At 37.6% G+C, this 144,179-nt stretch overlaps 8 protein-coding genes across 8 annotated transcripts; all 8 read left to right on the forward strand.

Annotated features, from left to right (window-relative positions):
* The first annotated feature begins 14,590 nt into the window (after positions 1-14,590).
* Positions 14,591-16,730, forward strand: LOC149251949 (cytochrome P450 750A1-like). The gene is made up of 2 exons (XM_089459634.1): positions 14,591-15,594; positions 15,690-16,730. The coding sequence occupies exons 1-2, from the start codon at positions 14,638-14,640 to the stop codon at positions 16,320-16,322; spliced, it is 1,590 nt and encodes a 529-aa protein (XP_089315760.1). The 5' UTR covers positions 14,591-14,637; the 3' UTR covers positions 16,323-16,730.
* Positions 16,731-31,878: 15,148 nt separating this feature from the next.
* On the forward strand, positions 31,879-33,282 carry LOC149251950 (pentatricopeptide repeat-containing protein At1g11290, chloroplastic-like). Its single transcript, XM_089454034.1, has one exon. The coding sequence runs from the start codon at positions 31,879-31,881 to the stop codon at positions 33,280-33,282; it is 1,404 nt and encodes a 467-aa protein (XP_089310160.1).
* A 595-nt stretch (positions 33,283-33,877) lies between these two features.
* LOC149251951 (pentatricopeptide repeat-containing protein At1g71460, chloroplastic-like) lies at positions 33,878-34,267 on the forward strand. Its single transcript, XM_089454035.1, has one exon. It carries the CDS (start codon positions 33,878-33,880, stop codon positions 34,265-34,267), a length of 390 nt encoding a protein of 129 aa, XP_089310161.1.
* Positions 34,268-34,273: 6 nt separating this feature from the next.
* On the forward strand, positions 34,274-35,389 carry LOC149251952 (pentatricopeptide repeat-containing protein At1g11290, chloroplastic-like). Its single transcript, XM_089454036.1, has one exon. The coding sequence runs from the start codon at positions 34,274-34,276 to the stop codon at positions 35,387-35,389; it is 1,116 nt and encodes a 371-aa protein (XP_089310162.1).
* Positions 35,390-35,983: 594 nt separating this feature from the next.
* Positions 35,984-37,495, forward strand: LOC149251953 (pentatricopeptide repeat-containing protein At1g71460, chloroplastic-like). The gene has a single exon (XM_089454037.1). It carries the CDS (start codon positions 35,984-35,986, stop codon positions 37,493-37,495), a length of 1,512 nt encoding a protein of 503 aa, XP_089310163.1.
* A 595-nt stretch (positions 37,496-38,090) lies between these two features.
* On the forward strand, positions 38,091-39,602 carry LOC149251954 (pentatricopeptide repeat-containing protein At1g71460, chloroplastic-like). Its single transcript, XM_089454038.1, has one exon. It carries the CDS (start codon positions 38,091-38,093, stop codon positions 39,600-39,602), a length of 1,512 nt encoding a protein of 503 aa, XP_089310164.1.
* Positions 39,603-40,198: 596 nt separating this feature from the next.
* Positions 40,199-41,710, forward strand: LOC149251955 (pentatricopeptide repeat-containing protein At1g71460, chloroplastic-like). Its single transcript, XM_089454039.1, has one exon. It carries the CDS (start codon positions 40,199-40,201, stop codon positions 41,708-41,710), a length of 1,512 nt encoding a protein of 503 aa, XP_089310165.1.
* A 595-nt stretch (positions 41,711-42,305) lies between these two features.
* Positions 42,306-66,739, forward strand: LOC149251956 (pentatricopeptide repeat-containing protein At1g71460, chloroplastic-like). The gene is made up of 5 exons (XM_089454040.1): positions 42,306-43,861; positions 64,838-64,848; positions 65,089-65,213; positions 66,066-66,233; positions 66,596-66,739. Exons 1-5 carry the CDS (start codon positions 42,306-42,308, stop codon positions 66,737-66,739), a joined length of 2,004 nt encoding a protein of 667 aa, XP_089310166.1.
* Positions 66,740-144,179: the final 77,440 nt, after the last annotated feature.

Below are 144,179 nucleotides of genomic sequence, written 5' to 3' on the forward strand. Positions count from 1 at the left end.
TTAAGAGCAGGGACGGTGGAAGAAGTTTAAAACGTTAATAAAAAAATATACCCACAGTCTTATTTATTAAAGATAGAGAAGATTATAACCATTAAGGGTGGAACCAGCATGTTATTAAGATGACCAATCAATATCAAGTACAACAGAAAGCTATACAGCAAAGCAGTATATAAATAACTGTGTCCCTTTCTTAAAAAGAATCTATCATCAAGAAGTTGTCCTGTTAAAGATCATAACATTAATGGTATTAAATCCACTCAATAGAATCCATAAATTCTTGTCCTCATAAAATTAGTGTATTTCATGCCATGAAAAGAAAACAAAATGAAAAACAAAAGAAAATGGGGTTGATCATTTGAGTGAACATAAATAATTCAGACAAGCAAATAACAATCACACAAAAGAAAAAAGTTTTGTTGTTCAATTGGAATTGAACAACATATTTTCAATGAATTAAACAACAAAGATACGCAAAAAGTTTTGTTCAATCATTTGGACAACAATAACCACAAAGAGAAAAAGTGTTGTTCAATTGGGATTGAATAGTAGCTATTCATTTGAATGAACAATAGTTGTTCAATCAAAGGAACAAAAAATCACACACATGAGATGTAAAAGTGTTGTTCAGTTGTTTGAATAGAAGCTGTTCAATTGAATGAATAGCAAAACATGCATTGGGGATGTAAAAGTGTTGTTCAGTTGTTTGAACAACAACTATTCAATTGAATGAAAAACAAAACATGCCAAAAAAAGGGTGTTGTTCAATTGAGATGGAACAACAATTGTTTAATAGATTGAACAACAACTATTCAATTAATTGAACATCAAAAACACGCCAAAAAGAAAGTGTTGTTCAATTTGATTAAACAACGACTATTCAATAGATTGAATAACAATTGTTTAATTAATTGAACAACAAAAACACACAAAAAAGAAAGTGATTTTCAATTGGATTGAATGGCGGCTGTTCAATAGATTGAACAACGGCTGTTCAATTAATTGAACAGCAAATTCATGCCAAAAATAAAGTGTTGTTCAATTGGATTGGACAGCGGTTGTTCAATGGATTGAAAATCAGTTGTTCAATTAATTGAACAACAAAATCATGCCAAAAAGAAAGTGTTGTTCAATTGGATTGAACAACGGTTGTTCAATAGATTGAACAGTGGTTGTTCAATAGATTGAACAACAGTTGTTCAATAGATTGAACATCAACTGTTCAATTAATTGAACAACAAAATCACGCCAAAAAGAAAGTGATGTTCAATTGGATTGAACAACGGTTGCCTAATAGATTGAACAACAAATGTTCAATTAATTGAACAGCAAAATCACGCCAAAAAGAAAGTGTTGTTCAATTGGATTGAATAGTGGCTGTTCAATTAGATTGAACAACAGTTGTTCAATTAACTGAACAACAAAACAATGCCAAAAGAAAGTGTTGTTCAAATGGATTGAACAAGGATTGTTCAATAGATTGAACAACAGTTGTTCAATTAATTGAACTACAAGACAAGCAGAGGAAAAGAAAAAGAAAATCAAATCAAATCAACAATCATATTTACATATTTTACAGACAAGAAATAAATTTTATAAAGATGAAGCTGCCGAAGGATTGCCTTCTACAACTAAAACTTGCATGGTGGGGTCCTCACGTATCTGTTGGTAGAAAGATTCTCTAGTAAGTGGTTTTTGGTAGAGGCGCACCCGATGCCCATTCACTTTAAAAGAAGAACCAGACCCATCAATGGTGGTTAGCGTAAGAGACCCATTGTCGTGTACTTGCTTTATTTCATAGGGGCCTAACCACCTAGTCTGTAGTTTGCCAGGGAAGCCGTGAAACCTGGAATCATAAAGGAGTGCCCAGTCGCCCTCATGAAATGTATTTTTCTTAATCAGGGCATCATGCCATTTGGCTCTTTGCTGTTGGATAAGTGCCATACGTTGTAGAGCTAGTAGCCGAGCTTCATCTAATTCATTCATCTGCTGTAACCTGTTAACGTGGGCTTCAACTAAATCCAATCCCACTTCTTGGGTTGTCCTTAGTGTTTGTATTTCAAATTCTATGGGAAAAATGGGTTCTTTACCAAATACTAGTTGATATGGAGAGTATCCAAGTGTGTTTCTCCAAGTTGTGCGATACGCCCATAAGGCCTCTGGTAGTTGAGCAGTCCAGTCTTGTCGATGTGATGAAACTGTATTTGTTAGAATAGCTTCGATAACTTTGTTGGTGCCCTCCACCTGCCCGTTCGCCTGCAGGTGATACAGAGAAGTAATTATGTGTGTGATATGATGATTTCTCAATGTACCAGCAATCTTGTGACCCATGAATTGTGGTCCCCCATCAGTAATTACTTCTCTATGTAACCCATACCACACAAAAATTTCGAAAAGAAAGTTAATAACAATTTCCTTTGTTGCTCTTGGCAATGCTACTGTTTCCACCCACGTAGTTACGTAATCTGTTGCAACCAATATATATGATTTCTGGTTGGATGGTGGGTTGAATGGCCCAATGAAATCTAATGCCCAATGCTCAAAGGGTTCTATCACCAGCTGTGGATGTAGGGGAATTTCATCAGATTGGTTAGGGTGGCCCATCCTTTGGCAACTATCAAATGCCTGGACAAATTTCTTAGCATCTTTAAAAATAGTGGGCCAGTAGTAGCCCATCTGTAGAATTTTATGTCAAGTTCTGTGGTCTGTAAAGTGTCTACCATAAGGTCCAACGCGGCAGGATTTTAGGATATCATAAATTTCGTCCTCCCTGATGCACCTGTAGATGTGCATATCAGATCCTATGTGGAAAAGGTATCCTCCAATCCAAGAGAAACGAGTGCTACACTGAACAATCAATTTCCTTTCTCTGGGTGTCAAATGTTTGGGCAATTTTCCCACTGCTAAGTAATTTGCTACATCTGCATACCATGTCGTTTTTACAGCCACAACAAACAAATGTTCATCCGGGAACTTATCATCTATCGCCACTGTATCATCTATTCTTAGCACTCAGGAGAGGAAGGCTGCCACGAGGTTCTCCTTCCCTGGTCGATCCCTTATAGTTATGTCAAATTCCTGTAAAAGTAGTAACCAACGAGTCACTCTTCCATTTGTAGTTGGTTTGTTGGCTAAATATTTAATGGTAGAGTGATCAGTATACATAAATACAAGATATATAGTTATATAGTGTCTAAATTTGTTTATAGCATAAATAATAGTTAGAAACTCCTTTTCCGTTATTGTATAATTCAACTCAGCAGGGGTAAGGTTTTTGCTGATGTAATATATAGCGTAAGGTTTCTTGTCTTCTTCTTGGCCAAGAACAGCTCCAATGGCTATATCTGATGCATCTGATGAAATTTGGAAAGGTATATCCCAATTCAGGCCTCGTAATACTGGTGCTATCGATACTAATCGTTTCAGATCTGTTAAAGCAGTGTCACATTTATCAGTCCATATAAAATCAACATTTCCTGTCAAGGCATATAAAGGTGCAGCAATTTGCGAAAAGTTCTTTATAAATCTACGATAATATCCAAAAAATCCTAAAAAACTATGTACCTTTGTTTGAGTGTAGGGAGTAGATAATAAGAGGATTACCTGTACCTTTGTTGGATCTACCTGAATTCCAGCTGCTGAAATGTAATGAACCAGAATTAGGCCCTTTGTCATCATCATATGAAACTTCTCATGACTTAAGCATAGCCTAGTAGAAATACACCGTTCTATGAATTTCTCCAATGTTTATAATGCCTGATCAAAGTCATCCCCACAGGGTGTGAAATCGTCCATGTACACCTCCAATCCTTCATTTATCAAGTTTACAAAAATACTGAGTATGGCTCTTTGGAATGTAGCAGGTGCGTTGCATAATCTGAAAGGCAATACCCTGTAAGCGAATGTTCCTCAGGGGCAGGTGAAAGTAGTTTTATCCTAGTCTTCAGGGGCAATTTGAATATGGTTGTAGTCACTCAAGCCATCCGGGAAAGAGAAGAATATTTCCTGTGAGTGTATCAAGGACCTGGTCGATAAATGGAAGGGGAAAATGGTATTTTTGCGTCGTTTTGTTGAGTTCTCTGTAGTCCACGCATATCCGCCATTTTCCATTCTTTTTGGGGATAACTACTCATGGAGAAACCCATTTACTGTTAGATATAGGATAAATAAAATTCACATCTAACTATTTTTGAAGCTCTTCTTTCACATTTCCTTTAGATGAGGATTTAATCTATGTTGCGGCTGTCGAATGGGTCTTGCATATTTTTCAGTGTAGATGTTGTGCATGCATAACTAAGGGTCAATTTCTTTCATGTCTGGGTAATCACATGCAAAAGCCCCTTTATATTTCCTAAGGACTTGGATAAGTTTCGGTTGCTGGTCATTACTCAGATTACTATTAATGTTCAGGATTTTCCCTTGCTTGATTTCAACAGGCTTGCTATTATAGACAGTGGTTGTTGTTATCGGTTGGTCATTGATGTCTCTCAAGGAATCTTCTTAAATCTCTTTGTCAAGGACTGCTTCGAGCATGTGACATCTCAAATTGGACATTGTAGCAGGGTGATTGATAAAGGTGTTAATGACATCATCTTCTGTTTGATTTCTGAATTCAAGCGCATCTACCACAGTCAACGGTGAACGAATATTTTATTTTAAATATGCTGTTGTTTGTTTTTAATTTTCTACAATGGTTAGGCTTGGCTGAACAGGAGGGTATAAAGCTAGATTCTTAATATAATTTCCTTTGGTTATGGTCATACTGCCTGTTCGGCAGCCTATATAAGCATCAGCTATTGCTAGCCAAGGCCTTCCTAGTATTAAGGGATGTCCATCTAGCTGATTTCTAGGGTTGATAATCAAAAAATCTGCCAGATATTCCTAAGAGTCCACAAAAACCATCACATCTTGTAATGTTCCTTCTGGCTTAATGACTGAACGGTTGGCAAGTTCCAACAAGGTAGTGGTTGATTCTAAGGCTGTGATGCCAATCACTTCGCAAGTTTCTGTTGTAAGAATGTTAATGGCTTCCCCTAAGTCAACTAAAGCATTGGGAAAAGAGTGGCCATTTATTTGGACTGTGACGATGGGATTCCTCGGGTATTCATATTTTACAGGTGTCTCTTTGCCTAGTAATAAATCAGACAAAATTCCGACGACATGGACAGTTGGTGTTATTTTTATTTTCCCCACAGACTTCTTTACCCACAACTCTTTAATGGTTTTAGCATATATTGGAATATCTTGAATGGCTTGGAGGAGGGGTATTTTTATACAGAGATTTTTGAGTTCACCCAGAAGATCAAAGTCAGGATATTCAATTGGTCGAGGTATTATCAATCTTTCTAGGAATGAGGGAGAAATAATTATGATTTGGGGGATCTTTCTACCTGACTGTATCTTCTCCCTGATTTGTTTGTTGGTTATCTACAATCGAAGGCTTATTCAAATGCCTTTTTTTTAACTTCAGGTTGCAGATTTTTGTCCTCATGTGGAGCAATTATGTGTCCTGATCTTAACTTAAGTTCATTACATTCTCTCAACTGAACTTTAGGATCCAAAATCTCAATAATTTGTACTCACTAGATCGGTTTGTTGTTAGGATTCGGATTTGGTTGAGTTGGGAGTTGTGACCATATATTAGGTTGGGGATTTGGCCACAATGTGTAAGGTGCTTGTAAGGTTGGTTGAGGCAGAGGAACTATTCCCATGGGCTGGTTTGCGGATCATTGCCAATTTGGTTTCCAGTTCTGATTTTGTGAGGTAGAAGGAGACCATTGAGAGGAATAAGGGGTGTTTTGCCAAAATGGTGGAGGCTAAGAGTAATTTGGCCAATTATTGTTTGGATTTGATTGGTTGGGCCATGGTGGCATAGAAAATGTTTGAGGTGGCCAAGTAGAGAAAGGTGGTTGTTTCTGCCATGCTACCCTTGAATATTGCTGAGAATTAAGAAGGAAAGAACGAAGATGGTTCTGTAGGCATACCTGTCGGATGTCCTTGCCATTGACAGTGCTGGTTCAACAGATATACTGGTTCCACTTCCTCTTCTGCTTCCTTGAAAACTGATTTTAATCTAGGAAGCGATGGACAACTTTCTGTAGCATGATCCTTAGTGCAAATGGCGCATGTTTGTATCATGTATCTAATGGACATTCTCTATGATTGTGTTTCTTTTTGCAACGTGGACAGAAAATAGCCAGATTTTGTTCTGCTTCGGCCTGATTTTGTTTTCCTTACATGATATCCAATTGTGTCATCAGGGTACCAAAGATATTAGTCTTGAAATCTTCCAGCATATTACCGATTTCAACTCGTGTAATGCTTCCTCCTGAGGCTCTGCTGTATTTAGTGATCGCATCACGTCAAGTTGGTTTTAGCCTTGTAATGCTTCTACAACACCTGATGCACAATTGTATAATATCATCATAATCCTCTTGATAAATATCACCCTTCCCCATTAAATTCAGTGTTTCTACCCATTGGTCTTTCATACCTTTGATCATCATAGTTTTAAGAACTTCAAGAGGCAAAGTTGCATAAGGCGATATTTGCAGATTATATTGAAAACATTCTACATGTTCTTCAAGAGTCTCGTTAGTCTTAGCTACCAATTGAAAGATTTCATCCTTCAGTTCTCTAGTTCGGCAATAATATTGGTATTTTTTTAGAAAGGTTGTTTTCATTTGGTCCTAGTCAGTAATGGTACCTCCACCAAGCCCCATAAACCAACGCAAAGCTGCTCCCTTCAAAGTAGAGGGGAACAGTTTCATCTTCTGGGGTTCGGTAGTGTAATCATATCCCCTACATAAAACATCAAATTCGAAAAGCAATGCATTAGGATCCTTTGAAGTTAGCCCATGAAAGGTAGGAATATTATGTAATGGAATAGCTTTCATGGGAGCATTGACAGCTGGATCAACAATAGGGTATTGTAATGTAGAGGTTTGAGGCAGTTGTTGATTATGATCCATTTGGTAAAAAATGCGCCAATATCCTTCAGGGATTTCTCAAGCTGGAGATTTGTTCTTGGGGGGTTTAGAAGAGACTTTTAGAATGATTTTAACAACACTACCTTGGTTCAGAATACTGGGTGTCCTCTTTCAACCACTACTTCAAGAGATTTGGGTTCTCATGATTTAATCTTTTCAACACTACCTGTTTCTCCTTCTCCTTCACGAAGATTGCAAGAATTCCCTTCTTGTAAAGGGCTAGGTTGTAAATTTTCAGTGTTCTGAAAACTCTGTTCAAACCCTTCAACGTTGCTATGAATCTCAGCGTCAGCTATAGATGGTGATCTTGCGGCCTCAAGGGTTACAGTAGGATTTCTTATAGAAATGGTTCAGGGTCATACTGATGACTTAGACTCAGCTTTTCTTATGATTTCGTCAATGAAGGTTGATCGTCCAAGGGTCATCGATCCCTTATATTTTTCAGATCTAGGCGGAGGAATTATATCTTTTTCTACTCTTTTCTTCTTAGTCATTCATACAGAAATACAAACATTTATTTCTACTTCAATTCCTACGTAATTTTCTTGAAAAGCGGGCAAAGGAGCAAGCACTTTACTTGCTAGTACACAAGTTCTTACCTTACGTTTTTAATACCCAATTCTTTCACAACAAAAGAAATCAAACATTTATTTCTACCTCAATTCCTACACAATTTTGCTGAAAAGAGGGTGAAGGATCAAGCACTTTACTTGGTAGTACGCAGGTTCTTACCTTCCATTTTTAATACCCAATTATAATATTTTGGTCTTGATTGTAGTTTTGTGGGACAGACCCCTGGTAATTATATTCATTCTCTTTATTTCCAACTATAATCAAGATATGAAATGATATGAATCATGATAATAAAAATAATAATTTAGAATAATAATAAAATAAAAAAAGATAGAGTTACAATGATTAATACCCATTTCTATCTCCATCGTTCCATGGTCATTGTCTTGATTAATTTCATTCATCTCATAATTCCCTATAATAGTCATCCAAAAATGTTATGAATATGGAAGTTAAATAAATTGAAAAATTATCAAGAGAGAAAACCAAACGAATTATGTACCTAGTATGATAACTTCTTCCTCTCCTCCTTCTCCTCATGTTTCCATCTCTATACTTTTTTCAACATCATAAGCACTATATTGATTATTTTTTTGCTTCCCACTTTCATCATTCTCTATTTTAGAATCTCCATCATTAGTCATTTTAGTAAACACTTTGACAATTAAGAAATATGAACAAAATAGTATCCAAAGTATTATAAGAAAAACAATAAAGGAATTGTAGTACCTGAATTTTCCAAGAAGTTAATGGATCCTGGATTTGATAGTTGAAAATATTTGTAATTATTTAACATGATTGTCCTTTGTGACTCTCTTTGCACAACATATGAAATTCTTCTTCCATATGTACAATAGGCCTTGTTTAAATTTGTCTCGCACAAAGCAAAATAACCACTTTTTCATCACTACATTGTTGGTGTTTTTCCAATAAATCCATCTAGAAAGCATAATCTCTTAATTTTCATCAAATGTGTCTTCAAATGTGTGAGAGTATTTTATAGCCTCCAAATTTTTAATTCTGGAGTATAAAAATGTATAGTAAGAACTATATCATAACTATAATTGTTTTAGCCCACGGGGATTTGGATTGACGGTGAATGGGTGTATTGTTAAGGCACTCCTTGCAATAGGTCACTAGTTCAAATCCCTTGTGGGTGCTTAGCTACCCAAAAAAATAACTATATTTGTTTTGGGACTTATATTCATAAATTCCACTAGTCATTTAATAGTTGAACTTAGAGTTCTTTATGGAAATTTCCAAAGACTAATGTACATCATTACAAAAACAAAGTTTTACTAAGAGAACTATAGTAAAGTCATTCGACTCATTTTTTTCAATAAGAAATCGTAAAAATTCAATATAATGTCACTTGTGGAATTGTTCTTTTTTCAAAGCCATTATATCCAAAACAACAAGGTCAGTATGTAAAACTGGTTGCAACTGACATGGAAAAGAGTGCAAAAGTGTTGACAAAAGATCAAGGCCCCCAAAATGACAACCAAATTCAAAATTGTTGTAAACCTGTTGAACACTTATTGATCCATTTATCATTCTATCAAGGACTCCACATGCTTGCTGAGAAAGGGACTTTATCTTTGTATTACGTGTTCCTTTGACATAAGTTGACCCCTCCACCGTGTTGCAAAAATTGGAAAATGTGATATCATTAATTTCATAATGCTCAAGAATGTTGAATGTGGTAACAGTCATCTCATTCAAGCTTTGATCATTAATTTGACAATATGTAACCATTGCATCCAATATTGTTCTGCTGGTTTTCAATTTATAACAATAATCTTTTAATTTTATGGCATTTGCTGGATGATTAAGTGGAATAGGAAACCAAATGGTTCCATCCAATATCCTATCTGCTACTGAAGAAATTTCTTCCATGGTTAATGCTTGAAGGGGCGGAAGAGTAGCTGCTGTCAAACAGTGTAGACTATTTCTCTTGTAGTTCTCAAAATCAGGTTGGCTTGGAGAACACTTTATTGTGCCTAGTTGGTAACAATTAAAAACAATGTCCCATTCATCCCAAATAGGTTCATCACGATATTAGAGAATTTTTTTATCAGAAAAATTTGTAATTGGACAGTCGAAGAAAGAGCACAACATTTCATCATCAACCTGATAAAATAATAAATATAAACTAAAAATAATTCAATGTAAAAATGAACTAAATAAGGTGTTATAAACTAATGAGAATTAATTATAAATATGAGAAAATATGACTTATATTATCAACTTTAGTCATTTATCTACAATAAAAAGAGATACAATAAAAAAATGTTAAATGTAAAAATAATTAAAATTACATACGTTGTCTTCAATCGTCTTAGAACATCCAATCCTAATTTTCTTTAATTTGTCATTGGAAATTAAGAAATGTCTTGCCGAGTGCACACAATCAATAAATGGAGTTTTGTAGAATACCTTATTTGTAGCATTTAATTGACAACAAATGTAGATCACCTCAACGGGTTCAATTGATGGATGCAAGAATCGAGCATTACATTTTTTTATATTTTTTTTTCGCTTCTATAGATACATTATAGTTAGGATTTGTTAAAATTTCTTCCACTGCTTGAATGGTGTGTTGACCCTCAACTATCCAAAAATTGATATTCTTAGAATTTAGATCTGTCTGATTTATAATTTTGATAGAGTTGACTAATGGATCAGACTCATTGATGTCAAATGGAATCAGAAGAGCATCAGGTAATGAGGTTTGAAATTTTTCTAGGAATAATTTCACTAATACTTGAACATTTAAATCATCTCATGATCTTAATTTAAACACCTTGGGGGCTTCTATACATCTTTCAATAGTCACTTTTCTACTAAAGGAGTTTGAAAATAGATAGCAGTGCTTGAAGGCTTCATGAATCTCATCACATTGATTTGAAAGGTTTGTTGTCTCATATTCAACTTTCCTAGTTTTTTGAAATTTTGTAGTAGGCTTGAAATCACTTTCTGTTATGTCCTCCTCCAAATTAGATAAATATACTCTTCTCAAAGAAAGTAATTTAGAATCAAGTTTATCATCTGGTATTTTATCAAGAAGTTTACCTTTTTGTTGTAAATGAAGAAGTACAGATGATGTTTTTTTTCCTTCTTACATAGTGATATCTTAGAAGAGTGGCGATGCGTTTTAAAAAATCTGTTCAACTATTTAGTCCAGATTTACAGAAGCTCTCATAGTTATCCAACTTGAACATTGAATTCTTTATCATATTTGTTGAATCAGTACTTGAAGCTTCAATCAAATCTGGTCTATAATTTGTGTACTCCACTTGACATGAAATTAATTTTACCTCGTTTTCTTTAATCACCTCCACTTGAAAGTCAATGTCATTTTCATTATAAGCATAACAATTAATTATTATTCATAATATCCTTGGTTCTTTTCCATCTATGGATCCAAATAGATACATTTCAGGAAACATATTCATGGGAGCTTCTATTTGGACGTACCAATCTTTCACAAACTCATTTATTAGATGTATTGTATTTTTTAATAATTTCAAAAGTAGAAGTAGAAGGTGTTATTGATACTTCCATTTGAGTTGAATAACTTTTCTTTTTCTTAAGTGATGGTTGTAACATTTCATTTGCTTTTGGGCCAACCAATTCTGCAAATAACAACAAAAAAATATTTGCATGAATCAAAATGAAATTATATTTCAAATATTGTCACATAATCTTCTTTTAAATATTTACAAACCACCTAATCTAACCATTTCTAAGAGAGTGTACATAAGATATAAAACCACCATACTAGTTGAAGGAGGCATCATTTGTATATCACTTTTTTTTGTTTCTCCTTCACTACTTTACTTCGAATTTCAGGCACACCAGATTCCACAGTTTCTAGAAAAAAAATTATGGAATACATGATATACCAAATATTATTAAACAACCTTATAATACATGATTTCCATTTAGATGCACAATAATAAATGAGTACATATGTTATGAAAGTTTACTATATGACACCAAAAGTTATCACCTGGGTAAAATTGCTAGGAAAAGAAACCACCTAATCCAAACATTGCTAAAAGAGTACATAAAATATAAAACCACCATACCAGTTGAAGGAGGCATCATTTGTATATCACTTGTTTTTCTTTTTCTCTTCACTGCTTTACTTCAAATTTCATGCACACCAGATTCCACAGTTTATAGAAAAAAAATTTGGAAGACATGAAATACTAAATATTATTAAACAAACTTATAATACACGATTTCCATTTACACGTACAATAATAAATGAGTACATATGTTATGCAAGTTTACTATATTACACCAAAAGTTATCACCTACCTAAAATTGCTTGGAATTTTTTTTTTCCATGTTAGTATGGGTTTTCCTCATTAAAACCCTGCTCCTAAGGCTATTTCCATGGGTTTTATTAATCAACAACCATTTATTAACATAATGTCTAATGATTGTAACAAAGTATAAACTAATTTTAAAATTGTCATACCATTTAAAGAATTGGGTGTCGTGTTTCTTGAACTTCCTTTTTCCTTGCATGCTTCCTTTGAATTCTCACTAGCTTCATATTCCATGGTTTCTGAAAATAAAGTAAAAAAATATTATCACAGTTTCGAATTATTGAAGAAAATATGAATTTATAAATACTATACCTACTTGCATCATTATATGTGTAACAAAATGAACAAGAACAATAACAAGTGTAGAACTCACAACAATAGCTAATCAAGGTTATAAAAATGGCACCCCCAAATAATTTATTATGTTCTTTTAATCGTGAATATATGAAAGCAAACATCTACTAGGTTTCCTTCTAGCACGAGCATAAGCACATTTCCAAAAGACATTACGTTGTGAATAAATAAAAAACTGTAGAGACTACAAAAACATCATATATACACAAAATTTATCTCTTATAGTCATGTATATTCTTAATTTGTTTTAGAAAAAATAAAAGAATAACACAATGAAAGAACATTAACTATGGTGATCATTAGATTTTCTTCTAGATCTTTGGCTAGCACAAAGACAAACACATAGCAACTTTGCAAGGTGAAAGAAATATAGAATGTGATAGAATTACTTCTAACAGGAACACAAGCATATTGCCAACAAGAATCTTTCAAAGAAAAAGAAATATTTGCATCCTAGATTTATTTCTATCACAAACACATGGATATTGTCAATAAAAACATTGTAAGGTGAAAGAAATCTAGCACGTGCTATTAGTAGAACGAACACATTCATTTCCAAGAAAAGCATTGCAAACCAAAAGAAATCTAGCACAAACTAGATTTCCTTCTAGCACAAACACAAACACATTTTCATTAAAAAAATTGCAAGGCAAGGGAAATGTAACTCATGCTAGACTCTGTTCTATCGCATACAAGAAGATTTCCAACAACAACATTGCATTGTAAAGCAAATCTAGTGCATGCTAAATTTCCTTCTAGCACAAACATAAGCACATTGTCAATAAAAACATTGCAATAATAATATTTACTGGGACATCTCCATGCTTATGACATTTGACCTTGCCTTTTAGAGACAATGAGGTTTTAGTCCATGCCTACATAGACTATTGTTACAATATAAAAAATGTTAAACCCTCAAATGATTAGAAGGCCCTTCATATGGAATATGTGGTCTAAGAATGGGTTATTGTACAAACATAATATGTTGCCAACAACAACATTGCATTGTGAAAAAAAACATTCTATATTACCCTCTATCACAAACACAAACACAAACATTGCAAGGTGAAATAAATATTTCACACGTTAAATTTCATTTTAGCATAAAAACAAACACATAACAACATTGTAGGGCCAAATAAATCTAACATGTGCTAGAATTACTTTTAGCAAAAATACAAACATGTTTCCAATGACAATATTGCAAAGAAAAGTAAATGTAGCACATGCTAGATTTATTTCTGGGACAGACACAAGCACATTGCCAATAACAACATTAGAAGAGGAAAAAAATTTAAGCATGCCTAAGTAGAATTAGTCATGGTCAATCATGATCAAACAATGATCAAACATTATTAATCCTAATCTATTTTAGTTAAGTATATTTTGAGGTGGACAAAATGGTCATCCATAGTCAACTATATGTTTTATTATTAATTATAAAAAGAAGTAATATATGAGTTAAAACTATTTACATTTAAAAAAAGATGTAGCAAGATTCTTAAGCATGGATATGCATCCCATTTTACCATTAGAATTTTTAACTTATGAATACCATGGGCCAAAACTATGGCTTACTAATACCACATGCCCAAAAACCATAGTACATATTCATGACATTTTTTTAATTAATTAATTTAATTAAAAGAATAAAAAACATAACTATAACCTTTGAGATACCATTATTATTAAAAATAATCTTTAAAAATTAATTTTTTACCATCTAATTAAAAATAATAAATAATTAAATTATAAATTATAAAAATAATATTCCAAAATAAATAAACTTATCTACATAATGATTCATAAAGTTGATTTTTAAAACAAAAATCACAGAAATGACTTGCTGTGAAAACAAAACTCAGCAGAGTGATCGAACCAAAAATTGGCCTCAAATCGAGGATTATATCAAAGCCTTAGCGTTACGTGATATGATTTGATATTTGAAGTGTCATGAATGGAGCGTTCGTTCGATAGTCAAAAGTGCATCTGACTTGGTGTACACGCACTGTTTTGTTTGACAAATTTGTCCACATACGATCAAATTCAATCAAATCAGCAAATATAAAGAACGGCTAAAATTAAACGATTCCACATCTAGAAAGCCTTTTTGGAATTGAGTTATGATGGGTTTCTTATTTTTCCAAAAATGGAAAGGAAGGCCATTTGGAAGACACTTCGTAAATTAAGAGATTGATGTTAAACGAGGAAGAACAATTTAATTTATTTTTGTAATTTTATTTTTATTTTTTATGAATAGAATTTTGATAAAGTCGGTAAATTCAAATTAACGTTTTAAAACTTCAGGAGGGCTTTAAAAAGGGACCAGATATGGGTTGCATTTTAACCGTGTTGTGCAAAGATCTAAGTGGGCATGTTCCATTATGAGTTTTGATAAGTTGGTTCAGGCTTTGCCTCTGCTTCTGCCTCTGCCTCTGCCTCTGCCTGCAATAGTAATAGCCACTTTCATATTCTTCTTCTCCTGCTGGATATTGCACCAGAGTCGAAGGAATGAGAGATTGCCTCCTGGACCCTATCCATGGCCAATCATCGGCAATTTCCACCAAGTGAGACTTCCTCTTCACCGTACTCTCAAAAATCTTGCTGAGAAATATGGTCCCATTTTGTTTCTGCGCTTTGGCTCTGTACCCACTGTGGTTGTTTCTTCATCTGAGATGGCCAAACACTTTATTAAAACTCATGATTTGATATTTGCCAGCCGACCTCTAACATCGGTAGGAAAATATTTCTTCTATAACTTCAAAGATATTGCCTTCAGTCCTTATGGAGATCACTGGAGGAAAATGAGAAAAATATGCGTGTTAGAACTGCTCACTGGCAAAAGAATCGAGTCCTTCAAGCATGTGCGACAGGAGGAACTGTCTGCGATGATCCATTCCATTTGGGAAGAGAGTGAGAGTGGCAGGATTGCCGTGAATGTGAGCAAGGCCATCTCTACTTCTCTAGCCAATATACTTTGGCGAATACTGGCGAGGAAGAAATTTTCTGACAATGACTTGGGGGCCGATGGCAAAGGGTTCGCGGATCTGGTGGTCGAGGTGTCCATTGCGGTCGGAAGTTTAAACATTGGAGACTTCATTCCTTATTTGGGTTGCCTTGATTTGCAAGGTATCAAGCGGGCCCTAAAGAAGGCCAACGCAAGATTTGATGCATTCGCTGAGAAAATGATAGATGAACATATTAATGCCTCCACCATCAGAAATGGTGAGGCAGATGCAGAGTGTCATGTTAAAGATATCATCGATGTGCTCCTTGAGATGGCCAAGAATGATAATACGGAGGCAAAAGTTACACGTGAAATAATCAAGGCAATTACATATGTATGTTCATATGCCATCGCCCACTGCTATTCTTTTCAAATTATCAAACATGAATAAATTCTCTAACTTTTATCATTGTATTTGTATTGGTGCAGGAGTTGTTTTCTGCTGGAATGGAGACATCGGCAAACGTGTTAGAATGGGCCATGAGTGAGCTGCTAAGACATCCTCATGCAATGAAGAAATTGCAGCAAGAAATCGAATCCGTCGTTGGCCAACAAGGTATAGTAAAGGAGTCGGATCTGGCAAGCATGGTATACCTCCATTGTGTCGTGAAAGAGACCCTACGGCTATACCCATCGTTGCCGCTAGCGCTTCCCCACGAGTCTCTAGAGGCTGTCACAGTCGGGGGGTACTATATACCTAAGAAAACAATGGTAATCATGAACTTGTGGGCTATAGGAAGGGATCCCAGTGTGTGGGGGGCAGATGCTTCCGAATTCAAGCCGGAGAGATTTATGCAGATGGAAGAAAATGGTATGGATTTATCAGGAGGTCAATCAGACTTCAGGATGCTTCCATTTGGGGCGGGAAGAAGAAGATGCCCAGGATCTGCCATGGCTATTCTGACGGTTGAGTTTACATTGGCTCAGTTGTTGCACACTTTCGACTGGAGAGTAGAAGGCGATCCATCAGAGCTGGATATGAAGGAAGCATGTGCAACCACGATGCCAAGACAAACTCCGCTGCTTGCTTATCCAAGGTTGAGGCTGCCTCGTTGTCCTTAGAAATCCGTAAACTATCTATCTATGTACGCAGGGTAGGGAAAGCTTTTCACAAAGTATATCTATAATAAGCGTGAAAGCTGAACATCCACTATGGGGAGTGATGGTAGAGTGCTATTTTCTGTTTCACTTGCTAAATTCGTAGTTATGCCTACAAATCTGTAATAGTTAAACATATTAGATAGATTCCAGTTGTTTGGGCTGCTCTTTTCATTACGAGAAGATGTAGAGCACGCTACCTGACATGTAACTGTTCTGGCAGGCTCGCCAATCAAAGCTTTGCATCGGATCATCGCTGGCCAGACTAAACAGACACCTAGATTGTAATAGTTTTATTCAGAATTAAACAGACACCTAGATTGTAATAGTTTTATTCAGAATTAAACAGACACCTAGATTGTAATAGTTTTATTCGGAATTGAATCGTTTTGCTTGTTTATTTTTATTGTTTGAGAGGGAGGGTTTAACACTTACAATTGATCTAATTTAATTTTCCTGGACACTTAACAATGATCTACGTCTAGCTGCAACTCAGAAGAATTTAATTTACATAAACAACATATTATCTTTCTACAGATTTCTTATAAACCCATAACAATTGTTGAACGATTTGAAGTTGGTTGTCCGATTTAGAGTATTTGACTTTGATTATATATGAATGGAGGATGTTTTTCGTTGATAATCTTATAGTTTATGAAATTCTGTAATTTTGAAGTATTTTTCTGTTTTTCCGAACACCTCCAAACAAATTAATAGATATATTAATATTTTATTATTATTATTATTTTATTTATTAAGGGAAGAAGAATGATTTGTTTACAATAGGATGTTTATCACTAGGATTATGGGAAGTTTGGTTGAGCTTGGACATTTTTTGGGATAGTTTTAATTTCCTAAAGTGATTTCCATTCTCAATCCCTTGTGATGGGATGCTTATAATCAAGATAGTTTTAATTTCCCAAAGTGGCTTCCATCCTCAACCCCTCAAAATGGGAGGTTTATCACCCAGAGAGTTTTAATCTCTCAAAATAACTTCTATCCTCAAACTTCTCACAATAAGATGCTTATCACTAAAGGCTTCCATCCTCAACCCCTCAGAATAAAATACTTGTCACCAGAATTATGTATAGCGAAATGCCTTGAAATAGTTTTATTTCCCAAAATAACTTCTATCCCTCCCATAAAATTTGAACTTGAAAACTAAGCCCCATTTAAACCAACTACTTTACGCATCATAGTGTTACAAATCTTTTCAATATTATTGATTCGTTAATTTACATAAAAACAAACTTTTCAAGAAATAACAGACCTAGGTTAATAATACATCTTCAAGAAATGACAGAAGTAGGTTAATAATACATTTTGAATGAGTAAAAATATTGGAACAATTGACCGTACCTACTTCATATTATTTGCGATGATACTTCGATCCCCTTCTGGGAATGAGTTACCAGTAATAGGGGATTCGATTTTGAATGAATAAACAATGGAAATAGCTGCAAGGTCATAAGGAATGTAATAGAAGATAACACAGTAATTATTTCAGTTTCTTGATAATGTTGACTATACAATCGTCATAGTTGTCTTGCTGTTTGATTGATTCTTTTTCACTTTCTTGCTCATGTTGACCCTGCAATCGTCATAGTTTTCTTACAGTTTGACTGATTTCTTTTGAATGGCCAACACTATCCAACCATACACACCCAAGTCTAATCTCTGCAGCGTCACCATAGGAACAACGGGAGTGCTTAATGCTCGAGACAGATAGCATGGAGGTTATTTAAGTTATCATGTTTCGCACTGGAAACAAACTATCTGTATATCACCACTTTTTTTTTCATGCGTACACCTGCACTTCATCTCAGCAGTTATTTTTTTAATGCTTTGACAGACCTCCATGAAGTCCAACATGGAAATAGATCTCATGCGCGACAACCTCTACAGGATAGCTTCTACGATAATCAAATCCAGAACATCGAAGAAGCCTCCAAAAGAGGTTTAAATAGCAGCCGAATATCCAGTAAATCTTGGCAGCTTACATGCAATATATTATTTCGTTCGCAACTTTCAGCTTCAAATTAAATATTAGTAAACAGAAACACTATAATTCTATGAAAGTGTCAGTTCCGCTTCTAACATTAATTCTTTTACCAAAAGTATACTTCTGCACACTACTAAAGATTAATTGAATCTTTTGTATTTCAAATTTCATCGAATCTTAAAATAAGAAATTATGATTTTTTTTTATTATTATAAAAAATTATTATAAATAAGATATAAATTTAATATTTAGATATTAGTTTTTGGTATTCAACTGCCTTAAGGAAGTCATTCATTTATGACTAATTTCTCATGATTTTTTAATAGTCCACTTAGCACTCATTTCATGATCATTTTCATGAAAGTAAGTCATTCATTTATGACTAATTTCTCATGATTTTTGAATAGTCCACTTAGCACTCATTTCATCTATGACTATTTCCATGTCATCTATGACCATTTCCATGAGAGATAGTCGTAACTGACTCACTAATAGTGAAAATAAATTAGTTTTCCCCCACAATCAAGCCCACTTAGCTTGCTACACCATTTGCAAAACCTTAGCAAGTATTGTGCCTCATGGACCATTCAAGTAGAGTTCCCTTAGCATTTCCATGTCATCTATGATCATTTCCATGAGAGGTAGTCGTAACTGACTCACTAATAGTGAAAATAATTCAGTTTTTCCCCACAATCAAGCCACTTAGCTTGCTACGCCATTTGCAAAACCTTAGCAAGTATTGTGCCTCATGGACCATTCAAATAGAGTTCCCTTAGTGCATTATATTAGATGTCAAAACTGACTCACTAATAGTGAAAATAAATTATTTTTCCCCACAATCAAGCCCACTTAGCTTGCTACCCTATTTGCAAAACCTTAGCAAGTATTGTGCCTCATGGACCATTCAAGTAGAGTTCCCTTAGCAGTGCATTATATTAGATGTCAAAACTGACTCACTAATAGTGAAAATAAATTATTTTTCCCCACAATCAAGCCCACTTAGCTTGCTACTCCATTTGCAAAACCTTAGCAAGTATTGTGCTTCATGGACCATTCAAGTAGAGTGTATTATGGTCACCCATCCCAAATCGCCTCTGGCTCAAGTGCGCTTAACTGTGGAGTTTTTCCCCATAATCAAGCTCACTTAGCTTGCTACCCCATTTGCAAAACCTTAGCAAGTGTTGTGCTTCATGGACGATTCAAGTAGAGTTCTCTTCACTCTTTTGAATTAAGTATTGGAGGTTTTCGTAGTGCATTATATTAGATATCATTTTTTGGGATTCAACTGCATTACTAATTTCTCATGATTTTTGAATAGTCCACTTAGCACTAATTTCTCATGATTTTTGAATAGTCCACTTAGCACTCATTGATGCTCACAATTTCTCATGATTTTTGAATAGTCCACTTAGCACCACAATTTCTCATGATTTTTGAATAGTCCGCTTAGCACTCTTTGCATCAAGTGATGCTCACAAGGGTGAAGAAGTGGAATTGAAACTAGTGAAAATAAATCACATAGCGTCAATCATCACTTACCGAGCTTGCACCCGGTAACTAGGACTTTCGGGAGGTCACCCATCCTACATCACCTCTGGCTCAAACACACCTGTGGAGTTTTTCCCCACAATCAAGCCCATTTAGCTTGCTACCCCATTTGCAAAACCTTAGCAAGTATTGTGCTTCATGGACCATTCAAGTAAAGTTCCCTTCACTCTTTTAAATTAAGTATTGGGGTTTTTGCACTACATTATATTAGATATTATTTTTAAGTCAATTTCATTATTTATATTGTACTTCTTTTTATTTATTTTGATTTAAATTATAAAAAAAAAAAAAACTTTTTAGATTAAATATTATTTTTATATAAAATTGTGAAAAAAGTTTTTAAATATATTTTAATTTAAAATTGAAATTGATTTTATTAAAATATTTATCTAACTACATTCTCAACATGGTAATATACCCTTACTCTTTTCACCCCATTCGTTTGATGTGGATTGTGATATACTCTTTTCACGACAGACCGATTTGGAAAGAAGCTGCTCAGCTAAACCTCTCTGGCGCTACTGCTGTAGAGTGGAAGCTCATTTGTTCACATTTGAATCTGGCGGGCCTTTACATAAATGATCATGTGGATACTATTACATGGTCTGGTAAACTAGCGGAAAACAATATTGTAGTTGTTGATACATACTATCAGCTGTGTTTACTTCAATCTGACCACACGGGGAATGGGTGGTTCACTAAATTTTGGAGTCCACTACTTCCTATTAAAATCACTATTTTCCTCTGGCTGGTGTGGAAGAATAAGAATTTGACCTGGGAAAATCTTCAAGTGCAGGACTGGTCTGGCCCTGGATTCTGTGTTCTATGTGAAAATGATGCTGAGAACAACTCACACCTCTTCAGAACTTGTAGTTCAGTTTCCACTTTATGGCAACAATTAGAGCGCAGAATAGGCAACCTGGGGCCATACATGTGTGACATTGAACTCTGGCTGACCTGGTGGAGCACCCAAACCAGCCCAAGAAGACTCATTCCTGCCATATTTATATGGGAAATATGGAAATGGCGCAACAACATCATATTCAACAATCACAGGGAGCTGGCATCGAGTGTGCTAGAGAGAATTGCACAAAAACAGAGGATGTTCTACAATCCTCTCCAAAATAGAGGCCATCTCGAACTCTGCAAAAAATGGAATTGGTATATCCTTCAAGTTTCTTTGATGGGGCTTCAAGAGATCACAAATGTGGTTGTGGTTTCATAATCAACTTTCACTCAGAACTATCATATCATGTCTTATGGGGGGCTGGCACTGGAACAAACACAAAGGTGGAAGTAGTGGCCCTCTGGGGATTACTTTGGTTCACAAACTTTCTGGACATTCAAAATTTACATGTTTTTGGCGACTCCAAGGTTGTCATTGACTATGTTTGTTTACAGGCTCATATTCAAAAATATTCACTACAAGGTTGGCTAATGCAAATCAAAAATATTTGGAGTTCCCTCAAAAATCCCACAATCCAACATATTAGCAGAATTTTAAATTCTGAGGCAGACACACTACCAAAGAATGCTCTGGATTTGGAGTTGGATGGTTTACATGTATCTATCAAATTGAAGGAGACTTGGCTAGATGTTGGAAACTTCCCAATCCCTTGTTAGTTCTTAGATCTCTCTATCGCTAGAATTTTCCTAACTATCAATTGCATACTTTCTCAGGAGACTGCTTCTGCAACACTCTTTTTGTTTTATATTTGATCGCACTATCTAGACAAAAATTTGGTGCTTTAGCAAAAAAATCAAAAACAGGAGTCAAAGGCTTGGCCACTGGGCTTTCAGTGTCCTCTCCCAGGAGTGACAACTTTAAACTTGTAAAATACAACACAACGTTACCTCCTGGGTAGATGGTGTTTCAGTCATAACATATATACTCCTTTTCTTCTGTCTAACACCAAAGTTCTTGCAAAAGAAAAAAGCCCGTTGTTGACACAACATCAGATTCAGTACATATCACCACGGTTGATGCGTAAATAGGCCCTTATGATGCTACAAGCAGTTATACAACGGCAGGAATATCATTCCCAACATGAATATACTTTCAACAAAACAATATCAACTCATGTTTCTGGTCTATGTCACAAAATTTGGATGATGAAATAGGCTATTTCTGTATTTTTCTACTGATCTGTAACATGCACAGTATGTCTTCAATTTTGTCCTGATATAACTTAGGGTCACAGTGTTTGCTTTTGAGTTCAAGAACTCCACATTTTTTGTCATATTGTCAAATAGTGGCATCTGATTGCCAATATAATATATATAAAGGTTTTTTCATTCTAAAAACAAAACAAAAAAAACAAATATTTTAAAAATATATATAATTTATGAAACACATTATTGATAATAAATAACTTACTAAATATATTAACAATTTTTTTTCTAAAGTTGTGTTTAGTGAGATTTTTTGGAAAATTTTCCCGTAGGTTTTTCTCCTCTAATTTCTCTAAAATCACAACTCCTGATCGAAGTGCCCTAAGGGTTTTTCAGTGTGATCAATCTATATATACAGTGAAAAAACTAGTTTAAATAACACAAATCAAGATTTCACCTCAATTTTTTCCGTTGAATATCCACAAACAACTCTATTATTTTTATAAATTATTATTTTCTTTTTTGTTTCTTAATTACGATAATGTATTGTTTCTTATTTAAATACGTTTTTTTTTTTTCAATTTTGATAAGATATTCATCACCAATACTACCATATTCTCTTTATCCATTTCATCCAATTATCTATTGAATATGCTAATGTATTGTTTTTGAGTTATAATAAGATATTCATATTTTTTCAGTTTTGTGAAAATATTCATCACCCATACTACCATATTTTCTTTATCCATTTCATCCAATTATCTATTGGATATGGATTTTTTTCAGCACGAAAAAAAGTTGTATATATTATAAATAATTCTGGTACAAAAAAGTATGTCATAGGGTAAAGTAAAAGCAAAAATTTTTCTTTCGCCGTATAGCATATGGGAACATGAAAAACATATACGGCAATACATATACAGTAGGCAAATAGTGTAATAAACCCATAATCAATGATATGCGACAAGAATGGGTACCTGAGCATGATACAGTTGATAAATAGACAAGTTCATGATACATACTAGGTCAATAGTCTGGTGCATATCCTATATACCCGGCTTTGAGAAATGTTGGATTTGATGCGAGACTGGCCCCACTGTGATGCTCAAGTTCCATATACCGCATTGCAAACGCAGGCCCTTCTTTGATAATTCATCGGTAATCAAATTCTGGGAGCGATTGACATGAGCTATGGAGAAATCCTTTGAAGATTTCCACAGAGGAAATTATGTGCATCCATCCGGTGAGATTGGCATTGTTAATGGAATGTTTGCCGATAACATGATCTATAATGATTTTTGAGTCACCATAGATACGAAGTGCACCAATATTCAGAAAAGAGCAGAATAATAGAAGTCCATATAATGCCATGGCTTTAGCTTTATTGTTAGTTCCTGCACCCCCGTTTCAATATTTTGAATAATGCTAGTCTTCAAGAATATTTATATAAACTCCACATGCACAAATACCATCTTTCACTGCACCATCAAAGTGAGCCCTTGGATATATCATTAGAGAATGGGAAGACTCATTTGATTTTTCATTCACATGCTGGGGGATGTTGGGAAGGAGAGTAAGATATAATGAGATAATTTGGTCAAATAAGTTCATAAAATTCTCCTTATAGTCTTGAAAAATGACCTTATTTCTCCACTTCCAAATGAACCAGAACACAATAAGAGGGATAGACCTCCATATCAGTATCTATTTACTCCACCATTCAATAGCATCTTTAATAGATGAATGAGAGTTGTTTTTGAACCCAAAATATGAAGCCAGCTTATTCCAAAGAACTTGTGTGTGGAAGCAATTTAGAAGGATGTGCAGATTGTCCTTCGACTCAGATCAGCAAATGGGGCAAACAACAGGGCCGTGCCAATTCCTCTTTTGTAAGTTGTCCCAAGTGAGATTTTTATTGTGATACACAAGCCATGTGAATAAAATAATCTTGTATGGGCACCCAAACTTCCAGAAAGAAAATGGAAAAATGTTATCGGCACGAGAATGTTGTTCCTCTATTATGGAGAGGTATATATCTTTAACAAGAACATTTATCTTACCACCCCTACCCCGCCAGACAATGTCGTCCTCTTCTTCAGTTCTGTAAATACCACAGTTCTTCATTTTCCAGATAATCATATTCCATTGAGATGCGACTAGACCATTAAGGCCCAAATCATTAGCAGATTTCCAACTTGGAATAGCACCCTGCCATTCGTTAATAACCTGTGCCCAATAAAAAATACCTTTTTGATGGAGAATATGTAAGAGCTGATGAGGAATATGTGAAACTTCTTCTCCGCCCATGAAAGGGTCAAGACCAATAAGAATACTATTCCCAAACTGAGGATTCCACACAAGGTTTTTGAAAAAGAAACCCTGGATCTTATGAAAACTCCTCCATATAGCAGATCCACGAGCAGGCCCAAATGAACTGTACCTGAACCAAAAGGAAAAATATTTGTTCCCCAAATATTTTATTCTGATTGCATTACTCCATATATTGTTTCCAAAAACAGATTTCCATAATGATTTACATAGCAAGGCCATACCAAATTTTCGAAGGTCCATAATACCCCAACCCCCCATCTTTTTTGGGAGGGTCAGGCTTGAAACCCTGGACATGTGGAATTTCTTTTTTTCCTTATAGCCCCCTCAAATGAAAAATGCCATTAACTTATTTAGTTTTTGAATGATGATGGCCGGAATATAAAATAAGTGGGCCCATTAGACTAAAAGCTGGGCGAGAATAGATTGTGTAAGAATCATCCTTCCAGCCAATGAGAGACATTTATACTTCTAGCCTGCAATCCTTTTGTGGAATCTGTTTAGGATCCAAGTCCAATCTGTTGAAGAATATCCTATTGGCTTCAAATGATAGCCCAAATATTTCATTCTTTCTTTGATAGATTTAGCCTGTATATTGAAGAGATGAGAGAGGTATTCCATTTCTTCCATATTAATATCCCCATGGTGGAAAGATGATTTACCTTCATTTATACACAGTCCAGCAGCTTTTTCAAAGTGAAATAATATCTCATGTAGATAAATCCAGGTTTGTCTATAGAGCATGACAAAAATCAATATGTCGTCCACAAAAAGATTATGCGAAAAATTATTGCCCTTGTTGATAGAAAGAGGACAGCGATGACCCTCGCAAACAACCCTTTTTATATGAAGGCTAAGCGAATCCATAACAAGGATGAAAAGGAGGGGAGAAAGGGAACATCCCTGATGGAGGCCCCTGGCAGCTGAGAAGAAAGGAGTAGGAATACTATTTATAAGAATGGCATAATTAACATTCTCCACACAGGCCATTATCGAGTTGGTGCATTAATTACTAAGTCCAATTTTAATAAGAAGGCATCTCAAAAATCCCCAGTCAATACAGTCATAGGATTTTTTAAGGTCTATTTTGAGGATGGTTGCATCAATTTTTTTGGAATGTATAGAATGGAGACATTCTTGAGTAATAGCCACAGCATCCAAGATATTTCTGCCTATTAAGAAACCGTGCTGCTCACAGGAAAGAAAAGTAGACATGGTGCCCCGGATTGTTCCTGCAATGATTTTATATATAGTGTTACATAGGGATATAGGTCTATAGTCTGAGAAGGTAAGAGAAGCCTTTTTCTTAGGAATCAAGGCAATGTAGGTAGAAGATATGATGTGATTAATGTTTCCCCTTATTCTAGATTCTTCAATCATACCCAGGATATCATTTTTCATCAGGTCAAAAAAATGAATGAAAATGTCAATGGTCCATCCATCTGGACCCAGGCATTTGTCTTTTTTGAAAGATTTCATGACAGACAACAGTTCTTCCTCTGAGACAAAAGCATATAAATGATAATTTTGTTCAGAGTCGAACATGGTGGGGTAAGGCTCAATACCCCATATGATATCATCCATCCCAATGTCCCGGTCCCTTCTGTATGCATTTTAAAAAAAAATTACAGCTTTTTTAGAAATCTCATCATGTGAGTGCAGCAGAAAGCCCTCATCATTCTTAATTTCCCATATAGCATTAGATTCCCGTCTTTTATTAGCAAAACGGTGGAAGAATTTGGTATTCTTGTCACCCTCCTTTAACCAAATGGCCCGGCTTTTTAGTCTCCAGGTCGATTCTTCAATGGCCAGGAGATTCTGTTTCTTTTTTTCCAACTCCCATATCCGAGAGTGCACATCCCATGAGATTTTGTGATCAGTCATAAATCTGGCGATGCTTTCAAGTTCCTTATTAATCTCCTGTAGTTCTAATATGTTAGAACGTTTCTTATAAGCTTGCCATTCTTTAACCTTTTTACGAAGCTGAGCCATACGGCTTAACAAAGATTTAGTTTGAGAATACGAAACATGTGGCTCATATGACAGCCAAGTTTCCTTAACAATATTGTTGAAACCATCATCCTCTAACCAAATCCTGTTAAACTTGAAAGGATAATCCTTTCTGTGATTCAGAGCCGCCCATTGCAAGGATATAGGCCTGTGGTTGGAAATAAAACAAGGGAGAATACTAGAAGAGGGTAAACCAAGACGCTCTATAAGCCTGTCATGAATAATGAAACAATCTATTCTTTTGGCAATGTATTCATCCTTGTCCTCCCATTATCCCATGTATGAGCTAACATAGTAGGGCTATTATTAACAAAATTAAATTAGAGAATAGCATCCCTGATGGATCTACCCATAGGATCAACTTTTCTGCCATTTCCCCACACTTCGTCAGAGCTTAAAGAGCAGTTTAAATCCCCTACAATTAGGAGGGAGTCTATCTCCATGATCCCCGAGGCCAGGAACCGATTCCAATAAATAGAGCGGTTCTTGTATGGGGCATAAATGTTCAGGATATGTATAGAGGCAGCCATGCCCCGGAATTTTGCAAGAATCAGGATACCATCTAGACAACGAAAGGTCCTGGCTGATATCCAAACCGGGTCCCATAGAACAACCAATCCTCCAAATAGCCCGGATGCCTCTGTCGCTGAAATATGCCATGTAGGGAACATGCGTCTGAAATAAGCAATAGTTTTCAGATGGTCATGCATGGTCTCTTGTATCAGGATAATTTTTGAGGCGGAAGAAAGAAACAAATTTTTAAGAGCCAAAAATTTCGGGTCCGCCCCAAGACCCCTTATATTCATAGAGAGAATTTTGATCATGAGGCCCCGTCCCCAGGCAAACTTGCTCTAAGAGGCCCGCTTCCTGCCATATCTGTTATAGGAATGTCTACAAGTGCCGAATCTTGAATATCAATTTTAGATATACCCTTCCTACCTCAAAAATGCCTACTACCTTTGTTTCCTTTTGACCATGTTATTTCCTGCCGACGAGGGGTTGATGACAGGTGAGAGAGACTTTCGTGGCTTATGAATGGTCAGTGGCTGGAGGTGGAGAGATTCTCTTTGCAATAACAAGTCAAGATCACTGCCAATAGAATTTGTAGGGGATGTAATAGGTAAGTTTGTAGGAGTAATCAAAATCATTGAAGCTTTTCCTTTTATAACAGACATGTCTATTTGGACGATGGCTTGACGATAAATCAGGGAGCGTGTTTTATCAGCATAGATAGGTGAAGAAGATGAGGATGGAATGATAGTAATGTTTGGATTCGAATGGAGGTTAGAGTTCAGATGAGGAATAGGCATAGGAGATTTTATGGCCGCCCCTGGAGAGGGTTCCAGGGGATGGGGATGAGAGAACAGTTCCTGAGCCCCTGAAATAACTAAATTATCCATGGACAATGATCTTGGAAAAGTAAGGGGGGTAGAATTTGGATATTTTGGAGTCATGGAGCGCCGTCGGGCAGTATCACATGAAGGGTCTCGCGAAATCGAAAAACTATTAGACAGAACCGGGGACGTTATATCAGCAATAGAAGAAAACCCTTTTAAATTATTTCTTTCTCCTCTAGCATCACAGAAAACCTTATTCATGTCACGAGTGAGCGGCTCGACATGAGAATTTTTCTTTTTTTCCTTCTTAAACGAATGACGAGGGCAGTGTTTTTTCAGCTGACCAGTTTTGTGACAGAGGGAGCATCGGAAAGGAACTCCCCAATAGTCAAGTCTTTGGTGAATTGATAATTCACCCCAAACAAGATCAATATGATCAGGAAAGCCGCCTCTGTACTCTTTCTCGATCAGGATCCATGCCACCCGCTTATCCTTGGCACCTAAGCACTTAGGATCTACATACACAAATTTCCCAATGGCATTTCCAATGAGAGAAAGCGATTTCTTTGTCCATAGCTCGATGGGAAAGGCAGACAGCTTAACCCAAATCAGATTATTTTGAGGGGTATTCCGCAATGGGTTAAAGCCAATATACCATTTGTGAAGGGCCAAAAAGCTTTTTCTATGAACCCAAGGGAGAGCCCATATGGTGTCCAGATCTTTTACTTTCAAGAAGTGAAAACTGTACCAGTCCTTCATTAACCTGACAATAGTAGGGATGTATCCTATCAAGGGGCGCCATTTAGATCCAAGCCAAGTTCTTATCTGGGTGTCTTCCATATCAGGAAAATACCATTTGCCTATCAGAGCATGAGATTGTAGACTAGCAATGTGATTTGCCAGAGAGACACCGTCTAGGAAAATAACCAGCGGAGGTGGAGTAATCTTAGCAGGATGATGATTGTGTTTGAGCCGCAGACGAACATAATCTTCAAACCTAAGGTTCTGCCTATGACGCTGGGGAATCATATGTTTCGCTAAAGAGGATTGTCAGCAAGTCGGTTTGATAGTGCCATAGTGGAGAGCCTCTGCCTCCATAGCAGCGCAATCTAATTCTGATGTGTCAGATTTGACAGGGAAGATCTCCATGTCATCTAGATGAATGGAGAGTCCACCACATGAAAGGACAACAAGACCAAAAGATAGGAACAAGATATTCAAATCTATTGGCAGAAGGAAAAAAACACTTCGGGATAGTTAATCCTGAAACCATATATGGAAAAACTAACAAAACGCCTTATCCCCAATTAATGATAGTACATTTGAGGTAAAATGAAGTCAAAGACCAGAAAGAGGAAGATCCTATAAAGGGTCTAGGGATTAACAAAAACATCTATAAGATGTGACTTTCTAACAAAAACATTCAAATCTAGATATAGAAGGACAGGCCTGAAGATAGGGAAGGATTATCTCAAATCATTCCGTACAAGGGAGAACCCCTCGGAAAGATCAATGTAGTCTTCAAAATTAATGACTAACAAATATGCAGATATGAGGAATAATCCAGAAAGACAGTGACGACGAAAAGTAGGTGGAAGAGTAAATCACAAGTACCATCGAGGATCCCCAACTCCCCGGAAATTGAAAAATAGAGATGGCCAAAATTCGACCAAGTCTCCAAAAAAACCAGCCGAACTCCCCAAAAAAATAGAGGATTCAACACTCACTAGATTAGGGAATACTAGAAGATCATAAAACTACGAGGAGGAAACAATGGGATCGTATACGCAAGACTTAAGTGGAACATGGAAATATGAAGCAACAACAAAAACAATAACCACATTTACACCACCAATGACCTATCTTGAAGCTAAAGTCCAAACACGGTTTGATATAACACAGATATTCAAATGCCATGCAATTCTTTGACAGAGGTCCCTCAAAACAAATAGAAATACCATTAACAGATAACTATAAGCGGCATAAACTTTCCGATGAAAAGATAAATTGGTGCAATGAGGAAAAATAGAAAACGATGACGATAAGTACATGTTCTCAAAAATCATATTTGTATGAAAATATATAGTAGCTGTCGAACACTGACCTTGGAATATAAGTTGAAACCTTATGAGGGGCAAATTGCCGCCGAGAAAAAACACCGTCTGGTCCAAAAACGCTTTGATCCAAAGCCTCCACAGAGCTCAGAGATACAATGAAAGAAAGGATAAAGGTGGCCAACTATTAAATGATGAGCCTAAAGACGACAAAGTCCAGATATTCCACGACCCCAGCCCTGCGTTGGAGCACGCAGGGCGGATTGGAAAAGAGGAAAAAAACCCGTGAAAAAGAAAACAGCCCCTCCTTATAGTGGATGTCATCACTAAAAGGTTAAACGGTAAGCCAACGCGTAGCTAGCAAGGTGTCGACCGAGTGATGCAGTATGATAGATTGAAGGAATGTGTCAAGATGGAAGGAACGTGTCCGTAGATCAAATGCCACCTCCGCGAAAAGGATTGGCCTCCACAACGGCCTTATTAGGGCGCACCAGGATAGGAAGTCTATGAAATGCAGAAGATGCTACAATAAGAAAGGTGCATGAGACAAAAAAGAGCAAGAGACAAAAACAGAAAGGTGGAGTGAAGAGAGTGCGGAACGTGGCCACCATATCGTGACACGGAGTCAAATGGGATTGGTTCTCATTGCAGTGTCTGCAGAAGCAATGCACAGGCAAACAAGGCTCTAGATTGGAGGATTCAGGATCTCTGCATCTTGGTAGCTCGGCTGCTCGGGAGCTCTCCTCGCACAAGAGGGTTTATTGACTTATCATGTACAGGTAGTTCAAAACCTAGCCCTAATTGGATATGGATGTGATATTGAGAAACACAAAGAGTGCATTATCTATTCTCGTTATCCAAATATCTATTGGATATGGATTGTGTGATATTGAGAGATAAAGAAAAAGTTAATTATTTTTTAATACAAATTTTTGAATATGAAATTTGTTCCCTGAATAGATAATTTTCAATAAAAGTTTCTGGTTAATTTCTTGATTCACTTATATTTATGTTCACTCTGACTCACTATAATAAAGTCAATTCCAACGGCAGACTTGCGGTGGAGTTCAGAAAGATTTGAACAATTCATTCGTGCAGTTTTGACAGCGTTAAGATTATATATGATAACGATATTAACGATATTCTGAAGAAAAAAAATGTTAACGATATTCTGAAAAAAAAAAAAAAAAAAATATATATATATATATATATATATATATATATATATATGTTAACGATATTCTGTTAAACATAAACGATAATTAGGTATACCCTCGAGTGACAATCATCTCTTAAATTATGTACCCTGTTTTTATTAATGAAAGGATACCAAGAAAAAAGTCGAGAGCGACCGTTCAACAAATGTTAAAATAAACGACAAATTAAGTACACCGTAGGGTGAAATATATTGAGATTGTCTATGTCACTGATGACAAATCTAGATTCCGTTTATACGGGTTTGATCTTTTGGTTAGGTTGAGTTCTCTTAGAATTGAAGGCATTCCACGTATTACTGTTAATAGTGGCAGGGCATTTATTAGGATAAGATACGTAATACTTGCATTTTCATTTCACCAATTTACCATTGTCTAATTTTTTCATTAAATGTATTATGTTTTTACATATGGAAATACATTCCTACTAACCTTAGGATTGCATAAAGTATAGTGCTTTCTGGAGATGCCCTTGTGTAGCTGTCGTTAAAACGAATTTCTAAATGGGAGAATGTATCAAAACCGTACATTAACTTTCAGATATTATAATTAGGCCGATAGGCCTTCCTATGCATCAACAATCGTCAACACTTTTATTCTGTTCCGTTGGATCAGATGAGACACTTTCAACCGTTGATTTGAAGTGTCACTGCTTTTTCCAAATATAAGTTGAGTTGCCTTAGTGCTTTTTTCCATTCTTATATGTCACTCTTGAAGAGATTTTTATTGGTTTTTCCTTGCCTTAGTGCTTTTTTCCATTCTACAAGATATTTTCACTAGTATGAAGCTCTTCGCATTCTGCACTCGATGGACTTCAGCAGAGAAATCCCTGTGAATACCCAAATCTACCCTATACTCCTGGATTGCTGCACTGTCTAGAAATTATTGAAAGAAGGCAAGCAGGTCCACGCCCACATGAGAATCACAGGGGCTCATCAGAATCCCTACTTGGCTGCCAAACTTGTTTATCTTTATTTTCCCTGTGGAAGCATTGTTTATGCGCCGGCGGCATTCAATGAAGCCTCTGAGCGGTCTATGTTTATGTGGAATGCTCTGCTCAGAGCTTATGTTAAGAATGGGTTCTGCGAAACCGAGGCTATGGAGATTTATAAGCAGATGAAGTTATCTGGCACGGAGCTCGATAATTTTACGTTCTCAATCATGCTGAAGGCATGCGGAAGCTTAATGGACCTGCAACAGGGGATGGAGATTCATGGACAGGTTATCAAGACCGGTTATGAGCTTGATGTCTTTGTGGGAGGTGCGCTTGTGGATATGTATTGCAGGTGTCGTTCTGTGGAGGATGCAAACCAAGTGTTTAAGGAAATGTGTCATCGAGATGTGGTGACATGGAAAGCTATGATTGCCGGACTTGTGCATAATGGGTTTCATGGCGAAGCATTAGAATGTTTCCGGCAGATACATGTGGAGGAACACAAGCCCAATTTGGCAACTGTGGCATCGGTTTTTCCGGCATGCGGGAGCTTGGCAGCTCTGCGAAAGGGGAAGGAGATTCATGGCTACATTGTCAGAGGCAAGCTTGATACCAACGTTGTTGTGTGGACTGCTGTAATGGACATGTATTCTAAATGTGGTTCTGTGGAGGACGCAAAAAAAGTGTTTGACAAAGATTGCGAAGGAGATGTCATTGCATGTAGTATTATGATTGTTGGGAATGGCAAAAAAGGGCATGTTACGAAGGCCTTCGAGATCTTTCGTCAAATGCTGAAGAACAGTGTGATGCCCAATGTGATTACTGTCGTAAATGTTCTCTTGATATGTGATGATTCAGCGGCTCTCCGGCAGGGTAAGGAACTACATGCTTATGGAATCAAGTGCGACTTTGTGACGATTGTCTCTCTGCGTTGGGAACTCATTAATATGTTTGCTAAATGCAGAAATATGGAGGCTGCACACAAAGTATTTGATGAAAGCTCTAATAAGAGTGCCACTTTGTGGACAGCAATGATCGCAAGATATAGAGTAAATGGACATGTTGACGAAGCCCTTAGATTTTTCCATCAAATGCGACAACATGGCATCAAACCAAACTTGCCAGTGTTTCTCGATATTCTGCCTGTGTGCGCCGACTTAGCAGGTCTGCAAGAAGGCAAGAAATTCCATGCATACATAACCAAAACGGGATTTTATTCCAATGTATTTGTATGTTCTGCCCTTATGGACATGGACATATATACTAACTGTGGAAATATTGAACTTACAAGGAAAGTGTTAGATAACATCTCTGATAAGGGCGTTGTGGCTTGGACTGCAATAATTGCAGCATATATCAGGCCGTTGTGGCTTGGACTGCAATAATTGCAGCATATGGTTTAAATGGGAATGATAAGGAAGCTACCTTGTTGAAGGTAGTGTATGAAGGTACCCTGTTCTGATCGATCAAGTGAGACACTTTCAACTTTTGATTTGAAGTGTTCGATTCATTATCAACTTTTGATATGAGACTTCTGCGGAGTTAAAGATTGCTAAATTTGCCAATGTGGCTTCTCTATGCCAGAAAATCTTGGCTGCAGTTTTGCCAAGCTGCGACATTAAAGAAGGCTGAATTAGAAACGAAGAAAACCCTTCTTTGGTTAAAACGAATTTCTAAATGGGAGAATGTATCAAAACCGTACATTAACTTTCAGATATTATAATTAGGCCGATAGGCCTTCCTATGCATCAACAATCGTCAACACTTTTATTATGTTCTGTTGGATCAGATGAGACACTTTCAACCGTTGATTTGAAGTGTAAATGCTTTTTCCAAATATAAGTTGAGTTGCCTTAGTGCTTTTTTCCATTCTTATATGTCACTCTTGAAGAGATTTTACTGGTTTTTCCTTGCCTTAGTGCTTTTTTCCATTCTACAAGATATTTTCACTAGTATGAAGCTCTTCGCATTCTGCACTCGATGGACTTCAGCAGAGAAATCCCTGTGAATACCCAAATCTACCCTATACTCCTGGATTGCTGCATTGTCCAGAAATTATTGAAAGAAGGCAAGCAGGTCCACGCCCACATGAGAATCACAGGGGCTCATCAGAATCCCTACTTGGCTGCCAAACTTGTTTATCTTTATTTTGCCTGTGGAAGCATTGTCTATGCGCCGGTGGCATTCGATGAAGCCTCTGAGCGGTCTATGTTTATGTGGAATGCTCTGCTCAGAGCTTATGTTAAGAATGGGTTCTGCGAAACCGAGGCTATGGAGATTTATAAGCAGATGAAGTTATCTGGCACGGAGCTCGATAATTTTACGTTCTCAATCATGCTGAAGGCATGCGGAAGCTTAATGGACCTGTAACAGGGGATGGAGATTCATGGACAGGTTATCAAGACCGGTTATGAGCTTGATGTCTTTGTGGGAGGTGCGCTTGTGGATATGTATTGCAGGTGTCGTTCTGTGGAGGATGCAAACCAAGTGTTTAAGGAAATGCGTCATCGAGATGTGGTCACATGGACAGCTATGATTGCTCGACTTGTGCATAATGGGTTTCATGGCGAAGCATTAGAATGTTTCCGGCAGATACATGTGGAGGAACACAAGCCCAATTTAGCAACTGTGGCATCGGTTTTTCTGGCATGCGGGAGCTTGGCAGCTCTGCGAAAGGGGAAGGATATTCATGGCTACATTGTCAGAGGCAAGCTTGATACCAATGTTGCTGTGCGGATTGCTGTAATGGACATGTATTCTAAATGTGGTTCTGTGGAGGACGCAAACAAAGTGTTTGACAAAGATTGCGAAGAAGATGTCATTGCATGTAGTATTATGATTGTTGGGAATGGCAAAAAAGGGCATGTTACGAAGGCCTTCGAGATCTTTCGTCAAATGCTGAAGAACAGTGCGATGCCCAATGTGATTACTGTCGTAAATGTTCTCTTGATATGTGATGATTCAGCAGCTCTCCGGCAGGGTAAGGAACTACATGCTTATGGAATCAAGTGTGGCTTTGTGACGATTGTCTCTCTGCGTTGGGAACTCATTAATATGTATGCTAAATGCAGAAGTATGGAGGCTGTGCACAAAGTATTTGATGAAAGCTCTAATAAGAGTGCCACGTTGTGGACAGCAATAATCGCAAGATATAGAGTAAATGGACATGCTGACGAAGCCCTTAGATTTTTCCATCAAATGCGACAACATGGCATCGAACCAAACTTGCCAGTGTTTCTCGATATTCTGCCTGTGTGTGCCGACTTAGCAGGTCTGCAAGAAGGCAAGAAATTCCATGCATACATAACCAAAACGGGATTTTATTCCAATGTATTTGTATGTTCTGCCCTTATGGACATGGACATATATACTAACTGTGGAAATATTGAACTTACAAGGAAAGTGTTTGATAACATCTCTGATAAGGGCGTTGTGGCTTGGACTGCAATAATTGCAGCATATATCAGGGCGTTGTGGCTTGGACTGCAATAATTGCAGCATATGTTTTAAATGGGAATGATAAGGAAGCTACCTTGTTGAAGGTAGTGTATGAAGGTACCCTGTTCCGATCGATCAGGTGAGACACTTTCAACTTTTGATTGAAGTGTTCGATTCATTATCAACTTTTGATATGAGACTGCTGCGGAGTTAAAGATTGCTAAATTTGCCAATGTGGCTTCTCTATGCCAGAAAATCTTGGCTGCAGTTTTGCCAAGCTGCGACATTAAAGAAGGCTGAATTAGAAACGAAGAAAACCCTTCTTTGGTTAAAACGAATTTCTAAATGGGAGAATGTATCAAAACCGTACATTAACTTTCGGATATTATAATTAGGCCGATAGGCCTTCCTATGCATCAACAATCGTCAACACTTTTATTCTGTTCCGTTGGATCAGATGAGACACTTTCAACTGTTGATTTGAAGTGTCACTGCTTTTTCCATATTTAAGTTGAGTTGCCTTAGTGCTTTTTTCCATTCTTATATGTCACTCTTGAAGAGATTTTACTGGTTTTTCCTTGCCTTAGTGCATTTTTCCATTCTACAAGATATTTTCACTAGTATGAAGCTCTTCGCATTCTGCACTCGATGGACTTCAGCAGAGAAATCCCTGTGAATACCCAAATCTACCCTATACTCCTGGATTGCTGCACTGTCCAGAAATTATTGAAAGAAGGCAAGCAGGTCCACGCCCACATGAGAATCACAGGGGCTCATCAGAATCCCTACTTGGCTGCCAAACTTGTTTATCTTTATTTTGCCTGTGGAAGCATTGTCTATGCGCCGGCGGCATTCGATGAAGCCTCTGAGCGGTCTATGTTTATGTGGAATGCTCTGCTCAGAGCTTATGTTAAGAATGGGTTCTGCGAAACCGAGGCTATGGAGATTTATAAGCAGATGAAGTTATCTGGCACGGAGCTCGATAATTTTACGTTCTCAATCATGCTGAAGGCATGCGGAAGCTTAATGGACCTGCAACAGGGGATGGAGATTCATGGACAGGTTATCAAGAACGGTTATGAGCTTGATGTCTTTGTGGGAGGTGCGCTTGTGGATATGTATTGCAGGTGCCGTTCTGTGGAGGATGCAAACCAAGTGTTTAAGGATATGCGTCATCGAGATGTGGTCACATGGACAGCTATGATTGTTGGACTTGTGCATAATGGGTTTCATGGCGAAGCATTAGAATGTTTCCGGCAGATACATGTGGAGGAACACAAGCCCAATTTGGCAACTGTGGCATCGGTTTTTCCGGCATGCGGGAGCTTGGCAGCTCTGCGAAAGGGGAAGGAGATTCATGGCTACATTGTCACAGGCAAGCTTGATACCAACGTTGCTGTGCGGATTGCTGTAATGGACATGTATTCTAAATGTGGTTATGTGGAGGACGCAAAAAAAGTGTTTGACAAAGATTGCGAAGGAGATGTCATTGCATGTAGTATTATGATTGTTGGGAATGGCAAAAAAGGGCATGTTACGAAGGCCTTCGAGATCTTTCGTCAAATGCTGAAGAACAGTGCGATGCCCAATGTGATTACTGTCGTAAATGTTCTCTTGATATGTGATGATTCAGCGGCTCTCCAGCGGGGTAAGGAACTACATGCTTATGGAATCAAGTGCGGCTTTGTGACGATTGTCTCTCTGCGTTGGGAACTCATTAATATGTATGCTAAATGCAGAAGTATGGAGGCTGCGCACAAAGTATTTGATGAAAGCTCTAATAAGAGTGCCACGTTGTGGACAGCAATGATCGCAAGATATAGAGTAAATGGACATGCTGACGAAGCCCTTAGATTTTTCCATCAAATGCGACAACATGGCATCGAACCAAACTTGCCAGTGTTTCTTGGTATTCTGCCTGTGTGCGCCGACTTAGCAGGTCTGCAAGAAGGCAAGAAATTCCATGCATACATAACCAAAACGGGATTTTATTCCAATGTATTTGTATGTTCTGCCCTTATGGACATGGACATATATACTAACTGTGGAAATATTGAACTTACAAGGAAAGTGTTTGATAACATCTCTGATAAGGGCGTTGTGGCTTGGACTGCAATAATTGCAGCATATATCAGGGCGTTGTGGCTTGGACTGCAATAATTGCAGCATATGGTTTAAATGGGAATGATAAGGAAGCTACCTTGTTGAAGGTAGTGTATGAAGGTACCCTGTTCCGATCGATCAGGTGAGACACTTTCAACTTTTGATTTGAAGTGTTCGATTCATTATCAACTTTTGATATGAGACTGCTGCGGAGTTAAAGATTGTTAAATTTGCCAATGTGGCTTCTCTATGCCAGAAAATCTTGGCTGCAGTTTTGCCAAGCTGCGACATTAAAGAAGGCTGAATTAGAAACGAAGAAAACCCTTCTTTGGTTAAAACGAATTTCTAAATGGGAGAATGTATCAAAACCGTACATTAACTTTCAGATATTATAATTAGGCCGATAGGCCTTCCTATGCATCAACAATCGTCAACACTTTTATTCTGTTCTGTTGGATCAGATGAGACACTTTCAACCGTTGATTTGAAGTGTAAATGCTTTTTCCAAATATAAGTTGAGTTGCCTTAGTGCTTTTTTCCATTCTTATATGTCACTCTTGAAGAGATTTTACTGGTTTTTCCTTGCCTTAGTGCTTTTTTCCATTCTACAAGATATTTTCACTAGTATGAAGCTCTTCGCATTCTGCACTCGATGGACTTCAGCAGAGAAATCCCTGTGAATACCCAAATCTACCCTATACTCCTGGATTGCTGCACTGTCCAGAAATTATTGAAAGAAGGCAAGCAGGTCCACGCCCACATGAGAATCACAGGGGCTCATCAGAATCCCTACTTGGCTGCCAAACTTGTTTATCTTTATTTTGCCTGTGGAAGCATTCTCTATGCACCGGCGGCATTCGATGAAGCCTCTGAGCGGTCTATGTTTATGTGGAATGATCTGCTCAGAGCTTATGTTAAGAATGGGTTCTGCGAAACCGAGGCTATGGAGATTTATAAGCAAATGAAGTTATCTGGCACGGAGCTCGATAATTTTATGTTCTCAATCATGCTGAAGGCATGCGGAAGCTTAACGGACCTGCAACAGGGGATGGAGATTCATGGACAGGTTATCAAGACCGGTTATGAGCTTGATGTCTTTGTGGGAGGTGCGCTTGTGGATATGTATTGCAGGTGTCGTTCTGTGGAGGATGCAAACCAAGTGTTTAAGGAAATGCGTCATCGAGATATGGTCACATGGACAACTATGATTGCTGGACTTGTGCATAATGGGTTTCATGGCGAAGCATTAGAATGTTTCCGGCAAATACATGTGGAGGAACACAAGCCCAATTTGGAAACTGTGGCATCGGTTTTTCCGGCATGCGGGAGCTTGGAAGCTCTGCGAAAGGGGAAGGAGATTCATGGCTACATTGTCAGAGGCAAGCTTGATACCAGCGTTGCTGTGCGGACTGCTGTAATGGACATGTATTCTAAATGTGGTTCTGTGGAGGACGCAAACAAAGTGTTTGACAAAGATTGCGAAGGAGATGTCATTGCATGTAGTATTATGATTGGCGGGAATGGCAAAAAAGGGCATGTTACGAAGGCCTTCGAGATCTTTCGTCAAATGCTGAAGAACAGTGCGATGCCCAATGTGATTACTGTCGTAAATGTTCTCTTGATATGTGATGATTCAGCGACTCTCCGGCAGGGTAAGGAACTACATGCTTATGGAATCAAGTCCGGCGTTGTGACGATTGTCTCTCTGCGTTGGGAACTCATTAATATGTATGCTAAATGTAGAAGTATGAAGGTTGCGCACAAAGTATTTGATGAAAGCTCTAATAAGAGTGCCACTTTGTGGACAGCAATGATCGCAAGATACAGAGTAAATGGACATGCTGACGAAGCCCTTAGATTTTTCCATCAAATGCGACAACATGGCATCGAACCAAACTTACCAGTGTTTCTCGATATTCTGCTTGTGTGCGCCGACTTAGCAGGTCTGCAAGAAGGCAAGAAATTCCATGCATACATAACCAAAACGGGATTTTATTCCAATGTATTTGTATGTTCTGCCCTTATGGACATGGACATATATACTAACTGTGGAAATATTGAACTTACAAGGAAAGTGTTTGATAACATCTCTGATAAGGGCGTTGTGGCTTGGACTGCAATAATTGCAGCATATATCAGGGCGTTGTGGCTTGGACTGCAATAATTGCAGCATATGGTTTAAATGGGAATGATAAGGAAGCTACCTTGTTGAAGGTAGTGTATGAAGGTACCCTGTTCCGATCGATCAGGTGAGACACTTTCAACTTTTGATTTGAAGTGTTCGATTCATTATCAACTTTTGATATGAGACTGTTGCGGAGTTAAAGATTGCTAAATTTTCCAATGTGGCTTCTCTATGCCAGAAAATCTTGGCTGCAGTTTTGCCAAGCTGCGACATTAAAGAAGGCTGAATTAGAAACGAAGAAAACCCTTCTTTGGTTAAAATGAATTTCTAAATGGGAGAATGTATCAAAACCGTACATTAACTTTCGGATATTATAATTAGGCCGATAGGCCTTCCTATGCATCAACAATCGTCAACACTTTTATTCTGTTCCGTTGGATCAGATGAGACACTTTCAACCGTTGATTTGAAGTGTCACTGCTTTTTCCAAATATAAGTTGAGTTGCCTTAGTGCTTTTTTCCATTCTTATATGTCACTCTTGAAGAGATTTTTACTGGTTTTTCCTTGCCTTAGTGCTTTTTTCCATTCTACAAGATATTTTCACTAGTATGAAGCTCTTCGCATTCTGCACTCGATGGACTTCAGCAGAGAAATCCCTGTGAATACCCAAATCTACCCTATACTCCTGGATTGCTGCACTGTCCAGAAATTATTGAAAGAAGGCAAGCAGGTCCACGCCCACATGAGAATCACAGGGGCTCATCAGAATCCCTACTTGGCTGCCAAACTTGTTTATCTTTATTTTGCCTGGGGAAGCATTGTCTATGCGCCGGCGGCATTCGATGAAGCCTCTGAGCGGTCTATGTTTATGTGGAATGCTCTGCTCAGAGCTTATGTTAAGAATGGGTTCTGCGAAACCGAGGCTATGGAGATTTATAAGCAGATGAAGTTATCTGGCACGGAGCTCGATAATTTTACGTTCTCAATCATGCTGAAGGCATGCGGAATCTTAATGGACCTGCAACAGGGGATGGAGATTCATGGACAGGTTATCAAGACCAGTTATGAGCTTGATGTCTTTGTGGGAGGTGCGCTTGTGGATATGTATTGCAGGTGCCGTTCTGTGGAGGATGCAAACCAAGTGTTTAAGGAAATGCGTCATCGAGATGTGGTCACATGGACAGCTATGATTGTTGGACTTGTGCATAATGGGTTTCATGGCGAAGCATTAGAATGTTTCCGGCAGATACATGTGGAGGAACACAAGCCCAATTTGGCAACTGTGGCATCGGTTTTTCCGTCATGCGGGAGCTTGGAAGCTCTGCGAAAGGGGAAGGAGATTCATGGCTACATTGTCAGAGGCAAGCTTGATACCAGCGTTGCTGTGCGGACTGTTGTAATGGACATGTATTCTAAATGTGGTTCTGTGGAGGACACAAACAAAGTGTTTGACAAAGATTGCGAAGGAGATGTCATTGCATGTAGTATTATGATTGTTGGGAATGGCAAAAAAGGGCATGTTACGAAGACCTTCGAGATCTTTCGTCAAATGCTGAAGAACAGTGCGATGCCCAATGTGATTACTGTCGTAAATGTTCTCTTGATATGTGATGATTCAGCAGCTCTCTGGCAGGGTAAGGAACTACATGCTTATGGAATCAAGTGCGGCTTTGTGACGATTGTCTCTCTGCATTGGGAACTCATTAATATGTATGCTAAATGCAGAAGTATGGAGGCTGCGCACAAAGTATTTGATGAAAGCTCTAATAAGAGTGCCACTTTGTGGACAGCAATGATCGCAAGATACAGAGTAAATGGACATGCTGACAAAGCCCTTAGATTTTTCCATCAAATGCAACAACATGGCATCGAACCAAACTTGCCAGTGTTTCTCGATATTCTGCCTGTGTGCGCCGACTTAGCAGGTCTGCAAGAAGGCAAGAAATTCCATGCATACATAACCAAAACGGGATTTTATTCCAATGTATTTGTATGTTCTGCCCTTATGGATATGGAAATATATACTAACTGTGGAAATATTGAACTTACAAGGAAAGTGTTTGATAACATCTCTGATAAGGGCGTTGTGGCTTGGACTGCAATAATTGCAGCATATATCAGGGCGTTGTGGCTTGGACTGCAATAATTGCAGCATATGGTTTAAATGGGAATGATAAGGAAGCTACCTTGTTGAAGGTAGTGTATGAAGGTACCCTGTTCCGATCGATCAGGTGAGACACTTTCAACTTTTGATTTGAAGTGTTCGATTCATTATCAACTTTTGATATGAGACTGATGCGGAGTTAAAGATTGCTAAATTTGCCAATGTGGCTTCTCTATGCCAGAAAATCTTGGCTGCAGTTTTGCCAAGCTGCGACATTAAAGAAGGCTGAATTAGAAACAAAGAAAACCCTTCTTTGGTTAAAACGAATTTCTAAATGGGAGAATGTATCAAAACCTTACATTAACTTTCGGATATTATAATTAGGCCGATAGGCCTTCCTATCCATCAACAATCATCAACACTTTTATTTTGTTCCGTTGGATCAGATGAGACACTTTCAACCGTTGATTTGAAGTGTCACTGCTTTTTCCAAATATAAGTTGAGTTGCCTTAGTGCTTTTTTCCATTCTTATATGTCACTCTTGAAGAGATTTTACTGGTTTTTCCTTGCCTTAGTGCTTTTTTCCATTCTACAAGATATTTTCACTAGTATGAAGCTCTTCGCATTCTGCACTCGATGGACTTCAGCAGAGAAATCCCTGTGAATACCCAAATCTACCCTATACTCCTGGATTGCTGCATTGTCCAGAAATTATTGAAAGAAGGCAAGCAGGTCCACGCCCACATGAGAATCACAGGTGCTCATCAGAATCCCTACTTGGCTGCCAAACTTGTTTATCTTTATTTTGCCTGTGGAAGCATTGTCTATGCGCCGGCGGCATTCGATGAAGCCTCTGAGCAGTCTATGTTTATGTGGAATGCTCTGCACAGAGCTTATGTTAAGAATGGGTTCTGCGAAACCGAGGCTATGGAGATTTATAAGCAGATGAAGTTATCTGGCACAGAGCTCGATAATTTTACGTTCTCAATCATGCTGAAGGCATGCAGAAGCTTAATGGACCTGCAACAGGGGATGGAGATTCATGGACAGGTTATCAAGACCGGTTATGAGCTTGATGTCTTTGTGGGAGGTGCGCTTGTGGATATGTATTGCAGGTGTCGTTCTGTGGAGGATGCAAACCAAGTGTTTAAGGAAATGCGTCATCGAGATGTGGTCACATGGACAGCTATGATTGCTGGACTTGTGCATAATGGGTTTCATGGCGAAGCATTAGAATGTTTCCGGCAGATACATGTGGAGGAACACAAGCCCAATTTGGCAACTGTGGCATCGGTTTTTCCGGCATGCGGGAGCTTGGCAGCTCTGCAAAAGGGGAAGGAGATTCATGGCTACGTTGTCAGAGGCAAGCTTGATACCAATGTTGCTGTGCGGACTGCTGTAATGGACATGTATTCTAAATGTGGTTCTGTGGAGGACGCAAACAAAGTGTTTGACAAAGATTGCGAAGGAGATGTCATTGCATGTAGTATTATGATTGTTGGGAATGGCAAAAAAGGGCATGTTACGAAGGCCTTCGAGATCTTTCGTCAAATGCTGAAGAACAGTGCGATGCCCAATGTGATTACTGTCGTAAATGTTCTCTTGATATGTGATGATTCAGCGGCTCTCCGGCAGGGTAAGGAACTACATGCTTATGGAATCAAGTGCGGCTTTGTGACGATTGTCTCTCTGCGTTGGGAACTCATTAATATGTATGCTAAATGCAGAAGTATGGAGGCTGCGCACAAAGTATTTGATGAAAGCTCTAATAAGAGTGCCACTTTGTGGACAACAATGATCGCAAGATACAGAGTAAATGGACATGCTGACGAAGCCCTTAGATTTTTCCATCAAGTGCGACAACATGGCATCGAACCAAACTTGCCAGTGTTTCTCGATATTCTGCCTCTGTGCGCCGACTTAGCAGGTCTGCAAGAAGGCAAGAAATTCCATGCATACATAACCAAAACAGGATTTTATTCCAATGTATTTGTATGTTCTTCCCTTATGGACATGGACATATATACTAACTGTGGAAATATTGAACTTACAAGGAAAGTGTTTGATAACATCTCTGATAAGGGCGTTGTGGCTTGGACTGCAATAATTGCAGCATATGGTTTAAATGGGAATGATAAGGAAGCTACCTTGTTGAAGGTAGTGTATGAAGGTACCCTGTTCCGATCGATCAGGTGAGACACTTTCAACTTTTGATTTGAAGTGTTCGATTCATTATCAACTTTTGATATGAGACTGCTGCGGAGTTAAAGATTGCTAAATTTGCCAATGTGGCTTCTCTATGCCAGAAAATCTTGGCTGCAGTTTTGCCAAGCTGCGACATTAAAGAAGGCTGAATTAGAAACGAAGAAAACCCTTCTTTGGTTAAATTCTGCTATTTTATAGGCGGACCTGGCCGCTGCTGGCGGTTAATGTAGGTAACGGGAACTTTATCTTGTTGTGGCTAAATTTAAATTTGCCGTTCAGTGTTGTGATCGACAATTCTTGTTATTTTTTTATTTTATTTTTTTATTTTTTATTTATTTACTTCAAAAATTCCACACTTATGTTTGACGGCTGCTTCTCCGGTGAGCTCGTTGGACCGTAAACCCCAGTAGGATCAGTGTACGTCGGAATGCGAAGCCTTTGTATGCTTTTCAAACATTATTTGTGACTTTATTTAGGTTTTCAGTAGTTGAATCCCTTTATTTAGAATATGTCATGGGGCTATCATTACTTGCCTGTAGTCGGAATGCGAAGAATATGTCACTGGGCTATCATTACTTGCCTGTAGTCAGAATGCGAAGCCTTTGTATGCTTTTCAAACATTATTTATGACTTTATTTAGGTTTTCAGTAGTTGAATAGGTTTAGGTTTAGGTTTAGGTTTAGTCAAACATTATTTATTTATTTATTACTTGGCTAAATTATTTATTACTTGGCTAATTTATTTATTACTTTATTTATTACTTGGCTAATTTAAAGTAATAAATAAAGTCATAGGTTTATTTATTTATTACTTATTTATTACTTTATTTATTACTTTAGGTTTAGGTTTTCAGTAGTTGAATCCCTAGAAGCCCATGCTCGGAACGCGGAATAACGGATAAATTTAATTTGAACGTTAATGTTATAAGTGCTTAGGAACGGATTTACAAGAAACATTTATTACTGGTTGGAAAATCGTTCCTTCACATAGGAGAAAAAATATTAACGTGAACGCGTGACATATTCTGCTGGCGGTTAATGTAGGTAACGGGAACTTTATCTTGTTGTGGCTAAATTTAAATTTGTCGTTCAGTGTTGTGATCGACAATTCTTGTTATTTTTTTATTTATTTTTTTTATTTTTTTTTATTTACTTCAAAAATTCCACACTTATGTTTGACGGCTGCTTCTCCGGTGAGCTCGTTGGACCGTAAACCCCAGTAGGATCAGTGTACGTCGGAATGCGAAGCCTTTGTATGCTTTTCAAACATTATTTATGACTTTATTTAGGTTTTCAGTAGTTGAATCCCGTACAGGCAAGTAATGATAGCCTAGTGACATATTCTACGTATTACTTTAAATTGTAATCACGTTTGATTCTCTGGATATGTCTCTGTAGTTTCGTACTTTAGCATCCACGGATTAAAAAACATGCAAAGAGTGTGAACCTTTATTAATGGTTTATAGTTTATGTAGTCATGTGCTCAACCCTTTCGGAATCGACCTAACGAGAGCAGGGAATGCGTGTAATTTTTTGAAAATGGGGGCGTCAATCACGCCAGTTGCTTGGCTTGGTATATTTCTTTTCAAAACGTCGAGTAACGGCAACATAGTAGAGAATTCAGCTTCCATTTCATCAAAATGTGTTGCTTTTTCAACTCAACCATGGAACTTAGGGCTTATTGCTTTTATTGATACAGTTCATTATTGTTGGTCCGATGATGTTGGTAATAAATGTCATCTGCAATGAGATTTGGCATCTTTTAGGGCGGAGGTATCTTTTTCGGGTGCCAATTAGAGTTTGCACCTATAAAAGATATGACACTGTTCATCTTTTAGGGCTTTTATATATATAATAATTAAACTATATATTCAAAGTTTGCCTAATACCCTTTGTGATGTAAATAAATTTCAATGAACATCAAACTATTCTCATAATTTGCATGGATTCTCGCAATATATCGTCGGCAGGTTTTTTTTCCCTTCAATTTTGTGATCCTTCCTTCTGGTCGAGGAAGGTTCCGGACCTTCATGTCTTTCCTAAGCTCAAGTAAGGCCCTGGTTGTGAGTTCTGCTCAGTCAAAGAGAGGGCCTTACTCCCCTGAATAAAGGTAGCTCACTCAGAATTTTCAAGACCTTAATTGACCTTGAGTTATTTTATTTTTGCACAAGAGAAGCAAGGTGTCGGGTGGGCGTGGGGCTGAGTTGTGCAAAATTTGACGCGAAGGTAGTGTATGAAGGTTTGAAGAGAAACATGATGAGCATGAGAATTGCACTCCCTCTAAGATGGTGGGGTTTGGTGAATTGCACTCCTTTAAAATGTAGTATCATTCTATATATGTATATTATTCTTTATAAAATATAATAATAATATCATGGTTTCTAATGGAATTAACTTTTTAATAGCAATATATCAATATGTTTTCTAATATTATGTTTTGACTTTCTAAATGCAATATACAATTATGGTTTTCAATGAAATATATTGGTAGGGGATAGTCATGGTGGTTATTGCCTTGGTCACTAGCAAGCTTCGTATATGCTTGTCCATTTATAGAGTTTTCTTGATTTTGGGTAATTAACTTAACCTCTTGATTTTGGGTAATCAACTTACTCTAAAATGAAATAAGACATTCAATGTGTTCCGTGTAATATAAATACAAACAAAACATCTAAAAAAAAGTAATTGCACAATTATCCAGTTCAAAAAAACAAGGTTTTCCACAAACCAATTAACTCTTCTAAAAAAATTCAACAATTCCAATTTAATAATTCTATCGGCCTCTCTTTGTACCTTTTGGGACAATTGCTAGTTCTAAATAATTATATGATAACAATTGACACCGACGATCCACAAAAATATTTCCTATTATGAACATGAATTTTCACTTGTAAGAGAACACATATCTTAAAGAACTGCTACTTTCCATTGTAAGATTGAAAATCCTTCATTATTGTTCCTATAACTCTGGAAAAAAACGCTGAGAGGAACTAATCACGAACCTGAAATTGCAGTCATTTGAAAGCCGTCTCGAACTCCTATCTCTTAATGCTTGAAGATCATGGAAGCTCCCTATATTCTTTCCTCTCTGATTCCAAACCATAGGCTGATCAATGCACGCAAGTTTTGCTGGGTAGTACCAGGCAAGCTCGACCGCAAAATCTACCATAGACACCAGGAAAAAGCATGTCATTAATCGCCTTTAAGACCCTATGAGAATGTCATTATGGTTATATAAATGTGTGGAAAAATTTAAATGTCGGTCGATTCGTGGGTTAGTATTTTGCAAGGGCTTTGATTGGATTCTAACATTAAAATTTCTAGAGGAAGTTGGTTTATCAATTTCAAGTGAGTATACGAGTAAGCTGGTTTATCAGTTTTAAGTGAGTGTGAGAGAAACTGATTCCAACCATTGTCGATAGCTATTAATCTAGGTGTTAATGTTGGAGAAATTAATTCTAACCACTTATTTCTTACTAGGTACTATAGTTATTAATCCAAGTTTCATAATAAGTTTCACTTCAGTTTAATTAGTTAAGTTTCTATTGAGTTTTACTCTAGTCATATCCTATAGTTATTAATCCAAGTTTCATAATAAGTTTCACTTCAGTTTAATTAGTTAAGTTTCTATTGAGTTTTACTCTAGTCATATCCTATGTAATCTTATTTAATTATTTGAGAATATTGAAAAGAGTAATTAGTTCCATATATTTTAGTTTTTAACATGGTAGCATAGTCTAACCTGAATAAGACTCCTAAAGAGACCAACAAAAAGCCTAAAACGTTTGAAGAAGCCTGCAGCCAAGCAAGTGAAGGCCAAGAAACAGATTGTTGCCCTCTACTGAAAGAAAAGGCTGAAAATTTAAAAATTTCTTGAGGTGGCAACTCACGCAAATAAAAGCTACGTTGCAAGCCAACTGTTTTTTTTTTATAATTCAGATGATATCATCGCAAACATGCAGAGGGATAATCTGCGATGAAAATGAAAAAGTTACCAAGCTAGCCAAATCCATGATTAATTGCACCCTACTTTGTCGAAAAGTGTGATGAGAAAAGATGAATCGTATTGCTATTTGTAGAGAAGTGCGATGAGAAATCAAAAGTGGAGCACAACACTCTTAACGCTTGAGAAGTCAAAATTGGAACACAATGCTGATAATGCTTCCAATTCATAAAGAGAAGTCAAAATTGGAGCACAACACTCATAACGCTTCCAATTCATAGAGTAAAAGGCCAAAGGTCAGCCTCTTCAAATTTAAAAGCGGAAGTAATTTTCGATCGCCATACTGAAGGAGCTCGTCTTGGTGAAAGACTTGAGCGGCAGGAGGCGCCAAAAGTGAAGGCCCGAAATAACAAGCAAAGTCAAGGAATAAAATGTCAAAGGCCTTTGTAAGTCTTTTCGTGACTCGACAAAAGACAAATGATGGCTACGAATGAGGATCTCTTTTTCTTGTACAAATTCCGGAAGGATATTCTGTTTTTTCTGCTAAGACCTCTGTTTCGCTCCAGGCTATCTGTTTCTTCTTCTTTTATTTTATTATCAGGCTCATAGGCTCTGCACTGGACTACCGGGAACAGTTTCCGGGCTGTTCTGTTATGTTCCCACACGTCCCTTCATGTATTTCTGCTTTTTATATTTCCTTGATATAAATACATCATGATTTTTCTTCTGAAAAAAAATGTCGCTCTTTCTTCCTTTCAAAGTTTCATTGAAAAATAAAGGGCCTTCGTCTAATTATGAAAATATCATTCCTTTCTCTTAAAAAATAGGGCTTCGTATTTTATTACAAAAGGTCATAAGCTTAGGTGAATTCGTTTCGAAAGAGCTTATAAGTCATCTAACTTTTGAAAAGCCTTTGTTTTTCATTTATTCAAAAAAAAAAAAAAACGCATTTGTCTTATTAAAGTGTAGTTTTCCACTTAAAGAGCCTTCCTTGACAGAGTTTTAAGAAAGTTAAAGGATATTTTTGTAAATTGTAATTTTTAAAAGAAATCGTTTGTGAAATGGTTGTTTTTTTTAGAGAATTTGTACATCTGTGTATTTGTGGAATTTAAGAAGCAAAGAAACCACCGCAAAAGAATTTTTATTTTAGGAAGCTGCTCTGTTTGTAGGTCGATTTGTTTGTTGAACCATAGTGAGTCTGTGCTCAACAAATGGGAAAAATCAAGAGGCTAAGACAGTGAGAGCAACAACAAGATCTTTTTGTAATTTATTTGAACGTGTTGGAAGTTAAAAGGAAAAAAAAAGTCTTCACATTAAAATTCATAAATAAATGCATAGATGACAACATTCTTCCCCTTGTTGCGGATGCAAAGATAGCTAAGGAGGCCTGGGATACCCTTGAAAGGCGATTTTGTGTAAGGGGGAGTAATCAAGTTGAATATGCAGAGTTTGGTGAATCCCATTTAAAACTGGATGATGATTGTGAGGAAATTACAGAGGAAGCAGAGAAAGAACACAGATGCTCCTAAATCCCACTATGCACAGCCACACGTGGATGAAAATAAAGTGAATCTAACAATATAGCTTGTTGATCACAATGAAGTTGCCATTCAGGAACAACCATTGTTATGGTGAATCCATTAATTAAATTTGTTGATGCTAGCTTTGATGAAGAACCATTAGCCAAAGATGAAAAGTTGCAAATTATGCGACAAAAACATCATATTGACATGGTGTTATTCAATTAGAGAATCCCACGTAGGTATCAAAACCAAGTGGAAGACAACCTGTTTGAAGCAACACATGTTAATAAAGAAGTGGAAGCAACAGAGGCAGAGAAGGAAGCACAAGAGGAGAAAGCTTTCATTGAAGAGCAGAAAGAACAGAATCAATATGATTCTACAAATGTTTTTAAACTTACCATTGATTTCTAGTGTGCTGGTAAATAGGATGATTATGAATAAGAATTAAAATTCCTTGAAGCATGGCTTGCAACACCATGTTTCGATAAAGTTTGCATTGAAGTTGCATAAATAAATGTTGAAGACAACTTGGATGATCAAAACATTAATGAATCTTTTTAGGCATTGGAGTCCTCAAGAGATATTTTTTTATTATTAACTTATGTTGTAGCAAAATATTGATGATGAAAAGTACACAACAAAAGATGACATGTGTGGCAATAGTCCATATACAAGACGATTTTTGAAGAAGTTGAGGACATGCTTAGACAAACTCGAACAATGGAAGAGTTGAACCAACAATTGAAGAATCTGAAATTTGAAGCCTGCAACAAAAAGAAAAAATTGAAACAATTTAGAGGATATAGGATTTGGAAGAAAAGAAAAATAAAAGGAAATCTAGTTGACGTTGATTTTTGTTTCTTGTAAGCCTAGTTGAGACTCAGATCAACAAGCATCTTAGTTTAAATTTTTGTGGTTCCAATTAAGGGGGAGTGTTGGAGAAACTAATTCTAACCACCTGTTAGGTGTCATAGCCAGTTACAATTTAATTCGTTTAGTTAAGTTTCCATTGTCAAGCTTTACTCGAGTCATTTATTATTGATGTCTCCTATTTAATCTTATTTAGCTATTTGAGAATATTGAGAAGAGTACCTCACTCCACATTGTTCAATCCTTAACAGTGACGTTATGCAAAAGAAATCCAACAACTCTAATTCTATAGTGCTTGTCACTTGCGATTTCCTTATTTATGTTCTTTGGTGATGGTGATGAAGTAGGGTTGTTTGCGGTATGCACTAAGTTTCCCTATAACCCTCGTTTGTTATTGTAGGATTTGATAGTTGATAAATTTAACCACTCACCAAATCTATCTAGATTGTAATTAACCACCGCATAACTCTTGTTTATTTAACTTAGTGCAAACATGTGGCATCAACCTACCTTGAAGTCACTTATAAAATATCATAGCAATCCCAAAGAAATTAAATGGAAAAATCGAATACCAAAAAAGCCTTGTGGGGTAGGTATGCAGGGCTTGCAAGCAGTCCAAGTGCCTACCTCAAGGATTTTACTAGGGACCTATAAAAGTGTACGAATGTGCTATCATGTCATCTCGTGTAGTGTCATATTACCATGCATCCATCCATATGTGTATACATGTGTCCTCATCCTTTTAGTTACACCTCCATTGTAGGCAGAAAAGGAAGACATGAAAGGAATTATAGGAAGGGGAAGGGTCAACTTGCATGGGAAAGCCATTTTACCCTAACTCGTTAGAATCCCCACTTATTGAGTTCTTTCCCTATCTTCTTGAAATGAAAGTGGATTTGAGACTCCACTACTTCTTTTCTTACAAGAAATTAGGTGGTGGGAAGTCTCTACCTTTTCCTTGTCATTGTTACTCATTTTCCAATTCAACTAAATACAAGAGTAACATTTTCTTGGCATAAGGTATTGGGTACGGTATCATAGGGTTATAGCTCAGATCAAAACATAAAGAGTGGAGTGGATCATTCTATCCACCACACATGTGAAAACATACAGATGACATCTAGCTAGAATAAGTATTTTGTACTCTAGGAACATGTTCATCTTTTGTTTAATTGGAGTCCTGCAGCATGTTGTAGCTAATCATCCTTAACCATTAGTGATAGGGTTGTAATGCACCCCTTTACCATCCATTGACCACTAAGCTAGAAAGAGGGCAGTTACTATGCTGGCCCGATCTCCAAGGTTCTAGTCATGAAGAAGGGTCTAAAATTTTGGATCAATTTCAAACTCTTTGAAACTTAAAATGGACAAAATTGTTGTGTTTATCTCATCGAGACCTTCCAACGATATAAAATTTTCCTTCATATAAATCCCATATCAAAATATATATCCATTTAAAGGTTTGACCTATTAACTTCGACCAAGTAATTTTGGCCTACCACATGGCACCTATGTGGTCCCCACGTGGTGCATATGTGGCTATCCAAGTCATCGCCGACATGGAAGTTGTCAACTCGCTCATGGCGGTCAATACCCATGGGATCCCCATTCCCCAAGCTTAATATATATTTACATATAACAAAATGGCAGGCATGCAGGCCCCTCTTTGCCGCCTTACCCTGAGAATAAAATCCCGGGGATTTTCTTCGTAGTCCCATGTGAAACCGTCAAGGAGTAACCTCTGGGGTTATGTGGAACCCCATATAGCCATGTGGCCATGTCCATCAATTGAGAGCACTCATACAATCACACACGTCCTAACCTCCTTCATGGACCCCTCCTCCTCCTCTTTATGTGATATCATTCAACACTATAATAAATCAAGCGGGGCCCTCAAGGCCACGTCGTCTCAAGGATAAAGTCCTAGGAATTTTTTTTTAGTCTATTTGAAAAAATATTGGGTTCCTTCGATTGAAATCATAAGGGTGACAAAGAGTATCCCATCCACGTAGATACATAATATAGTGCCATGTGGCTTCACACCTGTTGCTGACATGCAACACTGCAATTTGCCTAAACATATTGAAGGTGCTGGCTCCAACCACACAATAACAAGAATTATTCCTCATACCATTGTTAGAATGCCTAAGGTTTACATGGATCATCCACATCATTTATGCGTGCATACACATAAGCATTTCCCCAATGGTTAATATATGAATTGCATGCATCTCTTGGCAGATAACTCCATTCCAATGGGCCCGCGAGAACCACAAACTCCCGGGAGTAAAATCCCAGCGAGATTTGCAACAAGCACCACAATACCTCACTAGGGTAGGAGAGTTGGGGTGAAATCATGGGTTTTATTCACCAGGGTCATCCATTAGTGCAAAATCTATAGGGAAAATAGATGTTTATGAAGCCTCATTACTCTCACCTTTAGTCATGGTAGCTAGCTACATGGGTGCACAAGGCTCAAGGCCTAATTTCCTCAGGGGCTTTGGGTTTTCAACTCCCACGCACTTAACATAATCAAAGCTTTTATATTTTTATATGGAAGATCATTTTCCTAAGGCCTCTATAGCCATGAAATATGTGAATATAGCCCATCTAGCTATACATATTGAGATTTGCATGGCCTCTACCCATCATGTATCTATTGTGATATATATATCTATATATATATATATATATATGACAACAGGGATATCCCTATGAGCATAGCACTCAATAAAATAAGGCTTGGAAACCAAATCTATTAGTTTCATAAAAATCATGATAGATATGTCCATTCATTTACACTTAGGCCAATTGGACTTGCATTTAATATATATTCATATATTTCTTCGTGAATAAGATCCATCCTTCTTGAGCATGCAATTCATAGATTGAGGCCTAACAACTAAAATGCAAACTCTCAAGCTTAGTTTACATATGCATTTACCATATTTATTAGAGAGTTTACAGATGCATTTTACCAAATATTTATTTGTTGCTTTTCATACTCCAGCCATACAGACCAATTTGCATGTTTAGAATGAACATAAGGATAAACCAATTCTTGAGATGATTACTCGGGTCAACCTTTAACTTCCACATAGGAGAAGGGAATCCCTTGTTGATAATAAAGCCATTTATCAACACATTAAACACTTAATGCACTCCATATACAAGAAATAGTTAACTCGGGCATTTAAATCACAAATGCATGAAAAAACTTATAAGAAAAGATACAGATCATTAAAGCATTTCAGTCAATAAACCTCATGCATTAGCATCCTACCACCATGTGTTGAAAAATGTGCAACAAGAAATGTTAAATTTAGAATGTGCTAAAAATAGACCTGCCAAAAGATAGCATGTCTAAAAATAGCAGTTTGGCCAGTGAGGTCATTGGCCACATTGGGTGAGAGGTGAAACTGCTAAAAATAGAAAGTTCTAAAAATAGCATTTCTAGGTCCCTTCCTATTTATAGCAGTCCTAGTCTATCTATAGGAAGTAAAATTAATTTTGGTCTTAACAACAGTTGGAAATATTAATTAATTAATTCAGTTAAATTAATTAGTTAAGAAAATTCGAATTTGAAGTCTTTGTGAGCATGCACATGAGTTGTCCCACTGATTGAGGAATTTATCCTTAATTTCCTCCACTGATTGAGGGAATAAGTATGAGTTCTATAATGAGAGAATCAGTTGACTTAGTTCTAAATAATGAAGTCCAGTTAGATTATTTTAACAAGTTGTTAAAATAATAAAATATAGTTTGTTGATGCTTACATGCATGTGACAACTATTATTTTAGATAACTAAGGATTCACTGATGGATAACCGTTGCATGTCAGTTCTGTCAGAGACCCAGTTGAGATCAGATGTGGGACAATGTACTATCAGTTGGATGAATATTTTTCCTATAAAGGAAGCTCATCCATGCTGAGGATTTATCTCCTTCAAGTTTGTGCAGTTAGATCAAAGGTTAGTGAGTGTGTGAAGAGGCTAATTCACATAGGTGGCAGTGTTGGACCCCAAGGAAACTGCACAATGAAATAGGAGGCTTGGAGGGTAGAGGAGAAGGTTTGTGAGAAGCCTTTGACTGTTTATGAGCAGTAGAGGGATTGTACTGAGAGCTGGATAGCTTCCGAGCTAAGGCTTTGTAATCCAGACTATATTTCCACTTGTATGATAATACAGAGATGGGGTTTTAGGCAGGTGCTTTCCCTGGGTAAATTCTTATGTGTTATGTGTGATTATTCCTTCTTATCAGTTATAAGTGTTCTTATTGATGTGGCTCATGGTTGATTAAGCTTCCACTAAATTGTTTGTAGAAGTAGATCAAGTGTTTTGCTTTAGTACATTGCATTACCAGGTTGATCTACAGGTCGGAAATTTCTACATGGTATCAAAGTTGACTGATTTGTAGAAAAATTCTACAAAAATTCTACACCATGCAACATTCTTAAGAGCTACACATTTAATTCCATAAGAGAAATCGTTAACTTCACAGCTAAAATAATTCATTTACAATAAACAAATGACAAAATTGAAGGGGGGACTTTGATTTTCCACCCAATCTTAGACTCATTACAACCAAAATCACTTGCAGTATTCATCCCCAAGCCAGATCGATGATCTAATGGAAATTTTTTCAATAATTTCAGCAACAGACCATGCTCAACTTGTAACAACCCTCGTGAAATTTCATGTAAGAGAAATTGATAAAGGAAAAATAAGACCATGCTTAAGGAACACTTATTCCAAGTTGAATGTTGGACAAAGATATCCTAGTGGGTATCATTGGAGGTGTGTTTTAGCTAAGTAATATTAGTAAAGGCTAAGGCAAAGGAATTAAAATGCAAAAAAACATTTTGGCACATTTATTTATGAAAATAAAGGAAATTAGGAGAAAAGTAAGGTGAAAGGTCACATGTTGCATGTGAGGAGGAAATTGAAGGAAAATAATAGAAAATAAAGAAAATAGAGGCCTCATTAATAAAAAGGCTTATGAAGATCAGTTGGTAACCTTTTTTCAGTTCAAGTTTGGAGCTCTTTCATTATTCTCTCTCTCTCTCTCACTCTTGGTTACTTAAAGTTTTCTTGGAGCACTCTAGCTTTGGATCAAGTAAGGAAAATCAAGCAAAGGGAAAGGAAGGAAAGCAAGGATCAAGGAAATGAAATCAAGATCAAGGAGCTTAAACAGGAATACTTGTAGGTAACCTTTTTCATCCGTGATTTCTTAGTTGGTTTGGACGTACATGGATTTGCATGTTGGTGTATGGTTCTCTTGCTATAAGTGGCATGGTTTTGTCAGCTTATGACATTCGTTTTCATCCTAGCCTTGCCTTTCTCTGGATGTCATGGTGCTGGGATGTTTATCTCAGTTTTTGAGCTTTGGCTTGTTGGATGGATTTCAGAATCCGAGGTGGAGGTGGTCTCAAGGTTCATTCCCAACGGCCTAGGAATCCCTTGACCAGTTTTGGTAGGATACACATAAAGCCTGAGGGAGAAGTCTCGGTTTAGGGTCTAGCGATCTGGGTTTGGATAGCGGTAAATCCTAAGAGACTAGTCACATTTTAGGGCATAGTGATCTAATATTGGATTACGGTAAATCCTGAGAGACTAGGAGACGAAAAAATCCTCAAGGATAATGATGGATTCTGGATGACATTCCAAGTTCGGTTCGGTTGTGATCGGAGCACCGATTTTAGTGTGATCGCGGTTTGATGAGGATGGCGGTGGTCTAACCTATGGATTCCCTTGGTTGTTTTTGGATTGGTTGTTCTGTGAGATCCCACATTGATGCTTAGAATATGGCACAGGGGTGACTAGCTGAAAGAGAGATTTGATTCAGCCATGTCTATGGTCGGGTGGTACATGCAAGTCCTGAACTTTGTTGGATTTTCCTATGATTAATAAAATCTAAATTCTCTTACTTTGCATTGATTTGAATGTGGATTTAATGGCTACCATATTTCTTATATTTATATGGTTTTATGTTGGTTATACGCATGGTTAAATGATTGGTTGGTGTCATGGTTATTTCATATACTTACTTGTAATTGTTAAATGGATGGATGCAAGACCTAATTGATGATATAATAGTTCAATGGAGAAGGAGGTGATCCTTCTGGTTATGTTTCATAAGTTCATTTAGTCATTTTATGCTTTTCCTTGTATCCTAGACCTGTAGGTTGCATTGATGCTAAGTGTTTGATAGAATATCAATCCCGGTTGGGGATGCTTAGGCCTAGTCCTGAGGTTGATTTTTAATTTATCAGCATTGTTATCATGTCTTTGATGGATTCTAAAGGTTGTAGTAAGTTCTAGGCATAGGCCAGGATTCTAGGCTAGAAAAGTGGCTCAAATCTCAGGGTCGCTAGGGCAGGTCTGCTGAGAAAAGTCCACAGTCATTGGCACATAGGCCTATGAGAGTGATTTTGGGTTGCTGGACGTTGTCATGCCTATAGCATGAGAGCGACCAGGGGTTAAAAGGCTTAAATCATCAGTGGAACTCAGGGAAAGGATGTCTAAGTGGCTGGCATGTCTCCTGAGGGTGTTGTTACTGATGTGGGTGGGTTTGTTTGATATGTTCCATCCGTTCCATTTCCTTAAGGTCACCAGGGAAGTTGAATCCATTGTAGTAGCTTCTCTCATCGCATGTGTTACCCTGGATGGTCGGTTACTTGGGTGCACCTGGGAGGAGGGGGTGTTACATATTGGTATCAGCACATGGTTGCGCTCTCCTTGGGTGAAGTTTCTCGATCATGCATGCATATCAGTTGCATGTGTGTCTATTACACTTGCATTCCATGCGCTTATTGTATTGCATCATGTTGATCATGATTATAGTAAGGTTGTCATGAGGAACTTGATGTGATTTTGTGGGATGCATCATTAGAAGTATATGACTGGTTTCATATGGTTATATGTCGCTTACATGTTGATTATATGTCACTGGAATACATCCTTGTATGTCAAGTGCATTCTCAAATGTTTTGATTACATGTATCAGTCTTGTAGGTTGGTTACAAGAATTGATCACTTATGCTCGACTACATACATTCATATGTATGTGTACTTGAATAAGAATTCCTTATGCATGTTGATAGTTGCATTAATGCATAATTTTCTTAAGAATTCATACACAAAACTGTGCAATCTTCAAAGCACAATCATCAAACTCATAAAAGCACACAGTGCCATAACACTGACTTAGAACAACAGAGTCAGTGAGAAACAAGACTATGTACTGAGTATAATTTCTTGATGCAAAACAACAACACAACTTTAGCATTTAAGTAACCAAGAGCAAGCCCACTAGAATAACATCATGTTCTAAATGCCTACCCAACCATACACACCCATCAATATTTACAACTTAGCCATCTGGGCATTTCTAAACAAACCAAATAGTATGATATCAAGTTCTATGAGGCTTTTTTTTCAACAAAACAATCACCTAGGGATGCTTCCCCACATTTTGTGGATGGCATCCATAATAAACCCATCAGTGTATGTCATCCATAGTAAACCCATTAGTGTATATTGTTACACCTCACCCTCCCAGACCCAACCAAGGATATTTGTCCCCACCACCACCTACCACTGGAACCATTGACCCTCACCAAAGGAATTGAACCTAGGTCTGCAGTGAAAAGCAGGGTACTTAAACTAGCTGAGTACCCTTTGTGGCTCCAAGTTCTACTAAGTTTTGCTAAGAATGTAAGCATGGATTTCTTTGTTTCTATGAGACAAGTTAATATACAATATTCCTAAGGTTCATACACAATGTTGTGTGATCTTCAAGCACAATGAGAAATCTCATTCTGAAGAGCAATGTCATAGCGCAAATTTAAAAGTACAAAGGAAGAGAGGAACAAGATTTTTTTAATGAATAATTGCCTCATATAAAGATATAATTTCATAACATATTCAGGTGAAACAGTTTCACTATTTTCACATTCAAGCGAGCATGAACAAGCCCACTAGGTTGGCATAAAGTTCTAAATGCTACAGAGCCATACATGTGTATCCATCTCTACAACTTGGAAATTCTATGGACCGAACTGTGGATGATCCTCTTTTGCATCCTGCGAGCTGCGCAGTCGTGCCAGGATTATGTAGTTTCACGGGCTCATATAGCATATGCAAGGTCTGGACTAATGCCTGTGAGTGCTTCTGGACTAATGCCTGCCCCCTCTTTGAGTGCTTCTGGAATCACTAAATTGATCTGTGACCTAAGGGGGATGTCTCAACTTGTAGTTTGTCTTTCAGTTGCTCTGTAGCCATAGTCGTATGTGCCATATTGTCCAAGTTATATTAGCAGCGGTGCATTCAAAACTAAACTAAAGAAGGCCTCCTAGAGAAATTTTGGGTCCATAAGTTTATTTAGACCTTGCTCTGACTCGTAAGTGTGACTAAGTCTCCTGTTAGTGCTATTTTCGTGCCTATGCGGCTTATTACTCCCTCCCGCTCTAGTTTCCAACTGCATTAGTCTTCCCATCTCTTAGTAGTAGCTGTAGTCTTAAGCCCCTCCCTATTACGACTCTTTCTTCTTCGGATAACTGTCAACTATTATTTGAGCAAGAGAATTAGGTGCTTCAGAGAAATACAAAGAAGTTAGTGAAAAAGAAGAAATATCTCTATTCCTCTCTCCTCGGTCAAGACCAAAAGAAAGGCAGGCAAATCTGTGCTAAGAAGGATAAAAAGAAAGACCCAACTTCAAAGAGATCTCCTACTCAATATGTTATTGGGTTTGAAACCAAAAAAATAATAGGCTATGGATCTCGATCTAGACGAGAGGGTGGCTCTCGAACCTCTCCCTTTTACGTTGTTGTTGTCTAGACGAGAGGGTGGCTCTCGAACCTCTCCCTTTTACGCTGTTGTTGTTGCCCAGAGTGGTCTTCACATTTAGGTTTCATGCACGAGTTTTCCTCCCTATAATATCTACTCGGTAATGGACCAATTTCAGAGTACAAATTCAGCAAGAAACAAGATTATCTAATGAATAAATGCTTGATGGAAAGATATAATTTCTTAACATATTCAGGCAAAACAGTTTCGTTGTTTTCACATTCAAGTAAACATGGACAAGCACACTAGAATGCAACTCTTAATGGGATTGGTCATACACAGCCTGACTCTAATCTTCTCAACTCGGCAATGGCAGACTTTCTTATCAATCAAGCATTTGGTTCTACTAAACCGCTAGAACAAGGAATGCATAGCAATGTCAATGCCTGTCCTTTTTTCCCCTAGAATTCCTATAACCCATTGAATGAGTATATCTTTAATAAGCGTGAAAGCTGAACATCCACTATGTCGAGTGATGGTAGACTGCTATTTTCTGTTTCACTTGCCATAATTCGTAGTTATGCCTACAAATCTGTAATAGATTCCAGTTGTTGGGCTGCTCTTTTCATTATGAGAAGATGTAGAGCACGCTACCTGACATGTAACTTTTCTGGCAGGCTCGCCAGTCAAAGCTTTACATTGGATCATCGCTGGCCAGTCTAAACAGGCACCTAGATTGTAATAGTTTTATTCAGAATTGAATCGTTTTGCTTGTTTATTTTTATTGTTTGAGAGGGAGGGTTTAATAATAGTTTTATTCAGAATTGAATCGTTTTGCTTGTTTATTTTTATTGTTTGAGAGGGAGGGTTTAACAGTTACAATTGATAGGGCAGACAGGCCCTAGTTTTCAATTTTGTTACATTTTTGAACTCAGATTTTTTGGACAGCTACATTGTATATATCTTTGCATGATTTTCACAGACTCTTATTGCACTCGCCATGTGTGGTGAACATCATTGTAATTATTTCATTTATAGTATATATCAGACTACCCTGCGTGGTATGTAGACCAACAACTAGCTCTTTTTTGAGACATGAAGATGTAAATATTCTCTCACAGACATGGCTGCAAGCCATAACTACATATGCTGCTCAACATCTACTATATGTAATTTTTCAAATATAAATGGAAGATTACAATTTTTCCTGGAAAAAAAACAGTTACAATTCATCTAATTTAATTTTCCCTGGACATTTAACAATGATCTAGATGCACTTAACAATGATCTAGGTCTAGCTGCAACTAAGAAGCATTTAATTTACATAAACATCATATTATCTTTTTACAGATTGCTTATAAACCCATAACAATTGTTGAACGATTTGAAGTGGGTTGTCCGATTTAGAGTATTTGACTTTGATTATATATGAATGGAGGATTTTTTTCATTGATAATATTATTAGTCCCTACCATCCCTGCCATCTGGCAATGGCCAGGCACTGTAGTAATCGGAAACCACGATGTTAACATTAGTTGACCTGTTTGTGACCTGCTTCTTAGTGCTGGTTGAGGGAGTATACCGAGAATTTTTTGGTACATAGTAATTTACTGTGTTATTTGGCCTCTTCCTAAGGCGAGAGGCAAAAACATAGGTTATATTTATTTTTTCCCAATCAGTGTTAGAGAAAATCAGTGATAGAGCAGTTTCATCCCGTTAATTCCAGCATTAGTTAACAAACATTAAATGCTATTTCCATAATAGTTGGTTCGTATTATGCTTTGAAAAACATTGTCTATGGCCAATAGACATGGCACAATTTCGTCAGTACACATGGCATACCACATGGCTGGCACACCACATGGCTTTGTGCATGCGTGGACTGGTGTGGTGGCTATAGCTTTCTACATGTCCGTAGGCTGAATGCTCTATCTTGTACAAGCTTGCGATCTAGATGCCATGATTTGCATTAACAAGATTTGAAGGACAATTTACTAGAACAACAATACAACTCAAAGGAGGAACCAGAGGAACTAGACAAATTGTTGCAGGAAGAGCCAGCGGAACCAAAAAAAACCAAAAAATTGGCCATGTGCATGTGAACCTGCAGACAGTTCTTTAAGCATGGCAGACGCAAGATAGAATTTAGGTTCTTTCTCTTCCAACCCTGCAAAATTACTATTTCCATTCTTAAATCCCCAAAATTGCTATTTCCATTCCCAAGCAAGTAGAGCAGTTGCTGCAGGCATAGCTATGCCTTCAACCGATATGCAAGGTACTCAGAGAAAACACCATCTGCAATAATAAAAACACCATTTGCAATAATAAACCAGCGGAGCACTTTATTTTGTGAACTAATAATTGACATCTTGACAGCAAGCTTGACTCAAACCCACCTGTTTATTTTCATTGCTACAGTGCAAGACTAGCATTTCAAGTAAATCTCCTTGCTTGCTTGTGGAGAATTTTAAATACATACAAACCATTAGAAAACAGAATATAAAGGACTAGCTTATCTTTACTCTATTCTTGTTGATGTTTGCGCAGGGTTACTCTGTGCTAAACTAACAATTTATGAGGATGAGGATAATTCAACATTTTTGTTATACTAGTAGTCTGTGCACAAAATTAATTTAATTAGATGACTATTCCTACCAAACAACAGACGAAGTCTGTAAATATTCAGATAAAATAAAACAATATGACAACTTTTTGAACACAATGAAAATTCTGAAGTTAAACAATACCATTTCCCATGCCCTCGCAACCATTTAGCATCCATGAACAAAAACACCAACTCTGGCTTTAGTAACATAACAACCGTGATTTCTCATGGTCCATGCCAAGATACATAGTCTCCAACATATGCAAATCGCAATATCTTAAAGACTCTTAATTTATGAAATTAGATCCTCAAATGCAAAAAGATAAGATACAAATTTCTCCAAAACTTCAGTTTGAAGATAACTATTATGCAAAATACAGGAAATAGATATTTCATCCAAAATGTCAGACTGAAGATATTATTAAAATATTCTGGAACGGAAGCTCAAATCCCTGTTAGAATATCTTACAAAAATTAGTGGTAGCATTTCAGTGTGCTATCAAAGCAAACACAGAAAGAATTGAATGAAAAAGTAAAATATAGGAGGTTACCTGCAACATCTGCACATCTCTTGGCCTCTGAATCATACTTCCTGGAACATGCATGGTTCCAGAAGGAGCTGGACTACTGACAGGCAACCCAAGACCATTAGAACAAAGCATGTTACTCATTCCTGAAGAAAACATCCCAGGAATTCCTGCTAATCCTAATCCTGGAAATCCTGGCCTTGGCAATGCCATTCCTGCGCCAAGTCCACACATCATTCCAGTGCCATTTCCTGCGGTTGGCACTGCACAAAGTTCTATCTTCAGATTCATAATACCTTGCAGAATCCTACTTCCCTGCAAAGGAACCTACCAAAATGAGCCAAAGAAACAAGAAGAGAGAGCAAGACCAGCATACTCAATCAAGAAATGATGCACTGTGACACAACAAAGACACCTCAATGGAGAAACTTGTTACCTTTTCGAATTCGGTTTTGTCGGCCCTTGACTTATATGTTAGCCATGCAGAGTATGCAACCTTTGATGAAACAAGAGTAGTGACGTTGTATATGAATCAATGTCTTGTGTACTCTGAAATGCCCTGCTACCTTGGAGCTATGGGCGTCTTGTAGCATTGCTAATTTTCTCTCTTAGGTCTACCATTTGATTGATGTGACCGTCATGCTACAATTGATCTAGGATATGTACACAAGCACTTGAAACTTCCAGCAGCATATGCTAATCTGTTCCACCAGCATATATTAATCTGAACAAAACTGGTAAGGTGCCAAGCAGTTCTCATTTCGGCATTGAACAAAACTGGTAAGGTGCAAGCAGTTCTCAAAGCATTGCTAATTCTCTCTCTTAGGTCTACCATTTGATTGACATGACCGTCATGCTACAACTGATGTAGGATATGTACACAAGCACTTGAAACTTCCAGCATCATATGCTAATCTGTTCCAGCAGCATATATTAATCTGAACAAAACTGGTAAGGTGCCAAGCAGTTCTCATTTCGGCATTGAACAAAACTAGTAATTTGCAAGCAGTTCTTAAAACTGTTAAGGTGCCAAGCAGTTCTCAAAACGACATTTTTCTAGGATTGCACATAACTGTGGATGGCAGAGCTCAACTACTTCAGAACCGTAGCTTCTCTTTTGGACGGGCAGATAATCATGAAGCAAATACGCTTCCAGCTTTGGAAATTGAGATTTAAAATGGTGTTAGAGAAGCAAGTGGGTTGCATGCAAAAAAACTTTAGCGTGTCAATATCTCATTTTATTTATTATTAACACTATTTTTTTTATTAAAATATATAATTTTTATTTCAATTATTAAAATGAGAAATGTGACATTCGATGAGCATGATGACACCATGCAACTCTAGGAAGTTCCAACAGATGTGAGAGCCGGTGTGCATGGATGACACGTGCAGCTGTAGGCAGTTCCAAGGGATGTTTCTTCTTGTATTTTTTTTTATGGATGTGGCTTGTGTCTTGATTTTCCTGATCCCTTCCTCATTCTTCCGTATCTGTGTGCTGATCACAACTAGATTATGCTTCTCTGTGTGGCTGGAATTTACATCAAGATTGATGCTGGATAATCAGTTTTCTTCCTACTTCCATAACAATGTTTCTTTACCCTCTTTGATTTGCAGAAGGTTAGTTCTTTATACTCCATTTTTGTTATTTATGCCTAATTACATAGCTAAAATTTGTTGTTATTTATGCCTAATTACATAGCTAAACTTTGTTGAATCTTCTTCCCAGACTCTAGAATTTCAACATTGAGCATCTTCAGTAGGTTCCTGTTTGTTATTCCAAGGCGAAGGTTCTATTTTCTAATTTGGTTTCTTTGTAGAGGATGGGCAACACATTTCAACTTTGTTAAATTCTCTCTTTTGGGAAAGTGCCCGTAATTCTATTGAAACTATGATTATTAATATTGGTATGTATATATATCAGTTGGGTTTCTCTAGTGTTTCTGATTTTTGTTTTGGGTTGTATGCAGACATCTAAAGACTCCACAAACTTGACTTTGTATTGTGAGTACAAGTGGATAAAGAATGGAAACTGCTAATTACCTTTATGGTTTTTCTATTTCATTTGATCATGAGGAATTTTCAAAGTTTGATTGACGATGAATTATTTTGAACTCTTTAGGGTAAATTACCTCCTCCACTGTTTCTGTTTCGGTCCCCATTTGCTGCTTGCCCTCAGTGAGATGAGAGCACATGGTGGTATCACTGAGAACAAAGGATTTCTTTTTGTTTTTGAGGGTGTTTCCTACGAATTCTGGTTTTCTGGCTCACCATCCAAAACTAATGTGCTTGTGGACAGAGACAATTGCATAATCGGGTTCGACTCTCGCTGCTAAAAATCAAATTCCTTATTTATTATCAGGTATATATATGTCTAAAAGGAAGTCCAGTGGGAAATTCACAGAGCTCAAGAATGGTGTGCAGTAACAAGATTTTTTCCACATTGATGACCTCTTGGACTTCTCCAATGAAGAGATAGCTGGACCCATTGGAGACGATGACAATAATTGGGCAACCTACACTACTACCACTGTAGTAGTAGCAGATTCCTCTACCATAACCTTGGCGGAGACTGTCAGCTACAATTCCTCTCTAGACGAAAAGAGCTTCAGAGCGTACAATGTTTTGGAAACTGATGCAAACAATAATGGTCATCTCTGTGTTCTGGTAAGTACGAATTACTAACTTCATTTATGCATATGGTATTCAGTTTAACTCCAGGTAATGCATGATGTTAACCTTGCCATTTGCTTTTCCTCTCAAAACTCTTCTTCAAGAATTTGGACTGGGTTTATTCTGTTTAAAGTGTATTTCAATCCAACCCTTTTCTTGAGGAATCTGGAATGGGTTTTAACTTTCTTCTGTTTAATGTGCATTTCAAATTTTCAGTAGAATCCTCTTCTTCAAAAATTTGGAATGGATTTTTTTCTCTTTAAGGTTTATTCCAACTTGTCAATTCAGTTCTCTTTTTCTTTGGATCCACACATATTGATGCCCATGTCGGTGGTGTGAACGATATTGCTTTTGCTCACCCTAATAATAAGCAGCTCTGTGTTATCACTTGTGGAGATGATAAAGCTATTAAGGTATAAGTTCCAATCCTTTATGCTATACCAAACTAGTGATGCCAATAACAATTTATTATTGAAAGGTCACCATATATATATTTTCAAATGTGATAGATTGGTCTCAGGAGTGTTCAATGACTTGAGCAGTTATGGATGCTATAATTGGCACCAAGCAGTACACATTCGAAGGCCATGAAGCTCCTGTATTTTGTTGGGGGCTATTCTATGCATGTAATTGTATTGTGCACTTTATCTTGTATTTTTCAGTGGTTAATGGCAGTTCATTTTCTCTACGGCTATTGATGGAAAGATCAAAGCTTGGCTTTATGATCTACTGGGATCTAGAGTAAATTATGATGCCCCTAGGCATTGGTGTACTACAATGACTTACAGTGCGGATGGAACACAGTATGATTAAGTTTTCTAAACTCTTATGCTTTTCATGATGAATATTTAGCTATGTCATTTCAAGAGCGATAAGGATGCTTCTTTAATTCATTGAATTACATGCGGGATTAGGCTCTTCTCATGTGGAACAAGCAAAGAAGGTGATTCGTACTTGGTTGAGTGGAATGAAAGTGAGGGAGCAATCAAGCAAACATATTCTGGATTCTGCAAACGGTCCTTAGGAGTTGTGTAGTTTGATACAACGAGAAACAGGTTTTTGGCAACTGGTGATGAATTTCAAATTAAGTTTTGGGACATGGATAATACCAATATTTTGACAACTAGTGATGTCGAGGGTTGCTTGTTTACCTGTAAGAAGATATTTTTTATTTTGGTTATGATCAAATATAAAATCTGAAACTCTGATTGTTATTTATTTTAGATTAGATATATGCCCATCTTGTTTCTTGTCCAATTTTGCAGGAAATCCCTCGCCTCCGTTTCAATAAGGAAGGGTCCTTGCTTGCTGTGACTACAAATGATAATGGAATCAAGATTTTAGCAAATGTCGATGGAGTTCGCCTGCTTTGTGTGCTTGAGAATAGAGTGTTTGAGGGGACAAGGATACCACCTGAGGTGGTGTCAACAAAGGTATTATGTTGCCCCCACTTCAAATTGAATACATGTGTACCCAAACTTCTGCATCTCACTACTATTGTCCTTTTTGTAGGCTCCAACAACAAATGCCACGGCTGCTCCACTTCCTGGTCCCATAGAACGGTCAAAAAGGGTTCCTCCTGCTATATCAATTTCTACTATCGTGAAAGTCATTCCACTTGAAGAATTGGATATTTGGCAATTGACCAAACTAATCTATAGGAAAATTGGGCTTTTAATTATTACATCAGATTCTCCTTTCCAATTTGTTGGAATCACCCTGCTTTACAAGTTGGGGTTTATATTAGCATTCTTGAATAAAATAAATTAACCATCAACCAATACCGTGTATACAGAATAATCTTGATAGTAGCTGGACAACAGATGTGAAACCTAGGCTTCTGGATGAGGCTGCAGATAAGAGAAAGAACTTGAAGTTAGCAGAGATCACTGATATCACCCAGTGTAGGTCTAGGGTTTATATTAGCATTCTTGAATAAAATAAATTAGCCATCAACCAATACCGTGTATACAGAATAATCTTGACAGTAGCCGGACAACAGATGTGAAACCTAGGCTTCTAGATGAGGCTGCAGATAAGAGCAAGAACTTGAAGTTAGCAGAGATCACTGATATCACCCAGTGTAGGTCTCTCTAGAGTATCTATCTCAAACACAAGCTTGCTCTCTCACTGGGCATTAAACTGCTCGCTCCGAGTCCATAACTACCCCACTCAATGCAGGGACTTGCTGCCTCGTAGCTTCCTTGTTGTTTATGAAATTATGTAATTTTGAAGTATTTTCCTGTTTTTCCGAACACCTCCAAACAAATTAATAAATATATTAAAAAAATTTATTATTATTATTTTGTTTATTAAGGAAAAAAGAATGATTTGTTCACAATGGGATGGGATGTTTATCATTAGGATTATGGAAAGCTTGGTTTAGCTTGATATTCTTTTGATAGTTTTAATTTCCTAAAGTGGTTTCTATCCTCCACCCCTCATAATGGGATGCTTATAATCAAGGTAGTTTTAATTTCCCAAAATGGTTTCCATCTTTAACCCTTCAAAATGGGAGGTTTATCACCAAGATAGTTTTAATTTCTCAAAATAACTTCCATCCTCAACCTCTCACAATCCTAACAATGAGATACTTATCACCAACTGTTTCTATCCTCAACCCCTCACAATGAGATACTTGTCATCAAAACTATGTGAAGATGAATCCCTTAGAATAATTTTATTTCCCAAAATGACTTCCATCCCTTCCATAAAATTTGAACTGAAAGACTAAACCCCATTTAAACAACTACTTTACGCATCATAGTCCTCCAGATCTTTTCAATATTGTTGATTAGTTAATTTCCATAAAAACAAAAAGAAAAAACTTTTCAAGAAATAACAGACCTAGGTTAATAATACATTTTCAAGAAATAACAGAACTAGGTTAATAATGCATCTTGAATGAGTAAAAATATTGGAACAATTGACAGTACCTCCGTCATATTATTTGCGATGATACTTCGATACTCTTCTGGGAATGAGCTACCAGTAATAGGGGATTCGATTTTGAATGAATAAAAAATGGAAATAGCTGCAAGGTCACAAGGAATGTAATAGAAGATAGCACAGGAATTATTTCAGTTTCTTGATAATGTTGACTATACAATCGTCATAGTTGTCTTGCTGTTTGACTGATTCTTTTACAGTTTCTTGCTAATGTTGACCCTACAATCGTCACAGTTGTCTTACAGTTTGACTGATTTCTTTTGAATGGCCAACACTATCCAACCATACACACCCAAGTCTGATCTCTGCAGCGTCACCATAGGAACAACGGGAGTGCATTTTTTATTAGAATCTTCACCTACAGAAATTATACTCCGTTGTCTATTTATAGGTTAATGCTCGAGACAGATAGCATGGAGGTTATTAAAGTTATCATGTTTCGCACTGGAAACAAACTATACTATGCAATCACCGTTAATGTAACTATCTGTATATCACCACTTTTTTTCTTCATTTGCTTCTTTCTACCATTATATGCGTACACCTGCACTTCATCTCAGCAGTCATTTTTTTAATGCTTTGACAGACCTCCATCAAGTCCAAACTCTACAGGCTAGCTTCTACGATAACCAAATCCATAATATCGAAGAAGCCTCCAAAAGAGGTTTAAATAGCAGCCGAATATCCGGTAAATCTTGGCAGCTTACATGCAATATCTTATTTCATTTGCAACTTTCCCCTTAAAATTAAATATTAGGAAACAGAAACACTATAGTTCTATGAAAGTGTCAGTTCCGCTGCTAACATTAATTCCTTTACCAAAAGTATACTTCTACACACAGTACTACAAAAGATTAATTGAATCTTTTGTATTTCAAATTTCAAAGATTTATATTTCAAATTTCCTCGAATCTTAAAATAAGATATCAGTTGATATTTTTTAAAATTTTATTAGGAAAAATTATTATAAATGTAATATAAATTTTATATAATAACACTAATTTCATTATTTTTATATAATATTATGTGTTAAGTCAATTTCATTACCTATATTGTACTTTTATTTATTTATTTTGATTTAAATGACTATAAATAAATTTAAAAAAAAATTAGATTCCATATTTTTTTATTTTTTGTTGACTAGTGGAATCGGCAACAGAGTGGTATCGTACTCAAGTTACACGGTGTAAGGTCCTCGGACGCACACACGGTTGGGCCCCTGGCAAGCCGGGCGCGGGCGCGGGCGAGTTAGGCCGCACGATGGGAGCACGGGCGAGTTGGGCCGCACGACGGGCGCGTGGGCGAGTTGAGCTGCACGACGGGCGAGCGCGGGCGCGTGGGCGAGTTGAGCTGCACGATGGGCGAGCGCGGGCGAGTTGGGCTGCACGCGCGCGCGGGCGCGGGCGAGTTGGACTACACGCGCGCGGGCACGGGCGCGTGGCGAGTCAGAACACACGAGAATGCGACGATAGGCCGAGTTCAATGCGACGAAACCTGCGACATAATTACGACACTTGGAAAATCTACGATGGAACGATGGAGCGTTTATACAACCGGTTGAAGGTTGGAACGACACTTGGAGGCCGACTTGTATTGTGGGCAAGCCGACTTATAACAAAGGCGTTCAAGCTCATGAAAGGGTGTGTAAACATAGTTTTGGTGGTCGGTCGGGTGAGCCACCACCCCACCTTTGAACGCATATATATTGATGCGTTTGGAGATCATTTTCACCAACGATTTCAATCAAGGATCTTCGCATAAAGGTGCAGATCAGAAGTGCGCATTAGGGGACAAGAATAAGCACACAACTCATGCACTTAAGGCTGGTCTAGTGCACGGTTTGGGTATGCACTTGGTAAGAGACGAAGGTTGGGCAAGGTGTGCCCGTAACTTGATTGAAGTGTTGTTTGTGTTGAGACTTGACGGGGTGTATTGGTGGCTCGAGTGAGCACCCTCCCACCATGCAAGGTGTGCACAAAGGTGTGTAAAGGCAGTTTTGCCATGATTGTAAATTGGCTAAGTATAGACTTGGATTTTGCCAAGGATACTTGTAAAAGCTTGTATTGTTGAAAGATTGATTAATACATATATTTTAGGCAGACTCATCGTTCAGGGAGTTGCCCCTCCCTTTATACTGTGCAATTGTGTTCTTGTTATAATTGTTGTTGATAATGAATCAGTGTGGGTGTTCATTGGTATAATGAATCAGTGTGGGTGTTCATTGGTATAAGTAAGAGAAAGTGAATTAGGCGTAGTCAATGAACATTAGTATTGGTGAAAAGAAAGTGTTCGGTGGTGCCGCACCTCGCTAAGAGCGGTTGAAAGACTACCGCCGGCTTGGGGGCGTGACAGGTGGTATCAAAGCAAGGTTGCTCGTGACGAAGTGACCGTGGAAAGGGTACTTGCAGGTGAAGGAAGCTGATTTCACATACAAGTGGAACAAGAGCTGGTTCATGGTTGCAGGGTACTTGGTGAATATGGAGAAGGCTGAAAAGGCAGAGATGGTGGATGAACCTATGGAAGGTGAGTCTAGCCATGATGCAGTTGAAGTCTTCCGGTACAAAGTGTTGGAACAGATGGGTCGATGGAGTTCTAATTGGGTTTCGATGAAGGCTGAGAACTTGAAGATTCGGGAAAGCTGTTCGGAACTAAGGAGGGAACTTGAGGAACTCAAGAGCCAATGCGGAAGTACAACAGATGTTGAACTCAAGGAACTTGATGAGGAGATCCAATAGAGTGGCCTTGGTCTTCAAGAGCTCTTTGATGAAAGAGCCCGGTTGAGGAAGGAAAGTGCCAGGGTGGAAGCCGAAATCAAGCAAGTTGAGGAAGAGATAAAGAAGAAGCTTCTTGGAAAGAAGATTGTTGTGATTGAGTAGGAAGAGCTCGACTACATTGACAGGTTGGGAACTCACTACCGAGACAATCCATAGGACATTCAAAAGTTTAGTTCTATGAACTTAGTCAGTGGACACTTGGTTAGTGCCCTTAAGCAGAATGCGATGAAGGATAAGCTTGAAGGAAGTCAAGATGAACCAGGATCGAGTTGCTTAGAAGAGCCAAGCAAGGAGGTAAAGTACCTTAAAAGGAATGTCAAGATGGAAAATGAGCCAATTGACACTTCTAAGGCCGAATTCTTGAAGAAGGTTGCTGATGTGAGACACAAGATAAAGTCGACAGAAGGAGGTGATTCCTTGAAGCTGAGTTTTGTGCAGGTGACCGTGAAGGGAAAGATATTTGCAGCTTTGGTGGATACAGGGGCTACTCATAGCTTCTTAAGCAGGAAGGCAGCAAAGTATTTTGGGAAGAAAGCAAAGATGGAGAGGGAATGGAGTGCTTTCAAAGCAGTCAACTCTACCATGAAAGTTGTTGATGGTGTGATGGAGAACACTCAGGTGAGAGTGGGATCGTGGTTTGGAAAGTTGGACTTGAGGATTGTGGACATGGATGATCATTCTATGGTGCTGGGGCAAGATTTTATGAGGCTTGCACAAGCCATACCAATGGTGGACCGGGACATTCTCTTGATCACAGCTGAAGGAAGAACCATGATGGTACCGATGAATAGGAGGAGTTGCTTGGGGTATAGGCCAAGGATGACTTCTATGACTTTGTATCCCAAAGATCCAAATGTGAAGCATGAGGATGTGGAGCAAAGAGGACTTGGGAGTGTGACTCAAACAACGAAGGAAAGGAAGCTGGTTGACTTCGTTGCAAGAGCTGGGAAGAATGAAGGAAGTGAGAAGGCAATCTCACGAACATGGAGACACTTGATAGGAGCATCTTCTACTGATGATCTTCACAATGGAGTTGCAAATGAAGGGAGTCTGAGTACTACTTCAGAGGCAGTGGTTGATGAGGATTATGGAGGTAGAGATCCTGCTGGGATAGTGGACTTTTGCAGGTATGCTATGGGCATATATGACTTTCAGTTGACGAAGGACAAGCTAGGTGAGCTTGGGTGTACATGTGAGGAGATTGAGGCTGTGCACAGATACTTGAGGACACAACATCAATCTGATACATGGGTGGATGAGAGTCAGGGAGGAAACTTCTTGGCCCTCCTTTCTCTATAAACAACCTTGGAGAAGGGTTGGTGTGGAGGCCTTGATAGGGAGGAACCAAATCAACTTACAAGGGGCCTTTAGAGAAGGCCTCTTTATGACAGATTGCAGACTTGGATGCAGATGGCCAGATGTTGGGATGGAGTCTACATGGGTTGGACATCATGGACAACTAGAGTCATGGACATCAGGTTGGAGATATGGAGCATGACAGTTATGCAGGGACATTATGCAAGAGCATGTGTAGAGGTGTCATTCATGGACATTCTATGGGGAGTGCTGAAGCAAAGGATGTTGTGCAGATGCTGTTATGACATGGAGATGTATGAGCTAGTGGAGAGGTTGTACACTCTTGTGCAACAAGACCATGGCTTGAACATGTTGCAGATGAGATGGAGTTCCATGGACTTGAGCATGGGATTGAGAGAAGATTCTTGATGAGTCCGAGATGTAGCAGAAGTCAGGGAAAGACTTGTGGTGGCATAAGGATGTGCATTCTTGTGATTTGGGCATATGGTTGGACTGATCACCCGACTAGTTCGAGTCATGAGGGGTACCAATGTACAGAGAGATGCGACTATCAGTTTTACACTTGGCAGGAACATATAGAGAGATGTTGTTGTTGAGTCAACATGTTGGCACATGTGTGCTAGCACCTGATGGGAGACTACATGGAGAAAGGACACATGATGAACTTGGTGACAGTTGGTTGATGAGGCGAGACATGATGGAGATGTAGTTCTACATATGTTGCAGGGATGTTTGCCGTATGTGGAGGAGTTGACATCATGGGTATTGATGATCTTGGTGGATGGATACCAGGATGGTATGTTGTCAAGGACGACAACGATTTCAGGTGGAGGAGGATGTAAGGTCCTTGGGCGCACACACGGTTGGGCACCGGGCAAGCCAGGCGCGGGCGCGGGCGAGTTGGGCCACACGACGGGCGCGTGGGCAAGTTGGGCCGCACGACGGGCGTGCGAGCGAGTTGGGCCACACGACGGGTGTGCGAGCGAGTTGGGCTGCATGACGAGCGCGTGGGCGAGTTGAGCCGCACGACGGGCGAGCACAGGCGCGTGGGCGAGTTGAGCTGCACGACGGGCGAGTTGGGCTGCACATGGGTGCGCGGGCGAGTTGGGCTACACGCGGGCGCGAGCACCGGCGCGTGGCGAGTCAAAACACACGAGAATGCGACGATAGGCCGAGTTCAATGTGACGAAACCTACGACATAATTACGACACTTGGAAAATCTACGTGGAACGATGGAGCGTTTATACAACCGGTTGAAGGTTGGAACGACAGTTGGAGGTCGACTTGTATTGTGGGCAAGCTGACTTATAACAAAGGCGTTCAAGCTCATGAAAGGGTGTGTAAACATAGTTTTGGTGGTCGACCGGGTGAGCCACCACCCCACCTTTGAACACATATATATCGATGCGTTTGGAGATCATTTTCACCAACGATTTCGATCAAGGATCTTCGCATAAAGGTGCAGATCAGAAGTGCGCATTAGGGGACAAGAATAAGCGCACAACTCATGCGCTTAAGGCTGGTCTAGTGCACGGTTTGGGTACGCACTTGGTAAGGGACGAAGGTTGGGCAAGGTGTGCCCGTAACTTGGTTGAAGTGTTGTTTGTGTTGAGACTTGACGGGGGTGTCTTGGTGGCTCGGGTGAGCACCCTCCCACCGTGCAAGGTGTGCACAAAGGTGTGTAAAAAGCAGTTTTGCCATGATTGTAAATTGGCTAAGTATAGACTTGGATTTTGCCAAGGATACTTGTAAAAAGCTTGTATTGTTGAAAGATTGATTAATACATATATTTTGGGCAAACTCATTGTTCAAGGAGTTTCCCCTCCCTTTATAATGTGCAATTGTGTTCTTGTTATAATTGTTGTTGATAATGAATAAGTATGGGTGTTCATTGGTATAAAGGCTAACATAATAATATTTGGTTGCGAAACACAAACTCAGTAAGAGAAAGTGAATTAGGCATAATCCATGAACATTAGTATTGGTGAAAAGAAAGTGTTCGGTGGTGCCGCACCTCGCTAAGAGTGGTTGAAAGACTAGTGCCGGCTTGGGGGCGTGACACACGAGGTCGAATCCCACCAGGGGCCACTATAACCTCTAGGAGGAATTGCCCAGCCGTAAGAACGACCCTCGTTTAAGACGAGACTCGAATTCGTGACTTGCACAGCGGCACGGAATTTATCTTAAATCCTGCCGGAATTTATTGAAATCACAAGCTTGATGGGTAAATCCACTACAAAAATTATAATCTTGATGAGTAAATGTTTAGTGAGATTTTTGGGAAATTTTCAGGTGAGTTTTTCTGGTCTAATTTCTCTAAAATCCTAGAGGAATTTATTGCAATCAAAAGCTTGATAGGTAACTCTAGGTAAAAAATCACAATCTTGATGGGTAACCCCTAGACAATTGAAGTGCCTTAAAGGTTTTTCACGGTGCTGAATCTATATATACAGTGAAAAAACTAGTGTAAATAACACAAATCAAGATTTCACCTTAACTTTTTCTGCTAGAAAATCCAAAAAATAATACTAAAGACAACTCCATTATTTTTATAATTTTTTTTAGTTATAATAAATGTTAAATTTAGATGGTGATATATGCCACCAATAATTAATTTCTTTTTATCAAACACATGAGCAATTAAGATAATATATTGTTTCTTAATTATAATTAGATAATATGTTGTTTATTAGTTATAATAGGATATTCATCTTTGTTTTTTCAGTTTTGATAGGATATTCATCACCAATACTACCATATTCTCTTTATCCATTTCATCCAATTATCTATGAAATATGCTAATGTATTGTTTCTTTGTTATAATAAGATATTCATACTTTTTCAGTTTTGATAAGATATTCATCACCCACACTACCATATTCTCTTTATCCATTTCATCCCATTATCTATTGGATATGGATGTTGTGATATTGAGAAACGAACAGTGCATTATCTATTTTCTTTATCCAAATATCTATTGGATATGGATTGTGTGATATCGAGAGACAAAGAAAGAGTTAATTATTTTTTAATAGAAATTTTTGAATATGAAATTTGTTGCCTGAGTAGATAATTTTCAATAAAAGTTTCTGGTTAATTTCTTGATTCACTTATATTTATGTTCATATATGTAACTTTTATAATAAAAATGTCTCCCTCCGCAGGCACCTCTTCACAGTATAACGCAGGAAGGGCCTGTGGAGATACGGTGTAAATTTTGGAGCGCATGCAGCGTTAAAGCACTAACGCGGATCTTCTTATCGTGGGCAGCGATAGCACGCGGCCGAACTACCTCACAAGGAAAGGAATTTTTAAAGGGAGCGAAGTCGAACTTTAAAAGGGTTTCGATTAACGTTTAAGACAGTATATATGAGTGCTTTCAAAACCATGCCATGATATTAATAGACAAACAACCATGGAACGATTAAAACTTTAATGGGTGTTTAAGTCATGATTTTTCCGGTTTAATCACATCTCCCGAAGACCATATTTATCAAGATCCGCAAGCTGCGGTAGTCCCTGCCGGGCTTAAAATCAAATAATAAATTAATTACAGCGTTGGAATTGATGAAAAGAGACATGGTAGCACTAGTAGGGCTATAATCATTTATACTTGCTTGAGTTATTAAGAATAAGCAAATGACCTCCAAATATCAGTAGTGTGATTTGCAGCCAAAGAAAATTTTCAAAGCTCACTAAAATTTTGTCAAGAAAAATTAAGGCAATTTCTAGAAACTATATTAAGGACAACGCATAATTCCTGCATCAATGAGCATCAGTACTAACCCTGTTCCTACAGCCAGTATCAGAAACCACTTGTTGACATAGATTCAGTTCTTTGGACAGTTAGCCAGACATAACTGCCCTCTAGTAAGTTTGCTGCTTGAACATATCCTTTAGAAGTTCGATTAACCATGTCAGCAAACTTGTCAAGCAATGCCCCACCTTCCAAAGGAACACCTTACCTCCCATGCATTCTCATTCTTAGTTTATAATTAGTATGATTGGAAGTGAGGCCATCTGCTACACTCGGGTCTCCCTCGCTTGAAGCATCAAACTTGTTGCTTTCACATTGTTTGTCGGCACACCCTTCCACACATAAAGATTCAGGAAAGATTGCTGCTGCAAAGCCCTAAAAAGCTTTCTTGGTGAAGTAAAAAGATTGAAACCCTCAATTTTCAATGGGGATGTCGACATCTGAAAATATGCGCATCATTAGAACTTTGAACTCTCCAAAATAAAATTTTGATTAAAAACCAAAACCTGCATTAAAAATGAACAATAATGACAAAGAAAGAAATGACCATGAACGAGTTAATTTAGAACCAATGCAATTGGGCCATTAGTTTCTTAACAGTGAAATTTGTCCCATCTAAGAGCATCCTTGCTAAAATTTGCCAAAATCATCACTGTAGCATCAATATATTTATTAGAAATGCCGACTACAAATTTAATAAACTAAATTGCCATAAACAAATGCCTACTTCGTAAGAATGACAGGTGGTGGAAAATAGTTTTAATTATAATTTATAATTCATTAAATCAGAGGTTAAACAATCTTATTATTACTTTTTTTATTTTAATGATTTTTTTAATTTTAATTGAAAGTGATACACGTACTCCACATGCATCCTTGTGAGTGTTGCTTGTTTCAAATTTTTCCTGGAAAGTTCTCACTTCGTTTGTTTAGTTTCGTTTCTCTGTTCAACACACTAGCCATGGTGATCAGTCAGAACTTTATTACCAAAAATTGTTCAACACGTTTCGCTGCTCAGGGTTTGCTTGGGACAGACAGCGATGGCGGAAGTGTCCCACGAGTCGTGATCCAGTGTCGCATGAGCTCTGGTGGCAGAAATGTCCCACGAGTCGGGATACTCGAAGCATATGATGTTCACCTAGTCCAAATTTTGGGCAATGGAGGTCACAGGGTACGACCTCTTGTCGGCGGCTAGGAGGAAATACTGTGCAAAATAGACAGTTGCAGTGAGGAGGAGCCGAGGGCGATGCCATTCCCTGGCTTCCAGTTTAATGGAATGCCTCCATTCAACGAAGAGGCTGCCCAAGTTTTGCATCTCTGTCGCGTCTTTGGGAATCTCCGAGTCGAGGTCGAGGCTGTGAAAACTGTATTTCCTGTCCTGTCTATTGCGATAGCTGAATTTATGAACACCTTGCACTGGAAGGAATTGTTGGCCATCAAAGCAAAGGCGGTAGCATTTGATCCCTCGCCACCTATAGAAATAAGTGTCTTGAGAAAGGGGCTTTTCTTACGAAGAGATAGGGTGAATTCTACAGGTTCAGTAGTGGCAGGCAATTCCCCCTGGAATGTCTGGTTGTTTAAGTTTATTGTTGGAAATTTCCAGTGTGGAACGGGCCTAGAGAACTACACAGACATTTCCAGATGGTACTCGTAGATCGCAAGCAAATTTGGTGATGGTAGTAATCACAAAATTTTTGTTGGTGAACAGTCTCTGACTGATTGGCTGCAGAGGGTAAAGAAGGAGCAGAAGAAGAAGAATGCTAGCCATGGTGAGAATACCATCGTGCTTCCTTCTGTTGGTCATGGGGTTTGCTTTGTTGTATTTTCAAGGATTTCATAAAATCAAAGATTAGCGGTTGTCAAATGACATAATCAGTGAGAAAAACGCAGAAATTGAGACACTGCAGGAACAATTACAGGTGTCGAAATCCTTTCATTTTTCTTTTCATCTTCTGAGTGTACTGTGGTATTGTCCTCAGTAATACAATCATTCATAATATTGCAAACACCATTAAGTATTCAGAAATTTAGTTTAAGCATACCTTGGAAATTTCATCTTTTGTCCTGCGCATTTTAAATATGAAATATTTCCACAAATATAATGTGTTTAATTTTCTTGGGGTGTGTATACACAAGAAAGCATTATTATGATTAAGATTTCAGGATTAATTAAAAAAGGTGGAAACCACAGCTGAAATTCCATCTGAATACCCCTACTGGCCATGAGAGATCTGGCTTACTTGCGCCATAAAGGCCCTCAGGGGCAAACCATTGACATATGGATTCAGTTGTTCACAGTCGCATTGTTTTTCATTGGACTGGATGTTGTAGTTCATATCGGCGGATCTAGATAATGCTCATTTCCCTTGAATTCTCCCGGCCATACCCTACCCTTAGCTATGCTGTAGTGACAGAGTATTTCCAAGGAATCTTCTTTGTTTATGATCAGTAATCTGTAGTGCTCAAGTGATTGCTCAGTGATTTTTCAAATGGAGTAATATACATATTATAGAACTTGTATACCAGAATGTAAGAAGAAACCTCAATAAAGCATGAATATTTGAATAATTTACATGCCTGATAAATATTGCCCTCTAAACAACTAGGTAGTTATAAGTAATGTGTTTTGAAACATCAAAGAAAGTCCAATTCGCTAGCGTAGAAGCTAGATGGGAGTAGATATAGATACGAGCCATGCAACTCTCAGCACATAACTAAAAAATAATTGCATCATAAATTGAGCACAAAACCAACAACCATATGCTTCCAAAATGTTTCAAGGATGATGAGTCTCTGTAATGATTTTTATGGTTATCAAATTGAAAATTGTAATTGGAAAAATGTACTTGTTCTTTTGAAATATGAATAGATAATGTAACGATAATGTAAGGATTGATAATTAATATTTACCTTTGGAATATGAATAGAAAATATAAGGATTGTTTAATGATATTTACCTGCGATGTGATGCAGGTTAAGAATCACGAGATCTTCAAAAATCACGACAATTTACAAATTTTCATTTGTAGAACCGTTGCTGGCTTCTTCGTCTAAAAAATCACTCTGCAAGTCCCTAGAGGGCATGGCTGTCAAAATCACTCCACAAGTTTCTGGAGGGCATGCCAATTCTCTGCGCTCCACAAGTTTCTAGAGGCCATGCCAATTCTCTATGCTATGGAGCTGCAAGTTTAAATAAGAATAGTATTAAATGTAAGCTCAACTATTGCAGAGAACACTGGGTTAACATAAGCATGCTACGACAATTGCTTATTGCTTAGATCTGGTTGAAGAACCAACACACTGGAGAACACTGGGCTAACATGAGCATGCTACGATAATTGCTTAGATCTGGTTGAAGAACCAACACCAGCAGACGACCAATCTAAAGAACAATGTGTTTTCGATGTACTGAAGAGGGGCGAGAGGAATTAAGAGGAGGTGGGAGGATATTGCGTGGAATGAAGAGAGGACAGGAGATAGAAGAGGTGACAAGTGGCAAGAAAAAGCTGCAGGTGGCGTGTTGCTCGAAGTGGTGGCTTTGGATATTGAACAATGAGTTTTAGTTTTAAAAACTTTGCATAAAATAGTTTACTTGCCCCAACCTTTCTAGTTTGCATAAAATAACTTGCTCACTCACACATTTGTTTTGAAAAACTTATGATAAAATAACTTGCCCTCACTGAAATAACATCGGGGAACGTGAGGCCGACAATAAGAGGTCCAAACAAAAGCATTGGATAAAAATTTGTTGAGCAGAACATTTTATTTAAAACATTGGTTTAAACCTAAAATGTACCGAATATATTAATCGGTCAAAGTGATTTAATAGCTGGTCAACACTGGAGCGAAAGCTATAGTATAGGGACTAATAACCATATATTATTTTATCAAACTCCTAAATGTTCGTGCAAAAACCCATTTAGATAGATTGTTTCAGAAATTGAATGAACTTAACCTAAGAAATAGTTGGAAGAATCCCAATCATAAATATATATATGGACTTCGTAGTGTCGGCATTCTGTAAAAGATTCCAACACGTTAAACGATTGTTTATAAGATTCCAAAACGTAAAACTATTGTTTATGGGAGAGCATGGATAACACATGAATTGGGTTTAGAAAATTTGAGGTGACGTTCGTGGTACGTTTTCACTCTGACTCACTATAATAAAGTCAATTCCAACGGCAGACTTGCGGTGGAGGTCAGAAAGATCTGAACAATTCATTCGTGCAGTTTTGACAGCTTTAAGATTAAATATGAATAAGCAGAGAGCGACCGTTCAACAAATGTTAAAGATATTCTGAAAAAAAAGAAAAACAAATGTTAAAGACAAACGATAGATTAGGTATACCGTCGAGTGACAATCATCTCATAAATTATGTACACTGTTTTTATTAATGAAAGGATACCAAGAAAAAAGCCGAGACCGACCGTTCAACAAATGTTAAAATAAACGACAAATTAGGTACACCGTAGGGTGAAATATATTGAGATTGTGCATCAGTATTGAAATATATTGAGATTGTGCATCAGTATTAAAATATATTGAGATTGTGCATGTCACTGGTGATTCCGTTCTTTTGGTTAGCTTGAGTTCTCCTAGAATTGAAGGCGTTCCACGTATCACTGTTAACAGTGGCAGGGCATTTATTAGGATAAGATATGTAATACTTGCATTTTCATTTCACCAATTTACCATTGTCTAATTTTTTTTCTTAAATGTATTATATTTTTACATATGGAAATACATTCCTACTAACCCTAGGATTGCATGAAGTATAGTGCTTTCTGGAGATGCCCTTGTGTAGCTGTCGTTAAAACGAATTTCCAAATGGGAGAATTATCAAAACCGTACATTATCTTTGGGATATTATAATTCTAAATAATTATATAATAACAATTGACACCAACAATCCACAAAAATATTTACTATTATAAACATGAATTTTCACTTGTAAGAGAACACATATCTTAAAGAACTGCTACTTTCCATTGTAAGATTGAAAATCCTTCATTATTGTGCCTGTAACTCTGGAAAAAAACGCTGAGAGGAACTAATCACGAACCTGAAATTGCAGTCATTTGAAAACCGTCTCGAACTCCTATCTCTTAATGCTTGAAGATCATGGAAGCTCCCTATATTCTTTCCTCTCTGATTCCAAACCATAGGCTGATCAATGCACGCGAGTTTTGCTGGGTAGTACCAGGCAAGCGCGACCGCGAAATCTACCATAGACACCAGGAAAAAGCATGTCATTAATCGCCTTTAAGATCCTATGTGAATGTCATTATGGTTATATAAATGTGTGGAAAAATTTAATGCCGGTGGATTCGTGGGTTACTATTTTGCAAGGGCTTTGATTGGATTCTAACATTAGAAGTGCTAGAGGAAGTTGGTTCATCAATTTCAACTGAGTGTACGACTAAGTTGGTTTATCAGTTTTAAGTGAGTGTGAGAGAAACTAATTCGAACCATTGCCAATAGTTATTAATCTAGGTGTTAATGTTTGGAGAAATTAATTCTAACTACTTACTAGGTATCATAGTTGTTAATCCAAGTGTCATAATAAGTTTCACTTCATTTTAATTAGTTAAATTCCAGTTGAGTTTTACTTTGGTCATTTATTAGTGATGTATCTCATGTAATCTTATTACACGGATACGCATCCCCCTATCGGAATTGGCAACTTAATCATTTTCTTAAGTAATATTTTTGATAGGATGGCCTGAATTGAAAGATGCAAGGAGATTCTCATAGTTGTCACTAAATAAATGAATGAAATTTGCAACAGTGACTTTCTTTTATGTCTAGATCACATGTTTAAACCATACTTAAATTAATTTTTTACAAAGCATGATTAAAAATTTACTGTGCCTCTTGTTGATAACCAGGTATGTTAATTAGTGAGAATTGTATTTAAAAAAATTACAAAATATATATTCCAAGAAACATTGATTCTAAAATGTATGTTTGTTTATATTCTTTAACTTATGCATCTTTAACCATTTTTCAAGTGTTTTTTCAGCTCTGGGAAATATATTTAAAACAAATTATAAAACATATATTCAAACCCGATTCTGAAACGTATGTCTATTCATATTCTTAAACTTAAGTGTCTTCAACCATTTGCCAACTGTTTTTTCCAAAGAACAGGTGTCCATCAATTTCACCATTCCACCCATCATTCTATTAATCCGCAATGGAAATAACTCTCCCACTCCATGCCCGATAGAATAATAGCACCACTCGATCTTGAGCATTTCAAATTGTCATTAAGCCCATTCCATATATTATAATCAAACACTCCGTGGATGCATGCATTTATTTCTTAGCACTTAAGGTTGTTGGAGTTGTTGAAGGATAACTGGAATGCTGGCTTCTCTTGGCCTCTATCTGGTAAAAACGGTGACAAATCTTTCATAGCCTTCATTTTCTCTACCTACTATTTTTTCAGGTTTCATCATTAGAGAAACGCTTTATCTGTGATTTCGTTTTTAATTTTTTCCAAGCTCTCACAACTGTGTCTGATTGATTTATTCCCTACCATTTTTCAGGTTTCAGCATTGGAGAAACACTTTCTCAGTGATTGTGTTTTTAATTGTTTCCATGCTCTCGCAGCTGTCTCTGATAATTTGGTGTACTTCGTGTGTGATTCAATTATTCCTTACTATTTTTTCAGGTTTCAAAGGCGTTTAGAAATCGATCTTACAGGTATGTACAGATTTTCCTTCCACGATATTTTTCCACTTTAATTGAGATGAGATGACTAGCCCGTAGAAAAAAAGAAGGGAATCGATTGTGTATAAAATCTTTGTGATATCACTAGCCATCACGCAAATATATGGATTACACAGGAAACACAAATATATCACTAGCCATCACGGTCATAGATATATATATATATATATATATATATATATATATATATATATATATATATATATATATATATATATATCTTCAAATTTGGTTACATATGTTTTTAACACATAAATTTCTTATCGGCTCATATTTCCTTATAAACAATTTACAAAGGAAAATGCCCGCATAAACATACCTTTCCGCCCTTCCATAGAGCCTGTCACGTTTCCTGAGGTTTAACCTCATCGCAATTGGCCATCGCTCCTTCTACAGTCATAGGTATATATTTATCTTCAAATATCAATGTATTATCAAATTCTTTCTGCTGCAATAAATCACTGCTTCTCTCATTTACTTCTTTGTTGTTGATCTTCTCCCGAAAGATCCAGCGGTTCACGGTAGATTTTGGGTTGAAAAGGAACACGGGGGTTAACCGCCCGATAAAGCGGTTTGCCCACACTCCTCCGCTACTACGTGTCCTTCGATTTGTGGAATCGGAGCCAAAACTCTTGATACCGCTTACCACTGCTTTGCTGCTCGAAATACTGCTCGAGGTTATAAATTAGCGAATGTTTCAATAACACTTTTGCATAAAAGGCCTCGGCACAACACGTTATAGAAATACAAAGGAAACCTTCCCTTTACAAAACCTTTGGTTACATATGTTTTTAACACATAAATCTCTTATCGGCGCATATTTTGTGATAAACCATTTACAAAGGAAAATACCCGCATAAACATACCTTTCCGCCCTTTCGTAGAGCCTTGTCACGTTTCCCGAGGTTTAACCTCATCGCAATTGGCCATCGCTCCTTCCACGGTCATATATATATATATATATATATATATATATATATATATATATATATATATATATATATATATATATATCTTCATCGCCCCTTCCACTCCGATATGCGATATCAGAATGTTAACGTATGTTTTAGCATTAAACCACTTTAACGCAAATATATGGATTACACAGGAAACCCACTCTGAATCATATATAGCGGATCTCAAATTTTATAGATTCACCACTATAGGCCCATTGGTTCCGACTCTCTAAGCTTTTCCATTGCGCACTCCAATCTCTGCTTCCTCCGATTGCGATTTGTAATCAGATCTTGATCGTCGATCCGATCTGCAATCTGACGGTTGAGATTAAGTCGCGTGATCATATATCGCTCAACCTCAATGCCAGACTCCTTCTGCTTCCATACAACGATTTGATATCTTTACGGATTTGATAGGGATATAAAACATTCCCTATAATATTTCAAGTCTGGCACTTGATTCTGACTGTGTTTTTCACCGTTTCTTAGTGTAATTGGGTTTTCTGCTTGAGGGAGTTAAATTGTATAGTGACCCTGCCGATGCGATATTTCGCCTTCTTGATTTGATCTTAGTTGTTGATCTTCCGAGATCTAATAGTTATTGAGCATCAATCTTCACTCCTCCGCTTGTTCCTTTTACTTATAGTTTATGCTAAGTCTTCATTTTTTCTCTTCTTTGAAGGTTTTGTCCCGTTGTTATTTTTCCGTGCACTCTTTGTCCTGAGCTTTGATTGGTATTTCTAATGGATTTAACATCCCATCTCGATCCTCCTCTTTATGTATTCTCTGTGTGATTGTTGCACTTCACCTACACACACACACATATATATACAGAATTATATAGTTCACTCATCTTCCACCATTCGATGCTTACAATTATTCAATTTGGGATTAAATCTCTGGACATATATATAAATCAATACATAATTACAAAGTAAGTCTAAGCAATTGCAATTTCTCTGTGACACTTTATAAGTATTTCATCATTACTTATGTTTCCTGCATTTATACACAAATTATTAGTTTGGAAATCATAAGGTTCAACAGTCTCAACTGTCGCTTCACATATCAGCGCTTTCTATGATTCATCTCCTTCTTGCACAAGAACTTGTTCCTGTATTGTCACATTTTCAAATATCAATGTATTATCAAATTCTTTCTGCTGCAATAAATCACTGCTTCTCTCATTTAAGACACATTCTCCATCCTCCTTCACTTCAGAGTTTTTATCTTCTGAAAAATACTTCTCCATACTTCTGACAGCTTCAAAAGATCGGTCATCCTCTGTAAAACACTCCTCTGTTAGTGTTCCTTCTCCCAAGGTTAAATCCTTAGCATAGGTTTCTTCCTTCTTAACATCTTTTAGTAGATGTCCTTCCTTCTTAGTGACTATCTCAACAACTTCCATGGCTATTTCTATCATCATGGTGGATTCATGATCCTTTACTATGTTTTCAGTTAACATAGTCTCAACAAAATGGAAAACTGTGTGTGGTAAATTATGTATTTATGTTAATTTTAATTTTATTCAACATTAAATTGTTTTTTTGATATCAAATGCCTTTTTTTTACTGTCAGGTGATTTCACTGTGTCATCATGGATCCAGCGATTTGGAGTTCTCTTCCATTCAAAGTTCTTGAACTTGTCTTGTTGTGGCTCCCTTTATCGGTTGTGATAAATTTTGCCACTGTATGTAAAAAATGGAAGAACGCTTTGTAGAGTCCTTATTTCTTTTTATGTTGCAAGAATATCTCCACGAACCAATTTGGATTTCTCATTCATTTCCTCAATAGTGAAGACAATTGTTTTGCTGCCCAATACCTTAATCAGAATGGCCACATATATCAATTTCATTTGGGATTCATAGATTCAAGATACAGAGTAGAGTGTATTGTTGGACCATTGGTGGTTTTATCCTTACCAACATAATGCTCCCAAACACACAACTATTTTGTAACGAATCCTTTTACAAAGGCATTTAAAAACATAGGGCCAGTACGAATTGGAGACTCGGGGTCCTTTTCATTATTCGAAAATGTAAGCAGCAAAAAATATGACTGGGTTGTTCTAAAACATATCTATGACGGAATGCAGTCTGAATTTTATGTTTGTAGTAGTCTTCATAGGGTATGGCAAAGGGCTGTTGTTCCATTTGGTGGCACTTCACCCCCCAAGAATGTAGTGTTTTATAAAAGTAAATTGTTTTGGTTGTATCTTGACAAGGATTATGAAGATTATCCTCAGTACAGGTATACAATCCACTGGTTTGATGTAATAAAAAATGAGCGGGGCTTTTCATTTGTTCCAATCAGTGACATACGTTGTATGTCGTTAGAAATATACATGAATCAATTGATATGCCTTGTCAATGATGGGTCCACTTCTGTATGGTCAATTGAAGAATTAGATCATTTCCAATTTGGTCAACCGTGTGTTGAATGAAGAATTGACTACGTTGAAGATGATTGGGGTTTTAGATGGATGTTGTTGGAAGAAATTTCTACAGATATAAATAGCAAATGTCCTAGCTATCTTCCGTTCTGAACAGTGCATGGTCTCGTTCTTATGTGCAATTGCAGTGAAGTTCCTTTCCTATTATATGACATGGTAACTCACATCTGTTTTCCAATAGATATTGATAATTCAACTAATGAGCAGATGTATCGGTTTTGGTACCTAGCACAAGAGGACTGCAATGATCTGATTGAGTATGGAGATGTTTTTGCAATTGCTTCCCGTATGGATTTTGTTGATGAGATTCCACCATTGGATATGGTGATGGATTCTTAAGATATTAGTATTCTTAAGAGTTCTTATAAATATTTCCATTTTATACACTCTCTGCGGTTGTGGAAAATATTTCCATTTTTGCCTCTATACATACTATGTGTCTTTATGGTAATACTTTGAAATTATGTTTGTATCGATCTTTGTGATGTAAAATATTTAATATTGTTTCCCATAAAGTTTTCTTATTTACATGTAGATGTTTCTCGATGTTATGCTTTTTTCTTTGTTTGTATAATTATAATTTCTATGATTTATGTTATACATTATATTTGTATTGGTTTTTGTCATTCATTCTCAAATAGTGTCATATGTTTATGTTCATTTTAATATTTATATTTATATTTTCATAGTATATATAGTTCCAAATTTTTAGATTGTTGTGTCCCAATAGTATGGGTTTCATTTTAATTATAATATGGTACATGAAAATTTAGAATTCTTCTTTTGTTTAAGCCATTTGGAAGAATTCATTTCCTTTTATGTTCCATGTTTATGATTCCATAATGAATAATTATTATTCATTGTAGACGTCTCATCTGAAGGCACAAGCATGTGTACAAGAAAAAGAACTTTGTCATCACAATCACATGAGAGGTCTAATGAAAGTCATCTTTTACGGTATCAACAAAATAAGGATGCCATAAATGAGCATAGGAGAGATACATATAAGAGAAAAACAAGTGAAGCCACTCTTCAATATGATTCTATAGTTCCTTGTAAGTATCGTAGTATGGACGATATAATGGAAAGAACATTTCCTATTGATAGTTCATTATCAAGATATGCTCCTCCTCAGCATACTCTTGTTGTTCGATGCTCTTCTAAAAATGTTCATAACATTGAGGAAACATCTTGATTTCGGGAAGAAGCTATATCAATATTGTGCATGCAAATGTCCACCCTAATCCTTCCGTGTGTCCAATTGCATGTTCTTATGGCCAAAGGTTGCAAAACATCCATGGTGGAGGTAATGATGACATTTTGTGTGATGATTTCGATGATAGTTTACTTGGCCATTTGTTTGATAATTTGGATCCAGCTACTTGAAACAAAAGACCTTCAAATCCCGCTTCTCAAAGTAATGTGGTCCCACCAAGAGAATCAGTCATCCCTGATAGCATTTCACGTGGCATAATGGAGGTAACACAATTATATTTTGGTTTTCGCTGCAATAGTGGTTGTTCTACTACATTCCAGACTAATGTAAATTTTCAATGTTTTTGATTTGCTTTTCATTTTTTAAATTTCTAATTGCTTAGACATTGAATTTTATGGCGTATTTTATTTTCTTTGAACAGGACAAAAGTCATTCCAATAGAGGCATACAAATTAAATTCGTAGATGTTACATCTACTGATGTTAGAAGTGAAGAGGAACCATCTCATAGTGTTCATCCACATCGCCAAACAAATGTAAATGTTGAGTGCATTTGATATTTTTCTCATTTTCTCATTTACAGTTGCCTCGAAATTGTGTTTTGTAACATTTCATGGAGAAACCATGATCTCATCTCGTTAGGTTGGCGAATTGGAATCCAAAAGATCAAATTGTAAAACTAATGTAGATGTTCAATGTATTTGATTTATTTTCAATTTTTGAATCTTTCTTTTTTGGATATTTAGTTTTATAATGTATTTTACTTTTTTGAAACAGGAAACAACTCATTTGAATAGAGGCAAAGAAACTACATCCAAAAATGTTCCATCCACTGTTCTTAGAATCCAAGAGCAACCATCTCATAACCCTCATCCACATGAAGACACAAATGTAAATTTTGAATGCATTTGATTCTTTTTCATTTTCTTCATTTATAATTAGTTGGAAATTAAATTTTAAAGTCTTTTATGACAAAGATACCTTTACATGCTCTCAGTTTCGCGAAATGCACACCATAAATTTGGAAAGACATTCTCATAGATCCATTCCACATTCTTCAAATTTGCGAAGGGAATCTCTTGTTCTTGAAGATGAAGTAAATGTTAGATGAGATTTTAGTCATCAAAATGGTTTTCAAGATGGTTCGGCGAGTAGAGATCATATTCATTTTGATGAAAACATGATTGCAGTGCATAAAAGGTTTCGAGCAAAGATAGATAGCTTGTCAGTTGTCTAGATGTGCCACATTTTCCAAGAATCATATCTCAGAATCCTTGTTGTGAGACATTTTGAAGGACCTATTTTCAGACGATGTAGGAGTGAAAGAGGAGCCCATCCTTTTTGTCGATATAATAACATGGATCTTGCTGAGCAACCTCATATTTTAAGAGTTCTTACTCAAGTTGAAGGAATTCTCATAGCACGTGTGAATTCCATTTTGCAAGTGACACATGCTCGAGGTGGGAAATATAAGTATAGTGGTCATACAATTAGCTTTCCTCAAGATATTTCTACAATTGTATGAAGCCTTCCATGATGTGTTGAAGATATTGACTTTCTAATTGTCAGGAGACATGGCGCTGAGTCTAAGTATTATGAATGTTATGTCAAAATATCTCGAGTGATGGATGCATTGCTTTTCAAAATCCAACGTGATCAATACTATCGAGATGTTGTAATTGATTATGATTCAGTGAATGCTCTGCCCGAAATATCAACAAATGTCTCCTCCAGGCTTAAATTTGTTGATTGTCATATTGAAGAATCTGAGATCAATGAAACTAATAATGAAGAGTTTCATGTTGACCATTTGCCCTCCCATCCTTCTTCCTTTGTTGCTTGCCTACCAAATGAAAAAAGAGAAGTGGAAGAAATTATAGCATTTCTTGATAATGTTCATTCTTCACATGTTCAAGACATGGATTGGCCCACTATTGGAACCTCTCTAGTGAATGAATATAATACAGAGGGGTTATTCAATATGGCATTCACAAAATTGTTCCCCACTGGTGATGCTGATTGGTTGCAACCACGTATTTGTAATGTTGAACTTCATGAGTATGCATTACATCTTCTTAGGTACTATGATCAGAGATTTGGAAGCCATCCTTGCTTTTGATATTACCTATTAAACATGATAATGTGGCATCGGAGCCAAGCAACTGCTGCAGTTTTTGCAAAGAAACATTTACATGATAACTCACCTACAACAGTTGAGGAGTTGCGTCACCAGCTATCTGATTTACCAGATAATAAGTTCGCTGAGCATCTTATGTGGTCTGGTTCTTCTCCGAGAGGTACAAGGGCATACTGGACTAAGTGTAGATCAAAATTGACGGACATGATTACTCAGTTAGGATGTCCATCTTTATTTTCTACTTTGAGTGTAGCTGACACATAGTGGCCAGAGTTGCATAACCTCATGACTATACATTCACATTCTCGTTCTTCAAATGAGCATCGTATGAAAATTGAGAATGTTATCCAATACCCTCATATTGTTGCGGCATTTATGCACCACAGATTCAATATTTTTCGAGAGGAAGTTATCCAAAAACATCTTAAAGCTAAAGACTTTTGGTACAGGTTTGTGTTGAATTTTTTTTCTATACTTTTTCAACTTTTATTATGATTCTATTTATATTGTTTGTAGTAACTATATCTTCATTTATTTCAGATATGAGTGGCAACACAGAGGTTCAACACATATCCATGGTTTCCTATGGTTAGAAGGTGCTCCTGACATGGAAATACTTGATTGGTCAAATAGTTCTGATGTACAACTTGCAAAGATATTCTTCGACAAATATGTAACTACATGGAATCCACGTGACATACATCGTCGCAACATAATGGTTCCACAAAGCCTCAATGATGACCCTTGCCTGTTGAATACTGGTAAGATTTTCTCTTCTAATCCTCATAATGATTACGAAGAATTGTTAAACTGTGTCGAAAGGCACACAAAGTGTATTGTGGATTCTTGTTTGCGTAAAAAGGGCGTTATTCTAACATGTCGATACAATGATCCATGGGATCTTTGTGGTGAATCAAGATTGTTCATAGATGATCAAGGAAGAAAAAAATATGAGCTAGAAATAAATGATTGACATTCTAACAATGTGGCGTGAAAATGTTGATTGCCAGCCAGTGCTTTCTCGCTATGCTGTGTTGAAATACATTGCTAAGTATGAATTGAAAGCAGAAAAAAGGTTTGAAAGTTATCATCATATGTTAACTATAATTTCAAATTCTATTGGCTCTGAGGATCATGCTTTATGTGCATATAGAAATTTTCTTGCAGAAATGATTGTTGACCGTGACATTGGAGCACAAGAAACATGCCATATGTTGCTTAAGCTACCTCTTGTTGTTTGTAGTCGGAAATTTGTTTCCTTAAATGTTGGAAGAAAGGTTTTTAGGAAAATATCAAGGGATGGCTTGCAATGTTCATCTGAGAATAATTTCGTTCAACATTATCAGAAGAGACCTTTTTTCCTTAAACATCTATCTTTGATAGAAACAACAAGATCTTGGACATTTGATAGCAAGTGTAAACAAGATCCATGGAAGCCTAGAGATGTTCATGCTATTGTTCAGGTTTGGCCACATTTTATTCTATTCCTAGTGAGGATTTAGAGGAATTTGAAACCTTTTGCTGGACATAATTGCTATTGTACAAGCCATTTCATGACATTCTTGCAAAAATTGGCCTTTCAGCTGAAATTATTATTGAAAGTTGGAGGAATTTTCGATATCGAGCATGGCATGTTGATCGACACCAATCAATTATAGACAATATTGAAGATGAAGAAGATGGTGATTTTTCTAACCAGGAAATGAATCTTGAAGATTATTTTTAAGAATGGTAGATTTTCTCTCGTTTGGTTCCACCAAACGATGTGAATGTTTTTGATCTTCACACCCTTGGTCGAAGGGACTTTGATATGTCCTTTGACTGGGAAAGTACAACTATTTTTGATGATGTTGCAGAGGAAGCTATTAATTTTATAAGGAATGCAAAATAAACAGGTGATATTGTTGACCTTTCAAATAGAACATTTGCATCTCCAGATTCTTTGTCGAAAAAGCAACGACTTGCTTTTGAAATTGTCTTAAGGCACTTTGTTGAATATGAGATTCATGAAGCTCTTCTTTTGATTATTCAGGGCACTATGGCACTGGGAAATCTTTCCTTATCCATTGTATTTTTGAAGCTCTTTCTAATTCGTCAAGTGATGGAAGAATCCCTTTGCTTCTTCTTGCCCCAACAGGAATAACTTCTTTTAATATGCATGCAAAAACAATACACTCAGCTCTAAAAATTCCAATTAAAGATATGCAGCCACTACAGGGGCAGTCACTTGCAGTATTCCAAGAAGAAATGCGACATGTTAGATATATATTGATTGATGAAATGAGCTTTCTAGGATCAAGGTTGTTTATGCAAATAGATGCTCGATTATGAGAAGCATTTCCAGAGAAAAAGAATTGTCCTTTTGGTGGAAAATCCATCATCCTTGTGGGTGACCTTGGCCAACTGCCTCCTATCAGAGATAAGCCTTTGTATGCAGGTAATACAACAAGGAAAGTCTTGTGGAACAAATTCAACATTGTTGTCACTCTTGACACAATCTTTCACCAACAAGGGAATAATGAGAAACAATCTTGTTTTCGTAGAGTCCTTAATAACATAAGAAACGTAGAACCCAATCTTGAAGATTGGGAGTTTCTTATGTCTCGAGCTGATATGAGGTTGCATCCTATAGAAAGAGATTTATTTAATGTAGCAGTTCACATGTTTCTAACAAATAATTTGGTCTCCTTGCATAATAGGCATATGCTAAAATTATTAAATTCTCCAATTGCACGATGTGTTGTTGAGTATTCAAGGCGTTCAGAAATCGGTGGGGTTGATGATGATCAATTGGACCGTGAAGTTTTGTTGTGTCGTGGTCAGCGTGTTATGTTGACATGTAATTTATGGGTTGAAGCTGGCTTGGTGAATGGTGCACTTGGTTTTGTTAAGGGTATATTCTATCCACCTACCTCTAAGCCACCTCAACTTCCAATGTTCACAATTGTTGTTTTTGATAAGTATGTTGGTGTTCCATTTGATGCAAGCAATCCAAACATTGTCCCTATCACCCCAGTGACAAGAGGAAATCAAAAACAAATTCCTTTGAATATGGCGTGGGATCTTAGAATCCACAAGTCACAGGGATTGACTTTAGAATGAGTGTTAGTTGATATCGGGAATAAAGAGCAGCAAGGCCTTACCTTCACAGCCATATCAAGAGTGAAATCATAGATGGTTTACGCATTGCACCACATTTTTCTTTCCAATGTTATGCTAAGATGAAAAATAGCGTATATGTTACAATTAGGAAGAAGGAAGAGGAGTGATTGAAGTCCATATCACTATGAAATACAACTAATAACATTGTGACCTTCTTTATAGTTTTGAACTTCAATTTTGTAGTGGAATTATTTGATGTAAACAAAACAAAAAATATATGTTAAGACTCAATTTTCTTTCTGTGGTTGCAATGTTGGTTAAATTGATTATTTTAAACACTAATGTTGTTTTTATGTACAAAATTGTATATCTCTGGTCTTAAAATGTCCTATTATGTTGTTCTTCTTTAAATCCAATGTGTGTAATTTATATGTGTTTTTTTCATTTATATTGCTTTGCTCCAATGGGAGTGTTACTATTTTATATCTTTCTCTTGCATTTCTGATTGTTGTGGTCTTCTGTGTGGATCCCTTCACTTTGTTCACGCCTTTCATAAATGAAAATATTGTTTACATTTATAATATTATTGTTGGGATTTCATGTTTCATGTTCTAGGTGTTTATTATTTTTTGTTGTTATAGCATTATTTATGTTTATATGTTAATGCCATGGATTTACGGCTTAGGTTCAGTTTACTATTTCCTTGGGTTTATAATATTAAATGATTAGGTTTATTCGTTCTTTAAGTTTGAAATATTAATAATTCCTTCCGTTTATCATTTATTCCCTTTGTTTTATTAATCCCCACTATTAAGGTTTAAATAATAATCCCAAGCTTTAATATTAATCCCTTACATTTACAATGTTTATTCCTTCAATTTATTGACGTGCTACTTTCATAATATTAACAATCCCTAGGGTCCACAGTATGCATGTGAAATGCATCAGCCCATTTGCCCCACGTATTTTAACTCTCTAAGGAGTCAAAATCTCCAACCTCCAATGGTTAAGGCCCTATTAATCAACATAGGCTAACCAACATACAATATTCACTTATCGGGACTTTAATCACCCCTTGACCTTCAAATAAGACTTTATTAAAGCCTTTCTTTTAAATCCTTCCTATCGGACTAAAACCCTCTCATTAACCTTTATATATGTTAATATCAGGACTTTCTTTACCCTTCTAAACCTTTGTTACCCCTTAACCACATGTATATATAACCATTCCTTCTTTAAACCTTGGTTATATATGTTTAAATGCATAAACCTTCCATCGGCGCTATTTTCCTTTATAAACCTTTTACAAAGGAAATTCCCACAAAACATACCTTTCCGCTTTATACGGCCTCTGCACGAATTTCAAGGTTCCACCTTTATCACTAATCACAATCGCCATAGTCTCCGGTCACATTAACATGTGGTTCCCATCTGCTCCGATATGCAATTAACCTCGGAACTCAAAACATATTAACTACAACATATAATACCATCGGGTCTACTCCTTTGTATGTCACATTACTTGTTTGTTGTTGATCTTCTCCCGAAAGATCCAACGGTTCATGGTAGATTTCGGGTTGAAAAGACACACGGGGGTTAACTGCCTGATAAAGCGGTTTCCCCACACTCCTCTACTGCTACATGTCCTCCGATTTGTGGAATCGGAGCCAAAACTCTCGATACCGCTTACCACTGCTTTGCCACCCGAAATACCACTCGAGGTTATAAACCCGCCTTTTTATTGTGTTAACTCCTGCGCTCTTCCATATGCGATGACTGTCGATCTACTCCATCGGACGGTTCCGATAGTTCCTTTAAGTTACTCTGTTGTTTAATCTAGACCATTGATCCCTCATAGCCTTTGAATTTCCTACTGTGATCCGACAACTATTATTTTGTATTTATGAATCACTGCAGTTACTATTTATGGGACCCAAATTAACAAATCCTTGTTTATTTGTATTTAGGGATCATTGCAGTTACTATTCCTGGGATCCAAATTAACAAATCCCTGTAATAAACTATAAACCATGTGAAGCTACCATGAACCTAATCGACTTTTTATCGAATTATTCGATGTACGAATCGAATTCCCGATTTTCCATATGTATGCAGGTGAATTTGGTAACTATGATAATAATTAGTTTCAAATTAATTATTAAGGTGAATTTGGTAACTATGATAATAAATAATTTAAAATTAATTATTAATTAAAAAATTAAAATTTTGCAAGGCATTTTTCTAAAATATATTTTTTTCCCGTATGAAAAAATCATTTTATGTATCCAAATATATTTTGTACATATAGAGTGTAGATGATGCCAACATTACCATCATATATCCTCTGATACAAGCATATCACGTCCAAGCCGACTTTCCAATATTAAAATATACAGTCAATAATCCATATTTTTACAATATACCCAGTGGAATAATCAGCGTGAGAGACAGTTGGATCATGTATCCATATTGCTCTAATTAGACAATGGCCAGGTATTCTAATATATAAAACTATGCTATGCACATGACAAAGAAAGGATATATCCAATGTCACTACTGAGAAAACATAAAAATAAATAATAAAAAAAATGTATGTGTACTCCATTATGTCGCATTACTTCTCTGCCGTTGATCTTCTCCCGAAATATCCAACAGTTCACGGTAGGTTTCGGGTTGACAAGACACACGGGGGTTAACCGCCCGATAAAGTAGTTTTCCCACACTCCTCTACTACTATGTGTCCTTCGATTTGTGGAATCAGAGCCAAAACTCTCGATACTGCTTACCACTGCTTTGCTGCCTGAAATACCACTCGAGGTTATAAACCCGCCTTTTTATTATGTTAAATCCTGCACTCTTCCATATGTGATGACCGTCGATCTACTCCATTGAACGGTTCCAATAGTTCCTTTAAGTTATTCTGTTGTTTAATCTGGATTGTTGATCACTGAGATCCAATGGTTAGTATGTGCCAACACCTCACTTCTCCGCTTGTGCCTTTTTTACTTTGACTTTACAGTATTTTCATTGTTTCCTCTGTGGGTTTGGGGTTTTATTCAGGATTTACATTTATAATATTATTGTTGGGATTTCACATTCTACGTGTTTATATCAATATTATTGAGGTTTATACTATTAATACATTCATGTATTGATATCAATGTATTTATGGCTTAAATTCTATTTATTGTTTATAATGTAGTGATATAAATGTGTTATTATTAACGTAATGATGATTTATCATGTTTTAGTGCTTTATGGTTTGCAATGTGCTTCTTATATTTTTTTCCATTTATGTTTTTTATTATTTTTTGTGTTATAGCATTATTTATGTTTATATATTGATGCCATGGATTTAGGGCTTAGGTTCGGTTTACTCATTCCTTGGGTTTAAAAAATTAATTCCTATTAATCCCTTGCCATTTTTTATCCCTTTGGTTTCTAATATTTTTCTTTTGGGTTTATTAATTCCCAATGGTTTATAATATCAAAGTATTGGTTTTCTTCATTCTTCAACTTTTTAATATTAATAATTCCTTGGGTTCATAATATTGATGCCACAGATTTAGGGCTTAGGTTCGGTTTACTATTTCCTTGGGTTTAAAAAATTAATTCCTATTAATCCGTTGCCATTTTTTATCCCTTTGGTTTCTAATATTTTTCCCTTGGGTTTATTAATTCCCATTGGTTTATAATATCAAATTATTGGTTTTCTTCATTCTTCAACTTTTAAATATTAAAAATTCCTTGGGTTCATAATCCATTGAGGCTTTAGTGTTAATCCCTTTGGTTTATTATTCCTTTTGGTTTATTATATCAATCCCTTGAGTTCATTATTCCCTTGGGTTTATATTATTAGTCCCTTTTGTTTAATAATATTGCCTTAGGTTCCTAATTGCTTGGGGTTTTAGTATTAATCTCTTGGGTTTATAATATCAAGCGCTTGGGTTTATTATTCCTGAGTCAAACATGGTTTATTATAATGTCGACCATGGCCGAACATGGAATTGTGATAGGAATTGTCTCAACCATATTGGTAAATCCTTGGGCTTAATATTATTCCCTTGGGTTCATAATCCCTAGGGTTTTTATTATTAATCCCTTGGGGTTTTAGTATTAATGTAAAAAAGTTGGGTTTACTATTCCCTTAGGTTTATAATATGAAAATCAATTATGGTCGATCATGTTTATTTTAATTTTTATAATATTTGACTTGGGGTTTATATATGTTGGGTTTATAATATTAGTCCCTTGGATTTAATATTATTCCCTTTGGTTCATAACCCCTTGGAGTTTTATTACTAATCCCTTCATTTTATTATTCCTTTTGATTTCTCATATTAATTCCTTTGGGTTTATTATTTCCTTAGGTTTATAATATCGATCATGGTAAACCATTGTCAATCATAGCCAACCATGGTCAACCATGCTTGAATGTCACATTGTCACAAGGATTTTCTAACCATGAAAATAAATGATGTTTATTTTACTGTTTGTAATATTTATATTTGGGTTTACGAATGTTGGGTTTATAATATTAGTCCCTCGGGTTTAATATTATTCCCCTGGGTTCATAATCACTTGGGGTTTTAGTATTAATCCCTTGGGTTTATTATTACCCCATGTTTATTAAATCAATCCCTTGGGTTTATATTATTAGTCCCTTTTGTTTAATAATATTGCTTTAGGTTCATAATCCCTTGGGGTTTTAGTATTAATCCCTTGGGTTTATAATATCAATTGCTTGGGTTTATTATTTCCGAGTCAAACATGGTTTATCATAATGTCGACCATGGTCCAACATGGAATTGTGATGGTTGATCATGTTTATTTTAATGTTTATAATATTTTTTCAGGGTTTATATACGTTGGGTTTATAATATTAGTCCCTTGGATTTAATATTAGTCCCTTGGGTTCATAATCCCTTGGGGTCTTAGTATTAATCCCTTCGTTTTATTATTCCTTTGGGTTTCTCATATTAATCCCTTGGGTTTATTATTCCCTTAGGTTTATAATATCGATCATGGTAAACCGTTGTCAATCATAGCCAACCATGCTTGAATGTCACATTGTGACAAGGATTATCTCACCATGAAAATAAATAATAATCCCTTGGGTTTATTGTTCGTTTGGGTTTATTATATCAATCCCTTGGGTTTATTGTTCCCTTGGGTTTATATTATTGGTCCCTTTTGTTTAATAGTATTCCCTTTGGTTCATAATCCGTTGGGGTTTTAGTATTAATCCCTTGGGTTTATTATTCCTTTGGGTTTATTATATCAATCACTTGGGTTTATTATTCCCTTGGGTTTATATTATTAGTCCCTTTTGTTTAATAGTATTATCTTTGGTTCATAGTCCCATGTGGTTTTAGTATTAATCCTTTGGGTTTATAATATCAATCGCTTGGGTTTATTATTCTTGAGTCAAACATGGTTTATTATGATGTCGACCATGGTCCAACATGAAATTGTGATAAGGATTGTCTCAATATGAACATCAATGATGGTCGATCATGTTTATTTCAATGTTTATAATATTTGTCTTAGGGTTTATATATGTTGGTTTTATAATATTAGTCCCTTGGGTTCATAATCCCTTGGGGTTTTAGTGAAAATCCCTTGGGTTTTTAGTATTAATCCATTGGGTTTACTATTCCCTTAGGTTTATAATATCAATCATGGTCAAGCATTGTCAATCATAGCCAACCATGGTCAACCATGTTAATCATAAGGTTTAATGTTATTCCCTTGGCTTTTTCATATTAATCGCTCGGGTTTATTAATCAGATAGGTCTCTTTGTCCAACGTCGCATTGTGACAAAGATTGTATCAATATGAAAATAAACAATTTTCAACCATCATCAACCATGGCAATTCATATCCATGGTCCAACATCACAAGATTTGAGAAATATTGTCTCAATATGAAAATCAACCATGGTCAACCATTTTAAACCACATTTAACAATGGTTGTATATGCGGTTTTATTAATGGTCTACCATGGTCCAATATCTGATGCAGGGTTACCCCTGCTTTACCCACAGTATGCATGTAGAGCTATGCATAAGCCATTTTTCCAGGAATAGATATGACCTACCAGGTCAAAACTTCATTAATAGTAATGGTTAAGGCCCTTTCCATTATCTCTCATGTGGAAACATATTAATAGACTAACCCAAATTCTAAACCCTCATTATCGAGACTTTAATCACCCCTTAACCTTCATTCCCTTTATATCAGGACTCATATCCATGGTCTAAGCCATTATTAAATCCTTATTCTGCACCATATACAAAACCCTCTTTTAACTTTGGGTTATAATTGTGCTTAACCTTAAAACCCTTCTATCGTGCTGCAATCCATTATAAACCCTTTATAATTGATAACACATAAAACCACATACATCATACCTTTTTCCACCAATCCTCGGTCTTTGTACAATTCACGAGAATCACCTTTATCACAGTTGCTCATCGCCAGTTACCGTGGTCATACCACATACATACCTTTATCCCCCTCCGACTCCGATATGTGACTATTAGAACATTTGAATAACACTTTTGCATAAAAGCCCTCGGCACAACACTTTATAGAAATACAAAGGAAATACATTAAATTTTTTCTCTGAACCATATAAGCAGATCTCAAAATTTATACATCTGCATTTATAAATATCGTCAGGTCCACTCATCGGCCTTCACATTATCTTTCGTCGTTGATCTCGTCCCATAGATCCAACGCTTTACATTGGTTTCGGGATCACATCAGAATCTTTCAAAGGGAGGAAGTGATTGCGACATGCGATGTATGGTCGGGCCCAAAAAAACCTTATCGAATGCGACTTAGAACCCACCAGGTCTGTAAACAAATGTCGGATCAGAAGTTTTAAAGTGTAGGGATCAAGCAATAGCCGATAGCGATAAGCATTGATCGAAGATCGGGCGGATCGGCAATTAGAGATCAGAGGAGGAGTCGCGCAGCGGAAGGTTTATATGGAGGGTCAAAACCGACAATAAATATAAGTGCGGACGTATAAATTTTGAGTTCCGCTATATGGTTCGGAGTGGAATTTTAGTGTATTTCCTTATTTTCATATTAAAAGGTGGTTTAATTGTTCTGATAGTAGCATATCAAAATCGGAGGCACAATAGAGCATATATGTGATAAGACTGTGGGTAACTGCGATGGCCGATTGCGATAAAGGTAATTATCGATAACTGTGCAAGGCTTATGAAAGGCGGAAAAGGTAAGTATTCACGTGTTTGGGGTTATTTCCTTTGTAAATGGTTTACGAAGGATTAAAGTGCCGATAGAAGGGTTTTATGGTTTAGTCCAGTTATAACCCAAAGTTTAAAAGGGGGTTTTGTTTATATATGCGGTTAAAGGGTTTTATAAAGGTTTTAGAAGGGTGTATGTGTCCCAATAGTAACAATAGGAAGGATTTAGGGAAAAGCTTTAATAAAACGGTTAATGAAGGCTTGGGAGTTGATTTAATACCTCATAGTGAAAGAATATGAAGGGTTAGACTATGTGCTAATAGATAGATGTTCCCACGTGAGTACTAACTAATGGGGGCCTTAACAATATAATGTATTGAGGATTTAACTCGGCAAAGAGTTAACAATTCATAGGATGAATGTGATTATGCATTGTACATGCATATTGTGGGTAAAGTAGGGGTAACCCGACATCATTATTCCCTTAGGTTTATAATATTGATCATGGTAAACCATTGTCAATCATAGCCAACCATGGTAAACCATGCTTGAATGTCACATTGTCACAAGGATTTTCTAACCATGAAAATAAATGATGTTTATTTTAGTGTTTGTAATATTTATATTTGGGTTTACGAATGTTGGGTTTATAATATTAGTCCCTTGGGTTTAATATTATTCCGTTGGGTTCATAATCCCTTGGGGTTTTAGTATTAATCCCTTGGGTTTATTATTCATTTGGGTTTATAATGTAAATAAGTTGGGTTTACTATTCCCTTGGGTTTATAATATCAAACATGGTCAACCATTGTCAATCATAGCCAACCATGGTCAACCATGTTTGAATGTTGCATTGTGACAAGGATTGTCTCACCATCAAAATAAACCATGTTTATTTTAGTGTTCGTAGTATTTATATTTGGGTTTACCAATATTGGCTTTATAATATTAGTCCCATGGGTTTAATATTATTCCCTTCGGTTCATAATCCCTTGGGGTTTTAGTATTAATCCCTTAATTTTATTATTCCTTTGGGTTTATAATATCAATCCCTTGGGTTTATTATTCCCTTAGGTTTATAATATTGATCATGGTCAACCATTGTCAATCATAGTCAACCATGGCTAACCATGGTTGAATGTCACATTGTGACAAGGATTCTCTCACCATGAAAATAAACCATGTTTATTTTAGTCTTTCTAATATTTATATTAGGGTTTATCAATGTTGGGTTTGTTAGCCCTAAGGTGCACTGCTGCCATTTTAATGGAAATGTCCCCTGTTTTAGCTTCGATGGTACACGTCCCCCCGTCAATCTTCTCACTGAACTGGCGGTCTGAACTTCACCCGATCGATGTTATATGCTCGACCATTCACCACTGTTAGATCATTTCCTCCAGATCTAACGGTTATCACACATCTCGTTCGGGCAACAAGTAACATGGATACCCACCTGATAAAATCGGTTTCCTTTCTCTCCTCTGCTACTACGTGGCGCTCGATGAATGGAATCGGGTGAGCTCCGACCTTTATCGCTTACCACCCGATATAAACCATTTCTGCCTAAGTAAACCACTCTCGATTGTTATCCTTCGAGCACCTCCTCCACCCGATATCCGTTCGATCTATTGATCTGAGATCTGACAGCTCGGACTTATTCCACTCCTGCCACAACTTCAAGCCTTTGGCGATTGATATCCTTCACCCATTCCTCCCGATCCAATGGCCCTCATTCACCATCACCATAGTTCCCCCCTGCCACTTGACCAACACCCCAACTGTCGATCCAAACCATCCAACGGCCCAAGTGCCCCAGTACCCCACTTCCCATCAGTCACCCAGGGAGGAAATTTGTTGGCTTTGACAGTGTTTTTGATAGTTGGATAGTTGAACTGAAATAAAGGAATGCATGGCCGGAAGGGGAAAAAACAATAACACGATGCAGCCGAACCAACAAAAGTGATCATGGAGCATAGCTGGCACGAGCGAGCCACCTGACATCGCGACAAAATTACTAGAATTTGGTTATTGTGTTTGTTAGAAAAAGAGCCCTCTGAGCTCATGTTTGTCTAGTTATGGAATCAAGTAGTTAGGATATAGAGGGGATAGATTAAGACATCTCGAGCCTCAGAGGGTGTGAGAGCATTGTAAAAGGCCTATAAATGGCTAAAAGTTTGAAGTATTAAGGGTTTAGCTTTTGGAGACTGTGGATACTATGTTCCTCCGAGCGTCTCATTTTCATTCCAGTAATACAAGCTTCTTTTGTTGTTACATGTTCAATTGCCATCTTCTCCTCTGTTCTAAGCTTGTACTTGAATAGGTTATTCATGTTTTCTTCTGTGTGTAATGCCAGATAACTGTCATCTTATTTTTGGGTTGACAAATTAGATTTGCAAGCTTTATTTACTTTCTGTAGCTAGCCATTCATATGTGTTTTTGTATGTATCTACTGGTACAGTTAGGATTCTCCACCTATTCATTGAATCTATAAACTATTGAGCATTAGTGGTCTAAAGCCTTGTCAAGCTGAGGGTGTTCATGCATGTATTGAGTGAAAACAGAGTTGAAATAGTCATCTGACTTGATCCTAACCCCAATCTATTCCAGTAGTTCAGGGAACGATATTGAAGATTTATATGTTACCAAGCATCTACAAGCTACAACCTAGGAGAGCTTCTTGGAGTGCTAACATAATTGGCGTTGTTTCGGGGAGAGGAGACTGAAGCTCAGCTTCCCTGGGGGATGACACAGATCCAACTTTGATGATAGATAAAGCTTGGACACTATTTGGGTTGTAATCATCTATCTCGCGACTCTACTAGAGGACGAACCTTTTGGTGACTCCACTCCATAGTTCTGGCTCAGTTTGTGAGGCATACTCAGAGAAATCCTCAAAATCCATGAGCTGACTCGGTACTTGACCCCGAAAAATCATCAAAGAATGAAAGGCGTTGTAGAAAGGAGCATCAGGATTAGGTAGATCTAAACAATATTCTATATCTCTTCAAGAAAATCCTGTAATAGAACAAATATATGTTGAGAGTATAGCATCTAATACTAGCAGTGAAGAAAAGGTCTCAGAGATTCATAGAGCTCCTTATTCTTTAGGTTTTCCTTTCATTATAAGCCCAAAGGAAGCCTCTCCTCCTATCCATCACACTCCTTTAGTCTTAACAGTCACTCCTCAACCCTCTACCATTTAGACTTTCAGTACCCTTATAGCCACCACAGTTATGGCAAGACCACAAGCACCTTCCAAAATGGAAAGAATCATAGCTGCTAGGTATGGACCTCTAGTATTGCCCACTCCTTTGAATACCATGCCTATTGGAGAATATCATATGTATAGGCCTAAGTTCACTGGGACTGAAGGTGTTACAACTGAGGAACATCTTGAATCATTCTATAGCTATGCTGATAACCTGGATATTAGTGAAGATGATGTATGGATGAGAGTCTTTGTCTAAAGTCTAGATGAAGAGGCTAGAAAATGGTTCAGAGAACTAACCCCAAGGTCTATAGCAGATAATGAGGCTTTATATGATGCATTCCTAAAGCATTGGGGGGATAAGAAGGATCTACTCTACTACCACAACGAGTTTGGGAACTTAAAGAGGGAAAAGGGTGAGTTGTTGTCTAATTTTAATAAGAGGTTGAGTTGTGTTATATTCTTTCCATGTAGTTAATAGGGGGTTTGAAGGGCACCCATAACCCCACTTTATGGGGCCCGGGGCAGCGCCTTGGAAAATTTTGGTTTTGGACCCTATGTTAGGTTGGGTGGACCCACCTATGGTTTCGTGCATGATTTTCGCACATGTTTTTTTTTGGACGCGATGGTTTTCGGTCCATGGTATTGGATGCTTCGGAATGTATAAATATGTATTGTAACATTGAAAGGAACATAATGAAAAATCAAGCTGGTAGTCCTTGTTTTGTGATCCAGGGGGAAATATTTATGTATATGTTTTTTATGTGTTATGATCTCGCATTGTTTATTTTCTATGTTTTAGAATTTGTATGCAGGTAATTTCTGTACGGGGTTAAAACCTACATTTGGTATCGGAGCTGTTTTGGCTTCAAGGGGACGCCTTTGTTGTTGAGGGGTTTCGCTCGGGCCTGTGGTAGACCCTGTTCAGTGGGAGATCCACGAGATCGATTCTAGTGGTGAAAGAAGATGGCGGGCAGTGGAGAGATAGAGATCGAGAAATTTAATGGTCATAGTTTTGAGTTGTGGAAACTCAAGATGGAGGATCTGTTGGTGGATAAAGACCAGTGGATCCCGGTAGATCCAGGTACTAAACCAACGGGAGTGTCCGATGAATAATGGAAGAAGTTGGATCAGAAGGCAAAGAGCATAATACGATTGTGTGTCTCAGATTCAATATTGCTGAATGTATCAGGGGAAGCTACGGCGAAGGCTTTGTAGGACAAGTTAGGGACTTTGTGCCAATCTAAGTCTCTGGTGAATAAACTATTCCTACAAAAAAAGTTGTATAACCCGAGGATGAAAGATGGAGACTCAGTGACAGAGCATCTGAATGCATTTAATACTGTGGTAAGTCAGTTATCATCTGTTGATATTAAAATTTCAGATGAAGATAAGTGCATCAGTTTGTTGTGTTCTCTACCAAATTTGTGGGATAGTCTGGTTATTGAAATAAGTAGCAATGCAACTGCCTTTCATTTTGATGAAATAGTCTCATCCTTGCTGACGGAGGAGATGAGACGGAAAAATATGGAGAGCCAAAATGGTGATGCCTTGTCTGTACGAGGGTGGACCCAGAACAGAAACAAAAATAAGTCATGGAGTGGGACATCTAAATCTAAAGGGAGATCTAAATCTCCAGGAAAACCTGTAAAGATGGTGTGCTGGAAATGTGGAAAAGAAGGCAACTACAAAAGGGACTGTAAATCTAAAGCCCCTGACAAAGGAAAGGGATCTGATGAGGCTCCTTCTGCAGAGGCGAAAACCACCTCAGATGAAGGTGGGGATGTGTACTTGGCTTCTTCAAGTACACATGTAGATCGTGAGGCATGGTTTATTGACTCGGGTGCATCCTTTCACTTCACTCCCCATAGAGAGTGGTTCTGCGAGTATAAGAAATATGATGGTGGTGATGTCTTCTTGGGGATGACAGGAAGGCTAGAATCATTGGTCGCGGAAAAGTAAAGTTGAAGTTGCAAGGTGGAAGGGTTAGAATGCTTCCAGGTGTTCTACATATTCCTGCATTAGCCAGAAATCTAATTTCTGTTAGCAAGTTGGATGATGCAGGTGTAAAAACAGTGTTTGAGAAGGATACCTGCAAGATAGTTCGGGGAGCACTGGTATTGATGCGGGGAGTTCGGATTGGAACTCTGTACAAGCTGCAAGGTAGCACTATTATTGATGGGTGCAATAGTTCTATGGTTCTTGAAAGTGGAGTAGAAAATCTAGTGGTCTCTGGACAGAAGACCATGCTATGGCATCAAAGGCTTGGACATATTGGAGAAAAGGGCCTTCGGACACTTCATGGTAAAGGTATGGTAGAAGGTATGAGTAATAGCTCTCTGGATTTTGATTTCTGTGAAAAACTGTGTAAATGGGAAGCAAAATCGAGTGAGTTTCCCCTCTGGTAGTAGGAGGGTGAAACAGATATTAGAACTTATGCACAGTGATGTGTTTGGACCTGTGAAGGTTCCATCACTAGGTAATTCTGTGTACTATGTATCATTTATAGATGACTTCTCAAGGAATACATGGATATATTTCCTTAAGAATAAATTTGAAGTCTTTGACAGGTTTAAAGAATTTAAGGCTCTGGTGGAAAACTAGACAGAGAAGAAGATAAAGGTGCTGAGGACAGATAACGGTGGAGAGTTTTGCAGTAAGGAATTTGAAGAATTCTGTAAGAAGTGTGCTATAGCATGGCAAAAGACTACTCCATATACACCTCAGCAAAATGGAGTTGCAGAAAGAATGAATAAGACGTTGATGGAAAGGGAAAGAAGCATGCTCAGTGGTGCCGGGTTAGGATAGGAATTCTGGGCAGAGGCGGTGGATACTGCATGTTACCTGGTCACCAGGTCACCTTCATCAGCATTGGAGGATAAGACTCCACAAAAGGTATGGACTGGTAAGAAACCCTCTCTTTCACGTCTGATAGTATTTGGATGTGATGCATATGTACATGTTCCAAAGGAGAAACGAACCAAGTTGGATGGTAAATCTGAAAAGTGCATCTTTATTAGGTATAAGGATGGTTTAAAGGGTTATAAACTTTGGAACCCAGTCACACATAAGGTTGTGTATAGTCGAGATGTGGTGTTCAGAGAGGTGAAAGATGTTATTAAACATGAAGTCCAACGAAAGGAACCTGAGAAGATAGAGTTTGAGCTAAAAGAGAAAGAATCAGACTCTACAGCAGAGGAGGAATCAGAATATAAAGAGCCACAAACTCTGGCTGTGAGAAGATCAGTTCGAGAAAGAAGGCAGCCTGAAAGGTATAGTCCATCTGCTTTCTGTTCAAATTTTTCTTTATCTATTACTGTCGATGATCTCAGAACTGTGAAGGAAGCAGTAGATTCAGAGGATGGAAAACTCTCGAAAGAGGCCATGGTTAATGAAATGGCATCTTTGCACAAAAATGAGGCTTGGATCTGGTGGAGTTGCCGGCTGGAAGGAAACCCATTGGCAACAAATGGGTGTTCAAAAATAAGACAAATGTAGAAGGAAAAGTGGAGAAATACAAAGCTTGATTGGTAGAAAAAGGTTATTCCTAGGTGCCGAAAATTGATTTTGGTGATATTTTTTCTCCTGTTGCCAAGGTAGCTTCTATTAGATTACTTTTATCTGTTGCTGCTACTTTTGATTTTTAGGTAGAACAGATGGATGTGAAGACAACATTTCTTCACGGAGATCTGGAAGAGGAAAACTACATGAAGCAACCTGAAGGCTTTGCAGCGAAGGGTAAGAAAGAACTGGTGTGCAAGTTAAAGAAGTCTTTGTATGGGTTAAAACAGTGACCAAGGATGTGGTATCAGAAATTTGATACATTTATATGAGGACTTGGCTTCACAAGAAGCAAAGCAGATCACTGTGTGTATTTTAAATTAATTGGTGACTGTGTTATTTATCTGGTCTTGTATGTGGATGATATGTTGCTGGTTGGAAATGACAAAGAAATTATCCAGGATTTGAAGACCCAATTGTCCTCCAAATTCGACATGAAAGGTCTTGGTGCTGCAAACTATATTTTGGGCATGGAAATTAAAAGAGATCGGGCAAAGAGGAAGCTCTAGTTAAACCAGAGGAAGTATCTCGAGACAATACTTCAGAGGTTTAATATGCAGGACAGTAAACTGATGAAGGTTCCTCTTCCTGTAGGTGTGAGGTTATCTACTGAACAATGTCCCAAGACACAAGAAGAGGAAGAGGACATGTCCCTTGTTCCATATGCAAGTGCAGTTGGTAGCATAATGTATGCAGTGGTCTATACTAGACCAGACATTGCACATGTAGTGGGGAGTATTGAGCAGGTTTATGTCAAAACCAAGAAAGGAGCATTGGACAGCAGTGAAGCGGGTTTTTAGGTATTTGCGTGGCACTAGTGATTATGGTCTGTGCTACCAAGGAAGACTAGGATTGGATAGAGTGTTGGATACTCGTGGCTTTGTTGATGTAGACTGGGCTGGAGATCTAGATCAGAGAAGATCTACAAGTGGGTATGTGTTTAACCTATTTAGAGGTGCAGTCAGTTGGATGAGTAAGAAACAATCTATAGTGGCGCTATCAACTATAGAGGCAGAATACATGGCAGCCACTCATGCAAGCAAGGAAGTAGTTTGGTTGCAAAGATTGTGTTCAAGTATGGGGTTAGTACAGGAAGCTATAAGGATAGATTGTGACAGCCAAAGTGCAATTTTCTTGGCAAAGAACCCTGCATATCATTCAAAGACAAAGCACATTGATGTTCAGTATCACTTTGTGAGGGATATGATAGAAGACAAAAAGGTGTTGCTGGTAAAGGTGGACACTTTGAAGAATACTGCAGATGCATTGACAAAAACTGTGAGCTCTGAGAAGTTCTCTTGGTGTAGAGAGACAATGGGCGTTTCAGGGCTAGGAGAATGACTAATCTCTCATGTGGCCCCCTGTGGAAAGAAAACAACAAGTGGGAGAATGTTGAGTTGTGTTATATTCTTTCCACATAGTTAATAGGGGGTTTGAAGGGCACTCGTAACCCCACTTTATGGGGTCTGAGGCAACGCCCTGGAAAATTTTGGTTTTGGACCCTATGTTAGGTTGGGCAGACCCACCTATGGTTTTGTGCATGATTTTCGCACATGTTTTTTCTGGACGTGATGGTTTTCGGTCCATGGTATTGGACACGATGGTTTTCGGTCCATGGTATTGGACGCAATCGTTTTCAGTCTGTGGTATTGGATGCTTCGGCATGTATAAATGTGTATTGTAACATTGAAAGGAACATAATGAAAAATCAGGCTGGTAGTCCCGGTTTTGAGATCCAGGAGAAATCTTTTTGTATATGTGTTTTATGTGTTATGATTTCGCATTGTTTATTTTCTGTGTTTTAGTATTCGTATGCAGGTAATTTCTATACGGGGTAAAAACCTACAATGCCTATTACAGAATATCAAATGTATAGGCTTAAGTTCACTAGGACTGAAGGTGTTACAGCTGAGGAACATCTTGAATCATTCTATAGCTATGTTGATAACCTGGATATTAGTGAAGATGATGTATGGATGAGAGTCTTTGTCCAAAGTCTAGATGGAAAGGCTAGAAAATGGTTCAGAGAATTGACCCCAAGTTCTATAGCAGATATTGAGGCTTTAGATGGTGCATTCCTAAAGCATTGAGGGGATAAGAATGATCTACTCTACTACCACACCGAGTTTGGGAACTTAAAGAGGGAAAATGGTGAGTTGTTGTCTGATTTTAATAAGAGGTTGAACCGCATGTACAACAAGATATCAGCTGAAGTAAAACCCACCACTACCTCTGCTAAACTCACCTATGCCAGTGCCTTTGATTCTAACTTCTATCTATTGTTGAGGGAGAGACGATGTGCTACCTTGGCTGATATGCAAGATGCACCCTTGGAAGTAGAATCAAACATCATGGCTGCAAAGGAGCTCAAGGGGAATGTTGATAGAAGGAGACAGAGGGGCGAACCTTCATCACCTTCAGATTCTAAGATAGATAAAATGACCAAGATGATAAAGTAATTAGCCTCTGAAATCTCCAAATTAAAGGTTGAGCATCACCGTGGGAAAGGAAGAGTTCCTAATACCTTTGCTCCTAGAAATCCAAATCCATATAGAAGAGCTAATGAGCAGTTGTAGATTCTGCAAAGAAGCTGATCCAAATTGGATCCTAGAACACTCTCTAAGTTTTCATGAACTCTTTAAAAATCATGCCAAAGTTTCAAAGTCTTATAAAGATCAAGCTTATCAGAGATATCCTCATAACAGTTGCAATTTGTGATCAGCGTGGAGCAATGAGGACCATCGGTCAAGCGCGCAAACCATCAGCCCATGGAAACGCACACTATCATAAATTAGCAAAACTAGAGGCCATTTTGAGAAACGGGGGTAGTTTCTGATATGCGATTAGTGAAAAGTCGCTAATTGCATATCGCAGGGCAAACCCCTCAAAGAAGGAAAGGCCACAAGCACCCGGACTCGAAAAAACATAAAATGTAACGAATATTGCTTCGATTCCGTCAGAAGCAAGGTCCCACAAAAATCGGCAGGATATCGGAAGGGTTTCGAGCAGCAAGTGGTTTTAACCGAGTCCCGCCCGATGCCATACAATGGTTGCCACGAGTATGGTGGAAGAGAGAGAAAACCGCTCACATTGAATGGATAAACATCATGTTACTTATTCGCCCGATATGGACGATGAATGTAGGATTTGGAGGCTCCAGATCAACGGGGGAGACACGTTTTGATGGATGACCAGATTTGACGAGGATAACAGGCAGAGTTGTATAAGATTTGAAGTCCGATATGGACGATGTGTTGGCAGAGGATTGTGCTTTGCGGGCACTCTTGGAGTTAATGGTAAAAATGGTCGTTTCAAGTATTTCCAAGAGAACTGACACTCATTCATTACGAAATAGGTGGTTACCTCCTTGTGAGGCATTATACAGTGGCTAATGACGCAGGACAAAGGAATTCTAACGGACAGAGGCAGGGGAACCAGAAAGCCAGGAAGCGGAAATGAACAGTCAGAAAGCAGATTGGCTTTAAAGCCATGAACTAACAGAGAGAGAAGCAAGCAAGTTAAGAGGCAGAAAGCTAAGAGCAGAGAGCAGAGAGAAGAAGCCGAGCTAACCTACAGAAGAAAAGGTAGCATCGAGCCAGAGTTAAGACAGATAGAGAGAGAATTAGAGATTTTGTGCACTCCAGAGAAGGCTTGAGAGGTTCAAGCACACTCCTCTGTAATGCCTGTCATGTATGAGTTGCAGGTTGGGCTCATACTACTGTGACCAATAGAGGTCGAGAGTCATTAAGGAGAGTCTGTGTACTCCAGGGACTTGGGGAATCCAAGTACAGTCTTGCTAATTTATATCTGTGCGTGAGACTCAAATTGAGCTCACTGTTGTAAAAACTCTACTTTGAAAACATAATACAGAGGCCACCACTAAAGGCTGGACTAGGAGACGTAGCCCAGGAGTATTTGGTGAACTCCTTATTAAACTTGTTGTGTTTATATGTTTTCCTGTTGTGTTTTCTTTAACTGCTTCAGTGTCTATGTATTTCGCAATCTTATCGATTCGTTGCATAAAATAACATAGACACATCCATGCACATGAGTCTGTAATACCTTATTAATTGTCTTAGATCAATTTCAAATCAAGTGGTATCAGAGCTCTAGGTTGCTAAGGTTAGACAAGCTTGTGCTAGATTTTGTTGTTGAATGCTAACTAGGACAAAGCTAAAATTAGGATAAGGAGAATTGGTTGAAGCTAACCCAGAAATTGGAAGAGTCTATCCTAAGAGGAAAATGGCAGAAGAAAGTCCCTTGGAATCAGACTCCCAGTTCATAGATAGTTTCATGACCATAAGCGCCATAGTAGAGGAAATGCATAGAGAATTTAAGAAAGATAGACATGAAGATTCATCAAAATCCAAACAAGATAAAGGAGAAGAAGAATCTCTCCTCCATGACCATTCTAAAGGAAAATGGAAATAAGAAAAGCTTCCCAGACCTCCTAATAGCCCTGAAAATAAAAAGAAAACATATTTGATTAAATTAGATGTTAAATTTGATTTTCTGATATATGGTGGAGAGTTGAATGCAGAGAAGCTGGATAATCGGATTAGACAGATTGATGTGTATTGCAGGGTGCAGAGCATTGAGTCAGACAAAAGCAAGATTCATCTGGCCAGCCTACACCTTGGAGGCACTGCCTTGGTATGGTGGGAAGGCAGGACACAAGCTAACATGAAGAAGCATGGTAAAATCCTTTCTGTCTGGAGTGAATTTGTTTATGCAATTAAAAAAAAGTTCTATCCACTAGCTTATATGCAACAAGCCATGATGAGTTGGAAAACTCTTCGCCAATTAAAAGGACAAAGTGTACAAGGATACACCCAAGAATTTAGAAGAAGAGCTTTGATTCTAGGAATTTATTTAGACTCACCTGAAACTCTACTGAAGTATATAGGTGGTCTACACATCTATTTAAAGAACACCATTCTCATGTTTAATCCCACTAGCATAGATGAGGTATCTGTTCAGGCTACACATCTAGAGACTAGAGGCAAGAATGTGAACCCCAAAAGTTGGGGGATCATCAAAACCCACTGCAAGCAAGAACAAGGAAAAGAGAAAGCAGAAATGGAAAGAGAGTAAGATAAATGTTGTACAAAAGACCAAACCTTCATGTATTCATTGCAAGAAGGATGGGCATGATGATGAACACTACTAGATTCTGCATCTGGAGTTGATACCCAAGAAGTTTGATGGCAAAAAGAAGATGACTGTTGCAGCTATTCAAAAAGATTTGGGGTCAACATCAGGGGATGAAACAACAATCACAACCACAGGTACAAAAGGTAAAAATTCTTAAGCATCTACTAGTAATTCTGCACAATCTACTAATAGTGAAGAAAATGAGAGGAAAAGACATGAGCTTTTTCATATTAGAGTTATTTCCAAGCATCAAAAGATTGATACTTTGTTTGATAGTGGCTCACAAGTAAACTTAATTTCTAAAGCAATTGTAAAGAAGCTGGGATGACTAACCACACCTCACACGAATCCATATCCATTGGGTTGGTTATGTGATAAAGCAAAAAGCTACAAGTGACTAGACAATCTAAACTTAGGTTTTCTTTTGGGTCAGCATTTGTAGATGAGGTTGAGTTGGATATAGTTTCTTTGGATATATGTGGAATTATTTTAGGAAGTCCTTACTTGTATGATAGAAAAGCCATTTTCTATAGAGATGGAAATAAGTATCAACTTGTTAAAGTTGGAATCGAATATATTGTAAGAGCTCATAAACTCAAGAATAATTATACTCTCATAAATTCAGGGCAGATGAAAAGAATTATAAGTTCATGAAAACAATTTTTACTAATGGTTGTAAAGGAAAAGAAACCTGATAAAAGCAATGTATTTGAGGGTTGTAATGCTAAACAACAAGTTGATTTAGAAAAAGTTGTTTCAAAATATGATATACTATTTCAAAAACCTAAAAGTCTACCACCCAAAAAGGAAATAGTACATGATATTAATTTGCAATAAGATGCTCCATTGCCTAACATCGGAATGTACAGGTTTTCCACTTTAGAGAATGCAGAAATCAAGAAGCAGGTACAAGAGCTACTCGAGAAAGGGTTCATAAGACTTAGCACATCACCATGTGGGTCAACAATTGTCTTGGTGAGAAAGAAAGATGGATCATGGAGAATGTGCATTGATTACTGAGCATTGAATAAGATAACAATAAAAAATCGTTATCCCCTTCCTCGCATAGATGATTTATTAGATCAATTGAAAGAAGCTGTTTAATTTTCCAAGTTGGACTTGCATAGTGGCTACCATTAGGTCAGAGTTGCAAAGCAAGATGCATGGAAGACATCTTTCAAAACAAAGCAGGGATTGTATGAGTGGTTAGTTATGCCTTTTGGCTTAACTAATGCTCCTGCTACTTTCATGAGAGTAATGAATGATGTACTCAGGCCTTTTATTGATGATTTTGTCATTGTATATTTAGATGAAATTCTTATATTTAGTAAAACATGGGAAGAACATTTGAAGCATGTAAAGTAGACTCTAGATGTTATGAAAAGAGAAAATCTTTATGTTAAGCTATCAAAATGTGAATTTGGCAAAAACTCTTTGAATTATTTGGGTCATATTGTAAGGGATGGTGAATAGAAGATAGATCCCTCTAAAGTTGTAGTCATTGTAAACTGGCCTAAACCCAAATCTGCTACAGAAGTTAGAAGCTTCCTAGGAGCAGCACAGTATTGGAGAAAGTTTATTGCTAACTTTTCCTTGATTGCAGCTCCCTTACATGCTTTAACATGATTAGTACAGCACCAGTACTAGCATTGCCCGATCTTCAAAGACTCTTTGAGATTGAAACATATGCCAGTGACTATGCCACGGGAGTAGTGTTGATGTAGTAGTTAATTATCCCACATATGATAAAGAATTGTATGCATTAGTACAGAGTGTGAAAAAGTGGAAACATTATTTAATGGGCAAAGAGACAGTTATACATACTTATCATCAACCACTTCAATATTTACACTCACAAACTAAGTTGCAGCAATCAAGACACTATAGGTGGATGGGTTTTCTACAACAGTTTCATCTTTTCATCAGATATAAAAAGGGCATACACAATAAATTTGTAGATATGTTGTCTAGACCAATCATAAATGCATCTACTATACTTAAGCATAACTCAGTATTGCATGAAAGCTACATTGAACAATATGCTCAAGATATAGATTTTAAAGATGTATATGCAACTTTAAGTCATGGCAAACAAGTAGAAGAATTGGATTATCATGTTAAGTACCAACTCTTGTATCATTTTCGAAAGTTATCCATTCCTCAAACTGAAAGAGTAAAGATAATATGAGAAGCACACACTTCTCTAATATCAGGTCACTTTGGTGTAAGTAAAATAGTTGTGCGGCTACAAAGATTTTGTTATTGACCAAAAATGAATGAAACCATTTCTAGATATGTAAGAGGGTGTACCATGTGTGCTAAAAGCAAGCCCAGCGATAGAAAAATAGGCTTGTACAGCACTACCAGTTCCTTCTCATCCTTGGGAAAGTGTTTCCATGGACTTAATACCATGTAACAAATAGATTATAGCTGAACAAACAACAAAATTGTTCTTTCAGAATGTATCGGTTCATTTTGGATTACCCATTTCCATTGTATCTGATTGAGATTCCCGATTTGTTGGGAAGTTTTGGTCAAGTCTATGGGAATTGATGGACACCAGACTGAAGAAGAGCACAACCTTTCATCCACAAATAGATGGCCAAACCGAAGTGGTCAACAGGACAATGATCTAGTTGCTCGGAGGCCATTGCAGCAATCATCCCAAGCTTTGGGATGAACATTTATGTTATGTGCAACATGCTTACAACCATGCTAAACATTCTTCTACACAAAGATCTCCTTTTGAGACTTGTTTTGGTTTCACACCAAGGTCTCCCTTGGGCTTTGTTTTTGGTAAAGACATGATGTGGAAAAGGCAACCAAGTTCATTGAACAAATCCAAGAGATTCACCAGGCAGTACAGGAACCACTGGAAAGGAGCCAAGCCAAGTACAAGGCGAGGCATGGTAAGCATCAGATTGAGCATAGTTTCCAAGTTGGTGATCAAGTCTGGATATATATAAGAAAAGATAGAATGCAAGGTGAAGGTAAGAAGTTGAAGCCAATAAGGTATGGACTTTTCAAGATACTTGAGAAAATTGGTGAGAATGATTTTGGCCTTTATTTGCATGCTTACATGCACATCTATTCGGTAGTTAATGCAGAAAGATTAAGACTATTTGAACCTTCATTGATTGAATATCCTTAAGAGCAAAGCCAATTGCCTTCTATTGATGATCTGTTGCCCGAATATCTCAATGAATTGCAGGAAGATACAGTTCTAGACAAGAAGGTGAGAACTATGCGCAAAGGGGATGTTGAGTACCTCTAGATTGGACTCAAAGATTCAAAACCAAGCGGTGCAAAATGGATAGAGATTGGGAAAGCGAGGAATATATACCCTCACTTGACTGATGCTTAAGAAAAACCAAATTTTGGTGGTCCAAAAGCTTTTTTAGTGGGAAGGTTGTGATCCAAATTGGATCCTAGAACACTCTAAGTTTTCATGAACTCTTTAAAAATCATGCCAAAGTTTCAAAGTCTTATAAAGATCAAGCTTATCAGAGATATCCTCTTAACAGCTGCAATTTGTGATCAACGTGGAGCAATGAGGACCGTTGGTCAAGCACGCAGACCGTCGGCCCATGGTAACATGCGCTATCGCAAATTAGCAAAACCAGAGGCCATTTTGAGAAACAGGGGTAGTTTCTGATATGCAATTAGCGATAAGTTGCTAATCACATATCGCAGGGCAAACCCCTCAAAGAAGGAAAGGCTGCAAGCACCCAGACCCAAAAAATCATAAAATGTAACGGATATCGCTCTGATTCCATCAGAAGCAGGGTCCCACAAAAACTAGCAGGATATCGGAAGGGCTTTGAGTGGTAAGAGGTTTCAATCGAGTCCCGCCTGATGCCATACAATGCTTGCCACCCATCCGGCAGAAGAGAGAGAAAACTGCTGACATCGGATGGATAAACATCATGTTACTTATTCGCCCGATATGGACGATGACTGTAGTATTTGGAGGCTCCAGATCAATGGTAGAGACACGTTCCAATGGATGACCAGATTTGACGAGGTTAATAGGTAGAGTTGTATAGGATTTGAAGTCCGATATGGACGATGCGTTGGCAAAGGATCGTGTTTTGCGGGCATTCTTGGAGTTAATGTAAAAACGATCGTTTTGAGTATGTCCAAGAGAACTGACACTCATCCGTTACGAAATAGGTGGCCACCTCCCTGTGAGGCATTACACAGTGACTGACGATGCATGACATAGGAATTGGATTGGACAGAGGCAGGGAAACTGGAAAGTTGGGAAGTGGAAACGAACAGTCAGAAAGCAAATTGGCTTTAAAGCCACAAACTGACAGAGAGAGAAGCAAGCAAGTTAAGAGGCAGAAAGCTAAGAGCAGAGAGCAAAGAGAAGAAGCCGAGTTGACCTATAGAAGCAAAGGCAGCATTGAGCTAGAGTTAAGATAGAGATAGAGAGAGTTAGAGAGTCTGTGCACTCCAGAGAAGGCTTGAGAGGTTCAAGCGCACTCCTCTGTAATGCCTGTAATGTATGAGTCTCAGGTTGGGCTCATACTACTGTGACCAATAAAGGTCAAGAGTTAGTAAGGAGAGTCTGTGTACGCCAAGGACTTGGGGAATCCAAGTACATTATTGTTGATTTATATTTGTGTGTGAGACTCAAATTGAGCTCAATGTTGTAAAAAAACTTCTTTGAAAACATAATAGAGAGGCCACCATTGAAGGCTGGACCAGGAGACGTAGCCCAGGAGTATTGGGTGAACTCCTTATTAAACTTGTTGTGTTTATATGTTTTCCTATTGTGTTTTCATTAACTACATCAGTGTCTGTGTATTTCGCAATCTTATTGATCTGTTGCATAAAATAACATAGACACATCCATGCACATGAGTCTCTAATGCCTTATTAATTGTCTTAGATCAATTTCAGATTAGAAGAAAAGATGCCAATAAAGACCAAAGGGTGAAGACCCCTTTCCAGAATGTAGTCATGGAAGAAGAGCTGTTTGAAGAAGATGATGAGATCCATTGTTTGGAAGACAAAAGCAGTGCCTCCTTTTTGACCTCAGCTGCCAACGAAAAGTCATTATTCAATGACCAAATCAACCAAGAGTGGGATGGTGGCGTTGTTCTGAAAATTGATGATCAACACAGATATGAGCTGAGGTCGAATATGAATAATGCCAAGGAAACTCTTGTTCGGAGAGGTATTTTCCCTGAAATACAGCAAGCTAAAAAGCAGAAATGACCGGAAGTTGATCCCAGCACCCTCAAAGGTCTAGCTCATGAGGTAAAAGGCCTTGACAAGTCTCCTTCTCCTTTTAGTTTTGAATCAGAAATTCATAAGCTAAGCATACCTATACCTCTGATTGAACTAGTGAAGAATGAGTCCTTCAAAAGATCTATCCTCGAGGCCCTTGAGCCTAAAGCCATCCAAGCCTCCACTAACTACGTAAATCTACAACATGACAAACCAACTGTTGTTCTAAGCCCAATGATAGAAAATTGTGATGACAACTCCCCATCATTCTATGTCTATTTGACTATTCATGACAAAATCCTTCACAACAGCGTTATGGACACAGGAGCCAGCCATAATCTAATGCCCAAGTCTTAACATGAACTGGGTCTTAACATTACCAAGTCTTATCATGACCTGTTTTCTTTTGACTCTAGAAAAGTGAAATGTTTGGGATTAATCAAGGACCTAGCCATCACCTTGTCTCAGCTGCCCATGAATAGCATGATGATGGATATTGTGGTAGCAGATGTACCCCCCAAGTTTGGCATGTTTCTTTCTAGAGGTTGGATCAAGAGATTAGGTGGAACATTTCAAAATGATCTGTCCTATGCTATTGTCCCAGTATTTGGAGGTGAGAGTAGGAGATTATACAGAGAAGCTTAGCTGGCTTATATCATCAGTGATGAAAGGAATCCCACTAATCATCCCATCTATGCTGTCAACACTGATTTTGGAGCTTGTATTCTTCAAATTGAAGAATCCCAGTTGGCCTCTATGCAGCTTAGGAAATCGGTTTTCCAGATCATAGAGGAAGAAAGCCCACAAATTTGGGACATGTTCTTTGATGGAGCTTGCTCTAAGGAAGCTGCAGGGGTAGGTGTAGTCCTTGTGTCCCCCACACAAGAATGCATTCATTTATCTTTCAAGTTAACTTTTCAGGTTACAAATAACATAGAAGAGTACGAAGCCTTGATATTGGGCTTAAACGATGCTAAAAAAATGGGCATCAAATGTCTGAAGGCGTTTAGAGATGCAGACCTTATCATTCAGTAGGTCAACAAAACTTTCCAAGCAAAGCATCCAAGGCTGAAAACATACAGAGATGAGGTATGGAAGCTCACAGGTTCTTTTAATAGTTACAACATTTCTTACATCCCTAGAATGAAGAACCAACTTGTTGATTCCCTTGTTGTGTCTACTTGCACGTTTATTCATCCTTTGCCTCCTAAATTGACTTATGAAGTTCAGGTGAAATATAGAACATCTCTGCCTGACAACGTCAAATACTGGAAAGTTTTTGAAGATGATGATGAAATTAATAGGTTTTTACAACTCATTTATGAATTTTCTGAAATGCACATTGACCAAGAAAACGAAACCATTGAAGAATGCAACTATTCCAAGCTAAAGGATGAGATTGGTCAGGATAGCATTGTTCAACTGCCTAGTAACCATATACCCAAAGGATTGGTGCCCCTAGAGAAGTTGTTTGATCATAATGATGTACCTTATAAGCCTGCCAAAAAAGAAAATGAGTTTGTAGTTCATAGACATAATATAGGGAGTCCAGCCCATCCAAAGTACCTAAATCTATCCACTCACTTGTCTTCTGCCCAATGTTCAAAGTATTGCACCCGGATGAAACAATTTGCTGATATTTTTGCTTGGGAGTACAGTGATATTAAGACCTATGACACCAACATCATTCAGCATAAGATTCCACTGGAGAAGAACACCATCCCTTTTAAGCAGAAATTAAGACCTATCAGCCCTCTGTTATTGCCTTTGATTGAGAAGGAAATCAATAAGTTGCTGGATGCCAAGATCATAGCTCCCTTAAGGTATTCAAAGTGGATAGCTAACCTTGTGGTAGTAAGAAACAAGAATGGAGAAATCAGGCTTTGTGTTGACTTTAGGAATCTAAACAAGTTCTCTAAAAAGACAACTACCCCTACCTAAGATGGAACACTTGCTGCAAAATGTTTCAGGGGCTAGAGTCATGTCTTTCTTAGATGGATTTTCAGGTTACAATTAGATTGTTGTACATCCAGAAGATCAGGAAAAGACCGCCTTCACTACTCCTTGGGGCAGTTTCATGTACTCTAAGATGCCTTTTGAATTAATGAATGTTGGGGCTACTTTTCAGAGGGCCATGGGCATAGCCTTTGTGGGAGAGGAGGACAAGTTTGTCCTTATTTACCTAGATGACTTAACAATCTTCTCGAGCAGTCACAAGGACCATTTGCAGCATTTAAAGAAGGTGTTTCTAAAGTGAAGGCAGTTTGGAATTTCTGTGAACCCAAAGAAGTAATAGTTTTCCGTAGAAGAAGGCAAACTTCTGGGACATATTGTTTCTACTGAAGGTGTGAAGATCAATCCAGCAAGAGTTCAAGCAATCCAAACATTGTCCATCCCAATGTCAAGGGACATTCAATATTTTCTGGGTCACATTAACTTTATCAGGAGGTTTATTCCAAACTTTGCAGAGCTAGTGAAGCACATCACTTCCATGCTAAAGAAAGGATCAGAAATAAGATGGACAGATGGTGCAAGAAGCTCTTTTGAAGCCATCAAACAAGCTATCATGGAAGCTCCCACTCTAAACATTCCAGATTATACCAGGGAGTTTTATATCTTCTCTTTTGCCTCTTATGATACACTTGCAATAGTTCTATTGCAGAAAAATGATGAAGGTGTAGAGCACCCTGTGTCCTTTTTCAGCAAAACTCTGAGGGATGTTGAACTAAGGTATGACTTTATTGGAAAACAAGCTTATGCTCTCATAAAATCTTTAAAGGCATTTAGAATTTATATTCTGCATTCCAAAGTGATTTCATATGTACCTTTAGCCTCAGTAAAAGATGTTCTAACTCAGCTAGATATTGATGGAAAGAGAGCTGAATGGATTGCAAAATTCATAGAGTTCAACATAGAGGTCAAATCCAACAAGCTTGTCAAATGCCAGGGCCTCGCCAAGCTTATGGCTGAGGAAAATTGCAGTTTGTTAGACAGCAATTGCATGGGTTCAAATTCAGGTGGTGAGCGGATAGAGGAAGCAACAGAAGAGCAAGAGCAGAATCAGTCTTTGGTTGAAAATCGAGCCACCTATGAATGGTATTCCAGTGTAGTTCATTTTTTGCAGAAGCTAGAAGTCCCTCCAGGGCATAGCTCAAGTCAACTCTGGGCCATTAAGCTCAGATCAGGCAAATTCTGCATTAACAAAAACATGCTTTATTAGAAAGACCCATCAGGGATCCTCTTGAGATGTCTAGATAAAGGACAATCTGTGGAATTCATGCACCAATTCCATTCTAGCATCTATGGAGGGCATCATTATTCGAAAACCATAGCCCACAAGATCCTGAGAGCTGGGTATTATTGGCCTACTTTGTTCTCTAATGTGTTTTCTTTTGTGAAGTCTTGTGACAAATGTCAGAGGTTTGCAGGAAGATAGTAGCTAAAATCTCTGCCCTTGAAGCTAGTACACGCCAATGGTTCCTTCCAGCAGTGGGGCTTGGACTTCATAAGTGAGATCAACCTACATTCCAGTGGCCATCACAAATGGATCTTGGTAGCCACTGATTATTTCACCAAATTAATTGAGGCTATACCTAATAAAAATGCTAATCATCAAGTTATCATAAAGTTCTTGAATGAGAACATTTTCACTAGATTTGGTTGCCCAACCAAACTAGTCACTGATAATGTAGCAACTTTCAGGGCAGAAGAATTGGTGGACATGTGTGAAGCCATGTGCATTCAATTGGTGCATTCTACCTCATATTATCCTCAAGGCAATGGCCTCGCAGAATCATCTAACAAGAGTCTTGTAAGGATAATTAAAAAACTATTGGAGAACAACAAAAAGAACTAGGATTCTAAGTTGAAGTTTGCAGTGTGGGCTAACAGAGTTACCAACAAGAAGTTCATAGGAAATTCTCCATTTAAGCTGGTTTATGGCGCTGATGTTGTTTTTCCTATCCAGTTGATTATCCCGGTGGCCAAATTATTGCAAGAAGAACAATATGAAGAGGACGACATGGCGAGGAGAATGAGTAACTTGGCTGAATTACAGCAGATTAGAGAACAACTGGTTGAGAAGTCAAGAATTCATTAGAAGAAGATCAAATAAACCTTTGATAGAAAGGAAAAAATGGACAATTTTTAGGTTGGTGACTAGGTTCTCAAATGGGATGCATTGAAGGAAAAGAAGGGAAACCATGGTAAATTTGATGCCTTATGGATGGGACTGCTTGTCATTGGTCAAGTTCAGATGAACAATACTTTTATTCTACACAATTTGGAGGGGGAAGGTGTTTTTGATGGCCCAGTCAATGGGCAGTTTTTGAAACTTTACTTCATATGAGGCTTTAGGGCCTTAATATTGTAATAGTTTTTTTTAGTTTTTGTTTTCTATGCAAATAAACTCCATGCCCAATGGAACACTAGGAGATAAGTTTTTTTTGGTTGTTACTGGAAAGGCAGTAGTCTGTAGTTCTTGAAACCTCATAGGGAGTCTTTCATCCTTAGAAGGAGCTAGTGTTAGCCCTGAGGTGCACTACTGCTATTTTAACGAAAATGTCCCTTGTTTTAGCTCTGATGGTACACATCCCCTCTTGTGCCGCTTTGGCTATAAGCCAAACTTCAAAATTATATACCCGCGCTCATAAATAGCAGCGGGTTCACTCTCGGATCATCTCATTTCTACTATGCCTTCCATTCTCCAATCCCTGCCATCGATCTTCCCACTGATTTGACAGTCCACACTTCACCCCACTGATGTTATATGCTTGACCATTCACCACCGCTAGACCATTTCCACCAGATCTAACGACTATTGTGCATTTCACTCGGGAAACAAGCGAGAGGGATACCCGCCGGATAAAAGTAGTTTCCTCTCGCTCCTCCACTGCTATGTGGCGCCTGATGAATGGAATCGGGTGGGCTCTGCCCTTTACCGCTTACTGCCTAATATAAACCATTTCTGCCTACGTAAACCACTCCCGGGCATTATCCTTCGAGCACTTCCTCTACCTGATAGCCTTTTGATCTACCAATTTGAGATATGACAGCTCAGACTTATTTTGCTCCCACCATGACTTCAAGCCTTCGGCGATTGATCTTCTCCACCCATTTCTTCCGATCCAACGACCCTCATTCACCATCACCATAGTTCCCCCTGTCGCCTGACCGACACCCCGACCATCGATCCACACCACCCAACGGCCCAAGTGCCCCTGTACCCCACTTCCCATTAGTCACCCGAGGAGGAAATTCGTTGGCTCTGATAGTGTTTTTCACAGTCAGATAGTTGAACTAAAATAACGGAATTCATGGCCGGAAGGGGAAAGAAGAAACAGCACGATGCATTCGAATCAACAGAAGTGATCATGGAGCATCGCTGGCATGAGTGAGCCACCTGACAGTGCGGTGAAATTACTAGGATTTGGTTACTGTGTTTGTTAGAAAAAGAGCCCTCTGAGCTCATGTTTGTCTAGTTATGGCATCAAGTAGTTAGAAGACAGTGGGGATAGATTAAGAGATCTCAAGCCTCAAAGGATGTGAGAGCATTGTAAAAAGCCTATAAATGGCGCTACTGGCGATGGGTACGCAGCTCAGTAATAGTAAAAACCCTGCAGTAAAACCTAGGGTTTAGCCAAAACCCTTATGGAATCCTGGAGTACTCATCGTTTCCACCTTCTTCATCCATCAGAATCTATGTGTTCTATTTGTGCTAGAAGCCCCTTGTATATTATTATAATAATATAATATTATTATAATATTATATATAATCAAATATTATTATTATTATATTTTATTTTTTAAAAAATAATTCAATATAATTGTTATTATTTTTTTATAATTTTATATTATTATATTTTTTAAATAATATAATGATAATCTAATAATATAATATTTATACAGTAATATATATAAATAATCTGGTTGTTAAGATTTATATAGTTATTAATAATCCTAAATCTATTTGATGATATTTATATAGTTATTGATAATCCTAAATACTGATAATAATTAACACTATGTATACAAACCCTAAGATAAATATTAAAAACACTAAAGTATAATAATAATAATAATAATAACCCGCAACCTCTTTTGACATATTGGAGAAAAGGGCCTTCGGACACTTCATGGCAAAGGTATGGTAGAAGGTATGAGTAATAGCTCTCTGGATTTTGATTTCTATGAAAATTGTGTATATGGGAAGCAAAATCAGGTGAGTTTCCCCTCTGGTAGTAAGAGGGCGAAACAGATATTAGAACTTGTGCACAGTGATGTGTTTGGACCTATGAAGGTTCCATCACTAGGTAATTATGTGTACTATGTATCATTTATAGATGACTTCTCAAAGAATACATGGATATATTTCCTTAAGAAGAAATTTGAAGTCTTTGATAGGTTTAAAGAATTTAAGGCTCTGGTGGAAAACTAGACAGAGAAGAAGATAAAGGTGTTGAGGACAGATAACGGTGGAGAGTTTTGTAGTAAGGAATTTGAAGAATTCTGTAAGAAGTGTGGTATAGCACGGCAGAAGACTAATCCATATACACCTCAGCAAAATGGATTTGCAGAAAGAATGAATAAGATGTTGATGGAAAGGGCAAGAAGCATGCTCAGTGGTGCCGGGTTAGGACAGGAATTTTGGGTGGAGGCCGTGGATACTGCATGTTACCTGGTCACTAGGTCACCTTCATCACTATTGGAGGATAAGACTCCACAAGAGGTATGGACTGGTAAGAAACCCTCTCTTTCACATCTGAGGGTATTTGGATGTGATGCATATGTACATGTTCCAAAGGAGAAACGAACCAAGTTGGATAGTAAATCTGAAAAGTGCATCTTTATTAGGTATAAGGATGGTTTAAAGGGTTATAAGCTTTGGAACCCAGTCACATGGAAGGTTGTGTGCAGCCGAGATGTGGTGTCCAGAGAGGTGAAAGATGTTATTAAACATGAAGTCTAACGAAAGGAACCTGAGAAGATAGAGTTTGAGCTACAGGAGAAAGAATCAGACTCTACAGCAGAGGAGGAATCAGAAGATGAAGAGCCACAAAATCTGGCTGTGAGAAGATCAGTTCGAGTAAGAAGGAAACTTGAAAGGTATAGTCCATCTGATTTCTGTTCAAATTTTGCTTTATCTATTACTGACGATGATCCCAGAACTGTGAAGGAAGCAGTAAATTCAGAGGATGCAAAACTCTGGAAAGAGGCCATGATTGATGAAATGGCATCTTTGCACAAAAATGAGGCTTGGGATCTGGTGGAGTTGTCGGCTGGAAGGAAACCCATTGGCAGCAAATGGGTGTTCAAAAAGAAGACAAATGCACAAGGAAAAGTGGAGAAATACAAAGCTCGATTGGTAGAAAAAGGTTATTCCTAGGTGCCGGAAATTGATTTTGGTGATATTTTTTCTCCTGTTGCCAAGGTAGCTTCTATTAGATTACTTTTATCTGTTGCTGCTACTTTTGATTTTGAGGTAGAACAGATGGATGTGAAGACAACATTTCTTCAAGGGGATCTGGAAGAGGAAAACTACATCAAGCAACCTGAAGGCTTTGCAGTGAAGGGTAAGAAAGAATTGGTGTGCAAGTTAAAGAAGTCTCTGTATGGGTTAAAACAGTGACCAAGGATGTGGTATCAGAAATTTGATACATTTATATGAGGAGTTGGCTTCACCAGAAGCAAAGCAGATCACTGTGTGTATTTTAAATTAATTGTTGACCGTGTTATTTATTTGGTCTTGTATGTGGATGATATGTTGGCTGTTGGAAATTACAAAGAAATTATCCAGGATTTGAAGACCCAATTGTCCTCCAAATTCGACATGAAAGATCTTGGTGCTGCAAACTATATTTTGGCATGGAAATTAAAAGAGATCAGGCAAAGAGGAAGCTCTGGTTAAACCAGAGGAAGTATGTTGATACAATACTTCAGAGGTTTAATATGCAGGACAGTAAACCGGTGAAGGTTCCTATTCCTGTAGGTGTGAGGTTATCTACTGAACAATGTCCCAAGACACAAGAAGAGGAAGAGGACATGTCCCGTGTTCCATATGCAAGTGCAGTTGGTAGCTTGATGTATGAAATGGTCTGTACTAGACCAGACATTTCACAGGTAGTGGGGAGTATTGAGTAGGTTTATGTCAAAACCAGGAAAGGAGCATTGGACAGGAGTGAAGCGGGTTTTTAGGTATTTGCGTGGCACTAGTGATTATGGTCTATGCTACCAAGGAAGACCAGGATTGGATAGAGTGTTGGATAGTCCTGGCTTTGTTGATGCAAACTGGGCTAGAGATCTAGATCAGAGAAGATCTACAGGTGGGTATGTGTTTAACCTATTTGGAGGTGCAGTTAGTTGGATGAGTAAGAAACAATCTGTAGTGGCACTATCAACTATAGAGGCAGAATACATGGCAGCCACTCATACAAGCAAGAAATTAGTTTGGGTGCAGAGATTGTGTTCAAGTATGGGGTTAGTACAGGAAGCTATAAGGATAGACTGTGACAGCCAAAGTGCAATTTTCTTGGCAAAGAACCCTGCATATCATTCAAAGACAAAGCACATTGATGTTCGGTATCACTTTGTGAGGGATATGATAGAAGACAAAAAGGTGTTGTTGGTAAAGGTGGACACTTTGAAGAATACTGCAGATGCATTGACAAAATCTGTTAGCTCTGAGAAGTTCTCTTGGTGTAGAGAGACAATGGGCATTTTAGGGCTAGGAAAATGACTAAGCTCTCTTGTGGCCCCCTATGGAAAGAAAACAACAAGTGGGAGAATGTTGAGCTGTGATATATTCTTTCCACGTAGTTAACAAGGGGTTTGAAGGGCACCCGTAACGCCACTTTATCGGGTCCGGGGTAATGCCCTGGGAAATTTTGGTTTTGGACCCTATGTTAGGTTGGGTGGACCCACCTATGGTTTTGTGCATGATTTTTGCACATGTTTTTTCTGGACGTGATGGTTTTCGGTCCATGTTATTGGACACGATGGTTTTCGGTCCATGGTATTGGATGTGATCGTTTTCAGTCCATGGTATTCGATGCTTCGGCATGTATAAATATGTATTGTAACATTGAAAGGAACATAATGAAAAAGCAGACTGGTAGTCCCGATTTTGGGATCCAGGAGACAATCTCTGTGTATATGTGTTTTATGTGTTATGATCTCGCATTGTTTATTTTCTATGTTTTAGAATTCATATGCAGGTAATTTCTGTACAAGGTTAAAACCTACAATTCCTATTAGAGAATATCAGATGTATAGACCTAAGTTCACTGGGACTGAAGGTGTTACAGCTGAGGAACATCTTGAATTATTCTATAGCTATGCTGATAACCTGGATATTATGAAGATGATGTATGGATGAGAGTCTTTGTCCAAAGTCTAGATGGAGAGGCTAAAAATGGTTCAGAGAATTGACCCCAAGGTCTATAGCAGATATTGAGGCTTTAGATAATGCATTCCTAAAGAATTGGGAGGATAAGAAGGATCTACTCTACTACCACACCGAGTTTGGGAACTTAAAGAGGGAAAATGGTGAGTTGTTTTCTGATTTTAATAAGAGGTTGAACCACATGTACAACAAGATACCAGCTGAAGTAAAACCCACCACTACCTCTGCTAAACTCACCTATGCCAGTGCCTTTAATTCTAACTTCTATCTATTGTTGAGGGAGATACAATGTGCTACCTTGGCTGATATGCAAGATGCATCCTTGGAAGTAGAATCAAACATCATGGCTACAAAGAAGCTCAAGGGGAATGTTGATAGAAGGAGGCAGAGGGGTGAACCTTCATCACCTTCAGATCCTAAGATAGATAAAATGACCAAGATGATAGAGTCATTAGCCTCTGAAATATCCAAATTAAAGGTTGAGCATCACTCTGGGAAAGGAAGAGTTCCTAATACCTTTGCTCCTGAAAATCCAAATCCTTATAGAAGAGCTAATGAGCAGTTGTAGATTCTGCAAAGAAGCTAATCCAAATTGGATCCTAGAACACTCTCTAAGTTTTCATGAACTCTTTAAAAATCATGCCAAAGTTTCAAAGTCTTATAAAGATCAAGCTTATTAGAGATATCCTCATAATAGTTGCAATTTGTGATCAGCGTGGAGCAATGAGGACCATCGGTCAAGCGCGCAGACCGTGAGCCCATGGCAACGCGCACTATCATAAATTAGCAAAACTAGAGGCCATTTTGAGAAACGGGGGTAGTTTCTGATATGCGATTAGTGACAAGTCATTAATCGCATAATGTAGGGAAAACCCCTCAAATAAGGAAAGGCCACAAGCACCCGAACTCAAAAAAGCATAAAATGTAATGAATATTGCTTCAATTCCGTCAGAAGCAAGGTCCCGCAAAAATCGGCAGGATATCGGAAGGGTTTCAAGCGGCAAGCAGTTTTAACAGAGTCCCGCCCGATGCCATACAATGGCTGCCACGATTCTGGAGGAAGAGAGAGAAAACCACTCACATCGAACGGATAAACATCATGTTACTTATTTGCCCGATATGGACGATGACTGTAGGATTTGGAGGCTCCAAAACAAAGGGGGAGACACATTCTGATGGATGACCAGATTTGACGAGGTTAACAGGCAGAGTTGGATAGGATTTGAAGTCCGATATGGACGATGTGTTGGCAGAGGATTGTGCTTTGCGGGCATTCTTGGAGTTAATGGTAAAAACGGTCGTTTCGAGTATGTCCAAGAGAATTGACACTCATTCGTTAAGAAATAGGTGGCTACCTCCTTGTGAGGCATTATACAGTGACTGATGATGTAGGACAGAGGAATTCTAATGGACAAAGGCAGGGGAGCCAGAAAGCTAGGAAGCAGAAACGAACAGTCAGAAAGCAGATTGGCTTTAAAGCCATGAACTAACAGAGAGAGAAGCAAGCAAGTTAAGAGGTAGAAAGCTAAGAGCAGAGAGCAAAGAGAAGAAGCCGAGCTGACCTGCAGAAGAAAAGGCAACATAGAGCCAGAGTTAAGACAGAGACAGAGAGGGTCAGAGAGTTTATGCACTCCAGACAAGGCTTGAGAGATTCAAGCACACTCCTCTGTAATGCCTATCATGTATGAGTCGCAGGTTGGGCTCATACTACTATGACCAATAGATCGAGAGTCAGTAAGGAGAGTCTGTGTACTCCAAGGACTTGGGGAATCCAAGTACAGTCTTGCTGATTTAAATCTGTGTGTGAGACTCAAATTTAGCTCACTGTTGTAAAAACTCTACTTTGAAAACATAATAGAGAGGCCACCACTGAAGGCTGGATCAGGAGACGTAGCCTAGGAGTATTGGGTGAACTCCTTATTAAACTTGTTGTGCTTATATGTTTTCCTGTTGTGTTTTCTTTAACTGCTTTAGTGTCTATGTATTTCGCAATCTTATCGATCCGTTGCATAAAATAACATAGACACATCCATGCACATGAGTCTGTAATACCTTATTAATTGTCTTAGATCAATTTCAGATCAAGTGGTATCAGAGCTCTAGGTTGCTAAGGTTAGAGAAGCTTGTGCTGGATTTTGTTTTTGAATGCTAACTAGGACAAAGCTCAGATTAGGAGAAGGAGAATTGGTTGAAGCTAACCCAGAAATTGGAAGAGTCTATCCTAAGAGGAAAATGGAAGAAGAAAGTCCCTTGGAATTAGACTCCCAGTTCATGGATAGTTTCATGACCATGAGCGCCATGGTAGAGGAAATGTATAGAGAATTTAAGAAAGGTAGAGATGAAGATTCATCAAACTCCAAAAAAGATAAAGGAGCAAAAGAATCTCTCCTCCATGACCATTCTAAAGGAAAATGGAAATAAGAAAAGCTTCCCAGACCTCCTAATAGCCCTGAAAATAAAAAGAAAACATATTTGATTAAATTAGATGTTAAATTTGATTTTCCAATATATGATGGAGAGTTGAATGCAAAGAAGTTGGATAATTGGATTAGACAGGTTGATGTGTATTGCAGGGTGCAGAGCATTGATTCAGACAAAAGCAAGATTCAGCTGGCCAGCCTACGCCTTGGAAGCACTGCCTTGGTATGGTGGGAAGGCAGGACACAAGCTGACATGAAGAAGCATGGTAAAATCCTTTTTGTCTGGAGTGAATTTGTTTATGCAATTAAAAAACAGTTCTATCCACTAGCTTATATGCAACAAGCCATGATGAGTTGGTAAACTCTTCGCCAATTAAAAGGGCAAAGTGTACAAGGATACACGCAAGAATTTAGAAGAAGAGCTTTAATTCTAGGAATTTCTTTAGACTCACCTGAAACTCTTCTGAAGTATATAGGTGGTCTACACATCTATTTAAAGAACACCATTCTCATGTTTAATCCCACTAGCATAGATGAGGAACCTGTTCAGGCTACACATCTAGAGACTAGAGGCAAGAATGTGAAACCAAAAGTTGTGGGATCATCAAAATCCACTGCAAGCAAGAACAAGGAAAAGAGAAAGCATAAATGGAAAGAGAGGAAGATAAATGTTGTACAAAAGACCAAACCTTCATGCACTCATTGCAAGAAGGATGGGCATGATGATGAACACTATTGGATTCTGCATCCGGAGCTGATACCCAAGAAGTTCGATGGCAAAAAGAAGACGACTGTTGCAGATATTCAAAAATATTTGGGGTCAGAATCAGGGGATGAAACAACAATCACAACCACAGGTATAAAAGGTAAAATTTCTTAAGCATCTACTAGTAATTCTGCACAATCTACTGATAATGAAGAAAATGAGAGGAAAAGACATGAGCTTTTTCATATTAGAGTTATTTCCAAGCATCAAAAGATTGATACTTTGTTTGATAGTGGCTCACAAGTAAACTTAATTTCTAAAGCAATTGTAAATAAGCTGGGATTACTAACCACACCTCAAAAGAAGCCATATCCATTGGGTTGGTTATGTGATAAAGCAAAGCTACAAGTGACTAGACAATGTAAACTTAGGTTTTCTTTTGGGTCAGCATTTGTAGATGAGGTTGAGTTAGATATAGTTTCTTTGGATATATGTGGAATTGTTTTAGGAAGTCCTTACTTGTATGATAGAAAAGCCATTTTCTATAGAGCTAGAAACAAGTATCAACTCATTAAATATGGAATCAAATATATTGTAAGAGCTCATAAACTCAAGAATAATTATACTCTCATAAATTCAGGGTAGATGAAAAGAATTGTAAATTCATGCAAACAATTTTTACTGATGGTTGTAAAGGAAAAGAAACCTGATAAAAGCAATGTATTTGAGGGTTGTAATGCTAAACAGCAAGTTGATTTAGAAAAAGTTGTTTCAAAATGTGATATACTATTTCAAGAACCTAAAAGTCTGCCACCCAAAAAGGAAATAGTACATGATATTAATTTGCAGTAAGATGCTCCATTGCCTAACATCGGAATGTACAGGTTGTCCACTTTAGAGAATATAGAAATCAAGAAGCAGGTACGAGAGCTACTCGAGAAAGGGTTCATAAGACCTAGCACATCACCGTGTGGGTCTCCAATTGTCTTGGTGAGAAAGAAAGATGGCTCATGGAGAATGTGCATTGATTACCGAGAATTGAATAAGATAACGATAAAAAATCGTTATCCCCTTCCTCGCATAGATGATTTATTAGATCAGTTGAAAGAAGTTGTTTACTCTTCCAAGTTGGACTTGCATAGTGGCTACCATTAGGTCAGAGTTGCAGAGCAAGATGCATGGAAGACTGCTTTCAAAACAAAGCAAGGATTGTATGAGTGGTTAGTTATGCCTTTTGGCTTAACTAATGCTCCTGCTACTTTCATGAGAGTAATGAATGATGTACTTAGGCCTTTTATTGATGATTTGTCATTGTATATTTAGATGAAATTCTTATATTTAGTAAAACATGGGAAGAACATTTGAAGCATGTAAAGTAGACTCTAGATGTTTTGAAAAGAGAAAATCTTTATGTTAAGCTATCAAAATGTGAATTTGGCAAAACATCTTTGAATTATTTGGGTCATATTGTAAGGGGTGGTGAATTGAAGATAGATCCCTCTAAAGTTGTAGTCATTGTAAACTGGCCTAAACCCAAATCTGCTACAGAAGTTAGAAGCTTCCTAGGAGCATCACAATATTGGAGAAAGTTTATTGCTAACTTTTCCTTGATTGCAGCTCCCTTACATGCTTTAACAAGATTGAACAAGGTGTTTCAGTGGGGAGACAAACAACAGAAAGTTTTCGACACCTTAAAAGAAAATATTAGTATAGCACCAGTACTAGCACTGCCCGATCTTGAAAGACTCTTTCAGATTGAAAGATATGCCAGTGACTATGCCATGAGAGCAGTGTTGATGCAGCACAATAAACCCATATGTTATCATTCTGAGACATTTAGTTATGCAGTAGTTAATTATCCCACATATGATAAAGAATTGTATGCATTAGTACAGAGTGTGAAAAAGTGGAAACATTATTTAATGGGCAAAGAGACAGTTATACATACTGATCATCAACCACTTCAATATTTACACTCACAAACTAAGTTGCAGCAATCAAGACACTATAGGTGGATGGGTTTTCTACAACAGTTTCATCTTTTCATCAAATATAAAAAGGGCATACACAATAAAGTTGCAGATATGTTGTCCAAACCAATCATAAATGCATCTACTATACTTAAGCATAACTCAGTATTGCATGAAAGCTACATTGAACAATATGCTCAAGATATAGATTTTAAAGATGTATATGCAACTTTAAGTCATGGAAAACAAGTAGAAGAATTGGATTATCATGTTAAGTACCAACTCTTGTATCATTTTCGAAAGTTATCCGTTCCTCAAACTGAAAGAGTAAAGATAATATGAGAAGCACACACTTCTCTAATATCAGGTCACTTTGGTGTAACTAAAACAGTTGCGCGGCTGCAAAGATTTTGTTATTGGCCAAAAATGAATGAAACCATTTCTAGATATGTAAGAGGGTGTACCATGTGTGCTTAAAGCAAGCCTAGCGATCGAAAAATAGGCTTTTACAGCACTACTAGTTCCTTCTCATCCTTGGGAAAGTGTTTCCATGGACTTTGTTAGGGGACTGCCTAAATCTAGAAAAGGTCATGACTATTTATATGTTATTGTGGATAGGTTCAGCAAAATGCGTATTTTAATACCCTGTAACAAATAGATTATAGTTAAACAAACAACAAAATTGTTCTTTCAACATGTATGGGTTCATTTTGGATTACCCATTTTCCATTGTATCTGATCGAGATTCCCGATTTGTTGGGAAGTTTTGGTCAAGTCTATGGGAATTGATGGACACCAGACTGAAGAAGAGCACAACCTTTCATCCACAAATAGATGGCCAAACAGAAGTGGTCAACAGAACAATGATCTAGTTGCTCAGAGGCCATTGCAGCAAGCATCCCAAGCTTTGGGATGAACATTTATGTTATGTGCAACATGCTTACAACCATGCTAAACATTCTTCTACACAAATATCTCCTTTTGAGACCTGTTTTGGTTTCACACCAAGGTCTCCCTTGGAATTTTTTTTTGGTAAAGACATAGTGGTTGATGGACACAGTGATGTGGAAAAGGAAACCAAGTTCATTGAACAAATCCAAGAGATTCACTAGGCAGTACAGGAACAACTGGAAAGGATCCAAGCCAAGTACAAGGCGAGGCATGGTAAGCATCGGATTGAACATAGTTTCCAAGTTGGTGATCAAGTCTGGATATATATAAGAAAAGACAGAATGCAAGGTGAAGGTAAGAAGCTGAAGCCGATAAGGTATGGACTTTTCAAGATACTTGAGAAAATTGGTGAGAATGCTTTTCGCCTTGATTTGCATGCTTACATGCACATCTATTCGGTAGTTAATGCAGAAATATTGAGACTATTTGAACCTTCATTGATTGAAGATCCTGAAGAGCAAAGCCAATTTCCTTCTATTGATAATCTGTTGCCCGAATATCTCAATGAATTGCAAGAAAATATAGTTCTAGACAAGAAGGTGAGAAATACACGCAGAGGGGATGTTGAGTACCTCAGGATTGGACTCAAAGGTTCAAAACCAAGTAGTGCAAAATGGATAGAAATTGGGCAAGCGAGTAATATATACCCTCACTTGACTGATGCTTAAGAAAAACCAACTTTTGGTGGTCCAAAAGCTTTTTTAGTGCGAAGTTCATGATCCAAATTGGATCCTAGAACACCCTAAGTTTTCATGAACTCTTTAAAAATCATGCCAAAGTTTCAAAGTCTTATAAAGATCAAGCTTATCATAGATATCCTCATAACAGTTGCAATTTGTGATCAGCGTGGAGCAACGAGGACCGTCGGTCAAGCGCACAGACCGTTGGCCCATGGTAACATGCGCTATCGCAAATTAGCAAAACCAGAGGCCATTTTGAGAAACGAGGGTAGTTTCTGATATGCGATTAGCGACAAGTCGCTAATCGCATATCGTAGGGCAAACCCCTCAAAGAAGGAAAGGTCGCAAGCACCCGGACCCGAAAAATCATAAAATGTAATAGATATCGCTCCAATTCCATCAGAAGCAGGGTCCCACAAAAACCGGTAGGATATCAGAAGGGCTTCGAGTGGTAAGCGGATTCAATCGAGTCCCGCCTGATGCCATACAATGGTTGCCATGCATCCGGCAAAAGAGAGAGAAAATTGCTGACATTGGACGGATAAACATCATGTTACTTATTCGCCCGATATGGACGATGACCGTAGGATTTGGAGGCTCCAGATCAACGGTAGAGATGCATTCCAATGGATGACCGGATTTGATGAGGTTAACAGGTAGAGTTTTATAGGATTTGAAGTCCGATATGGACGATGCGTTTGCAAAGGATTGTGTTTCACAGGAATTCTTGGAGTTAATGGTAAAAACGATCGTTTCGAGTATTTCCAAGGGAACTGACACTCATCCATTACGAAATAGGTGGCCACCTCCCTGTGAGGTGTTACACAGTGATTAATGACGCAGGACATGGGAATTCGAAGGGACAGAGGCAGGGGAACTGGAAAGACGGGAAGTGGAAATGAACACTCAGAAAGCAGATTGGCTTTAAAACCATGAATTGACAGAGAGAGAAGCAAGCAAGTTAAGAGGCAGAAAGCTAAGAGCATAGAGCAAAGAGAAGAAGCCGAGCTGACCTGTAGAAGCAAAGGCAGCATTGAGCCAGAGTTAAGATAGAGATAGAGAGAGTCAGAGAGTCTGTGCACTCCAGAGAAGGCTTGAGAGGTTCAAGTGCACTTCTCTGTAATTCATGTAATGTATGAGTCTCAGGTTGGGCTCATACTATTGTGACCAATAGAGGTCGAGAGTCAGTAAGGAGAGTCTGTGTACTCCAAGGACTTGGGGAATCCAAGTACAGTATTGTTGATTTATATTTGTGTGTGAGACTCAAATTGAGCTCAATGTTGTAAAAAATCTACTTTGAAAACATAATAGAGAGGCCACCACTGAAGGCTGGACCAGGAGACGTAGCCCAGGAGTATTGGGTAAACTCCTTATTAAACTTGTTGTGTTTATATGTTTTCCTATTGTGTTTTCTTTAACTGCTTCAGTGTCTGTGTATTTCGCAATCTTATCGATCCATTGCATAAAATAACATAGACACATCCATGCACATGAGTCTCTAATACCTTATTAATTGTCTTAGATTAATTTCAGATTAGAAGCAAAGATGCCAATAAAGACCAAAGGGTGAAGACCCCTTTCCAGAATGTAGTCATGGAAGAAGAGCTATTTGAAGAAGATGATGAGATCCATTGTTTGGAAGACAAAAGCAGTGCCTCCTTTTTGACCTCAACTGCCAACAAAAAGTCATTATTCAATGACCAGATCAACCAAGAGTGGGATGGTGGAGCTGTTCCGAAAACGGATGATCAACACAGATATGATCTGAGGTCAAAGATGAATAATTCCAAGGAAACTCTTGTTCGGAGAGCTATTGTCCCTAAAATACAGCAAGTTAAAGAGCATAAATGACCGGAAGTTGATCCCAACATCCTCAAAGCTCCAACTCATGAGGTAAGAGGCCTTGACAAGTCTCCTTCTCCTTTTAGTTTTGAATCAGAAATTCAAAAGCTAAGCATACCTATACCTCTGATTGAACTAGTGAAGAATGAGTCCTTCAAAAGATCTATCCTCGAGGCCCTTGAGCCTAAAGCCATCCAAGTCTCCACTAACTACATAAATCTACAAGATGACAAACCAACTATTGTTCTCAGCCCAATGATCAAAAATTGTGATGACAACTCCCCATCATTCTATGTCTATTTGACTATTCATGACAAAATCCTTCACAACTGCCTTATGGACACAAGAGCCAGCCATAATCTAATGCCCAAGGCTGTCATGGATGAGTTGGGTCTTGACATTACCAAGTTTTATCATGACCTGTTTTCTTTTGACTCTAGAAAAGTGAAATGTTTAGGACTAATCAAGGACCTAGCCATCACCTTGTCTCAGTTGCCCATGAATAGCATGATGATGGATATTGTGGTAGCAGATGTACCCCCCAAGTTTGGCATGTTTCTTTCTAGAGGTTGGATCAAGAGATTAGGTGGAACATTTCAAAATGATTTGTCCTATGCTACTGTCCCAGTTTCTGGAGGTGAGAGTAGGAGATTATATAGAGAAGCTCAGTTGGCTTATATCATCAGTGATGAAAGGAATCCCACTAATCATCCCATCTATGCTGTCAACACTGATTTTGGAGCTTGTATTCTTCAAATTGAAGAATCCCAGTTGGCCTCTACGCAGCTTAGGGAACCGGTTTGCCAGATCACAAAAGAAGAAGGCCCACAAATTTGGGACATGTTCTTTGATGGAGCTTGCTCTAAGGAAGCTGCAGGGGCAGGTGTAGTCCTTGTGTCCCCCACACAAGAATGCATTCATTTATCTTTCAAGTTAACTTTTCAGGTTACAAATAACATAGCAGAGTACGAAGCCTTGATATTGGGCTTAAATGATGCTAAACAAATGGGCATCAAAGGTCTGAAGGCATTTAGAGATGCAGACCTTATCATTCAGCAGGTCAACAAAACTTTCCAAGCAAAGCATCCAAGGCTGAAAGCATACAGAGATGAGGTATGGAAGCTCATAGGTTCTTTTAATAGTTACAACATTTCTTACATCCCTAGAATGAAGAACCAACTTGCTGATTCCCTTGATGTGTCTACTAGCACGTTTATTCCTCCTTTGCCTCCTAAATTGACTTATGAAGTTCAGGTGAAATATAGACCATCTCTGCCTGACAATGTCAAATACTGGAAAGTTTTTGAAGATGATGATGAAATTAATAGGTTTTTACAAGTCATTAATGAATTTTCTGAAATGCACATTGACCAAGAAAACGAAACCATTGAAGAATGCAACTAGTCCAAGATAAAGGATGAGATTGGTCAGGATAGCATTATTCAATTTCCTAGTAACCATGTACCCAAAGGATTGGTGCCCCTAAAGAATTTTTTTGATCATAATGATGTACCTTATAAGCCTGCCAAATAAGAAAATGAGTATGCAGTTCATAGACATAATATAGGGAGTCCAGCCCATCCAAAGTACCTAAATCTATCCACTCACTTGTCTTCTGCCCAATGTTCGAAGTATTGCACCCTAATGAAACAATTTGCTGATATTTTTGCTTGGGAGTACAGTGATATTAAGACCTATGACACCAACATCATTCAGCATAAGATTCCACTGGAGAAGAACACCATCCCTTTTAAGCAGAAATTAAGACCTATCAGCCCTCTCTTATTGCCTTTGATTGAGAAGGAAATCAATAAGTTGTTGGATGCCAAGATCATAGTTCCCCTAAGGTATTCAAAGTGGATAGCTAACCTTGTGGTAGTAAGAAACAAGAATGGAGAAATCAGGCTTTGTGTTTACTTCAGGAATCTAAACAAGTTCTCTAAAAAAGACAACTACCTCTGCCTAAGATGGAACACTTGCTGCAAAATGATTCAGGGGCTAGAGTCATGTCTTTCTTAGATGGATTTTCAGGTTACAATTAGATTGTTGTACATACAGAAGATCAGGAAAAGACCGCCTTCACTACTCCTTGGGGAAATTTCATGTACTCTAAGATGCCTTTTGAATTGATGAATGTTGGGGCTACTTTTCAGAGGGCCATGGGCATAGCCTTTGTGGGAGAGGAGGACAAGTTTGTCCTTATTTACCTAGATGACTTAACAGTCTTTTCCAGTAGTCACAAGGACCATTTGCAGCATTTAAAGAAGGTGTTTCTAAAGTGCAGGCAGTTTGGAATTTTTGTGAACCCAAAGAAGTAACAGTTTTCCGTAGAAGAAGGAAAACTTCTGGGACATATTGTTTCTACTGAAGGTGTTAAGATCGATCCAGCAAGAGTTCAAGCAATCCAGACATTGTCCATCCCAATGTCAAAAAGGGACATTCAATGTTTTCTGGGTAACATTAACTTTATCAGGAGGTTTATTCCAAACTTTGCAGAGCTAGTGAAGCACATCACTTCCATGCTAAAGAAAGGATCAGAAATAAGATGGACAGATGGTGCAAGAAGCTCTTTTGAAGCCTTCAAACAAGGTATCATAGAAGCTCCCACTCTAATCATTCCAGATTATACCAGGGAGTTTTATATCTTCTCTTTTGCCTCTTATGATACACTTGCAATAGTTCTATTGCAGAAAAATGATGAAGGTGTAGAGCACCCTGTGGCCTTTTTCAGCAAAACTCTGAGGGATGCTGAACTAAGGTATGACTTTAGTGAAAAACAAGCTTATGCTTTCATAAAATCTTTAAAGGCATTCAGAATTTATATTATGCATTCCAAAGTGATTTCATATGTACCTTCAGCCTCAGTAAAAGATGTTCTAACTCAGCCAGATATTGATGGAAAGAGAGCTGAATGGATTGCAAAATTCATAGAGTTCAACATAGAGGTGAAACCCACCAAGCTTGTCAAATGCCAGGGCCTGGCCAAGCTTATGGCTGAGGAAAATTGCAGTTTGTTAGACATCAATTGCATGGGTTCAAATTCAGGTGGTGAGCGGACAGAGGAAGCAGCAGAAGAGCAAGAGCAGAATCATTCTTTGGTTCAAAATCGAGCCACCTATGAATGGTATTCCAGTGTAGTTCATTTTTTGCAGAAGCTAGAAGTCCCTCCAGGGCATAGCTCAAGTCAACTCCGAGCCATTAAGCTCAGATCAGCCAAATTTTGCATTAACGAAAACCTGCTTTATTGGAAAGACCCATCAGGGATCCTCTTGAGATGTCTAGACAAAGGACAATCTGTGGAAGTCATGCACCAATTCCATTCTAGCATCTGTGGAGGGCATCATTATTGGAAAACCATAGCCCACAAGATCTTGAGAGCTGGGTATTATTGGCCTACTTTGTTCTCTAATGTGTTTTCTTTTGTGAAGTCTTGTGACAAATGTCAGAAGTTTGCAGGAAGACAGTAGCTAAAATCTATGCCCTTGAAGCCAGTACACGCCAATGGTCCCTTCCAGCAGTGGGGCTTGGACTTCATAAGTGAGATCAACCTACATTCCAGTGGCCATCACAAATGGATCTTGGAAGCCACTGATTATTTCACCAAATTAATTGAGGCTATACTCAATAAAAATGCTAATCATCAAGTTATCATAAAGTTCTTGAATGAGAATATTTTCACTAGATTTGGTTGCCCAACCAAACTAGTCACTGATAATGCAGTAACTTTTAGGGCAGAAGAATTGGTGGACATGTGTGAAGCCATGTGCATTCTACCTCATATTATCCTCAAGGCAATGGCCTAGCAGAATCATCTAACAAGATTCTTGTAAGGATAATTAAAAAACTATTGGAGGACAACAAAAAGAACTAGGATTCTAAGTTGAGGTTTGCACTATGGGCTGATAGAGTTACCAACAAGAAGTCCATAGGAAATTCTCCATTTAAGCTGGTTTATGGTGCTGATGTTGTTTTTCCTATCCAGCTGATTATCCCGGTGGCCAAATTATTGCAAGAAGAACAAGATAAAGAGGACGACATGGTGAGGAGAATGAGTAACTTGGTTTAATTATAGCAGATTAGAGAACAACTGGTTGAGAAGTCAAGAATTCATCAGAAGAAGATCAAATAAACCTTTGATAGAAAGGAAAAAATGGACAATTTTTAGGTTGGTGACTAGGTTCTCAAATGGGATGCATTGAAGGAAAAGAAGGGAAACCATGGTAAATTTGATGCCTTATGGATGGGACTGCTTGTCATTGCTCAAGTTCAGATGAACAATACTTTTATTCTACACAATTTGGAGGGGAAAGGTGTTTTTTATGGCCCAGTCAATGGGCGGTTTTTGAAACTTTACTTCATATGAGGCTTTAGGGCCTTAATATTGTAATATTTTTTTTTTGTTTTTATTTTCTATGCAAATAAACTCCATGCCCAATGGAACACTAGGAGATAAGTTTGTTTTGGTTGTTACTAGAAAGGCAGTAGTCTGTAGTTCTTGAAACCTCACAGGGAGGCTTTCATCCTCAGAAGGAGCTAGTGTTAGCCCTGAGGTGCATCGTTGCTATTTTAACGGAAATGTCCCCTGTTTTAGCTCTGATGGTACACATCCCCTCTTGTGCCACTTTGGCTATAATCCGAACTTCAAAATTATATACCCGCGCTCATAAATAGCAGCGGGTCCACTCTTGGATCATCTCCTTTCTACTATGCTCTCCATTCTCTAATCCCTGTCGTCGATCTTCCCACTGATCTAATAGTCCACACTTCACCCGACTGATGTTATATGCTCGACCATTCACCACCGTTAGACAATTTCCACTAGATCTAACGACTATTGGGCATTTCACTCGGGAAACAAGCGAGAGGGATACCCGCCAGATAAAAGTAGTTTCCTCTCTCTCCTCCACTGCTACGTGGCACCCAATGAATGGAGTCGGGTGGGCTCCGCCCTTTACCACTTACCGCTCGATATAAACCATTTCTGCCTACGTAAACCACTCCCGGGCGTTATCCTTCGAGCACCTCCTCTACCCGATAGCCGTTCGATCTACCGATTTGAGATATGATAGCTCAGACTTATTTCGCTCTCGCCATGACTTCAAGCCTTCGGCGATTGATCTTCTCCACCCATTCCTCCTGATCCAATGGCCCCCATTCACCATCACCATAGTTCCCCCCTGCCGCCTGACCGACACCCCGACCGTCGATCCACACCATCTAACGACCCAAGTGCCCCCGTACCCCACTTCCCATCAGTCACCCGGGGAGGAAATTCGTTGGCTCTGATAGTGTTTTTGTTAGTCGGATAGTTGAATTGAAATAACAGAATGCATGGACGGAAGGGGAAAAAAGAAACAGCACGATGCATCCGAATCAACAGAAGTGATCATGGAGCATCGCTGGCATGAGCGAGCCACCTGACAGTGCGGCGAAATTACTAGAATTTGGTTACTGTGTTTGTTAGAAAAAGAGCCCTCTGAGCTCATGTTTGTCTAATTATGGCATCAAGTAGTTAGAAGATAGAGGAGATAGATTAAGAGATCTTGAGCCTCAAAGGGTGTGAGAGCATTGTAAAAAGCCTATAAATGGCGCTACTGGCGATGGGTACGCAGCTCAGTAATAGTAAAAAACCTGCAGTAAAACCTAGGGTTTAGCCAAAACCCTTATGGAATCCTGCAGTACTCATCCTTTCTGCCTTCTTCATCCATCAGAATCTATGTGTTCTATTTGTGCTAGAAGCCCCTTGTATATTATTATAATATTATAATCAAATATTATTATTATAATATTTTATTTTTATAATAATAATTCAATATAATTGTTATTATTTTTTTTATAATTTTATATTATTATATTTTTTAAATAATATAATGATAATCTAATAATATAATATTTATACAGTAATATATATAAATAATTTGGTTGTTAAGATTTATATAGTTATTAATAATCCTATATAGTTATTTATATAGTTATTAATAATCCTAAATCTATTTGATAATATTTATATAGTTATTGATAATCATAAACACTGAAAATAATTAACACTATGTATACAAACCCTAAGATAAATATTAAAAATACTAAAGTCTAATAATAATAATAATAATATGAGTTTATATTATTATAATAATATTAATACAATAATTATAAATATATAATTATATAAGAATATGGTTGCTATTATTTGTGTAGTTATTAATTATCATAAATAATAAATAATTGGTCTTTATTGTTCCTATTATCATAATATATTATAATAATATTGATTATATTATTATTATAATAATTATTATATTTGTATATTATTATATAATAATAATAATATTATTATAATATTATAATTGAATATTATTAATAACTATATAAATATTAACAGCATTATTTCTATATATTATTATATAAATAATATATTAATATTATAATAATAATATAAACTCCTAATAATATTATAATAATATTGATTATATTATTATGATAATATGGTAATTATATTTGTATATTATTATAATAATATAATAATAATATAATATTATTATAATATTATAATCAAATATGATTATTATTATTATATTTTATTATTATAATAATAATACAATATAATTGTTATTTTTTTATAATTTCATATCATTAGATTATTTAAATAATATAATGATAATCCAATGTGAGCTATTCTTATTATTAATTAATATATATTAGGAGTTTATATAATTATTATAATATTAATATAATATTTATACAATAATATATATAAATATGTGGTTGTATATATGCTTGATATACGCCTATCTGCGTATATCAACCATATTGGTAAATATGGTTGTGCTAGTATTTAACTATTTGAGAATATTGAAAAGAGTAATCAGTTCCATATATTTTAGTTTTTAACATGGTAGCATAGCCTAACTTGAATAACACTCCTAAAGAGACCAACAAAAAGCCTAAAATGTTTGAAGAAGCATGCAGCGAAGCAAGTGAAGGCCAAGAAACAGATTGTTGCCTTCTGCTGAAAGAAAGGGCTGGAAATTTAAAAATCTCTTGAAGTGGCAACTCACGCAAATAAAAGTTACGCTGCAAGCCAGCTATTTTTTTTTTAATTCAGATGATATCATCGCAAACATGCAGAGGGATAAGGTGCGATGAAAATGAAAAAGTTACGAAGCTAGCCAAATCCACGATTAATTGCACCCTACTTTGTTGAAAAGTGTGATAAAAAAAGATGAATCGTATTGCTATATGTAGAAAAGTGCGATGAGAAATCAAAAGTGGAGCACAACACTCAACGCAAAAGTGCGATGAGAGGTCAAAATTGGAGCACAACACTCATAACGCTTCCAATTCATAGAGTCAAAGGTCAGCCTCTTCAAATTTAAAAGCAAAAGTAATTTTCAATCGCCACACTAAAGGAGCTCGTCTTGGTGAAAAACTTGAGCGGCAAGAGGCTCCAAAAAAGAAAGCCCAAAATGCCAAGCAAAGTCAAGGAATAAAATGTCAAAGGCCTTTGTTAAGCGTGAAGCCAAATTCATGAATCACATGTAGGATTCTAGATTCTTCTACACCACCATTAGTTTCTAGATCTCTAGGATTCTAGATCTTTCTACACCGCCATTAGTTTCTAGATCATTCTAGATCTCCATCTGAATCACGTACATGATTCTAGATCCTTCTTCTGCCTTTATAAATTTGTAATTCTCTGGCCAGGGATAGCAAGCTAGAGCCCAAGCTTGTTATGTAATGCTAAGTGATTTTTGTTCTCCAATGATTGTTTTATCTATTCCGTTGTTTCTAACTGAGTAATCTTGTTGTTTCTCCATTTGTCTGTCTCTGTGAATTATTTTTTGCTATTGCCATCTAAGTCTCTGAGTATAAATTTGTTGTGTGAAAGTACACTATAGGTTATTTGTATACATTTACAGGTGCAGCAGTATCTTGGGTGTCAAGGCTACAAAAAATAGTAGCCCTCTCTACAGCAGAAGCATAGTACATAGTTGCAATAGAAGCTTGTAAAGAGATGTTATGGATGCAACGATTCCTAGGAGAGATAGGAATAAAGTAGGACAATTATGTGTTATATTGTGATAGTCAGAGTGCGGATATGGCTAGAGATATGGACACTAGAAAGTTCACTACAGGTTATTTGTATACATTTGCAGGTGCAGCAGTATCTTGGGTGTCAAGGCTACAAAGAATAGTAGCCCTCTCTATAACAAAGGCAGAGTACATAGTTGCAACAGAAGCTTGTAAAGAGGTGTTGTGGATGCAACGATTCCTAGGAGAGATAATAATAAAGCAAAACAAGTATGTGTTATATTGTGATAGTCAGAGTTCCATTCACTTAGCGAAAAATTCAGCATTTCATTCAAAAACCAAGCACATTGACTTAAGGTACCATTGGATCTGGCATGTGTTGGAGGAAGAACAATTATCCTTGGAAACGATCCATACAAATAGGAACCCTGCTAATATTCTCACTAAGATTCTACCAAAAAATAAACATGAGTTATGTAGAGGCATGGTAGGACTCGGTGTGACTTGATGACTCTTATTTGGCTTCAAGTGGGAGAATGTTAAGTGTGCAGCCAAATTCATGAATCACATGCAGGATTCTAGATTCTTCTACACTGCCATTAGTTTCTAGATCTCCAGGATTCTAGATCTTTCTACACCGTCATTAGTTTCTAGATCATTCTAGATCTCCATCTAAATCACATACATGATTCTAGATCCTTCTTCTGCCTCTATAAATTTGTAATTTCTCTGGCCAGGGATAGCAAGCCAAGGCCCAAGCCTGTTATGTAATGCTAAGTGATTTTTGTTCTTGAGTGATTGTTTTATCTATTCCACTGTTTCTGACTGAGTAATCTTGTTGTTTCTCCATTTGTCTGTCTCTGTGAATTATTCTTTGCTATTTTCATCTAAGTCTCTGAGTATAAATCTGTTGTGTGTTATGTATGCTCTGGTATAATAGCCTTTGTAAGGCATTTTAGTGAATCGACAAAAGACAAATGATGGCTATGAATGTCACTCTTTCTTCCTTTCAAAGTTTCATTTAAAAGAAAGGGCCTTCATCTAATTATGAAAATATCATTCCTTTCTCTTAAAAAATAGGGCTTTGTATTTTTTTACAAAAGGTCATAAGCTTAGGTGAATTCGTTTCAAAAGAGCTTATTCCGTTTTAAAAGTCATGTAACTTTTGAAAAGGCTTTGTTTTTGATTTATTAAAAAACAAAAAGGCATTTGTCTTATTAAAGCGTAGTTTTCCACTTAAAAGCCTTCTTTGATAGAGTTTTAAGAAAGTTAAAGGATATTTATGTAAATTGTAATTTTTAAAAGAAATCGTTTGTGAAAGTTTTGTGAAATTGTTGTTTTTGTAGAGAATTTGTACATCTGTGTATTTTGTGGAAGTTAAGAAGAAAAGAAAGCACCGCAGAAGAATTTTTATTTTAGGAAGCCACTATGTTTGTAGGTTAATTTGCTTGTTGAACCATAGTGAGTCACTTCTCAACAAATGGGAAAAATCAAGAGGCTTAGATCGTGAGAGCAACAACAAGAGCTTTTTGAAATTTATTTGAACGAGTTGGAAGTTAAAAGGAAAAAAAATGCCTTCACATTAAAATGCATAAATAAATG

The sequence above is a fragment of the Pinus tabuliformis genome, chromosome 7 (genome assembly GCF_031772625.1).
Source record: "Pinus tabuliformis cultivar Carrire ecotype Pingquan chromosome 7, CPIR1, whole genome shotgun sequence".
NCBI classification, from domain to species: Eukaryota; Viridiplantae; Streptophyta; class Pinopsida; order Pinales; family Pinaceae; genus Pinus; species Pinus tabuliformis.

Bases quoted from the DNA above. Each gene is read 5' to 3' on its own strand.
- LOC149251949 (XM_089459634.1), top strand. From the start codon at position 14,638: ATGAGTTTTGATAAGTTGGTTCAGGCTTTGCCTCTGCTTCTGCCTCTG. The intron at 15,595-15,689 runs GTATGTTCATAT...GTATTGGTGCAG, and splicing joins TAATCAAGGCAATTACATAT to GAGTTGTTTTCTGCTGGAAT.
- LOC149251950 (XM_089454034.1), top strand. From the start codon at position 31,879: ATGAGAATCACAGGGGCTCATCAGAATCCCTACTTGGCTGCCAAACTT.
- LOC149251951 (XM_089454035.1), top strand. From the start codon at position 33,878: ATGGACTTCAGCAGAGAAATCCCTGTGAATACCCAAATCTACCCTATA.
- LOC149251952 (XM_089454036.1), top strand. From the start codon at position 34,274: ATGGAGATTCATGGACAGGTTATCAAGACCGGTTATGAGCTTGATGTC.
- LOC149251953 (XM_089454037.1), top strand. From the start codon at position 35,984: ATGGACTTCAGCAGAGAAATCCCTGTGAATACCCAAATCTACCCTATA.
- LOC149251954 (XM_089454038.1), top strand. From the start codon at position 38,091: ATGGACTTCAGCAGAGAAATCCCTGTGAATACCCAAATCTACCCTATA.
- LOC149251955 (XM_089454039.1), top strand. From the start codon at position 40,199: ATGGACTTCAGCAGAGAAATCCCTGTGAATACCCAAATCTACCCTATA.
- LOC149251956 (XM_089454040.1), top strand. From the start codon at position 42,306: ATGGACTTCAGCAGAGAAATCCCTGTGAATACCCAAATCTACCCTATA. The intron at 65,214-66,065 runs GTATAAGTTCCA...CCAATTTTGCAG, and splicing joins GAGATGATAAAGCTATTAAG to GAAATCCCTCGCCTCCGTTT. The intron at 66,234-66,595 runs GTATTATGTTGC...CCGTGTATACAG, and splicing joins CTGAGGTGGTGTCAACAAAG to AATAATCTTGATAGTAGCTG.